Source organism: Neolamprologus multifasciatus, chromosome 7, assembly GCF_963576455.1.
Source record: "Neolamprologus multifasciatus chromosome 7, fNeoMul1.2, whole genome shotgun sequence".
NCBI lineage: Eukaryota > Metazoa > Chordata > Actinopteri > Cichliformes > Cichlidae > Neolamprologus > Neolamprologus multifasciatus.
In genome coordinates, this window is record NC_140445.1 from 42,766,571 (window position 1) to 42,908,834 (window position 142,264).

Here is a 142,264-nt window from a genome sequence, read left to right on the forward strand (position 1 = left end):
GACACCCACAGAGTTTGAGGACGTCACCAACACATCTACCTCAGTGCCATCGGACACCCCTAATGGGCACATCCCAGAGTCGTTGCTCCCCAAAAGTGACCTCTACGTGGAACGCTATAACCGGAGGACCAATGTGCTCTTTCGGAAGTCAAAAAGTGCTAGCCCACAGAAACCACCCCGGACCCAAGAGGTCTCCTCTGGGTCCCCCCCACCCCTGGGCGCCAAAACCTTCCTGTCAGTAGTGATACCTCGATTGGAGACGCTCCTTCTGCCAAAGAAAAGAAAACGCAGCAGCAGCGCTGATGGTGAGGACGACGAGGAGTCGCCGATCAAACGCCTTGGTACAGGTGCCTGTCAGATATTAATTATTTTGTTTCAATTGCAAACAAAGTCTCGCTGGTGACAAAAAGATTCAGTGAGTTTAAAACAATTCTTGTATTTTTATCCCTCTCAGGAATGGCAAATGGATTTGTGGTGGAAGAGGAGGGTGTGGTCTCACAATCTCCCCGTTTGCTCGAGCCACGCCGACGCTGTGCCTCCGAGTCGAGCATCTCTTCAAGTGGAAGTATCCTTTGTGACACAAGGTGAGTGAGAAAAGAACCAACCAAATCCTGAGTGGCTATGCTTATTTTCATAATTTTGTCCTTCACTTCTGCCAGTGTTAACATTGTGGTGACCAAGTTTATAGTATAATCAGAACAATTAATATATGTGCCTCCAAGGTGAAAGGTGCCAAGACACTTTCTGTTTTCAAACCAAATTAGTTAACCGTCAGTTGCACACAGAGGTTTTCCACAAATGACAATACTGTCACAGTAAGTCTGCTTCTGTGGTCAACACCAGACCTTTAACAAACAAAAGATCATAGCAAAAAAAAAACCTCACGAGGCAAAATGAAACGACTGACATTAAAAAGGTGCTTGTTTGTGGTTATAACGTATAAAAATAGTAGAATAAAAAATGTGATGACTTCAAATTACAGAAACAAAAGTCTTGATAGTGTCTATAAAAAGAACTAACCAAGAACAGTCACAGGTGTCATAGCCGGTTTATTTAACGTTTTCTTTTGTGTGTGGGGAGACGCTGACATGCAGAGTTTAAAACGGGCTTCATTTTGCATTGGATGACTTTTTAGCTGGTGGAATAAATTTGTGGTGCTGCAACCTTTAGCGGCAATAGTTTTACGGCATCCTTCCTGTGAAATCCAAATGATAGTCTCTATCCCTCGCTCGTCTGAAACTCCTGCTGCGATATGTTTTTTCCTTATCTGGTTGTATATAAACACACATGCTCAGTGCAGTGTGCCAGGTAGAAACATTTCTGGTTGGGAGCGGGGGATTAATGATGCATTGGATGCATGGGAGAAAAAAAAACTGCCATGGCAATTTATAATTGTTTTATCCATCGTACATGGAAAACTTGCAATAGATCAAGTATATTTGATATATCACCCACCCCTAGTTTGATGTATTATCGATTAGCTTATATTTTGTAAAACTAAAAGTTCTTTTGAAGTATAAAATTTGATATTTAATAATTTGGAACAAAATGTCATCATAAGACAAAAATGTATTTTTAATAATATGAAGTAGGTTTCTTTTGGTTTCACTTGCTTAACTAGATTTGGAGTTTGAAAATGAATTGGTGAAGACAAAATTAATAATTGTAAGTCAATCATTCCAGCAGCTCATAAAATGAGTTTTTTAAAAAAAAACAAAACAAAACAAAAAATATTTTCCTTATTGACCTTTGCTCCTGCATCTTTCAGGACTGTTATCCTGTCTAAAAGTGGTAAAGGGCGACCGGCCACCGCTCGACGTAGCACTGTGGATGACAAAAGCACTCTAATGACCTGCATTGAAAATGGCGAGTTCATCAAAGCTGCAAAGATCTCTTCAGGTGAGCCGATCAGCTCTGGATTGTGACCTAATGAGTGTGCATGAAACAGCTTGGCAAGCTTTGATTTGTCATTTCTTACTTCTGTCTTCTGAAGGCATTTACTAAACTAATTAAAGAGTGGCTCTTTATTGGGATACTAATACTTCTTATGTCCAAGCATGCAGCATTTTATTAAATTAATTTCTTGCTTTCATGTTACATCCTCACTTTTCTACTTTTACACCTGTGTAATACAGAGCAATTGAAGTTGAATGAGTCATGTTGAGTGTCATAGGTTTTGATGTAAAAATCCTTTAAATAGAAATCCTTGAAAAGGGGTTACTACAGAACCATGAAATCACCGATTCATCAATGAAGTCTTCCACACTGGTTCTGAAACTGAAGTTAAGTGGTTCATCAGGTACTTAATTTAAGTCAGCTTATTTAAGTCAGCATATTCTGCACTCACACTGTGAGTTCAAGCTACAAAGGAAGTTGTGAACGCAGGAGAACAACAGAAACAGGAAACTGCGGATGGACGAGGTGGAAGTGAACTAAAGACTGGTATTTTCTTTGTGGATTCAAAGCGAATTATACACTCGTGCCCGTCAGCTACATTGTACTTGAGCTGATGTGGTGCAACTTCTAAAACTGCATTGTTCATCATTACTGCCGACATTAATGAGCATTGCATTATGACAGTCTTAAAGTTAGGAAGTTGGATTGATTGTGTGTGTGTTTGTGAGAGTGCGTGTGCAGTTTGTTTTTGAGTGTGAGTGTTTGCAATGGTAAAAGCAAATCTAAAGAAAGTTATTTCCTATGCCATTCATGAAAAGTATCAGCAGTACGTGAACTTAATATAGAAATGAACACTGACATATTAAAAAAAATAAAGAGCCAGTACCCACACATGCCTTCATTTTATATACACACGTACATACAATATACACCCTAAAAATGGTATACATGGTCTACTTAATAGAAAGTATTATTGGCGGTGTGTGTGCGTTGAGATTGGTTGTGCTCTCTGTTGCAGTGTATCCTTCATAACTTGCTTGTTGTTGTTCCTGTAGAGGTGTGGAAACCCACTGCTGCTTCTCCATTTGTTCTGGAGCCTCTTAAACTAGTTTGGGCTAAATGTAGTGGATATCCCTCCTTCCCTGCCCTGGTGAGTGAGTGTTAGTCCCCTCTGTATCTCATTACCCATCTGCCCCTCTGCCATTGTCCATCCTGTAGCTCGTAATTTGTGCTCATGGCCACGCAGGAGCTTCCAGCTGGCTGATAGTGGAATGGTTGTTGTTGTCGTGTGTAGTGTGGGTCGCTTCGCTCTGGGTGTATTGGGCTTGACTTGGCCTTGCATGCTCGTCTCTCTGAATGCTGCCTTCTTTCACCAGGTTATGCACTTCTTCAGCTTTTTTTTTTTTTTTTTGTAAATACTGGAAATCAAGTGCTTTGAATTGGTATACAGAAAACACAAAGGACATGGAAGTGACTAAATATGTCAACAAACAGGGCAATAATTTAAGATGCATCAGTTGAAAGAAATCTCACGCATTCACACAACTGTCAGTTCAAGGTGGGGGATTACATTGGATTAGTTTATCTAATTTTACTGGCTTCTGCAGATTGTTTCACTTGTGTGCAGCATAATAAAAGCCAGCTCCCTAAATTTTGTATTAGGATAATGAATTTCAGGACCAGTGAGTCATGGAGCCGCAGAGCAATGTGAAATTGATCTCTAGTTAAAGGATAGTCCCTGAAAGTTGGCCCTCTGGGGCAAAGGATGAAATTTCCCTCTATAACATGCATTGAGAACCAGGAAAAAGGCTAAGTGTCACAATGGTAAAGAATTGTTCCAAAAAGCCTGGATCCTTCTCCTGATTGAACCACAAGTTAATCACTCAAGTTGGGCCAAGAACCCACCTCTGCTAAAAAATGTCATGCTAACCCCATCCATAACATTTTGAGTAAATCTGCTAACAAATAGAAACACTGAACCAATCCCCCTTTTTGGTGGAATTAACAAATAAAATCCAGGAAAGTTCTTTTCAACAACTACATCCCAACTTTCACATATGGAAAGAAACAATGCATTCTAGAATCCATCCCCTGTTACCAATGACAGGGTGGAAAGAGACTGCGTTGAAGGGTTTAAGGTCAGAGGCAGTCTAATGCAAATACATTACATCATCATGTATAACAACAATTTGCTCCTTGCAAATCTGGGCAGAATAGTCTCTTTAAAGAGCTTAAGTTCATTAATATGATTTTAAAATACAGTTTGCAAGTCAGAAACAAAGATCTTTTGATCAGTGTCACTTAAAAAGAAAGTCACTTTACAGGAACTGTTAGTTTGTATAGAACAGCATCCTTCAGTTTTAGTTACAAACTTTAAAGTTGGCAACATGAAAATCAAGTCCACTTATAGTTAAGCATGTAATTTATTTCTTACATTGTCAAAAGCCTTAGCTAAATAACTTGGCTGGCACAATGTCAGTGTCATGTAAGACTGCTCACACAGTACTGTCTAAAAATAAAGGCAGTACTCTGTATTTAATTGGTATAATATTTGCCAACTCCTTAGTCTGAATGTCTAACTAACTGGGATGTTTTTAGTCACTGCACTTAGATGTAAAATGTAAGTCGAGTAGTCAACTTGTAGCAGGGCTACAAATAATGTCTTTAGCTTTACTTGATCAGCTAGAATGGAAACAAGTGAAATGAGAATCATTTCAATTAGAAAAAAAAAAGCTCAGGGTCAGATTTTTCTAATGCAGAAAACACTTTCAAATATGCCCATCCAAAAAAAAAAATAACGTTCATTAAAACATCACATCTACTGTAAGAATGAAATAAAAATGGAGTAATTATGGAACTGTTTAGATCTTCTCTATTTCCTTTACTTCCGAGTGGAGACAAAGCTAATTTTGCATTTTGAATTATTTGATCGAGCTCAGTAGGAATTGAGCCATTTTACAGAAAGATTTTCCCCCAAGCAAGACGTGGACAACTTACAGCTTAGATGTGGAGTTGATGGCAGAAGCAGATATTTAACTCTTCACAGAAATGGCACTGACTTGATGATGTTAGTGGGCTGTTCAAATAACACAAACAAACCAAAAGTAATGTACTTATCAAGACAAATTAGTAGTTTTGCAATTTTCCAGCCAGCCATTTAAATTAAAATAAACAAAACAAAAAAAAGTCCCAAACTCCAGGTGCCAATTTTTGGCCACACGTTTTCCTGCGAGAAGTCTGCCTCCCTCAGTGTCCCGCTCCATTTTCTTGGTCTTCACAGATCATGGACCCCAGGTCACGGAGGACAATGTGTCAGCACAGCGGGGTGGAGCTTCCCCAGCCACCGTTGGACGTTCTCAGAGCCGGAGAGCGGATGCAGTTCAGGTCCGCAGAGAAACTCTTCCTCGTCCACTTCTTCGACAGCAGGCGCAGCTGGTGAGCAGCTAACTTCCTTCACTGTTAGCTGGGATTGAATTAATCTTGCTTAAACAAAACATAAGACGTGATCAAGACAGATTGTACGTTTGAAACCTATTTAACCTGGAAAGCAACATTTGATCCACTCTAATCTACTCCCGCTGTTGTCGACGAGCTCCACCAGTCATATCTGTGGCGAGCCAATGTATGAGTCACTGTAGCCTGCTTAATGACAGCTTTTTAATGTGTTCATAATAGGAAACTTAACTATTGTGATGTGGTCCCCAAACAGTTTTTCTAGGGACCTAGTTTGGGAGAAGAGAAAAAAAAAAAGAAGAAAAAAGGAAAGCTTCACTTTAACAAAAATTTACTTTTGTACTGATGTTGTTTAAGAGTGACTGAGACAAAAAACAAAACACATTAGCCACTTAATACAGACCTTTTTTGTCCTATTTCAAATTATTACTATATATGTAAAACAAAACCAATTTAGACTGATCAGACTATGAAAGAGATGCTGAACTGCATTCTGTGTGTTGTACAAAAGGTCTTGAAAGGAACTCCACTTTGTCACATGTGAAAACATTTTCCAAAATGGTCTTCTCTCTCATCAGGCAATGGCTTCCTAAATCCAAAATGGCTCCCTTTGGCGTCAATAAGATGCTCGACAGAATGAAGCTGATGGAGGCTCGGTCGTCCTCTGTCCGAAAATCTGTGCGACTCGCCTTCGATCGAGCCATGAACCATCTAGACCGAGTTAGAGAGCTGGAGCCGAACACTGGCCTTGGTGTCACGATTTGAAGCCCCGCCACCTCAAGAATCCTCCCATCACCCATTTCTTAATCATGTTTTTGTCACTGCAGCGAACATGGTGTCTGCTGTATACGCACAACACAAATACATCTTGTTTACTATGTCCTTCAAACTGGAACCAAATCATTTCCACCCTTCCTCACACACAGGTTCCACCTCTCTGAAATACTGTAGCTTGAAACAGTTGTTCTTATTTGTCAAGAGCTATGCAATGAAAAACGTCTTTGTTAGTGGATTCAAAAAGTTGACAGGGGAAAAAAAAGAAAAAAGAAATGAAATCTTGGCTGCGAGGACTGAAAAGTAGCAGGTCTAAACCTGTTGAATGTGGCAGAGTTTGGCCTCTGACCTCCTTAAATGTGCTGCAAGACTGCTGCAATCTCACTGCCATGAAATTGTCCATCATTGTGTGTGACAGCAGCAGCTCCTGTAAATATCCTGTACAAGGCCTGACACTAATTTATTCATTCCCTCAGTCAGTTTTGGTACACAGCATTCTGATATTTATACAGTGAGGTGATGATCCGCGCTGTCAACAGCACTGACAGTGTTGGGATTTCTGCTGGTGCTATCTCTACAGAGAAAAATCAAACATGCATACTGTATTGAACCTTTTTATTTCACCTTCTTTTGTATGTTTTTTTGTAAGTTATTGAGTTCTCAAGCTTCAAGTTCTCATCTTTGGCATTAATGTGTTTTTGTGTGTGCTTTTTTTTTTTTTTTTTAAATTCTGAATGTTTTTACTGGACTATTTTTTTTTTTTTTTTTTTTTTTTACTGTTTGTACATATTTATATAACATCTATAAAACTCTCAAAGTTTAAAATGCCCAAAGTGCATCATTCACACCAAAACAAAGGAAAAAAAAGCTGCCCACAGGTTCCCCAATTATCTTTTATGGGGTTTTTATTAGATTTTTTTTTCAGGTTTTTGGCCTGTTTGTTTGCTGTGATGAGTTCAAGTCTTCTGTAAAAATGTCATAGAATCATCTTCTCAACCTGGAGTGGACAGTCAGCTGTAGGCGAGAAGAGAATGTGCCTGTACTAATTTATTGTAAATTCAAAAATGTATATGCATTACTTTATAGAGAAAGTAAGAAAATACTACAGGTGCACTAGGAGTCACACATAGAAGCCCCTTCTCTTTTTCCTGTGTCAGTCTTTGTTTTCCCATATTGATAGCATTAAATCTGAGGGGTGAGGTGACAGTGTTTGATGTTTTATTTTGGCAGGGTAGCAGTGGGTAGACTTCCTGTTTTCTTTGGTCCTTCTGAATGTGGATGTTGTGTGTAAATAGATTTGGTACTTTAGCTGATTCTCTGGGAAAAACCACAGTTAACAGGGAACGGAAACCAGCTGACAGCAGGCTGGTGGGATTTTTATACTAAAACACTGAAATTAAAATATGTTATTAAATCAATCCAAATGTCTTCTGGCTTTGTTTGTACACATTTTTCATTCAGACTTTACAAGAAAAAAAATCAAGGCTGTTTGCCTGGTTTTATAGTACTTGTTATACTGACAAGTTTTTATATTGAAAATAAAAAATTTGAGTAAACAAGTTCAGCAACTTGCCTTTATATCACCAAGTGACCATTAGATGGAGCCATTGCACCTTAGCTGATTAAAGGAAATATGTCCTATTAACACAAACGAGAATAATAAATGCAGAACTCAATGCATTGTAGCCATTTGGGGACAGGGATAAGTCATCTATTCATTCAATATACTACATCTCCATGACACTGTTAGACAACACAAATCACAAAGTTGCACTACTTTATAGAGACACGTGCTTCTGATAATGTGGATAGAAGTTGTGCTTTAAGAGCTGGAGCTTCCAAAGTCTGCCTGACCTCAACTCTGCTGTGGATGTCGTTTTTGATTTTAATGTCAGGTCTACTACATTTTCCACATGCCTTCAATATGAAGTCCGACCAATTTAAGTGTTAACTGAGCACTAAAATGTCACAAAGGAAGGAAGAACCATTTCCACAAATTACTGCACTAATTTTTCAAGTGAGAAAATATAATTTCATTCAATATTTAATTGCACTCATTTGCACTGTGAGTATGCATTCACTAGAAGAAAAAAAAACTACTTTGAAAGACTATGATTACACAAATGAAAAGTCATTCTGCTCCATTCTTCAAACTGTGGCTGCCATTTGTTTTTATTATCATTGCCGGTTCAGTTTTGACAGCCGTCCCTCAAATGTTTTTCTGATGACTCATTATCCTCCAATTAGAAGCAGATATTTTATTGCCCAGCTGAGTAGTAGACAGGGTCCAGGGGTTTAAATGTCTTTGAAGTTGGAAATTGTTAATTACCCGTTTGGATGGATAATTAACAATTTCTAGCTAATCAATAAACCTAACACGTGTTGACAACAATGCAGCCGCCACTGCTGCATATATAATGCTGGCTGAATCAACCAGCTTGCATCTGTTTGTTTGTGTTGAAGGTCATGAAACTTATTTTCTCCAGAGTGAAATCTAAAAAGCTGAAACAGTTTCTCTAAAATTCTGACAAAAATTCTGCTGAAATCTCCTTCCTGTCAGCACCAGTTGAATTCCTGTTTTACTATGTAAAAATCATGGTGTCTGATGCAGCACCACTCAAGCCCTAACCAATATCTTTGTCAGAGTACAGTTTTCAGTTTAAGTTTTTGTGTTTTGTTTTCTTTCACTTAAGCCAAGAGGTAAGGATAAAAGTGAATGTGCATTCATGTGTATGGAGGACAATTTGGAGGACTGATCAAGTCTAAAAATTCTGGGGGATTGGAAGGTTAAAAACACAACCCACTTTCAATATTTTCCTTGTTACAGGGACAATACAGCTAATGTTGAGGCCACAAGTTCACATAACACAATCTTATTCTGGTTGATGAGATGCCATCCCACAGTGGGTAACCATCAGGAGGCGGTTCCATACTTGTGGTTCCTCTACATGCAGAGGGACCATTAACTCAATAAATTGTTATATTACCAATATGACTAATCATCCAGTCCAATAAATGATGAACATGAGTCAATATCAGAGTAAAGGAAGATTGTGCACGTTTTTCATAGACAGTGCATACACTCACATCTTATGCTCAACCCAAAAATGCATTTTCCTTACAAATGTGCCACCATTTCAAGGGAAATAACGCCAATAGCATAAGATTTATTGCCTAGAAGCGCTCCTGCAACAAAATAATCATGGTTTCACAAAGTGTGCCAAGTTTAATTCCTTCCTCTTTGAGGTAAAAAGGAAATTAAAACACAGAAAGGAACTTTAGTCTGAAGTGATGCCTTTAGTTGAAAAAATAAGTTTTTAAATCAAGAACTCTGGTAAAATCTATTTAGTGTGCACTTTGCATAAGTCTGAGCTGTGAGGGATTATGCTTAAAACTGGCATAAAACTGGGTTAATATAATTCAGTTCATTTGTATTTGCCAACTGGCTATTAAGAATTTTGCTAAAATATGTAGTTAAAAAAATAAATAAAACCAACCACTGCTGAGATACCTGGAGTATTCCATTAGTGAACAAACTGCTCCCAATATATCAACAAAGCCTAGAGCTGGAGGCAGCCACCTGCCACAGCACTAAAAACAAAGAGGACAGAACAAAAAATATGAAAAACACAGTTATTAAATAGCTAAATAAACAATACTTCAAATGAAAGCTAAAATAAATAAATAAATCCTAGAATAAACAGCAGTCAGTGCTCCTGAAAAAACAAAACATAAGTTAGCTATGGCACCTACAAATTACTAAATGGAAATATACCAGTACAAAACAAAACACTGGAGTGGGAAAAACTATTAAAAAGTCCACTATTTCAGCTCACCAGGCAAAAGTATAAATCAGTTCAACCCACAAGGGAGCCGAACCAGAGTCCAGGACAATGGCAGGAAGCAGTCCCCACACCTGGCTGCAATCACCTATTTAAGCCTTTGTATTCCCCTTATGATTGGCTGTTCAACTGCTACACCTGTATGACTGACTCTAAATCCAGCAATAAACTTTGAAATGAACTGTAACCAAACACTTTTATAATTGTCTTTTTTCTTTGCTTGTCCTTTTTAAAATTCTAAATAGGACTTTTTTTGCCAGCTCAAACCTTATCAAGTATGAGCTTCATAAAGTATTCTCACATATCCTTATAGTGTTATACATACTTTAACTTATGTGTGTGCATTACTCCTCACTGTACTCAGTCCAGGTTTTACCATAATAGCTTTACAGGGTAAAAGAGAAGAAGCTGCAGGCTTTATTAGAAGCCTTCTTCTTACCTTTTAATTATGGGGAGAGTGCGCTGCAAGAGCTGGCTGATTGACAACACACTAATTAACCAATCAACAAGTGCTTGGGCAAATGGTTACCTGTGTGATCACTCTGAGTGCAGTTTCCTTCTGCCTCGTCCCCTGATTCCTGATCTGCTAATGAGACAAAAGTGTTGGAGTCTATCTTAATGAAATTCAGTCATTCCCTCACTGCCGCCATGATGCTGAAGCAAGTGCTCAATCTTTTGTCACCTGGGCTTTTTGTAGAAGCCCCTTGGCATTTGAATTTTTTTAAAGAGGAGAGATGGTTTCCTGATTTGGATTTTTGGATTCTCTCCTCAAAGAGAAATAGGTGTTGGTGGAGGGTGGCAGGCTCTCAGCATGAAATGAAAAAAACCTTGTCTGATTTCTTTCCCTTCTCTTCCACTTCTCATCTCTTGATGGCCAGGTCATAATTGGCTGTGACTGGATGAAAATAGCACCTTCAACCTTTCCCGCTGCCTGGAAATAATATTTCCTCATATTTCTAACATGAGAAAATCTAAAACCAGGTGAAAAGAACGAGGTGGAGAAAAAAAAGTACTTTTGTAAAATCTTATTTGTTTACTGCTGTAACATTTGGATTTACAGGACAAAAACCAAAAAGTATAAAACCTTAGTTGAGAGATGAATTTTTAAGTTCTTTTAAAAATTTTGTTTTAATTCAAGGTAATATGTCTGAGGTATTAACATTACTACTAATTCCTAATTACTACTATTAAATCTTTCTAATTGTACACTATCTAAAAACTCATCAGTGCAAATTTGGATTAATCACCTGCAGAAATGTAAGTGTTTGAATAGCTTTTGAGAAAAAGTACAGTCCCTGTTTTTTCCTTTCCCTGGAAACTATCAATTTCAGGTTCGCTATTCTGGCCAGAACATTTTTTCAAGCACTAATCAAAGCAGAAATAGAAAACAATGACGTGGTTTTATTAGATACAAACTGATTTGCAAAGTTTAAAAAAAAGGAAATTATTTAAAAAAAAACAACCCACACCTATGAAATATAACACACACAAAAATACCGCTGGGGTCTGCATGACCCTGGTCAATAAGATGAGGGTCCAAACATTTGAGAAGACTTTAAATGAGATCTGGATCAATATGAGTAACTGATGTCTTTATTAAGTCAAGTCACAGACGTAAAGTAAGAAAGAATACATTGTTGTTGTTTGACAGTGATCAATGAGCTTTTAAGGTTGTACAACCTGCCATTATATCCAATGGGATGTTGGACAGCTCTTTGTGTGTGTGTGTGCACTTGTGTATATTGCAGGGAAAGTGATAGTATAATTTGCAGAGGTATGAATATTTTATGGAGTGAACTCATTAGATGCTCGGGCTCTCGGGAGCTGAGAGGAGAGTTTGTTTTGTTCCAGATTATTTGTGTGATATATTATACATCTCTGAGACTCAACAATATGAAAACAACACAGTTACAATTAGACGGGGGGAGGGGGGGGGGGGGGTGAAGGGCTGTATTTACACTCCACACATCAAAAAGAAGCCTGGCCCACTTTTTTGTCCGCTATGCACAGCTTACTCTGTGAAGGCCACTCTGAAACTAAATCTAATTCTTAGATCAAGTCATTTCTGTTATGACATATTTTAACGGCAGTTCATTTTTAATTCAAGACTCAAGTTTGCACAGTCACAGTAGATACAAAATGTCAGTGATCTGTCATCATTTCGAGATTTCGCTCACTTAGTCCAAAGTATCTGATGGAATAGTTCACATACACTTCCTTTTGTTTTATAATACAATTCAAATTTGTATGTTTTCATCATCAATATAAAAATAATTGCTTAAGGGCTGCTGTCAGAGCAAAAATGTCATATTAATTTAATTATCGTATCCCTTCTTTCACACAATTGCAGCTACTTCACTAGAATTTGTGTCATCATCCAATCCAAAATTAAAACAATATAATTTTTATTTGGTTTCTCTTATCCCTGGTCTTGGTATAGCTCTGATATTTTTACTTCTATCTGTTCTATTCTATTCTTGTTCTATTTTACACTATAAATTACCATATTTTACTTGGTACGTAATAATAAGGCAACTTTAAAAGGAAGGGCTACCATACTAAATCACCCTCTTCTTTGAGATCAAACTTAAAATAGAATGAGAACATCTATTTAATTCTTGAATACTGTAGGAAACTGGTAGACAATCCGTTCCATTTCTAAAACGCATTATACTTTTAACAGCATGGTGGCAATAATGGTGGTGGCACTGGTAACTGTGGGATTGTCTCCAATCTCCTCTGGCTCTATTAGAGAGTTGACAGGCTGTGAATGGGCTAGAGGCCCTATGGCCTCGGAGCAATCACCATGGCCATTTCACACCCTGCTGATCTCCTCATCTGCAGCAGATATTGGGGTGGGGTGGGAGGGTTGTAGAAGGTGCAGAGGCCCCAAATGAAGTTTTGTCCTCACTCTCAAGAACTCACAGGATTAAAAAAATTTATAAATAAAAAAACTGTCATCCTGTTCAAAGTTAAAATGGCCACTTATGCTAAGCAACTGAAAGTTTTATATTGATATGAGAAAAGTGACTCCGGAGTACCAAGACTACAAGAACTTGGTAAATTGTAAATGTTTACCTATGAAGTTTATAACTTGTCAGATTAAAAAAAAAGCAAAAAAAAAAAGCACAACTTTAACAAACTTCTGATTGAGTCACTGTAAAAGATGTTAGAGGAAAAACTATGTTTTTAGCACATGATGTAACTTCAGCACATGTTGTTTTTAGTGAGCATAATATAATAGACAGCCAATCCTTATTGTTTACAGGTACTTGATTTATCTTTCAGTTGAAGGGTATAACTGAGCCACTACGTGATGATGAAATATAATCTATTGTGAGTGATTACTGCACAGTGGCCCAAATGAACTACCAGCAGCAGTTCAAAAGCAGACCAGTGCAATCAATTAGCTTACTGCCAGAGCTGAACTTGGCTCTCTCACTGATTGTCTGACAGGACAAATAGTGCACATCTTCACTAGCTTTGGGAGTTTGAAGGTGATACATTGAGTATGAGTATTACAGATGGATGACTGGATGTACATCTTTTATGATACTGTTGTTATGTTTTGTTCTAGAGATTAATTTGTTTTTGGAAATCTTTGGAGCAACGGCTTTACTCCTCCACATAGAATGGATGAAATCCTAACTCTATGTCTAAGGGTTCTGACAATTGTAGTCACAATTTCATTCAGTCACTATGCAAAGTTTGTGGCCATAGTTGAGGGTAAGGACGAAGATTGACCAGCAGCTTCACTTTCACACTCAGCTCTCTCTTCATCACGACAGACCGGTACAGTATCTGTATCACTGCAGTGGCAGCCCAAATCCATTTGTTGATCTCCCACTCCCCTCTTACCTCACTCATGAACAAAATTCCAAGATACCTGAACTTTCCCACTTGGAGCAGCAACTTGTCCCTGACTTAAAGTGTGCAGTCCACTCTTTCCCGGTTGAGACCAAAGGCCTCAGACTCAGAGGTCCCAGTACTCACCACTTCATACTCTGCTCCAAACCGCTCCAGCTGACAGACTCACAAGTGGAGAAAGTGGTGACAAAATGATAAGAGAGAAACCTGCACAACCAATTCAAGAAAAGTCTACTGTAGCAAACCTGATAACAGTGTCTAAGGTCCAAGTAGGAAGGCACAGATTTCCAAATTGTTTCCGCGGGAGTAAAAATCTTTTAAAAAATAGTTGGGGCGGGTATACCGGGACCTTAAAAGCAAAGTGTACGGTGTTTCAGCAGATAAGCTGGAGGAGGTGACTGGGGAGAAGGAGCTCTGGGCTTCTCTGATTCAGCTACTGCTCCTGTGACCTGGCCCCAGAGAAGCAGAAGAAATGGATGGATGGATGTTAAAGCCTACACCTTTATTTGTTTTCCCTTACATACATTTTTTATTCATTCCGAGCATTTTGGTGCAGTGACATTTAACTGAAATTTTGTGGAATCATATGGACACAGCTTGAGGAGCAACTCAGTTGTACCAGTATTTAAAAGCTCATCCATAGAGATTGTCATTAAATAAGATTGGGAGCCAGGGACACCAATAAAAGAATGAGGAGCTGCTATTTAGAATTTTATGTCATTTAACTTTAGACTTGAAAAAATGTAGAAAGTGAAGACTTTTCTCAATCAACACCATAATCTGATTAAAGGTTACAGAATTTAAACACTCCAGTGTGTTAAAAAGAGCTCCAAGGCTGTGCTTATTTGTGTTAATTGAAATAGAGAAGTACCCATTTCTTGCTTTATTAAGCTCTTCATTAAAAACAGTCATTAACACTTTCGTTTGACTAACACTTTCATCACCCTGGTCACAGCAGATGGCCTCCCCTCCCTGAGCCTGGTCCTGCTAGAAGTTTCTTCCAGGAAAAAAGGGAGTTTTTCCTTCCCACTGTCACCAAGAACTTCCTCAAAGGGGGTCGTTTGAACGTTGGGGTTTCTCTATATTGTTGTAGTGTCTTTACTATACAATATAAAGTGCCTTGAGGCACCTGTTTTTGTCATTTTGTGCTATATAAATATGGTTGAATTTAAATTAATTGAACTGATTTTTTTGATTTTGTACTTCCAGACTTCTTGCTGGAGCATGTTAGCACCATATAGGAGGCCCCAGCAGACCAGCACAGTCAGACTCAGAAAAACCTTACTCTAATTAAATTTGGAGGTCATCTCCCTCTGCACCTCTGCACTGCATTCAGTGCTGATGCTATTTTTAGAGTGCTCCTTAAATGTTTTGCCAACTATTTGCATATCAGCACTGGCCGTATGCGCTGGACCTGTGAATCTTTAATGTAAATTTCGTATTGGGGAAAAGGGATTGAGCCACATTTGGTGAGTATGGCAGTTGTTGATCAGAGATTGTCTATCTTGTGAAACATTGTGTTTAATTTGTACAATCTGATGCACAATATTTCTTGAACTGAATGCTCTTCCAGGTCCTCACATCCCTGTTGACAGCCTGATGCTAAGGATCAAATTTAAGGTGCACACTCCTGCCAAAAAATAAAAGAAATGATGACAATATTCCTTGTAGCACTTCTATTTGTTCTTTGATTTCACTGATCTGATCTGGTTGATCTAAAATTATAAGATACTCTGTTGAAAGCTGCACGCGGCGATTAACTGAATTGCATAAGGTTTTACTATTTAAGAGCAGAGGTGCAGTGTCTTACTATGAGTAATGAATGTAGCATTGAAGTATGTCATTCATGAAGCATCAAATCATAGTTGTTATAGATTGTGAGTCATTGCTGTAAGACTACAGTGCCTCTGCATGTGTGTTTTCCAAATCTCTCTGATCTAAAGAGCATAAGATGAAAACATACTATTCAGTTCCTCTTCAGAAGGTTGTACTATGAAAATATTTAGTTGGAATTTCGGGAGGAGAGCATTAACAGCAGCATACTGTATGTGTTAATGCCTGTACTGTATGTGCGTGTGTTTACATGTATGAGTTTGTGTGTTTAATGCAGCGTTTAATGATAATCTAATCTAATCTAATGATATGATAATGCTATCTGTGGTGTGAACCTATGATAACCAGCAGGCCTGCTTACTGTGTGCAGAAACTGGGAAGTAGCAATAGAAAACACATAAATAGGGCTGTAAGTGGCAATCTGCTGCCCAAAACTAGAAATAAGACGGAAGAAAAAAAAGAAAAAGAAATGCCACATTCACAGGCTAATGCCATTACATTCATGTAATGATCTTGAATCAGAGTCCAATAAAAAGAGTTTTCCTCCTATGCTTTAATGTGCTATACTCATCAGCTTCTCTGCCTCAAATGGGAACTGATGTGCACGGTCTCTGGCTGTTCCTAGGGAATGTGAGAATTTCACTTACTTCAACTCAACACCGGTTAATCTTAACTTCTTTCTTAAGTCATGTTCATGTCTGCATTCAGGTGTTCCATCTAGGCATTTTCCTCTTACAACAGCTTGGAGAATATGAGAGTGGCATCACTGAGCTCCATCAGGACATCGCACCGACCCCACCCGCTGCTCCCTGCTAACTGCTCAGCTCCTGGGGAATAAAGGTCAAGTAATCAGGCATCTGGAAGGACAGCTCATTTGTCACCCCTTGATAAATGCATCAGTGGCTAAACTGTGGAGCAGGACCCCACTGTGATGCACTGAACAGATAGGTTAACTGATCCAAAACAGGAAGAAATGGTGGTCATTTCTGGGCAAGTGGGGATGCTCCAGCAATAACACCCACCCACTGCTAAATGACAGCAGACTGTGAATACTAACTGTGACAAGACATTAAAAGTAAAGAGGCAATAAATTTTACTGAGGGAAGGAAAAGCTGCTTACATCAACCCCTCTCACACTGACTTTTCTCCTGGCCTCCCCTTAGGTTCTCCACTAATCAAAAGTCAACATGACAAAACTATAAAAAGTACTTTTTGCTGTTTTCCTAACACAAGAACCCCAAAGATAGATTTTATGATACATATTTATGATAGAAAAATAGAATATCAGTCCCAAGAAGTACCTTCATGGCTTGTATGGATTCCCTTAGTTGTTTCAATCGTTTGATTTGGTGATTCTGAATGTCTGAGTCACAGGATGTTTGGCTCTTAAACTTTCTGAAGTGTTTCCAGACAAGCCAAGAGTCAGCAAAGATATTTCTATCTTTAAACTGAATTACCTCAAAACCCATGATTTATGAAGGGAGATTTGAATCATCAGTGGGACCTATATCCTGGAGAAACACCAGGTGTACCTATAACAATCAACTCTCAGCTTATGTAGACTGACAAAACACAGCAGCGTAATTAAATTAGTCTGTATTAGATTTTTTATTGGACAGATTTTTTTCAAGTGTCTGCAATATATAAAAAATATTCTCAACCCAAAATGTCCACTGTTTCTTTTGGAAAATAGTTTTTCACTATTTTCTTTTATTGAATTTTTGTCTTGGAGTAAGGTTATAAATTTCAGAAGGAGGCAGGCCAGCCAAGAGACAAACCGGGGGAGGGCAATTTAGCCCTTGCTGAAGGCGTACTGACTCTGTGTTTCCTTTCACGAATTCAAGGAATAGTTTGATTCAGATTGATTCAACCAAGAAAGGATTGTAACCAAAGAATCCAAAAAGCCCATGAGAAGTGGTTAAAAGCACAATTTTTGCAAATATTGGTAATTATAAAACAATCCTAAAACCCTAAACCATACTAGAAAACAGAAGAAACACTTTAAACTTGCAAAACCCCTGAGACTTCTAAAAGAAAAAGTAATTATTATAACCTAGGATTAGGATGCTTTGTTTGGATCACAAGGCATCCTCAAAGGCTTTCAAGGGTTTAAGGCTCCAGCAGGTAACTTCAGGTTTAACCCCCGGTCTTCAGTGTTATTCTGCAGGTACCACCAATCCTCATAGATACTCTGGACTTCTGTGCACACATAGTAGACAGGCTTATAGTTTTGGGTCTATAATTTTAAAGGCTAATTTGTTATTTACTTTTTTCCTTTTGGCCGCAAGCAATTTTTCAGTTTATTAAGATTTAATATAGTGAAATATTCCTACATAAGCACACTAATACTGTCAGTTAAGTATTTGTTGATGCCACTTAGTTCAGACATTCATGTTTTCTTAAGGGTGCATTACAATAGCTGATGATTCCTTAAACTTTTATCTGTTACCCTTATTAATCTAATCTTTCAAAAAGACCAAAGATCAAGACGTGTAGGCTCATATTTAATTCCACTTCATCTCGGTTCAGTCTGGAGCAGACTGGAGGAGACAAGGATCAAACCACCAACCTTCCAATTAGATGATGACCTGTGCTACCGCCTGAGCTACATGCTCAGCTGCTTTTTGCATGTACAGTCTTGATGACCTTACTATCTTCAGGCTAGCAGCTTAGTCTACTGAAAGACTTAACCTCTTAAGCCCCAATGTAACACCCCTTTCAACACTTGGGATACAGATTTAAATGGTTACCTGTGTGTTGGGCCAATAGCTGAGGTTCGACTACTGGAGCAGAGTGGATGACTAATGAAACGCTCTGAGAACTTGGTTTGATCAATTTGTATTCACAATTAAAGAATCTCACATACATACAATGAAAACAATAACAGTACATAAAAGGAAAAATTGGGCCCAAGTCACGGGAAAACAATAAACAAAACACACACACACACCCCCGGGGGATTTGACTCAGTCTCTCTCTCGTGTCAGCCGACACCCTTAAGTGTGAGTCCAGCAATGAGGATTCTCCTTGCAGGATGTGCAAAGGAGGAATGAAGTGCAAATCTGTCCTACCACTTAAGTAGAGTTTGTACAGTTCACGATTCGTCCAAAGAACTTAGTTCTCTTCTTAAAACAATCATCTCAAGGATCCTGGAGGGATGGCTCGCCATCTTTGGACTGGATCATCACTGAACTGTACTCCCAAGTAAAAAAACCTGACCTGTATAACACAGTCAGAATAACATTCAAAAATCTATATTTAGTCATTTATACATATATCCTTTCTTATGTTTCGTTCATACATACTAACAAATTTGCATTTTACCTTTCCAGTATACAGAAAGAATGACAGAATATTCCAAAACATAGACAATGATAACTTCTTACCAAAGTAACCAATAAAATGGGCTCTCCTGGAGCTTCAAAATGGCGATGGTGCAGCGTTGTAGCACAACTACAAAGAAACATAACCCCATTTTCTTTAAACTGTATTCATCTCACAATGAACACAATTAAGGATTGATATAGGAACATATCAACATCTACAGCATACATATAACTTACAATCTTTACATGCATCGTCATAAGAAGCTAACAAACTCTAACATACAGTTTAATCCTTACAATCACACATGTACAGCCACATGCTAATAGCAATAGCCGCGATAGCCGCTAGCATGTCATCGTTAGTGGCTTAAACTCACAATATTCTTGTTCACAACAAATTAACTCACCCAGAAGAATCCGAGCAGTAACAAACTCCTTTCTGGTTAACAACAATTTCCAGATAGTTTATTTCCACCGTACAATCCGACTGAATAAAAGCAACCACGCTTTCCACTAGGAAAAAACGGACTTTTCTTCCTCTTTTCTGATATCCGTAGCTGCTACGCAGTGAACGGCAGGAGGCGGTACTTCCCCCTGTATACTTCAAGGACCATCAGGACATTATAGACATCTTCTATTTTATTAATTCTCAACAAAATAATTTAACTTAATAAAACTTAACAGTGAACTCAAAATACTAACACCACTCATAACACACTAAAACCCTTAGTAACTCTCCAGGGTTACACCCTCCCCCACTGAAGGGTGGCACGTCCCCGTGCACCTTCTCTGCGGCTGTGTTATTACTGGGTTGACAGGAGGGATGGTGGTTTGATCGTACCATAACGGGTCTGCAGCATCCATTGACCTTATTATGGCAGCACCCAGACCATGAAAAAGTGACTGAACCACCTCTATTAAAGGGTTTCCAAGTTCAGCATAGTGGAGTCTCTTTGGTCGACTTCGCTGCCTGTTTGAACATCTGACGGCCTCATCTAACCCCTCTGATGGCTCTTTTATGTGGGTTAAATTAGCTATGTCATCAGTTTCAGGAACATCTTGTGTACCTTCAATGTCAAGCGGCTGAGATTCCCCAACAGGTGAAATGAGGGGCACTGAAATCTCACTATTCTTCCCAGAAGATTCACTTTCATCACCTCCAGTTCTTCCTGGCTCTTCAAGGTCAAGAAAGCTGACCTGAGGTGAGCTTGTGGCTGGGGGCTCCTCCCCTTCTTCTATGGGAATTTCCACCTCAATCTCATCTGAAACTGCTCCGGGAACAACCGCTCTGCTAAGAGGGATCACACTGTCAGTAACGCGCTGCTCTGGTGGAATGTCGGTTGACACATGGTCAACCTTGGGCATTAGGGTGGAGGCAGCTGGATCCAAAAGCACAATCCTTGAAGGATACACTTCTTCATCGTCTGACATGACATCATCAAAGCATTCGTTTACATAACCTGGGTTTTGACGGGTTCTTGGCCTTCGCACTGTTGGCGGTACTGGGGTTTCAGGAGCACTTACGGGCAGAAACCCACAGGGCAACAGGAGGTCCCTGTGTAAAGTGCGCAAAGGACCATTTCCAGCCTCAGGACGCACTGTATACACGGGAAGGTCATTAGCGTGTGACACAACTACATACACATCTGCCTCCCATTTGTCTGCTAGCTTGTGCTTTCCCCTCAGTCTCACATTTCGAACTAGCACTCGATCCCCTGGTTCAAGGCTAGACCCTGTAACTCTCTGGTCGAACCTAGTTTTGTTACGCTCTGCAGATTTCTTAGCATTTCTGCTCGAAAGCTCATAACTCTCTTTCAGGCGGTTCTTCAGGCCTTGCACATACTGTGAATGAGACAATGGCAGAGGATCAACAGGAAGCCCGAAAGCTAAGTCCACAGGGAGTCTTGGTTGTCTCCCGAACATAAGCTCATAAGGTGCAAACCCTGTGGCTTCATGCTTTGTGCAGTTGTATGCATGCACAAGAGGCTTAACATAGTCCCTCCAACGGGACTTGTCCTTATTATTTAGAGTGCCTAGCATCTGCAGCAGCGTTCTGTTAAAACGCTCCACAGGGTTACCCCTTGGATGGTACGGGGTTGTCCGTGTCTTCCGGATTCCTGCCATTTCACACAGCTCCTTAATGGTACGGGACTCAAAATCGGGGCCCTGATCACTATGGAGTTTTTCAGGGAACCCATAATGTGATATAAAATGTTCCCACAGACACTTAGCCACGGTAGTCGCCTTTTGGTTTGGCGTTGGTATTGCGAGGGCATACTTAGTAAAATGATCTGTTATTACTAATATGTCCTTGGTATTACTTTGATCTGGTTCCACACTCAGAAAGTCCATGCAGACTAATTCCATTGGTCTGGTTGTCGCTATTGAAACCATTGGGGCTGCTCTCTCTGGTGGAGTTTTTCTTTTCACGCAGCGATCACAAGTCTTAATCTTTTCTTCAACCACTGAGGACATTTTAGGCCAATAAAATCTAGCTCTCACTAGATCAAGGGTGCGTTCAATACCAAGATGGCCCATGTCGTCGTGAAGACTTTCAAGTACCATATCTCTCAGTTCTCTTGGTAAGACAAGTTGATGAGTCACTCCCATCACTCCCTGTCTCTTGCGAAACAAGACTCCATTTTTGAGCTCTAGCCGGTTCCATTCTCTCAACAAGAGTCCATACTCAGGGAGCTCTTTTCTCACCTGGGGTGGAGGTGTCTCACCACTTTCCAATTGAGTAATTATTTCTCTGATGCTTGCGTCAGCTTGCTGTTTCTCTGAGATTTCAGCAAATGAGAAAGAGGGGATAACTGGCAGCCCATGTCTGTCATTCCCTTGGAAGCAAGGTGGCAGGGCTTCAGGACTGAGTGCTATGGACTCAACCAAAGCAACTGAGTGATCAGAGCACTCAGAACCTTCACCAGCAAAATAGATGTCATGCCGCTCACAGATAGCTTTGATCACCTCTGGCTGAATGACCTCTGAGGTTTCTGTTTCTGAGAGGTGGTTGGCAGTGAACTTACAGATCCTTTCCTTCTCTTTCACCGAGATATGATCATCTATGAGTCCACCATGTGGCCTTCGTGATAATGCATCTGCGTCCACATTCTGTTTTCCAGCCCTATACTGCAGCTTGAATGAGTAGGTGGAGAGCGCAGACAGCCATCTATAACTAGTCGCATCAAGCTTGGCAGAGGTTAGAATGTATGTAAGGGGGTTGCTATCGGTGACCACAATGAAACTAGCCCCATAAAGGTAGTCACTAAACTTTTCTGTGACAGCCCACTTAAGGGCTAGGAACTCCAACTTATGTGCTGGATACCTAGCTTCACTTCTAGACAACCCTCTGCTTGCAAATGCTATAGCCTTCAGCTCACCATCTTGCTTTTGGTATAAGGCTGCACCTAACCCAGTCGTACTCGCATCCGTGTGGAGCAGGTAGGGAAGTTTAGGATTAGCAAAACCCAAAACAGGTGCTGAAGTGAGTCTCTCGATTATGGTGTCAAAAGCCTGTTGACAAGAAGCAGTCCAACGCTCACCAAATGGTTCTTTAGGATTGCGGTACTTGACATTGGCCTTTCTTTCCTTGTTCTTGCAGGTTGGAGGATATCCGGCTGTTAGCTCATTCAGCGGCTTCACAATTCTAGAGAAATCCTGAATAAACCTGCGATAGTAACCGCTGAACCCAAGGAAGGACCTCAGTTCCTTTAGGTTAGATGGCTTTGGCCAGGTTTTCAGGGCACTAGTTTTCTCTGGATCAGTCTCAACTCCGTTCTGGGAAACAATATGGCCTAGATATCGGACAGAAGACTGAAAGAACTTACACTTCTCTGGTGAAAGTTTGAGACCATATTCCTTCAGGCGATTCAGAACATGCAGAAGGCGCCTCTCGTGCTCTTCAACTGTGTCTGAAAAAATGATAAGGTCATCAATAAAAACTAACACCTCTTTCAGGTTCAGATCACCCATGCAACGCTCCATGCAGCGCTGGAAGGTGCTGGGGGCATTTGTGACTCCTTGCGGCATTCTATTAAATTCATAAAATCCCAAGGGACACACGAACGCTGTCTTCTCCTTATCGGCCTCCTCCATTTCAATTTGGTAGTAGCCGGATTTCAAGTCTAAAACCGAAAACCACTTTGAGCCTGTGAGAGCTGAAAAAGCCTCTTCAAGATTGGGAAGGGCATAGGCGTCCTTGATTGTCTGTGAGTTCAATTTGCGGTAATCGATGCAGAGACGGATGGAGTCATCACGCTTCCGGACCACCACAATAGGGGACGCAAAAGGAGACTCAGATTCGCGAATCACGCCTGCATCCAACAGCTCCCTTAAATGTTTTCTCACGGCATCAACATCCTGTGGGTGTATTGGCCGGGCTCTCTGCTTAAAAGGTGTCTGGTCGTGAAGTCTGATGTGATGCTTGACCTGACCTACATGACCAAAGTCGAGGTCATGGTGAGCAAACACTTCTGGCATTGACTTCAATGTTTGTGTTACTCTTTCCTTCCAGTCAGCTGACAAAGGAGAATCTCCAAAGTCAAACTGTAAATCTGGACTAGAGTTGTTCTTGTCTTTGACAGAGTCAGGTACATTTGTGTCAGACTTATGTGCTACTATTTGTTGAACAGCACTGAGTTCAGCGATCACTGTTTTTGGTGTGATCGTTACATCATGGGTGGTTTCATTTTTGACTATCACTGCCAATGTGCTCGCCCTTTTCTTAGGCAATGTGACTAAACAATTTGCTACCAGTAGGCCACCAGGCATAGAGGTTGCTGTTGGTTGCTCTACCAAGGCCCACTTTTCATTAAAGGAGCTCCCAACAAGGGCTACCCCTTCTAAAGCAACAGTCCGTCCAGCAGGAATGGTCTCAGATTTCCCCCCAGACAGTTTTACTTGGCCCAGCTTGCCATTTGGTCGCTGTCTGTGCCTAAGCTCCAAGGCTTTGAGGACTGTTCGGTAACCGTACTGGACAGGTAGGCCAAATTCATTCATGTGAGTAGCAACACTTGAGTACAACACATCTAGTGTATTGGTGCCAATGAGAATTTGCTCTTGAGGATTTTCTCTCATGTTTGGAACCACAAGGGCCAAAGTAGAAATCTCAATCTCCTCTCCTACAAACTCTTTGGGAAAAGTGATATCTATTTCCACATAGCCAAAATATGGAACTTTTTGTCCATTAGCTCCTTCAACCTCCAACAAATCATCTAATGATTTAATTTCTTGGTCCTTCAGATTGCTTTCATAGAAGGACAATGGGATCGTTGTAACTTGAGATCCAGAGTCTAAAAGACAGTTTACTCTTTTCTCTGCAACACACACTTCAGCAGTGCATTTGCTTCCAACTAACCTCTGTGGCAGCCCACATGGCTGACCTTTTGGCTGTCTTTTGCCTTTTTGCTTGGAGGTAGAGGGACTAGTGTTAGACTGAACTCCTGTCTGTCCCACAACAGGAGTTGCTGTCAGTTTAAATGGTGTGGGTCCACAGAGCCATTCTGTGTCTCCCACTCCTGCCGTTTTCTTTGAAATTGCTTCGTTTTTGCTGCTACTAGCACGGGGTTGGCCTCATTACTGCATCTCAGGGCTACATGGCCATCCTCTCCACACCGAAAGCAGTACCACGGGCGTGGCCTGGGAGGTGGCTGGTGCTCTGGAACAGGCACTGCCAAGGGCTGCTCAGGAGCAGGATTGGTCTGCACAGTTACCGTTGCATTTGAGTTTGCTTTCTTACCCCTGTTTTTCCTGTGGGGGGTTAACTGAGCCATTTGAGCCTGTAACTCAATAACTTGTTTCTTCAGGAGATTGGTTTCTGCTACAGCCTTAGACTCAGAGCAAACACAGGCAGTTTGCAATTGGGACCAAACATGCTGTTTGGGTGGGGCTGGCTGTTGTCTGGAAGTACCAAGGTGCTTTTTCATACGTACTGCCTTGTTAGCATGCTTGTCTTCCTCAGTACGCAACAGGAGCAATAATTCAGCAAAACAAGGAGGGTTTTTAATTTTTTGTTCAAGCTGGAGCTCTGCTATTAAGGAGTCATCCCAGCAGCCTCTACAAAACTGCTTCAACAACTGCCTGTCAAACTCATCAGCAGAGGCCCCTCCTCTCCTTGTAGCGGTGTTAAGCACAACTTGGAGTCTGTGAAGGTAGTTTGATGGTTTCTCACCAGCATTCTGCAGAGTACCCATGAACTTAGCAAACAGCTCATCTCCATCCTCCACAGCACCGTAAGCTGAGTCAAGAAGCTGCAAATATGCAGAAGGTAAAGCTTGTGAATCAAGATGCCTAATGAAATCTGAAGCAGGGGGCAACAAGCTGTCAACAATCTTCCTGGAGCGACTTAAATCAGACAATGCTGGGTCTGTTAAAAGAAGTTCCACACTAGAGCGCCAGGTCTCATAATCAGTTTCATTATTTGGCCGCGGCAATCGGCCTGAAAAGACTCGAAGGCGTGAGGCAGCATAATGGTGTGGCGGTGCCTCCTCATTTCGCACAATATGCTCCACAACAACCTTTTGTATCTCAGGGGGGTTGAGATCACTGGGGCTTAGATTTGGGCATGAACTCACCGTCACTGGTGGTATTCTCGGATGTTGCTCTTTGGTCAGGTTTTGTATCTCTGGAGCTGAGCGTAGTGCAGCACCCTGAATAGTGGCATCAGGAGCAATTCTAGATTGCATTGCACCTTGCGGTAATGATGTCGAGCTGAAATTAGGTGCCTGACTTCCATCATGATGACTCCTGTCCACAGGGGCATTTTCTACTGTGGCTGCAACTGTAGAGCTCAACTTAGTTAGTTCATCTTGCAAAAGAAGCTGAAATGACTTCCCTGTTAACTTAGCAATGTTTTGCAACTCAGACATGTAATTCTCAGTAGCACTATGGCTAACCACAGGGGTATAGACACTAGCAAGCGCACACACGTGGAAAGTCACATCAGGCCGTGTGGGGCTTTTGTATTTAAATGGCAACAAAGGAGCAAGCGTTTGCAGCGCAGTACCAAAAGTGAACTCAACAATTGCATTGTTATGGAACTCTGAGTTGGGTTCATCTATACGCAGGACACGGTTAATAGAACCATGAGTCTCTAGATAGCTCTGTACTTCATTGTCCACCTCAGTCCAGGTTAACCCTTCAACCATGACAGAGTTAGGGATTTTTACCAGCTCACGTGTCACTACTTCCATGTCAACAATTTGGCAAATTACTGTTATAATAACTGAAGATAAGAATTTTTGCCCAAAAGGGAGAAAAAATGAAAACAAGCATCAATAGTCTGCCACCTGCTCCTGGCTGGCTCGCCAATTTTCTGTAACACCCCTTTCAACACTTGGGATACAGATTTAAATGGTTACCTGTGTGTTGGGCCAATAGCTGAGGTTCGACTACTGGAGCAGAGTGGATGACTAATGAAACGCTCTGAGAACTTGGTTTGATCAATTTGTATTCACAATTAAAGAATCTCACATACATACAATGAAAACAATAACAGTACATAAAAGGAAAAATTGGGCCCAAGTCACGGGAAAACAATAAACAAAACACACACACACACCCCCGGGGGATTTGACTCAGTCTCTCTCTCGTGTCAGCCGACACCCTTAAGTGTGAGTCCAGCAATGAGGATTCTCCTTGCAGGATGTGCAAAGGAGGAATGAAGTGCAAATCTGTCCTACCACTTAAGTAGAGTTTGTACAGTTCACGATTCGTCCAAAGAACTTAGTTCTCTTCTTAAAACAATCATCTCAAGGATCCTGGAGGGATGGCTCGCCATCTTTGGACTGGATCATCACTGAACTGTACTCCCAAGTAAAAAAACCTGACCTGTATAACACAGTCAGAATAACATTCAAAAATCTATATTTAGTCATTTATACATATATCCTTTCTTATGTTTCGTTCATACATACTAACAAATTTGCATTTTACCTTTCCAGTATACAGAAAGAATGACAGAATATTCCAAAACATAGACAATGATAACTTCTTACCAAAGTAACCAATAAAATGGGCTCTCCTGGAGCTTCAAAATGGCGATGGTGCAGCGTTGTAGCACAACTACAAAGAAACATAAACCCATTTTCTTTAAACTGTATTCATCTCACAATGAACACAATTAAGGATTGATATAGGAACATATCAACATCTACAGCATACATATAACTTACAATCTTTACATGCATCGTCATAAGAAGCTAACAAACTCTAACATACAGTTTAATCCTTACAATCACACATGTACAGCCACATGCTAATAGCAATAGCCGCGATAGCCGCTAGCATGTCATCGTTAGTGGCTTAAACTCACAATATTCTTGTTCACAACAAATTAACTCACCCAGAAGAATCCGAGCAGTAACAAACTCCTTTCTGGTTAACAACAATTTCCAGATAGTTTATTTCCACCGTACAATCCGACTGAATAAAAGCAACCACGCTTTCCACTAGGAAAAAACGGACTTTTCTTCCTCTTTTCTGATATCCGTAGCTGCTACGCAGTGAACGGCAGGAGGCGGTACTTCCCCCTGTATACTTCAAGGACCATCAGGACATTATAGACATCTTCTATTTTATTAATTCTCAACAAAATAATTTAACTTAATAAAACTTAACAGTGAACTCAAAATACTAACACCACTCATAACACACTAAAACCCTTAGTAACTCTCCAGGGTTACACCAAGCCTACCTGATCTCCTGCTTTTTGCCCCCGTATCAGGGGGCGTTGGGGCTTAAGGGGTTAATATGTACAATAGCCCATCAAGTGTCAAAGTATGGGATACATTTTTAATGTCTTCAAGAGAACAGATTATAAAAAATATATACAGATAAAGAATTAAGACAATTTTAAAACATAAGTTCAAGAGGAAATACTAAATTTAAAAACATATTTCAGATTTTAGAGAAAAATATTGATTCAAGAAAACAGACAAAAAAGAAAAATCTCCGCAGAGGGCAGAGAGCCTTTTCACTAATGCATCCTTAGTAGTACAAAACTGTGTTGATGCTTGCCAGAGGATTAATCTTGACTTTAAAGATTGGTCTTTTGCTTTTATTTTAGAACCACTGTTAGGATGAGGTTACAAATTTTTAATGAAATGTCTCAGATATGTGAGATATTCAGTAACATTTGGCAGCAAGACAGTCTTGCTCCTCACAGGATGAAAAGAATCAGAAACAATGCAGCAGCGCCACAACACAATACAGGGAGGCCATTATTGGCTGGCCAATAATTAGCAAATTGCATGCCAGTTACTCAATCTTAAAATATTTAATACATATTTTTCTGTCATTATTTACAATTAGCTCAAGCAGATATGGCCAAAACAATGCCTTCATAATCAGTACATTGACATTTTGTCAGAGGTTGCATATGTCTTACCATTATACTGGTCTTGCACTATAGTCCCTAATCAATCAGAGTGATACTGACCATTGAGAAATAACCTCACTGCTTTAGAAGCCTACAAATCTACATGAGAAACTTGGAAGACTGGTGGTAGTACAGTGGGGCAAAAAAGTATTTAGTCAGCCACCGACTGTGCAAGTTCCCCCACTTAAAATGATGACAGAGGTCAGTAATTTGCACCAGAGGTACACTTCAACTGTGAGAGACAGAATGTGAAAAAAAAATCCATGAATTCACATGGTAGGATTTGTAAAGAATTTATTCGTAAATCAGGGTGGAAAATAAGTATTTGGTCACCTCAAACAAGGAAAATCCCTGGCTCTCACAGACCTGTAACGTCTTCTGTAAGAAGCTTTTCTGTCCCCCACTCGTTACCTGTATGAATGGCACCTGTTTGACCTCATCATCTGTATAAAAGACACCTGTCCACAGCCTCAACCAGTCAGACTCCAAACTCCGCCATGGCCAAGACCAAAGAGCTTTCGAAGGACACCAGGAAAAGAATTGTAGACCTGCACCAGACTGGGAAGAGTGAATCTACAATAGGCAAGCAGCTTGGTGTGAAAAAATCAACTGTGGGAGCAATCATCAGAAAATGGAAGACATACAAGACCACTGATAATCTCCCTCGATCTGGGGCTCCACGCAAGATCTCATCCCGTGGGGTCAAAATGATCATGAGAACGGTGAGCAAAGATCCCAGAACCACACGGGGGGACCTGGTGAATGACCTGCAGAGAGCTGGGACCAAAGTAACAAAGGTCACCATCAGTAACACACTACAACGGCAGGGAATCAAATCCCGCAGTGCCAGACGTGTTCCGCTGCTGAAGCCAGTGCATGTCCAGGCCCGTCTGAAGTTTGCCAGAGAGCACATGGATGATACAGCAGAGGATTGGGAGAATGTCATGTGGTCAGATGAAACCAAAGTAGAACTTTTTGGTATAAACTCAACTCGTCGTGTTTGGAGGAAGAAGAATACTGAGTTGCATCCCAAGAACACCATACCTACTGTGAAGCATGGGGGTGGAAACATCATGCTATGGGGCTGTTTTTCTGCCAAGGGGACAGGACGACTGATCCGTGTTAAGGACAGAATGAATGGGGCCAAGTATCGTGAGATTTTGAGCCAAAACCTCCTTCCATCAGTGAGAACTTTGAAGATGAAACGAGGCTGGGTCTTCCAACATGACAATGATCCAAAACACACCGCCCGGGCAACAAAGGAGTGGCTCCGTAAGAAGCATTTGAAAGTCCTGGAGTGGCCTAGCCAGTCTCCAGACCTCAACCCCATAGAAAATCTGTGGCGGGAGTTGAAAGTCCGTGTTGCTCGGCGACAGCCCCAAAACATCACTGCTCTTGAGAAGATCTGCATGGAGGAATGGGCCAAAATACCAGCTACTGTGTGTGCAAACCTGGTAAAGACCTATAGTAAACGTTTGACCTCTGTTATTGCCAACAAAGCTTATGTTACAAAGTATTGAGTTGTATTTTTGTTATTGACCAAATACTTATTTTCTACCCTGATTTACGAATAAATTCTTTCCAAATCCTACCATGTGAATTCATGGATTTTTTTTTCACATTCTGTCTCTCACAGTTGAAGTGTACCTCTGGTGCAAATTACTGACCTCTGTCATCATTTTAAGTGGGGGAACTTGCACAATCGGTGGCTGACTAAATACTTTTTTGCCCCACTGTATATAGTATAACCTCCAGCTTTATTGGCCAGGGGACACTGGTTCCCATCCTGTTTGGATTTTGTACTTTTCTCCCAGAAACTGACTTGTTTCCCTTCAACTCCTTTATGGAGTAGACTGAACATTTCTAAAGTGTACGGTTGCAGAGTCAGTTGTAACTTTTTTTTTGTTTTGGAACCTGACAACATGTCCACTGGTTTGAGTGCTTTCAGGAAACCATTTACCAGTAAACCAAATCTGCATGTTTTTGGACTTTTCGTGTTTTTTTGTGAGAGCATTGGTTTGTTCTAGGTGTTTGTTCACAGACAACAACTAAATCATCATCAGAAGTTGAAACTTCACTTAAAGAACACCTTAAAAGGCCTTGAGTTATTCATATGATTCAAACATTAGGTTTTGTGGGCAGGGTTCACCTCCTGTACTGTGGGGAGGCCAAAGTCATCTTTTAAGAGAGATTTCAGTCACACACAAGCACATTCATCATCAAGTCAAATGACTGATCAATCTGCTGATTCATAAATAAAGCTGGGCAATATTCAGCTGCACCACATCTGTGTGATGGAATAGAGATTGAATATCTGTCAGTCTCCACACTGACTTATTAGCATATTTCAGACCATTAATTAGCTCTGACACGATTGGCTACTGAGCTTGCAAAAACGAAATCTTTGTACAAGGTTAATGCTTCTGTGTGTGTCTGCATTGTAACAAACTGCAGTCCAAGCAGCTAATATGCAAAGCTGCTGATTCAAAGAGAAAATGACAAACATAGTTATACATAGTAGAGCTAGCTAGAGTTAATTACAGATAGTTAAAGTGTGTTTTTCCATTTGAAATGTTTTTAAGTTGTGAAACAAGAAAAACATTTATCCTAGCAGCAACAAATGAGTGATCAACAAAGCCAAGACAGCCTCTTAAGACATTCACCTCACCCATTCTGCAGTCCAATAATATAATATGACAATCTTGACACTAGTTTGCAAAGCAGTGCTGCAGGCACACATCTATTGCCACAACCCTGCCAAGGAGGTCCTGAGGTAATGACCTAGGTGTCAAGTGATGCTGGGGAGGAAGACACTGTGACTTTTTTAAATGGTTATGGAGATGATCAAGGGCAGATTATGTCTAGGAGACAGACAGACAAAATACATTAACCTAACCAGATCTAAACTGTATCTTATCATATATCTGCTGATGGGTAAACAAGCAAGTTCTTTTTTGCTATTTTTTTAATATAACAGAATTTTCCCATTATTTTAAACACATGAAATAATAATAAAATTACAAAAATAAATAAAATAGTGCTTTTTGGCTAGCTATGGGGCGCAAAAGAATAAGTGAGTAGCCACAATCCTGCACAGAGACACAGAATAACTTAACAGCAGGAAGAAAAAGAGAGACAGTTCAGAAGACCATAATACCCAAACTCAGGGAACCAAAAAGGCAGTGAGAGTAAAATGCCAAGTCTGTAATCTAAAAAGCTGAGGACATTAACAGGTCATTATTCAGCAAAGCATAGTATTCTGGAAAAGGGCAGGCAAATCCAAACAGCTGTACAAAATAAAGTGCAAAAACAAGGCAAGGAAAATCAAACCTATGACTCAACAGGAAAAACATGGGAGGACACAACAAAAAGCAAACAGAGGCAGACTCATGAGACAAAGGGTTGCAGAACTAAATACAAGGAGCATGAGACGAACGTCTATCAAAATAAAACAGGATATAACAAACACTAAGACTATTACTGGGAACTACATCTTGTTCTGGAGAAAATCATTGCTACAGAATCCATGCACAGTTATTGCCACTGTGGAAAAAGACTTCATATGGAACTATGAAACTATATTTACATGTTTTTGTTTTATATAATTAATTCATAATTTATAAAACATTATTCCTCCTTAGTATGTAATTTATAAACATGGATGTAAATGTCTTTATGTGGGGGCAGGGCTGGGAGGAGGAGTTGGCCATCTGATTGGGGTCTGGAATGTGGGGCCTCCCTACTGCTGCGGAGTCGGGGCGGTCTGCTTCTATCCACCCCAGGGAAGAGGGTAAAGCTACCTGGGTCTTGGTGCAGTTTCCCCCTCTAGGGGCAAGGGTACCTAGACCTGGGGTATAGAGTACGCTTGGGGAGTCTGATTGTGTGTACAGTGTCTCTCTATGTCTGTCTCCACGTTGGGTGAGTTCTGAGTATTTGCATATGAGAGCATGAGGGTGGGAATGGATGTTTGTATCTGTGTGTGCCTGTTTGTCTGTGTCTATATGTCAGGTCGGGTATCAGACGGCACCTCTCTGGGGACATCTCAGACCCTCGAAGGTATGGAGGCCTATCTCCCCTCACCACTCCCCCTGCCAGTGGCAGATGCCCTCAGACATCGGTGCATTGGTGGTTCTTTGTGTCCGGGGATGGGCGTCCAGGTACGCACCCGCTCACTCCTGGTGGCTGCTTGTCGGGGCCTGGAGCCTGGGGCTCGCTCGGGCGCCTTTGGGGGTGGGGTGCCCTCGGCCTCTCAGCCTTGGGCTCGGTCACTCTGGCACAGCTGGCTGCTGGCGGAGCTCATGGGCACGTCACTGCAACCTCCTCTGGCACGGTTGCCCCTCTGTTGGTCTTCCTTGGTCTCCTTTGCTCTTGGGGCCTGTGGATCCTCCTCCTCTGGAGCCTGGATCTCCTCCAAACCTGCTTCATGCTCAGGAGGACGGGGCTCTGGCTCCCCACATAGCAGATCATTACATGAAGGAACCTTTTAAATACAAGCGCGCTCATGCTCACAGGTGTACACATGGGTGCTCACAGACACAAACTACACCCTGTTTGGCTCCTACCTCAAAGCACAATGTGCGCTGTCGGTCTTACGTACTGCACAATAATATTCAGTATTTAGTATTTACTGTTATATTCACATAGATCATTGCGATGATGTTGTTTATTATATTGCTCTCTTTTTTGCTTGTTTTCTCTTTTTTCTTTCTCAACAGGTGATCCAGGTGATTGATATATGCATTTTTTGTCTGTTTTGTTGGTTTTTGTTTTTTGCCCTCTATCACCGTTCGTCTTTCCCGCTGTTTTTCTTTCCCTCTTTCTTTCTCCCAGGCATGTCTGTTCCATGTGTAGCAAGTGAAAATAAAATAAACAATAAAAGCAAAGGTGAATCAAATAGACCAATACAGCAAGGCCGGGATGGTCCATTTGGTAAAGTAAATCTGTTGGGCATCTTTAATACAATAATTCTGATGGCAAAAGAACCAAACAGGACAGGCGGGAAAGGAAAAAAAAGCAGAGAACTCCTTAAATCACAGTGAATGGCTAATTTGCATTAATTTTTCTCCAAGGACCAAAGGAATCACAGAAATACTAAATGGGATGGCTAATCTGATCCCAAAGCTAATACATTTGCTAATTTACAAGTTAATCCTGTAGCTAACAGGAAATAGAAGTGCAGTCAGGAAATGAATTTGAACATGACATTTCCTCCTACTCATGGCCACTAAATCAGAACCATGTCATGTCTACAGTGACAAATGAGCAGTTAAACTATACATTTCCCTACACTGTAAGAACATGTTATGTGGTGGTCGACCAGCAAATAGTAAAGTGTAATGAAAAGCTGTGAAGGAGAGTTAATGGAGCTTGATATTGGCTCTTTAAAGTTTAGTTCCCTGTAGCACTGCAGTGTCTAGATCACTACTGAATGCTGGCAGATTGTAAAGGTGATGTGAGACCATTCCAATGTCTCCACCATGATGGTGATGGATGGCTGAGTACTGCTATCATTCAGTACAAATCTGCACCAGTATAAATGTTTTACTACTCTTATGGTAACAGTTACAATGTAATATAGCTCCAATCCAGGACATAAACACTATAAGGGGAAAATAACTGTCTGATCACATTCATTGGAGCATTAATGTACTAATAACGGGGGAAGCAAAACAAAAAGAAAAAAAATTACAAAAAAAATTGAAAATCTGTTTTTTAGGCGCTGAAATAATATTCACATGATAGCCCTTTGATTTCACTACATTTCTTGTATCTTCTTTAAACCTTTAAAGGTTTATTACAAGATTTATAATTTTCAATTTCCTTTCAGCACTCAAAATACTCCATAGTTACAAAGTAGGTTCGGGGCTGTCCAGAATCAATAAAAACCAAAGTAGAAATATGGTAAAATGGTGATGGGGAGATGGTTCTGATGCACTTGCGCCAAAGAAAGCATGTCAGAGAATGATAAAATAAGTACTCTTTGTGCTGCTGTTAATTTCTAAATTGACAGCTGCACACAGAGCTTTCAAAACTTTACATTGGATTCATTCAAATAAATTAAAATATTGCTGACATACCTGACATAGCCAGGTAAAAAGAGAGCCACTTGTGACACTAAAAATTCCAACTTCAAGCCATTACTCTCTTCCTTCATAGTAAACCCGTCAGATGTGCGTCTGTGACAGCACTGCTTTGTTTAGTCTTTCACATCACTTGAAATCACTTTAGGTGTTTCAGAAGGTGTTTCCTCACAGTGTTTTGAGTCCTTGTTGAATTGCTGATAAAACCCAATGGACTGTGTATCTAGGTTTGTTTTAGTTTCTCCAGTTAGACTGGAGAAATTCCTTTCTACTTAAATAAAATGGTTGCATCAGCTTTGGACTTCACATCAGACGTTGATGCACCATGGGACTTTTTTACTTTTTTTACTGAATGCTTAATTTTTTTTTCTCCATTTTTAAAGGGTTTGAGATCTCTCCCTTTCATTTACTTTCTTTTGTGGGGCAAAATTCAATTGTTTGCAATGCCACAGTTTTGAAACTTGCAGTAGCCACAAATTCTGCTTATAATTGGCAATGATCTATATTTAGTCTCAACAGATGAAACAACATATTGAAATCAAAGTTAGAAACAGCATATAAAAATGTTGATGACTAATGTATTTAAAATCACACATTTTGGTGAAAATGCCACCTGTTAGCCATTTTCTTCTACACATCTGAAAGTCGGGGTAGCCATCACAACAAAAGAGCTGATCCTGGCTGTTTTTATCAGTCTTCAGGCTTCAAGAGCAAGCACTTTAAAATAATAAAAGATCGTTCCATAAAAGAGTTTTATTTTTATATTATGTTAAATGTGTTTCCCTGTTATATTTTATTGAAAGGATATTAACAAACTGAAGATGTGCTATAGAATTCAAGACAGAATCATCAACAAATCTGAAGGAAATCATCAGATAACTAGTGTAATGAAACAACTGCAATTATCAAATTTATGTATGTTTTAAACATGAATGTTTGTTTCAATCACATTTACATTTACTTAAACCTTAAACACTGCTTTTTCCCTTTTACTTGTTGTCTAATTGCCAACAAGTAAAAGGAGAAAACATTGTACACCTATCTCAGTGAAACAATGCAATCCTTTTACAGTCAAAATGTCTGTTGCAAATAAAGCTTGCAATCAAGAACTCAGTTTCTAAATTCCAGATGTTTTGGAAAATTAAGTTCATATATTTGTTCATTCATTTTTGTTTTTAGGATCATACGTTTTTGACTAAGGAACAGAAAGAAAGAGGAAGATGACACTGAACTCTCTAGTAAAACAGCTCTTTGCTGATGCCCTCCTCCGACATTGCTCCAGTTTCAAATTCTCCTCATGTTTTCTGCTGCTGAGTAATAACTCACTGGAGTTATAAATATAAAACTGCATATAAATATATATAGTCTTGCCTGAAACAGTTTGTGGAGTAATTTGTCTTCAGCGCTTATGATCAGGTTATGTAAGTAAATATGGAAGCAATCCATTGCCGGTGACATTGCCAGTCACCCCCAAGGTCACTGGGGGTGACTGGGAATTAGTGAGTAAATGAGTGGCAGCTTAAGATCAGCTAACTGTAGGCATCTAAAAAGAAGATTTTTTGCTCCTGCTTGCTGCAGTATTTATTGGTTATAGATCAGCAAAACAAATCAAACCAATGGCTGCACACAGAGTAGATCAGCAGTCAAAGGTAAAAAAAAGAAAAAAGATAGATTTGGTAAGGAGTAGCTAGAAGCAAGCAAAGAATACTTTTTAGCATTGTGGAGACAAGCACTGTATTTACAAATGCAGAACATGGAAATGTGGAAATTTGGAGTTGTTTTAGGATTCCATTAATAAGTGAGCTAAAAGAATTGCAGCCATTGAATTATTTATTTTTTAAATGAATAAAAAATCATCATCAAATCAAAAGTAGGCAAAGTGTTTTATTTCAGTTTTCTAACCCCTATTTTAGGGGTTTTAACTTTTAAAATCTTTTTTTACTTTTAACACAATACATTTTTATTTAATAGTTAATAACAGGACTCGCCCATCAGCAACTACTGTGCCAATATATGAGAACAGTTTAAGATATTCTATATAGTATTTTGTTATATTAGGAAGTCACAGAAGAAAATTAAGTTGACACATTTTTTTAAACTAGGCATTAAATGTTTCAGAATGTCTTTCTGAAAGATTGAGCCATAGCAACATTCAATCTAATATTTCTTTTTTTAAATTATAATTTAATTATTATTATTATAATTATTTTATTATAATATTTATTTTCTTTGTTCCAAGAAGCATCCTTTTCAAAAGCACATAAAATTAAGCATTTTAAGATATAAATTTTAAAATGTAAAATATATTTTTGATATTTACTTCAGAAAGGTGCAAAATTGTCTCCAAATCCCTGCCCACGAAGATAGCTGCCTTGCTTGTAAATTTTCACGCTTCTTGTGGATTCCTGCTCCATAATGCAATGCGTAATTAACCTCCTTGGACCTGGCGTCCACATATGTGGACATTACATTTTGGGTTGTCTAGACCAAAATACTAAATTTATCTCTACAAGGGCCTGATATCCACGTACGAGGACATTATACTGCCACTGCATTATACTGCCACTGCAATTCTTTTTTTTTACATTCATCAGGTCCCAATATGCCCAAATATTAAAGAGAAATTAAAATGCATGCCATGGAAGAGTTCAGGTCTTAAGGCGGTTAAAGAAATACAGATAAAAACCTGTGAAAAATCAAAACAGAAAATTCCTTCATAGAAAAACTGTAGATACAGTATTTTTACGGATTTCTTTTTACAGTGTGTATGCTGCAAATAACAGTCTTGCAACTTGCATTGGCCACAAATTCTGCTTATAGCTCTTCATTGTTATACGTTTTGTGAAATAGTTTATGTTCTATTTTCATACCTTGGTTTCCTTGTGTTTATGAGTTATTATTATTCAATATTGTTTTTTCTCTTTATTATGCATCTCTATTTTAAATGTCTCAGGTTTATTAATTTACCCTTTAGTGTTCCCCTTCTGTCCTTATGCACTCACCTCTGTATTTTGTATTTTTTAGTTTCTTCCATGTTAAGTCTGCCATGTTTGTTTGTTTTTGTCTATGTCCAACTCATGTGTCTTAGTATGTTAGTGTTTTATTTTGACAGTCCCCTGTCTCATGTGCATTATTTCAGTTTTACTTCCCCCGTCTCATTATGTCTAATTTGTCCCTACTGTGTTTCCCCGCTGTCTCCACCCCCCTAATCACCCTCCAGTGTATACATTGTATCACTTTCACTTTGCCAGCTCATTTTCCCATTTTGCCATTCATCACTTTTCCAGTTTAGTTCTACTAATTTGAAATTCTCAGTTCTTGTATTTATTTATTTTATTTTAATATTATTTTTTTTTTTGTTTTTAGACTAAATGTCTCACTTTTATTAAGATTAATCCTGTCTTTTTGTAATTGGGTCTTTTACCTCAGGACTCAGTCTGCACATCTCACAGACCTAGACACCCATATTGATGAAAAAAAAAAAAGTAATTTTTTTTAAAAGTACTAAATATCAACTATAGATTGGGTTTTTATATGTAGCTACATAAAAATGTTTTTCTTGTCTATATTTACTTTTAAAATGGTATTCTGATAAAAAATAATGGATGTACCTTTTTATGTTTAAAATGTTCATAAATGGTTGTTGTAATTACAAATCTTAATAAGTACATACTGATTGAAAGGATGTTATTACAGATAAAATCATGTGTATTTAATGCATATGAATAATAATTTTTCTGAACACTGAAACAGCTGCACAGGAATAACTACTCATCTGTGGTCTTATGTAGCTTTTTGACTGTGTCTGAAAATACTTAAGCCTGTAAGTTCAAGTAGGAAAAGATATCCCATGATTTCGCACAATGCCATTGTATTTACTTGTAAGGTGTGTAGAAGACATCTGTTTCTTCACTGGAGATGTCAGTAGGCAACATGCACTGGGGATACGCTTAAGCATGGTCATTGGAGCATATAGCTTTATTTATGTTTTATTTTGAAAAGCAACAAAAAAGACATAAAGTTTAATGCAGGCTGCTGATATATTGTCCTGCATGTTAAGCTGTAATATTCAAAAACAGACTTCATATTCATTCAAGTCCACCAGCATACAACAGACCCCCACCCCTTCCCTGAGCTAATAGTTTATTCAATCATCTCACAAATCATCTGTCATGTTATGACAACTTATTAAACGCTAAATGAAAAACATTGTTTGCCCCTGAGGACAACAGACATTTTCACTGACTGCTTGCTGTTTTCACTCTGAAAAGATCTTTGTTCGCCTTCTCCTGCCGTCAAAGTGCTGAAGGGGCCGTGGCTGCCACCACCAGCTGCTGCTGTTTGAAACAGTGATAAATGGGCTATCAGTGCTGGTGTAAACGGTGTGACTCGGACGGCTTAGTCTGCCGCAGTGTTGACGTGTGAAGTGCATGGTCATTGGCTTTAAAAAAAAATTGAATGCCACTGACTGTAATTGAGCTTTGACTGGTGATGTCATGCTGAGGCTGTCGGCGCTGGTCATGTTTATGTGACCTCATGACAGAGTGACGATATGAGTGCTTCGAATATTAATATTATTTGCAGGGTAGTGTTTTTGTCACTTTACATTCTTTGATTCTTATGAATCAAAGAATCAATGAATTTGGTGATGAAGTACCATCATCAAAGTATTTGATTCGTCCCAACTTCATTCAGCAGCTTCTTCATTTGGAAGGAGTCCTGCAACAGAACAAGGCTCCAACAGTCTCATTTTTTAGAAGTATGAATAAAATAAGACAATATTTGGACTGTTCAAATTTATATCAGCTAATCTTTAATAAGATAAATTTAGCCAATATCACACCATGTTTGGACATAGAATACAAGACTGAGGAGAAAGAAATGCTGGTTTCTATGGTTGTTTTCTTTTTTCTTTTTTTCTTTTGCCTGTCCCGTTTGGCTCTTTTGCCATCAGAATTATTGTCTAAAGGCAAAGAAAGATGCCCAATGGATTTACTTTACCAAATGGTCCATTTGATTCACCTTTTATTGTTTATTTTATTTGCACTTGCTGAATACGGGACAGATTTGACTGGGGGAAAGAAAGGGGAGAAAGAAAGAGGGAAAGAAAAACTGTGCCTGAGTGACTGAGCCCCAGACCGAGAGGCCGGGGGCACCCCACCTCCGAAGTGGCCCGAGCGAGCCCCAGGCTCGAGGCCCCGATAAACAGCCACCAAGGAGTGAGCCGGTGTGTACCTGGACGCCCATCCCCGGACACAAAGAACCACCAACGCACCGACGTCTGAGGGAGTCCGCCACCGGCAGGGGAAGTGGTGGGGGGAGATAGGCTCCCATACCTTAGAGGGCCTGAGATGTCCCCAGAGAGGTGGCGTCTGATACCCAACCTGACATATAGACACAGACATACAGGCACACACAGATACAAACATCCATTCCCACCCTCATGCTCTCATAGGCAATTACTCCACACTCAACCAACGTGGAGACAGACATAAAGAGACGCTGTACACACAATCACACTCCCCAAGTGCACTCTACGAACTGGGTCTATGGTTGTTTTCTAAATATTGTCCTTACTTTGATTTAAGGTATGATGGAGAACTCATTAACATATTGGTTCTTTTCCTTTGTTTATAGTTTTCTTTTAAACGTAATGCAAACCTTTCCAAGATATCCATTGTGCAAAAAGAGAACAATATGTTTTCTGTAACTGAAACAGCTAATGTAAAAACTGTAGACGATGTGTTTTTAACTTCAGAGTCAGCACCTCTTGAGTGCCTTCCCAATGACATTTACAAAAGCTTTTCAAACGAACGCATATGAACCTCACTCAAAATCTGTGTTTCATGCTTGTAAGTTCTCTAGAGCCCAGCACGAGTTTTATACTGCTGAGCATAGACTGTTTCACTCAGATATTGAATATTCTGTTTCTCAGCCTGCTGATTCAGAAGCTGTTTTTAGTAACCTTCAGTATATTATGTATATTATTTGTATATTATGCTCCTGAACTGGTTTTTCCCAGAGAAAGTTTAATGTGCACATGTGTAGGCCTGACGAGAGACTGTTGCTCCACCTGTAGCAGTGCAGCTTTGCCTGTACAGCTGGAGCAATAGTCTTTAGTGTCTCTCCAGAGACTGAACACCCTGCACCTATAATTGCATCTAAGGTGTGTGTGGCCAGGGCCCAGCCTCACCTTAAGCTTCCAGAATTGGCAGTGGGTCCTGTGCAGCCCCAACCTTCTGACAAGACTGCATACCCTGCAAAGCAGGCCCAATCATCAGAGGAGAATGTGAACCCTGCACATCAATCCTGAGCTTCCAGGGAACTCTGAGTCTTCTTTATCTCCAGTACCACTCCAGCCACCTGAACTTGAGCCAGTGGGTCCCACTTTGCCTGAACCAGAGATTTCAGAATCATTGGGTCCAACTTTGCCTGAACCAGAGATTTCAGAATCATTGGGTCCCACTTTGCCTGAACCAGAGATTTCAGAATCATTGGGCCCTACACTGCCTGAACCTGAACATAATGACCACTCATATCAATCACACCATTCAGTTCACTGTGCAGATGAGTGATGTGTTATAGAGTGAAGGGGTTAATGGGGCAGTCCAGGTTTATGCTGCCTTTTATGCTACAATAATTCAAGAATTATTGTGTTGAAACAAGAGCAGGCCATCGTGCAGATATAGAGAACTGACCTGTGGATCAATACTAACAACAGAGTCACACTTAAACAAAACGAATTGCAGTTTTCTTTTTTCTTGAATGAGTTTGGGATGGAGACAGAGGCTTGTCTCCTCAAACGCTTAAAACTTTACTTGTCATTGTGCACAAAAGGCATTCGGCTATTAAGAAGCTCAAAATGTGAAGGACAAGTTTTATGATTCAGTGAAAGCTCTGCCATTAAGTGATTTCTGGTCATAATTCAGAACTTTAAGATTAGAACAAACTGTGGCACTTTTATTTTTAAGGTACTAGCATGAGTCCTTGGCTGACATTCCTCCACTGAACCTCCATACTTTAAAAACCTCAGTCAGCTACTCTCTCCCTCTGCAACACAACAAGTTTCAGACGTGAAATCAAAGTAGAGAATTAATAACAGTCGACAGCTTACCTGAGCTCCCTGTCTGCTACCTACTCCATGTTCAAGGAATAAAAAAAAATATTTGGGTCAGAACATCCCCTCTGGTAACAAAGGATCTTCTGGCTGCTGCTTCTAGAACAAATTGTGTGGGGATTTCAACGGGATGGTTCCAATTCAATAGAGATTAAGCAATTAACCTCAATGTCGCTGTAATTATTAAGACATTTTAGCAAGAAATGAATTAATTTCCCAAAAGGTGTCAGAAAAAAAACGGATCTACTGCTCCTTGCCCAAAGAGAAACAGAGAGCAGTAACATGCTAATAGGTAATTAGAAGAAAATACAGAGTGAAAGATAAAGGTGACATCTTTTAAACACATAGAGATGTATGGAATCAGTAAAAGCTGTACTCGTTCTGACTCCACAAACCTTTAAATATCGCTTTCATGTTGGTGAAGGTTCACACAGAGATGATTAAAGGTGAGACAGCATGTATGGACCATAACCGGAAGCAGAAACTCTGAATTCACTTTTAATTTTTAAACTCAAATCCTATTACTCTGGCATGATCTTATACTATGAAATAATAAACATATAGTTTCATGAATCTGCCTGCACTTCTCAGTGCATGCATGTCTCAGCTTATAAAAAAGCATGTTAGCTGAGACCAAGTTGCTATGTTGATGTTGTTCCTCCAACTTTATTGCAACTGACAAATCAGTTGGGATGTCATAGCTCACACGTTTGGACAACACTAAAGTGCAGCTCATCTTGTAGTGAAAGAAGTGCATAACAACAAAGTCCACATTAAGATCAGGTTGTGGTGGATGAAAGGATCAAACACTGGACTTTAATCCACGACAAAAATATAATAATCAGTGCCACTCATAATTGCAGTGTGGTATAAAAATAACACCAACACATTTCATAGGAAAATGTAAAATAGTCATGAAAAGACAATTTGTGTGCATGAAAAAAATGTCAGTTTATAGCAAACTATTCTTTGCTAACCAACACCATAATTTTATTTTAAACCTGACTGGTTTTTAGAGGCTTAACCGGCTGCTTTTTATGTCATTAACTTAACTGATTATAAGGAACTGTTGTCAATGATTAATAACTCAATTAAAAAGTCCTAAAATCTATCCCACTCAAACTGTGAGCTAAGGTGTGACCAGTGACGTGATTGTTTTTAATGCAAACCCCTCCAAACTCAAAATGTGGAGTTTTTTCACCTTTTAAAACAGAAGAATCTTCACTTTTTATAGAATGACAATCACAAAATCTAAAAATGTAAAATGTGAAAAAAATAAAAATTTATGTTAATACAATGAATAGATTAAATGACTATATTATAAACTATGTGAGACTGTGCTGTCTAACCATGTTTTTGTTTTTGTTTATCTTTATCTTTATCTGTATTCAAATAGCATTTCTAACTAAAAAAATTTGAGTGTTGTTGCCTGTTAAACTTCATTACAGCTGTATTTGGACAAGCAAAACATTTTTATTTCTGTTTTCTCTCCTTTTATGCAGTGTAAAGATGCATTTTTATTCACCGAAGAATCCACACAGTGTTAGGAGAGGGGTTATGATTGTGACCATGCAGGAAGACTATTTAAAATGCTCAGCTTTAGTTAGTTTAGTCCAACATTATTTGAATGCTATGGTTCACCCAACTTATTAAACCCTCTGTTTTACCAAAGGGGTCTTTTAGCTCACATTCACACATTATTCACACTTTTCTATGCATGCTTAATGTGAGACCTTATCACTGATTATAGCTTGCTCTCTGCCCTGAAATACACAGTGCTTTTATAAGGCACACTTATATTTGCGCTGCTTATTTCAGGAAAGCACTAGTTCCTTCTAAAAGTATAATTATTAAAACCACTTCATTAAAATTATTTTCACCTTTTCTGTTATTATTAATTGAAAAGTGCAGTTTAGTGCACTTTAATGAAATGACTCATGAATAATTTGCATCACTGAAATAAGCTAAGAATTTTCCATTTGAGTCAATGGCAACTTTAGCACACCCACATACACATCACTCCTAATTCCACTGCTGTGCTGAATTTGACAGACAGGTGTGATCATGTGGGTGGACAGAAGTTGCCGCCAACATCATTACCACTTCAGAGATTGATATTCACCTCCAGTCACACTACTGGCTTTTTAATTACATCTGAGGGTACTGAGGATTAATGAAATAGGTGACTTCATAACAGCATTGAGGGGTCAGAGGTCAAAAGGAGACCACAGAGAGTAGTGTTACTGAGTGGGAGCAGTGGGACTGCTGTGGGATTTGATGGTATTCTAATTAGTGTGCTAATCTACAACAGTTTAAATGTTTCCAGTACGTTCTGTTTCCATTGTGCTGCCAAGTTAGAGATTGAGATCTCTCGGCTCATGTTTATCCAGAAGTGGAATAAAAAGATTTAACATCCAGCCTTTTTATGGCTAAAGTAATTCACAGTGCCAAAACAGAGTTTATCTATATGTGGATATGCAAATAGTTAAGAACATTTTTAAACTTCAGACTTAAACTCTTTTAGGATAATAATGTACCATGAGATCTTTAAGATGTGATGACACCCATCTGGCTCCCCAATCCAAACTGGGAGCTGGTTCCAAAGAAAAGGGGCCTGGAAGCTGAAGGCTCAGCCTCCCATTCTCCTTTTTTAATACTCTAGGAGCCACAAGTAAACCAGCATTCTGAAAGTGCTGGGGAGATGTGATACTATGAAGTCTTTAACTTCTACCAGTTTGAAACTGTCATGGTCCCTGTGCCTCCCCGGCCAGCCCAGTGTGGCCACAAGTGTTGTTGTTTTTCTCTCGCTCTCTCTCTCCTACCTGTCTGCCTGGGCGGAGCTCTGATTGGGCTCCTGCCCTTGGCCACGCACCTGCAGCTGATCTCAAGCGATTGCAGTTCTCTGGCTCTTAAGGCTGGGGCTCTGAGCTATTCGTCGCTGGAATATTGAGTAACTCTCGTTAGTATTGCCTGGCTTCTTGCAATTCTACTGTTCCCGTGTTTGCCTTCGACTTACCCTCGTCTGTGTAAATAGGTTACCTGGATCAGCCCTCCTGTGACCCCTGGACCCTGTGAGTGAGAGTGAGCTGCTTGTGTGGAGACTGTTTGGACGAGGAGCAGAGCGAGTGTGAAGAAGTGTGTCTCCCCAGCCTGTTGATCCCCGGGACCCTGGTGTTTCCCCCCACCCCTTCACATGTATATAGCGCACCAGTGTGATTAATAAAGTGTCGTTGAACAGTGCTACCTCCGTCTGCGCCTGAGTCCGTTCCACTCCCGTGACAGAACCAATCTGACTTTCTACTTTTAAAAGCATATTTGATCAAACAAGAAGTTCGAACTCGGATCATGATTCCCTCCCATCCCGGATTTTAAAGGATGGGTTGATGTAATTGGGCCTCATTTCTTATCATGGATAAACGTATCATTACTCACGGGCCGTGTCCCATCTGCATTTAAACATGCAGCGGTGGAACCTGTCCTAAAGAAAACTAGCCTCGACCATACTGACCTTGCAAATTATAGGCCAATCTCTAAACTTCGGTTTTTATCTAAAATATTAGAGAGAATCGTCCTCTCCCAACTACTGGCCTACTTAAATGCAAATAACATTAGTGACAAATTTCAGTCTGGTTTTAAACCTCACCACAGCACTGAAATGGCATTGCTGAGGGTTTTTAATGATCTTCTTTTAATCACCGACTCAGGTTGCCCTGCCATTTTAATTTTATTGGATCTGTCTGCTGCTTTTAATATAGTAGACCATAAAATTATTTTAGGGAGACTGGAACATGTTATAGGCATCGAGGATTATGCCCTTAATTGGTTTAAATCCTACCTCTCGGGTAGGACTTTCTCTGTCCGCCACTGCTCCTCTTTGTTGTGGAGTACCACAGGGGTCTGTGCTGGGCCCTCTACTGTTTGCCTTGTACATGCTACCCCTGGGTTCTATCTTTGACAAATATCAGATCTCCTACCACTGTTATGCTGACGACATTCAAATCTATTTCCAGTTGTTTGATGATCTGCCAGCTTCATTGAATCGTTTGTCTGACTGCTTGAAAGAGGTTACAGAGTGGCCAATCCTTTCATTTTAAATGAGAAGAAAACTGAGATTATGGTGTTTGATAGTCACACTCCACATGACCAGCTAGCTGCCCGATTTGGTCCCTTTGCTTGCTTTCTTACAGATTCTGTAAGTAATCTAGGTGTTTGCCTGAATAGTTTATTTAAGCTGGATAAACAAGTTTTCTCAGTGGTTAAATCTGGCTTTTTCCAATTGCACCAAATTTCAAAGGTCAAACAATACCGCACAAAGATCTTGAAAAACTGATACATGCCTTTGTGACCTCCAGATTAGATTACTGTAACTCTCTCTACTCTGGACTCCAACTCGCTCACCTCCACTGATTACAGCTCGTTCAGAATAGGCTTGTCTCCTAACCGGAACTAGAAAGTTTGCCTCTATTACTCCAGTGCTCTCTGACTGAAAGTCAGGGAACTGAATAGAACATTTCAAAGAAATGTCACGAAGATTAGACTCAACAAATGTAGAAATGGATATATTCAGTCAATTAAATAATTTAATTAAAATGATACATTCTAAATAGAATTGTATACTAAATGATTTTTTGCATCTTTGAGTGAAATTACTTATTTTACAAATGTATTTAATCTATATCTGTGATCCCTAAACAGAACCTTCGGTTCTTAAATGTCAGGAAGTGGAAGTGAAAGTAAACACTCCTGCCTGTTTATCTGTCAGTCTGTAAACCATTACAATCAGCCAACTGGTAGCAGGTATTAATTCTTATTCTCATCATTACCCTAGTAATTGGCCTTCTGTTGTGGTGCAGCTTATTAAATACTACCACGCCAATGAGGACACACCTTTATTTATCTTAACAAACACTAATTACAACTGTTTGTTAAGTCTTAACAAGCTTGTCCGTAACATTACCATTCACAGTGCCTTTGAAGCTGAGGCCCTGGAAAAGATGTCCCCAACACTGTTGCTATCACACAAAGAAAAAATGTTACAGTGCAAACTACACAGTGCATTGTCAGTAAAATGTGCATGTATTCACCTTATGATACAGAAATTGTGTAAATTTCCCCCATCTGTTGCTAAGTCTCTTTAACACTGCCAAACACAGTTACAGAGCACAGAACACACCAAGAACACCTACAAAATTAATTTCACTTTACAGTTCATTATATACATGAATGTCACAGCACTTTTTAAAAGCTGATTTCTTTGAAATATCCTTTTTCAGGGTGGAATGATTGTACAGCATACAAATTTAGACTTTCAAAAGCAGAACTTTGGTGCACAAGTTGAAATGTATTTTGAATTTTCTGTAATGCACAGAGGCTGAGAAGTGGTGCTTAAGGTTCTACAATGTCCTTCAACATGACAAGACCAAGGTCTTTTAACTTCTCATCTCAAGTTGAAGTTTTATGGCCAGATGAGACAAAGTGCTGGGGCTGCTGACAGTGGTAATAGTACATAGCACAAATGTTTGCAGGAAGGTGGATTTAGCAGAAACTGACCAGTTATATTTATGGATAAGCATACTGTCAGTAGAATAGCTGGTTTTACAAAGGAAGATAAAACTAATGTCAGAAAAATCTTCTATATCAATAAACTTAAAATTTGAAGTTGGAAAAAATGTTGATCGTGTAAGTGAACAAACTTCAGTTTCGCAAATCGAAAGAGTTGTGTAGACAGACACTACACAAGTAACAGTCCATTTACCACAACTCTGCAATTAAGGCATGGGAGACTCACATCCAGGTATCACCCCTAAATGTGTTATTATTAAGAAAAAATAAATTAATTAATTGTTTATAAGAAAACAATCATAAAAATGCAAGGCTGTAGCTAAAACACTACATATTAATATTTTTTTTTAGGTTAAACAGGTTACAAGTGTTTGGCATGTAGAAAATTCTATAGATGCACCTGCTTATGCTGCTTTTTTCTCTCCCTCTTTCCCTCTCTCTCATGCACCGTGGTGAATAAATAGGTCAATAACAATGAAACAAAAATAAATTATTATTTTATTGTGAAATAAATATTTTATTATGCATTAAGAGACATTCCAGAAACACACATTCCAATATTTGTTCTCCCCACATCCAGGTTTCGAGGCAATGACTGAATGATGTGCAATAATATTCTTAGATTCATGTAATCTTTTTTTTTATTTGCTTCTTTTGGAGAAGATAGGAGTAGGTCAGAGGACTTATTGATGCTAATATCACATTATGATAACAATAAGAAGCAATTTATTTATAAAACAGAAAACCCAGGTTTAACCCTGAAGTTATGTCAATAATCCCGAATCCTGCTTCATAGCACAGGCTTCTGGTTTGACCCACTTGAGATCAAATTGGGCTGTCTGTGCCCCTTGAACTAAAATGAGGTTGGCATATTTGATAGTTGATTGTAATAAAATAGTGTATAACAAATAATGACACGTCATGAGGCCCTTATGCTGTGTTGTTAAGCAACTTAGTTATGACTCTACATTTGATTTTTGTTTTGTTTTTTCTCTCCCCCTCACTCATTTATTTCTACTGATATCCTAATAGATATTTAAACATTCTTCTCTTCGTTAGCTTGGATCGAGTAAAATGTATAAAAAATTGATAACTGATAAAGAAGTCAGTCAATGTGGGGAGATGAGAGACGGGTATTCCTGGTTTACAGAACCTCCTGGAACAACCAGTGAATTTGGCTCACTCTCTCTGTTCTCCAGCTCTCACAAGAAAAAGAAAGGTCAAACTTTCAAACATCATCACAATTTTGCTTCATTAATGTCCACATTACATTGACTTCATGCTGAGTGCGACTCTCTTGTTGTGTAAATCTTACTGTCAGTATGTTCTTAGGGCCTTTTTCCGGTAATTGTTGCTGTTGCAATGTTAAAGCAAGCTATATTTAAATTTTCTACTTTCCTTGTCAGAAAGTGTTTGTTCTTACCATTGCTGCATATTTAAACTAGCAGGCAAACAAAAATAAATGCAAAGCTGTTAATTGAGCTAAACTTTATTACCTAACTGTTATTAACAAGCTGTTGGGGTTGTTTAAAGGGCATACCTCTGAATAACATACCTCTGAACAAACTTCCAAGAAGGCAGAGCAGAAGAGTCTCTCCTTGTTAAACCTGAGAGCTTCCTGTCCCTTGGCCAACTCAGTCTGGCTTTTCTTGTCAGTTTGTGATTTGTGGGTCTCACAGGAGAGGAATGGGAAGAGCTCCTCTAGGTTAAAATCTGCAAACAATGAGTCTTCTGCGAGTGTGATGGATGGGGCACATCCTAGTCCATTTGTCTGTGCTTTAAGCTTGCCCGTATCAATTGTTAAGAAAACTTTGATTAACATGCAGTCCTGAGTGTTGGCTGGCCACAGTAGAGCAAAGAAGAAGAGACTACAAAAGAAAGAACATAAGATGGATGCTCACTAGGTTCAGGAAGTGGGGTGTAAGGGACGGCAGTGGGGAAAGTGTCAGTCTATCACAAGGCCAACAAAGAGATAGACAACCATTCATGCTCACAATCACACCTGTGATAAATACATTTTCATGGGACTCTATGCAGTCCTGCAAAAAACTAAGTACACCCCTTGATTCAATAGCTACCTTCAGCAGCAAGAACTTTAAGGAATACATTTCTATATGACTTTATCACTGTGGAGCAATTTTGGCTGACGCTTCTTTATAGATTTGCTTCAGTTCATTGAAGTTTCAGATTTTAGTCTAGATTTTGATTAAGTAATTTTAATACCTTGGATCTTTTCTCTTTTTTTTCAACCATTGTGTCAGTGTGCAAGTGTGCTTGGGATCACTGTCCAGTTGTGTGACCCAATTTCAAGGTTTAGCTGTTAAACAGACGGCCTCACATCTGACTTTAGGATACTTTGCTATGCAGAGGAGTTCATGGTCTACTCAGTGATTACAAGATGCCACATCCTGTTGCTGTAAAAGAAGCTAAATCATCACCCCTCCACTATGGTTCTGACAGTTGGAATAAGGTTTTTGTGTCGATATCCTGTATCTGGTTTTTGTCACTGAGCATTACCGTTAGTCATCTTTAACCTGGACTCATTAGTCCAAAAGACACTGTCCCATCTCGTTCAAGCTTTTTCTAATTTTACTAACATGAATTTTAATGTTTAACGTTGCCAAATGAAGCCTGTAGAAAATGAGGAGCTCTTGCTTTTTGTTGTTGTTGTTTTGAAATTTCGGAGCATTGTATGATCTGGAGGAATTTGCTGGGATGTGCGCTCCTGTGGAAAATTGTGTTATAGTGATACCTGAAGCCCAGACCAAACAACTGCTAAATAATTTGTATTTAGAGGTAATCACACCTGCTGTTGATGTATTAATCAAGTGCATTTGATTAGCAGCACTGGTTTGCTACCTTTTAATTCGTATGGAAGCACTAAGAGCATACTTGTTCTTCACAGGACAGCATAGCATCCTGTAAAAACGTGTTTTTTCAACATGCCTACGTGGTCAATTTACAATCACCAGTCAACCTAACATGCATGTCTTTGGACTGGAGGAGCAAGCTAGCATTCTGGAGAGAATCCAAGCTGTTCTGTTTATTTTCCAAAGGTGGACATTCATATAAGTAGTGAGCTTGTCATGACTCTTGAAATTAAGCAGGTGTAGAGACTGTTATTGAGGTTTTAAACAATAAACCCATATTTTTTAAATATATCCAGCAAGTAGTATTTGTTACCCTTGATTACATTTTATAAAAAGCTGGACACACACTGTATAACTGAGCTTGTTTAGTGTACAACATAACATAATTGATATCTTTATTAAGGTATTTTTATTTTATTTTCATAAACCTATCTAACAAACACTGTGTGATGTTTGACTCTTGTATTACATAACTATACTAAATCATATTAGAAAACCTTCTGGAATCAACACAAGTTTGTTACTTGGACTTCTGTGCGCAGTGATGGAACCGCATTTGGTCATTTGCTAAAATGAGACTTGCGTTGTCTTTGACAGGTTCCAGATTTGTAGCCATCAAAAGAACTGTCTCATCCGTGTGCCACCGCTAAAAAGTTTTTAAAGTTCAGGAAAAACACTAACTTTTACTTGGAATTTTCATGAGCAGTTTAAAGCTGTGTATTTTTAGCATCTTTTGTACCATATGCATAGATATCCAGTCCATTTGCTCCTTACAGGACCATCGTTTCGCTTCATGTCCGGCCATCGTTTTGCTAATTAGACCTCCTGAGAAATAATTAGATGACTCGATGAAAGCGACCGGGAGTTTTGGCTTCACCAACAAACGCCACGTTTCTCTCTTTTGTACTGCATATCATGCCGCATTTTTGTCGCCGCAGGAAATGCCGCCTGTTCAGGCAGAAAGTCTGTCAAAACTTTTTGATGATGAAAATCTCCATGTTTTTAAAGAAGACCACACAGTTCCTATGTTAAATTTATCTTGGAGGACAACAGAGACCGTTGTCACAATATTCCAAGAGAACTCTTGGCCCACTAAATTTTTTGTTATACTTCTACTTTTCACTTTAATTCAAGCACAATTTTTCCAACAGGGATATAAAAATAGATAAAAATAGATTATTTACACCCCTGGGCATCCAGTAAAGAAACAAAATACAAATCTGAAAGTATTTTGAAGGGACAAGAAAACTGTTAATATTCTGATGATTCAAAACAATTCATAGAGTCAGAGTGAACTAATAATGCAACAGGTCTGAAAGTTAATCTTTAAATGTATAAAGAAACAATCAGATTTCCAAATGGATTATATGTTCAATAGATAGCAAATACAGAGATGGCAGTATAGAGGAAATATTGCAAATTACATGTGTCACTCAGGATCTTGCTCTAGCATTCTGCACCACCAGCATTAAGGCCTTATCTTTTCTGACAGTGATTTGCAATATTCCAGCCTTGAAGTTACAATCAGTCTTTGAAAGAAAGCAAGGGTTTGGCCACTTATATTCCTTGGCTTTTAAATCAGAATGAGTTACTACTACTTTTATTTGTCTTATTTCTTACTCAAATCTTTTATGCTTGTATTTCTCAATTTTTATCATTAATTTTTATCATGTTTTTTAATCTCTTTTGATTATCTTAAATGTATAGCACCTTAGTCAACAGTTATTGTTTAAATGTGCTATATAAATAAATCTGACTTTGACTTAGCTAAATGTCAGATGATGAAAAAAGATTATTTTGACAACAGAGCTAATTTGTAAGTATAGTTTAGTAGATTGAAAAGCCAAACAACTACAAGCATTAATAGGAGTTGGTGTCAGGTTTCACTGATAGGTATGTCCAACTATTATCGCCATCAAAGTGAAAGGCAATATTATATACAGTTGTTGGGATCATTACTCAAAAATTACAGATTACTTAATTAAGTTATTTAAATTAGTTAATTCTCTTAGAAGCAATGTTGTACATTACTTAATTACTTATAATTTTTTACTCTACTCATTACCTGTTGTTTAGATTACTCCAAAAAATAACTTAAAGACATTATCACAAACCATTTAAATCTTAAATCTACAGTTCCACACACCAATACAATACAAAATCCTATCCTAATGATAACGCATACAATATTTCATTCAGTATTTATGTATGATTACAAAATGTCAACACTGAGCAAAGTTAAGCATCAGCCCAAAAAGACTGAAAAAGCGATTGTCATTCAGTTGTAGAAACATGCACAGGTAGAAATGGAGGGTACGCTACAATGTGTAGAAACATCTGGAAAGGTATCAATAATACTATTGGGAAATCATGACAAACCTAATGAAAGTCAGTGTGTCAATTAAAATGAAAAGGAAAATAAAAAGCAGAAAATGAGAGAAATCTTGGCAGTGGTGAGTGGAGCAAATGCTAATAAGCAAATATTTAGAGTTTAAATACCTAAATTCTACTCGTCTGTAACATAACTCACACCATTACTTTTTGTTTACTTTGACATTATTAGTTAGCTTAGCTAGCAGAGGAGTCTGGTATGGTGATCTCCCCTGGCTGTTATGTGACACTGGCAGTAGACTTTTTAGTGTGGGTAGCAGAGTGAAAGAATGCAGAAGCTAGAAGTCATAGTATTAACACTTTATAATCAGCCAGTTTGGTCTTGGTTATTGTAACCAAAATAAATAGTCTGCTTTTCTTGAGAAATGTTTTACCTGTTGTGTTTTTTGAACACCAGTCATGGAGTGATTTGGAGAGTAAAATCCAGTATGTTGAACAACACTTAACTACATTAACTGCAGTGCTTCCAGCACGTCACTTGTTCCATATGTTGTCACGTTACAGTCTTATTCCAAAACAGATGAAATAAAATGTTTCAACATCAAAATTCTACACTCAGTTCCCGCAAAGTAATAAAATGAGGGTATTTTGCTAGAAATTCTTGCAAGTTTATTAAAAATAAAAAACACGTACATAAGTATTTTACTAGAGGCTAACTTCAAGGACATAGCACAGGCTGCCATCAAGTGCGGGATCTACCAAGGAAATGCGCTTTCCCCACTGCTATTCTGCATAGGCCCGAACCCCCTCAGTGAGATCAATGACAAGACTAGCTATGGATACATTGATTCACCGAGCCACACCACCAGGATATACAACAAGGATATTGGAATGTCATTCGGATTAGAGAAGTGTAGTCGGATGGTAACAAAGACTGGGAAGGTACTCAGAACTGAGGGGATCAAACTTCCAGAAGGCAACATTGCAGTCCCTGGCAATGAGGACAGCTACAAGTACCTGTGAATTCCACATGCAAATGGGAACCATGAAGATCCCGCTAGGAAACTGGTAGGAACAGAAGTCCTACCAGTGGCTGGACAAAGCTGGACTGAAAGACAGCACAGAGGCACTAATCATGACAGCACAAGAACAAGCTCTGAGCACAAAATCCAGAGAGGCTGGGGTCTATCACACCAGGCAAGACCCCAGGTGCAGGCTGTGTAAAGATGCCCCTGAGACAATCCAGCACATAACAGCAGGGTGCAAGATGCTAGCAGGCAGGGTATACATGTAATGCCATAACCAAGTGGCCGGCATAGTATAAAGAAACATCTGTGCTGAGTATGGCCTGGAAGTGGGAGACGCCCCCTGGGGTGATCAAGAATGACTATGATCCCGTGGGACTTCCAGATACAGATCCAGATAGATGGACAAAATGGTGATGGCTAACTAACCAGACATAGTAGTGGTGGACAAGCAGAGGAAACCGGCCATAGTGATAGTCGTAGCGATCATACTTGCCAACCTTGATGCCTCAGAATTAGGGAGACATTCAAAAGGGCTGTTGGATGGGGGTGGTGGTGGTGGTGGTGGTGGTGGGGGGTTGTCATATACATATACAGACAAAAAAATTGAATTTTATAGTGTTTATTTATCAGACAAAATAAGTTAAATTAAATAGCTGTCCAGTACCTGTGCAACAGATGGTAGTGATGGTTCAATAGGAGCATGCTATACAACAACAGATACAAGTGTATACATAAACAGAGAACTGAGAATACTCTTCCCTAACGGGTGGAATTCGGGAGAAATTCGGGAGAATGGTGGCTCCTGGAGATTTTTGGGAGGGGCACTGAAATTTGGGATTCTCCTGGAAAAATCGGGAGGCTTGGCATGTATGGTAGCGATACCAAATGGCAGCAACATTAGGAAGAAGGAACACGAGAAGCTGAAAAAGTACCAAGGGCTCAGAGTAGAGCTCAAGAAGATGCGGATGATGAAGGTAACAGTGGTCCCAGTGGTCATCGGAGAACCAGGTGCTGTGGGCTCAAGGCTGGAGCCGAACAAAAACTCCCTGATAACGACTGTGTTTAGACTGCTCCCTCCCATTCCATGCAAGGCCACCTGGGTTGGCTGGAAAACTGTTTACTTAGCCTAGCAGGGTGAAGGACACTGTCTCAGCTGAACTCTGGACACGCACACACATACATATACACTGATATGCACACACTCATCCCATCCATCCATCCATTCATCCATTCGCTTCTGCTTATCCTTTTCAGGGTCGCGGGGGGCGCTGGAGCCTATCCCAGCTGTCATAGGGCGAGAGGCGGGGTACACCCTGGACAGGTCGCCAGTCTGTCGCAGGGCCAACACACAGGGACAGACAACCATTCGCACTCACATTCACATTCACTCGCACATTCACACCTAGTGGCAATTTGGATTATCCAATTAACCTATTCCCACAAACTGCATGTCTTTGGACGGTGGGAGGAAGCCGGAGTACCCGGAGAGAACCCACGCAAACACGGGGAGAACATGCAAACTCCACACAGAAAGACCCCGGCCTGATGGTGGAATTGAACTCAGGACCTTCTTGCTGTGCGGCAACAGTGCTAACCACCGTGCCACCGTGCTGCCCACACTCATCCCCTCAGTGTTTTTTCTGTAACTCTACCGATCTCCGACCTGTATCCCCATCCCCATGTGATGTCTGTGTTGTGTGTAAGGTTGGGGGGGGGGGGGGTGTCCCCTTTCACTGCACTTTCAACCTGCATGTGGCGAATAAAGCCTTGATTGATTGATTGATTGCAGTGACTCCCAAGCTAGGTGAGTGGCTCCAGCAGATCCCAGGAACAACATCTGAGATCTCTGTCCAGAAGAGCGCAGTCCTAGGAACAGCAAAGACACTGCACAGTATTATTTTATACGAGTAGACTGTTTTGACTCTTTCTTTGATTTTGAGAAACACTTTGAAGACCCCTGGGATGAAGGGAGAAAGGACTCCCCCTCATCAGAGAGGGCTGCCTCTAGTGCTATTACAGTACATTTGTGTGTGTTGGACTCTGCTGATGGTCTACTAATGACAAATGGATAGACTGAGCCAATGGGGAGCGAGCCGTGTGAAGTCAAGTGCAAAATTGATATTTCAGGACAGCTGATGCATTGTGGGAGCCAGGTCTGCTTAGTATCACTGGCTCAGTGTCACAGAGAGGCAATACTGACTCTGTTTCTATCAAGGGTTCAAGAGTTTTTTATTTAAAACCTCTCCTAAGTGAGGAAAGAATGCAAAGGAATTGTCTTTAGAAACACTAACCGATGTAGATGATAACAAATAGGATGGTTTTTGAGTTTTCAAGCTAGACTTGACAAGGCTAAGCATCAGAGTTTAAAATGAACGAAAAGTCTGTATTAGTCTTTGGTTGATTAATAGGCTGGAATACCAAAGTAAACACAAAGACAAAAACTGACTAAACATGGAAGATCTAACAGAAACACAGACTAGGCACAGGGGACATGGGAGAAAAGGAAAAAATCTTGAGAATAACTAACAAAGAAAACTATGAATACTAAATCAGAATGAAAACATAACATGAGCAAAGGTGATATTCAAACTGAAAACTACTACAAAGTCAAACAGAAAATAACAAACAGAAACCGAGAGTCCAAAACTGGAAAAAAACAAACAAACAAACAGTATGTCTGTGAAGGTTCTCAGTCATCCAGGTCATCGTAGTCAAAGGAGCTTGCAAAGAAAAGCGTCTGGACTAAGCGTCGACACCAGAAGTCCAGACGCTTTTCTTTGCAAGCTCCTTTGAAAACAAACAAACAAACAAACAAACAAACAAAAAAACAGGATTAGATGCTTGAATGCAGAAGCATTTTATATTCTCAGATGACAGTGAGGAAGATGCAAAGGTTGGAAAACATGAGTGAGTCTGCAGCTAATAAAAAATAATCCTCTCTGATAGCTTTGTTTCCTGTTTCAACGTCTTCTGTTCCTACACCAGCACTTCTGCAGTTTCTTTTCCTTTTTTTCTGAATTGCATCACCCATCATTTTGGGAAAGACTCAAACAAATCCACCATGTCTCAGTTGCAGGTGTAAACGCTTCTGTGTTGAAGTCACACTTTGTGCAACCATTACCAAGATTTTTTTTCTTTTGCAACCACTGAGGCCAAGTTCTGGCTGAAAGCACAGTGGAGATACTGACACAATCATAGTAGAATAGGGTAGCTAAGTAAAAAACCAAAAAAGGTCAGACTCATGGACTGAGGAGTCCATTTTTCATATCCAGAGGTACTGTACTGACTGTGGGGGTACAGCTCACAAAAAGAGCATTTGAACACAACTCAAGAGTTTTGTGACACAAGTCCAGATGACCCACACAAAAAAGATGTGCATGTAAAGTCAGTAATAATATTTTTTTGGAACCTGAAAAATTTGGTCATTTTATTATTATTATTGTTGTTGTTATTTATTTAATATAGTACATGTCAAACTACTAAAAGATTCTGGCTTAAAATTTTCACTTATTTTTAGTTTCCCCAGATTTAGCCAAATGGTTCTGAAGTCTTATAAATTTGCTGTTGAAATGTGTTCAGTGGTCATAATTTTGACATGACTGTAATTCAGATTTATTTATCTTCTTCTAGTGTACATGCTAACCCAAACTTTAGGTCATCTTTATTTTGTTAAGGTAGTAGTATAAAACCACTTAGTTAATTTGAATTCAATTAACGATTGAATCCGTTTTGTTTTATCTGGCTTTAGATAATACTGAATGTTCTTTCATTCCAGTCATTTTTTAAGGGTCCCAGTAGAAATGAAGGTAAAAAAACAAAACAGTGCTCATTTTCACTTGACTGTGAATAACACACTTATGAGGCTTCTGTTTAACTTATGGATTACAGATGTTTTTTTTAATTACCCAGGGGAATGCACCTCCTTATGTATATACATGAGTGTAAGTAAAAATAAATATGAGCAAATAAAGTGATCTGTTTGTCCCCTGAAATGATCAATAACACTAAATTAAACCTGGCTTTTGTGTTTTTCCAGCTGATAGAATAAGAGCAGGTTTACTGTCTGGATCCTGCATGTTCTGAAGCTGGATGATGAAGCTTTTTCAGCTGATTTATTTCACACAAAATTTTTATTTATTGGAAGGAGCTCAAATCCTTCGGATTTAAAACTGAAACCTGCAGTACTGGACTTTTCCTCTCTGGACTAAACAGCTCACCACCTTCCCTTGCAGACCATGATGGATCCTGGAGATTAATAAATGGATACATTTCTCAGGAAGCTGAGGATAAACAGTACTCAGTACAGAGCAAATTCAACAACACTTGTTTCTGATAGTTGATGGAAATATATGAAAAGGGCACTGCCTATGTTTACGTCTGCATTTGGGGTTCTCATCCACAACTCATAACATAATGCACTGGCAAATAAAATTGACTACTCAGACTATGAAGTTTTTGAAGAAGTTCTTTCCATTTCACAGAGGAATATTGAAGTTAAGCCATGGCTCATGCCGTGATCCTTGGAGGACTTGTATGGTCCATGAGGGCCGCCACTGGAAGCTGTGATCCCAGGACATGCCAGTGCATGCAGGAGGTGTACACATTGCATGCCCTTTTTTCACCCGAGGTCAAAAAGGGTTTGTTAAACATACAGCCAGCTAGCCACCCACCTGGTGCAGTGCCTGCTAGCCACCTGCCAGAGCCCACTTCCTCTCTTTTGACATTGTCAGTGTTTGCAGCAGCTCAACACCCACGCCTCGTCACTGCAGCCCCACCCTCCAGAGTTGACTATGCAGCCTACATTGGACCAGCCTGAGTATCCTGAACAACCTGAGTGGCCTGGGATGCCCAGGCAACATGTGCAGCGGCAACCATCCACTTTACCAGTATATACCATATATTCGTGCATTCGAGCCAGCCCAGTATAAGCCAGAAGATCCTGAACCTGCAGTTTAAGAGCCAACAGAACCCAAGTGCAATAGACGTAGGCAATGCATTCCCGTGATGCATTGAGTTTTTCCTTTCCAGTCACCTTTCTCACTCACTATGTGTTAATAGACCTCTCTGCATCGAATCATATCTGTTATTAATCTCTGTCTCTCTTCCACAGCATGTCTTTATCCTGTTTTCCTTCTCTCACCCCAACCGGTCGCAGCAGATGGCCGCCCCTCCCTGAGCCTGGTTCTGCCGGCGGTTTCGTCCTGTTAAAACTGAGTTTTTCCTTCCCACTGTCGCCAAAGTGCTTGCTCATAGGGGGGTCATATGATTGTTGGGTTTTTCTCTGTATCTATTATTGTGCGATCTACTGTACAATATAAAGCGCCTTGAGGCGACTTTTGTTGTGATTTGGTGCTATATAAATAAAATTGAATTGAATTGAAATTGAATCTACAGGAAACGTTTTGCCTGAGGAAAGCAGGGAGGATCATCAAAGACTCCAGTCAACCCAGTCACAAACTGTTCAAACTACTTCCATTAGGCAGGAGTTACTGCAGTATCTGGTCTCAAACCAGCAGACTGAGGGACACCTTTTTCCATCTTAGAAGGTCTTAGAGTGTCTTAGAATTTGTTATATCTTTGTAGTCTCAGGTTATATTCTGGGTTGTGTAACATTTTAATGTAACAGTTTTGTAATCCCTTTGTTTCCCTCGTTCAAGCCCCAGTGTCTGTCTGTTCTGTGTTTTTTCTCTGTATATATCTTCTGCCTTAGTTTAGTTATGTTTCCTGTTTCATTGTGATAGTCTATTGTGTGTGCACTGTGTTGAGTCTAACTTCCCTTTTATGTATATTAATGAATGGTTCCCACTTTGTTTCCCTTGTGTCTCCACTTCCCCTAATTGTCTCAGTCTCCCCTTGTCCTTTATCAGAGTGCAGTTCCTCAGTTTTTGTTCCCTAGTGGTTCCTTGAGCAGAGTTAGTTTTTATTTCCTGTTGGGTTTGTATTTTGCCTATGGCTAGGTTTTTTGCATCACCCCAAAATGAGTTGTGGAATCACCGTTTTAAATGTCAGAAATAAATATTTTATTTTTTCCCCTCATTTACTTATTTCTCTTTGTTAAATTGTATTTTGAAAAAGATTTTGAAGATCTGTTTTTTAATTTGGAAAATGAGGTTAATTTTGAAATGAGGTTTAATTCTTTAAGTTTAGTTTAATTCTTTTCCTGTGAAATCCATTTTCAATTTGAAGTGGATTAATAGTTCATTTTTAAATATTGATTTATAAATAGTGTTTTTATTTAGAATTAAATTGTTAAATAAGAAATTATTTTAATAATATTAAAAAAATAAAGGAATTTAATACTAAATCCATAAATGAATTTAGTAATGCATGTTTTATTGCACAATTCTTTATTTTGATGCATGTGGCTCTTTTGGTCCTCTATAATTGGTCCTCCAGATGTCTGCATGGAATATGAAAATATGATGTTTGTGCATCATATCCTGCGAACATGAAGCTCCCAAGTCTTAACAATTTAAAATTAAAATCCTCTGAAACACACAAACTCACACACACTCTGTCACGGTCCCCACGCCTCTCCGGCTGACTCCATGTTAGGCAACATGTTTTTGTTCTCTCTCTCTCCCTCTCCCTCTCCCCCCTGCCGTGGCGGTCCTCATTGTGGGCTCCTGTCCCTGGCCCACGCACCTGTGCTCATCATCACACCTGTCGCTGATTGCTACAATCAGAAGAGCTTCTTAAGATGGCAGACCTACGCTACTCGTCGCTGGAACGTTGAGCCACCAGCGTCAGTTATTCTGTGATCAGTGGACCCCTCTCCCGAACACTTTGTATGTATTATCACCTGGTGAAATCACTGTAAATAAATGCACTGCCAGCTTTTGCAAAGGTCTCCTAGTCTGCGCCTGAGTCTGTCTACAAAACCATGTCACACTCCCTCACAGAGACCCACATGAATTTATTGCATAATTTAATTCATGTTAATATGTATTCTCCAATGAGAAGCCTGCATTATGTTTGATAAAGTGTGTAGGTATGTATTTCATCATGTTAGCGCTACATGGAAGATGAGAGTTTTGGGAGAAGCTGTTGCATTTTTCATGCCTTTTGCATTCATATATATAGCTCTCTGCTTTAAGGCCTATACAGTGACCATCTGTTATTAGCAGTCGGGACCTAAGGCTAGTATCTGCAGAATGAATGTGTCCAGCAGACCCAGTTTCAAATGCATAAGGATAGGCTGAAAAACAGAGTTAATTTGCTGATTCAGTCAAGTCAATAATTTATTAGATAGACATATTTTTTTAGTAACTGATTATAACAAATATATGGTATATCCACAATATTTGTGGCTGCTTTTGTTTTAATTTCTAGTTGAATGTAATCACTTGGCTAAATGTAAATTGCTAGAACTCTCAAGGAAGGAAAATTTGTTCCCTTACAACTGAGCCAGAATTCTGACTTTCACAGATAGGAACACAGATTACAATCAGTCAGTTAAAGATACTTCTGATCTCAACTCATTACATGTATACAGCAGTCTACAGAATCACTTTCTTCATTCCAACCTCTGGAGCTTGGAAAGACAAGCACCTGGACATCTTTAAGTTTCTTGAAGACGTTTCTGTGTCAAATACTGAGCTTCAGTAAAGATTCAAGCTCCACTTATTTATATTTCCTATCAACTTAAATCTTCACTCAAAGACAAGTATCTTTGGCAGTGTATATATAGATGTATTATGCATAAGAGACAAATATTGTTCTTTTATTATGTTGGCAGCACTAAATTTGGTTCAATGCTCAAATATATGTATAAAAAGAAAATGTACGAGCTGTGATAACTGTTTCTGATAGAATGAAGAGTAGACTGATATATTGAATATTCCTTTATTGGGTGAGAAAATCAGACCATGTCATAACTGCTTTAAGTCATACAGAATAGATATCAGAGCCTTAAACAGGCTGACTTCTGCTAAATGGGTCAAACTGGGCAGAAAGTATACAAACACATAACATCCTTATAAAATATGATGTAACACTATAGATCAACTTACCTCAGAATATATAAAGCATATAAACAATTCCAGCAATATGATGCAACAAACACAGCAGTGCTACTAACCCAAAACACTCAAAGCTTCATAGAACTGAAACAAACATTTATTTTTAGCTCCATTCTGCTGCTGATACATACTTTAGGTTTCTGAATATTAAACTTATTTCTGCCTTTCATAGTGTGTAACCTGAAGGCCCTGAGTACTTTCTCCCACACTGAAAACACTGAAATGATAAAATTATTTGAACATTACCCAATAAGACAGTCTGTCTATTCTCTCCATCTGTCAGCTGCTGCAGGCTCTTCCTCCTCTTCTTCCTCGCACACTGCTGAGGTTTTTTTTGTTGTTGTTGTTTTTTATAAGTTGACTTATGTAAGTTGACTAAGTTAGACTAAAGTGTTTTGGGTTACAGTAGTTTGGAGCATCTCTAGAGCTGAAGTAATATTATTTAATATAAATAATTATTTTACTAAAACCTTATAGTAAACCCCAAGTGTGTGACTAATCAGTGATAATTGTTATGACTAAGTTTAGCAAGTGTCAGACGTTAGCAAGTGTGCAAAGCTTTTGTTATAAACATAAAAGGTATCGTTCTGTCAAAAGCATTTTTTATTGTTAAAAAAGTTAAAAAACAATACATAGATGAGTATAATTTTAATATGTGATTTCAAATTTCTTGCATAAACACAGAGGTTTGTAATGGTTACAAGTATGGCTGCAGACATAGCAGGTCATCCACCAATTACAAGGTTGATAGTTCATTCTCTGGCTCTTCCAGTCTGTATGCCAAAGTATCCTTCGGCAAGATACTGAGCCCCAACTTTCTCTCTGATGCATCCATCAAACTATGAAGGTGTGAATGATGGCTAGAAACCACTTAGGCACAGAAAAAAAGTGCTTGTATGAATGGGTGTGAATGTTGTATAAAATGCTTTGAGTGCTTGAGTAGATTGGAAAAACACTGTAAGAGAGCCAATCCATTAACCATATTATATTTACATAAAACTTAATGTTGAGATCTGTAAAGGAAGACCCAAATACAAATATGAGAAGCGAAATATCAAAATAAAAAGCTGTACTTTATTCAAAAAGTTGATAAGCAAAAGTCCAAATAAAAGGACAAAGAAAAGACACAAGGGAACATGGAGTAGAAGAACTCAGACAACCATTTGGAAGGACCACAGGGCAAACAACTAGAATGGAGAGAAAGACAAGACTGTATTTACACAGGGGGCTGATTATAAAATGTGAGAAGTGAAGAATCAAACACAGGGGAAATTAATGAAGAATAATCACAAAGCATAGGAAAGAAACAAATCCTTAAAAAAAAACATGAAACAATCCAAAGAAATAAATCCATGACATGGAAACTATACATGATGAGAAATAGGAGAATGTCAAAAGCATGGGAAGAAAAAAAGAGTTTTATTTTAGTAAACCAAAATTAATCTAAAAGGAAAAAAAACCACACAAGGAAAGAAAGGTGAAACTAAATACAAAATAACTTAAAACTTTGGAACTAACTTAGGAATATAATGTGCATACAATGTATTTAGTCTTTGCCAAACTGATCAAATTTGTGATCAAAAACCACGACACTCTTCTGCATACATGTTTACTGGAGACCGAGATCTCATCATTGGCAGTCATGCTTTTATCTGACTAAAGATATATGGAAAATAAACCTAAAAGTATATACTCATTCATTAATAATATAAAAAAGCAAAAGTACATTCTTTAATTCTATAAAATGATCTGAAATTTAAAACATATATATGAAATCAAATTTTTAAAAATTGCATTACATTACATTGCATTATATATGAAAATAGTGTATTTCATATATAATGCAATTAAAGGACCCTCAGCAAACAAAATGAATGTGGAAAACAATATTTAATTATGCCATTGTATTTGCTGTACACAGATCGAATGCATTTATCTGCTGCAACTTTATCTTTGACAAGGCTACCATGCAGGTATGTAAAAATGTGCTCGAAAAATATGTGTGTGGAGGTATATTTTTACATGTCTATGAAAAAAATAAACTAGGGCACAAGTCCTTTCTGAGATTTCAGCAGATCCAAACACCCCACTCAAGTTTCAAAAAGGGCAAAACACAGCACAGTGTGAGGTGTTTAAACCAATAAAGTGATTACAAACACTAGATTCCTGAAGATGATGATAGTACAGAATCACTGAGATTTTTTTTTTTTTTTTTTGATGGGGTCAAATTCAATGAGGGGTGGCAGCGCCACTCTATGCTTTAATCACAGCTGACAGGATGGAAATAGGCTTTTGAAGGACCTGGCAGAGGAGGTGAATCTTCTCATTTAGGTGTCAATTGAACAGTCAGAGGCTGCAGCTGTTCACTATCACAAAGAAGCAAAGGGGAGAAATGCATCATAGTGATGTCACATTGCAGCAGGATCAAGCTAACTGATGAGATCTACTCCCAACTCAGCCTTACTTAAATAAAGGGTGAGCGCGAGTGTTAACTCACTGTCTGCTCACCAACTTGTTCATGCTAGCATGCCAACATTTGCTTAATATCATCCAGTCATCTAATTCAATATTAGTAGAGTGGCTGAACAGAGTTACTGTAATTTTATATTTTCTAATTAGATTTTTTTTAATGCCACTTTTTCGTTTTGGTTTTTTAATTCAGTTTAGTTTCAATTAGTTTCCAGAGTGAAGTTTCTCCTTTCAGTTTAGTTTTTTCTTTGAAAATGTGTAGTATTAGTTTAGTTTTATTAGTTTTATTGTTAGTTTTAGTCTTTTACTTATTATGGTATGGAGGTTTTGTATGGAGATTTAGGAAAATCAGTACAGGAATTACAATAAAATGTAGATTTTCTTTTAAACAGTTGACGCAGTCAAAGAGACATCCAGGTTCTCAATAAACATGCTCATCAATGCCCAGTTAGTCAAGTTGTAATAGAACAGACACGGAGACATGACAGACTGGGGAGACTAAGGGACAAAACACAGGTACAGGACTACAAATGTATTCATGAAGACTGAACACAGAGAGACTAGACAGACACAGGGATGTGATGACAGGACGCAGAGACTAGACAGAGACAGACTGGACATGAAGGTGAACAAACATAAACGAACCAGAAATCGAGAACCATACCTAAAAAAAATGCAGATTCCACATTCAGCAACTACAACAAAAAATACCTTATTCAAAGCAACAAATAAGTGCAGAACCACAACTCATAAACTCATAAACAACATCATGACAGAATATATACCTCTATATTTTTTATTTCATTTCAGTTTGTTTTCCAAGGTTATAAAATTGTTTCAGTTAGTTTGATTTTTGTCCCCAAAATCTAGTTTAAATGTTAATTAACTAAAATGTTTCCATGTATCTGGATTTGAGTTCTCTACTCTGCAATACTTCAATCAGTTCAATCCATTTTGGCCTCTTACTTGACAAGCTTATTTCAAAAATTTATTTGTACTTTAGAGTTTAATATTTTCATTTAAAACCTGGCTCAGGACTTTTTAACAGGATGTAATGCCCAACAATTGCATTTTTTCTAATTCTTCTAGACTGCAGACCTCCTGGCTCTCCTTTGACTTTTCTTGTCATAGCCAGCTGGACATGTGCCCTGAGGAACAACGTCACATAGTTAATCGGTTTGTGATCGCTAGATAACAATAATGTCTGCCACAGCCATGTCCATGTTTGTGAGTGTCATGAAATTAAAATACCATTGCATGTTGAACAGCCTCAAAATCATAAGCAAGAATATCACACCACCAGCTTGTAAAAATAAAGCTAGTCTGATTTACAATGCACAAGTGAACTCCATTAGGCCCTTTCTGAGACAACAGAATTACATTATCCTTTATAAATTAAAATATTTGAATGTCAGAAGTTCTTGTCGTTAGCCTATCCTTTTGGACACATGCATTTCAACTTGTTTAGAAAAACTAACAAACAAGTTTGGATTGTATTATGAAGTCTTGAGTACACATCCAATCGGGATGAGAGTGCAAGGATCTTGAAAAGAAGGCAACTCAACTTCTCTAAGTAAACTGTAAAAAATATTGTAATTTTGCATTTTTAAACAAATGTAATATCAATAAAATTACAAAAAAATGTATGTAAATTACCATGTCTAATGAACAAAGCTACTGGTAAATTTTTTATTCACACTGAATTTTTTACAGAAACTGTATTTATTTTTTCACACAAAAAATACACTTATAAGTTTAACATATTATCACAGATATACCATGTTTATTTAAAATATATAACTATTCTTGTTTTATATTGTAAATACATATTTAAAATTTGATGCATTCAGTGTAATGTGACAAAAAATAACAGTAACAGAAGTAAAGGTTCTGTAATATTACATGGGTTTGCTCATTAAAGTGGACATAAAACACTAAATGTATAAAGGCTAATTTACACCACTGAGCCAGCTCTGCAAAGGCAAGTATACCAAAGCCACGTAACAATAGCTTTCTAATATAAGGACACTTATTTATATATATATATATATATATATATATATATATATATATATATATATATATATATATATATAAAGGACACCTTCTTGCAACCACACATACAGATGTGGCGTCCTGGTAGAGCTAGACTGCCCGGGCACTGTTTTACAGTGAACTTAGACTGTATCTGTTGTCAACTGCACCTAGATTGAAACATCATTGAAAGAACTAATAATACACTTACCAAACAAATCACACCATTTTATATAAAATTGTTCATTCATTTTACAATCGACGGGACCCAAAATCTACATCATTGGGGACAGCTACATCCGCCTTGGAGAAGCAAAGGCAAGGGAGACCATTGGGACCAACCTAGGTCTGGATGCCCAGGTCCAGTGGTTTGGCTGGGGTGGGATGGTTTGGAAAAACCTGATTCCTTTTCTTCTTCAATGCCTTGGAAGAAGAGCTTTTCCAGGTGTCCTGTTGATCCACTGTGATGACCTTGGCAGCATCAAGAGCATCAGACTTGTGTCAGAAGGACTTTCATGATCTCCACTGACAGTTCCCGCAGATTCAAATGATTTTCTCTGCCATCACCCAGCGATGCCAGTAAAGACATGCCCATTAAAAGAAGATGGACAAGGCTTGCCTCTTTGTGAAAAGTGTGATAGCTACCTTCATTCTGTCTGTATGTGGTTGTATTGTACAGCATCCACAGATAAAGCATAGAAATCTTGACCTGAATCCTGAATAATATTGCCCTGTGTGTGAAAGGCCAAATCCAGTAGGGTGACGCTGGCTGTGGCCTTCCACTAAGCTTTTGGCAGTAAAATATAATTCAGGAATTTTATTCTTTATACTGTTTTTGCTTGTTCTTAAAAAATGATTTTACATTTTGATTATTACACTTGAGTAAAATGTATTAAAATGTACTCGTTCACTGTAAAAGATAAAAGAGCGGATAGTCCTATATTAAAATCACAGTAAATACTGGAAATACTAATCTAAAAGTTTTAATTAGCTAGTAAAAAGTTTCTAACTTTTGAACAATTTCAAGAAAATAAACACATCAAAGATCTGAAGGGGAAAAATAATGAAGACATGAATTTTTCACTGGACCAAGGTTATCTCTCAGTCGGAGATAAATCAGACGACTGAGATGACTTTTTATTTGTCGTAGCTCTTCAATTAACAAGAAGATGAGAAAGGGAGCCATTAAAATTTCGGCATCCATCATTTCCCGCTGTCACCAAAGGGAAAAGTGGTAGGGGCGGGAACAGCTGGTGACGCAAATCTGAAGGCTAGACCTGGCCTGCGTTGTATTTGCAGTCTTCGAAGGGCCGAGTCCTTTAAAGGATGCAGCCTATGAATTGGCACACAGCTAAGATTCCTCTGCTGATGCTGAAGGATGAGGAGCATGTTTGGCCCTGAGCCACAAGGCACAGTAATTAAACAGGACACCTATACTGCCTGTTGACGTCATATTAAGTTTGTTGTAAATTAAGGCTTTATTTGTTTTGTTTCCAGTTTCACTTTGATCTGTGACAAATGAAAGTGATTAGCACCTCTCCTTTATTAGGCTGAGGAGCAGCAAGCTTCCTTTAAATAGGTCCAATTGCTGTTGCTTCAGAAATAAATAGCCTCACTGTGCATTCACTCTGCCATAAAATATTTTACTTGAATAAAAAAAAATATTTTACTGCTTTGTGTGCTAAATCACAACATTAACATTTTTCTGCATTCTGCATTCATGTGTCCTTTTTACAGTGTTGCATTTTACTGACTAATGTTTCTGGAGTAGATGGAACATATGACCATATGTCATATGATCTGTGAAAATCCCCTTTTAGATTGGTTAGATATTGCCAACACCATGTCTTTCATGTGAGCATGCAGGTGAAACGTGGGTTAACTTAGCAAGTTAATTAAACACACTTAACCCTTAATTATTATAATTCATCATAAATCATGTAATATTGATTTTACATTCCCCAGTTGTGGTACAATACAATGAAAGGTCAGATTAAGAAAACACAAGGGGTACTGTAGAAGCTGTCTTCTGTCCTAGATCAGATCATCTAGCAGGAAGTAGTATGATGAAGATGTATTATGATATGATAAACAACCCATATAGAACCAGTGAATGAAAAGTCCATTGTCTATGTGTGAGCTGATCAGTTTGTAGAAATATGTAGATTATTAATCTAATGATTTTGGATTTGATTCTGAAGTGTATGGGTGTGGAAACAAATAAGCAAAGTAAGTATGTAGGCAAGCAAAAGGTGTGCTAGTGTGTGCAATTTATTTATCTGTTATAAATACTAATACCTCCTGGCTTAATTATCTTTTCCCCAAAATGTCTGTGTAAGGCTATGTTTCTAAGAAACTGTGATGAGAATATGAAAAGCAAAGATCTGGAAAAGATAACCGTGACACAAATAAAGCCTCTCACAACACAGGTCACATTTTAATTTCATCATGGCAGTGAGGCTGCCTGAGTTTAATAGAGCTCTTTTGAACTTGCCAGATTAAACATTCAGACTCATTTATAGAGAAAGGGAGTTAAATGAAGACATTGGTCATTAAAAGGATATGACATGTGAAACAGAGCATGTGGGAGGCAGGGAGTGGACCCAAAATGCAGCTGACAGATGTATAATTTAAAATCACAGCTTTATTGCTCGCAAAATGGTGACAAAAAGAAGCAAGATGGAAACACATAAACTAATTGAGATCTCTCAGTCTGGAAAAGACTATAAAGATATATTTCTAAAGCTCTGGGACTCCAGCAAACCAAGAGTGCAGTGATGAGGTCACAAAAGGCCCCAGAAGAAGATCAGAAGAACTGCAGGCCTTAGTCGTTCAGTTAAGGTCAGTGTTCACGACTCCACCATAAGAAAGAGACCATTAAACATCTTGATGAGCCTCAAGACTTTTGGGAAAATACTCTGTGGACTGATGAGACAAAAGTTTAACTTTTTGGAAGGTGTGTCCCACAAATGTGAAATATATTTACACTGCCATACACAGAGTAAGGGGAAAAAATATTTAAACCCCATTTTGTAAATTTGCACACTAACAAAGAAATGATCAGTCTATAATTTCATATAATTTCAGTGGTGGGTTTATTTGAACAGTGAAAGACAGAACAATAACAAAAAAAATCCAGAAAAATGCATTTCAAAAAAGTTATAAATTAATTTTCATTTTCATGAAGGAAATAAGTATTTGATCCCTTTGCAAAATGTGCTTTAGTACTTGGTGGAAAAACCTTGTTGGCAATCACAGAGGTCAGGTGTGTCTTGTAGTTGGTCACAATGGGGGATTTTGTCCCACTCCTCTTTGCAGAGCCTCTCCAAGTCATTAATGTTCCATCGCTGATATTTGGCAACTGAAACCTTCAGCTCCCTCCATAGATTTTCTATGGGATTAAGGTCTGAAGACTGACTAGGCCACTCCAAGACCTTAATATGCTTCTTCTTGAGCAAATCCTTTGTTGCCTTGGCCGTGTTTTTTGGATCATTGTCATGCTGGAATACCCACAACTCATTTCAATGGCCTGCGGAGGCAAGAAGGTTCTCAGCCAAGATTTTCCCATCTTCCCTTTGATGCAGTACAGCTGTCCTGTCCCCTTGGCAGAAAACCCCCCCCCAAAGAAAAATACCTCCACCTCCATTTTTGACAGTGGGGACAGTGTTCTTGGAGCCATAGTTCACATTCCTCCTCCTCCAAGCACGGCAAGTTGAGTTAATGTCAGATAGCTCGATTTTGGTCTCACCTCACCACAACATTTTCACCCAGTCCTCCTCTGAATCGTTGCAATGTTCAGTGGCAAACTTCAAACGGGCCTGTACATGTGCTTTCTTGAGTGTATGACCTTCGGTCCTTCACAGCGTAGTGTGTTACCAACTGTTTTCTCGGTGACTATGTTTCCAGCTGCTTTGGGATTATTGACAAGTTCCTCCGGAGTAGTTTTGGGCTGGTTCTACAAACATTGGTCTCATTATCATTAAAACTCCACGAGGTGAGATCTTGCATGGAACACCAGACCGAAGGAGACTGGCACTTATTTTATGGTTCTTCCATTTGCGAATAACTGCACCAACTGTTGTCACCTTCTCACCCAGCTGCTTGGCGATGCTCTTGTAGCTCATTTCAGCCTTGTGTAGGCCCACAGTCTTGTCCCTGACATCCTCGGAAAGCTCTTTGGTCTTGGCCATGGTGCAGAGTTAGGAATCTGGATGGACCGATTGCTTCTATGGACATCTGTCTTTTATACGTATGTGTGTGTGTGTGTGTGTGTGTGTGTGTGTGTGTGTGTGTGTGTATAATACATATAAAAAATTTTAAGCAGTGCACCTTAATACCAATTATATTTTCCTTTGCTTTTTTGCTTTTCAAATTTGCGTTACACCGGGATGGAAATCTATTACCAGCTATTACAAGTTAATATTAAATGACATATAATTCAGTTAATAACAAATGGCAAAATATTTTTCTCCCTCATTTTTTGTTGACTGATTATTATAAGAAAACTTGCAATAAGCATTCACTATTGACATTGTTCTGAAGTCTGCACACCTGCGAAAGTCCTCAGAAAATAACTTGAGGTTGTTTGCAGACTCAGACTTGCTAGAAATGTGCCTGTGAAGGTCACAAGTCTGCAAGGACAGCAAAGTCTAGACAGCGGTATTCAGCTCTTGTATGAGATAAAACCCAAGATTTACTAGTTTAATGTTTACAGTTTTCTCCAGCCGCTGCTCCACATAAATACCATCCAGTAATAACTTCCCACCAGCAATCCCTTTACCTTATTTCACCAAACAGTTAATAAAGAGAATCATCTTTCTGATTATTTTCTGTTCTGTGTATAAAAGTGGGTTAATACTGCTGAGGAGTTGAAGTAGGGCAGAATATAGAGTTAATAAATAAAGGATAATCTAAGAGCAGTGAGGCCTCGGAGAGCTCACCCTACATTCTGCTCAGTATTTTTAGTTCATCTGAACTCTGAAAGTTGCATTCACTCCATGTATTCAGCAGTAAGGCTTATTTTTGACAGAAACACAGCTAAGCTTGTAATACCTGTCAGTCTGAGGGATGAAGGAGGGATCTGTGGATACAAATCACCTGTATACAAACTAATACGTTACTGGCTTTGTGAAGGTATTTCAAGGTTTTTCTTTGAATATTGGTGGCTTTTACACTCATTTTTAGCCCTTGTACCTGATGATTTTAATAGGAATAAAAAAAACAACAACCCAAAAACCTTTCAGCTGAAAACTTGTGTACAGTGTTTCCTTGAAAATGAGGAAACTAAAAGTCAGAAGTGGCAGGCAAAATCATGTCCTTGAGAAAAATCCTTAGAGACAAATGTAGCCCTTATATCGTGGCTATTGACAGATAGGTGGCTGTCAAGAAGATATTCTTAAACAAGGGAGAAAAGGCTGATGTATGCCAAATTACACAAGAACTGGACTAAGAAACAGTGACAGCAGGTCTTATAGAGTGCACACTCTCATATGGTTTTGTGCTGCATTTAACCGAGTGGTGTTGGGGATCATGTCATAACGGAAGTAGTTTGGTACAGACAAGTACTGTTGGATTTTTAACCAATCTGGAAAACACCTGTTTGGGAACCGCTTCATTTTTCAGCATGACAAACACACTGAAAATGCAGTAGAACAATATCTGGAGAGAAAAACTTACTTCTATCGATCCATTTTCCTCTTCTCAACTCCGAGATATATTCCCTTCAGCTTCACTCTGCAGCAAAGTTCAGATTGTTTCTTCCACTTCTACTATTTCTACAGTAACCAATGTAATTGTTGTAATTGATGTAATTGGAGTCCACATATGTGGACATCACAGGTAGAGTGGTGGCCCCATGATCGGAAGGTCGGGGGTTCGATTCCCCTGAACAGCTACCCTGAGGTACCCCTGAGCAAGGTACAGTCCCTACACACTGCTCCCCGGGCGCCCAATGGCTGCCCACTGCTTCACTGATGCAGAGAGGAATTTCCCCACTGGGATCAATAAAGTACACTTTCTTTCTTTCTTTTCTAAAATACTACATTTTGCTCTTCAAGGGCCTGATATCCACTTACGAGGACATTATACTGTCAGTGTTCTATCAAAATTTAAAATGAATGTCCCTTATATGTGGATCTCATTTTTCTCAGAACTAATTTTCACATCTGAAGACAGTATGTTTGAATGCAAAGTAGAAGGCCAGTTGCAATTATAGGTTTAAAATGGCGATAATGACTCCCATTTTCAGACAGACACTCGTGGAAATATTGTGATAGTGTAACAACATATAACATTCAAACGAATGAATAAAAAGACCTGGAAAGAAGCTCCTGTCTCACCTCCAAGCACCTGGTAAATCCCAGTAGAAATTTGATTTGAATATCAGATTTAGTATTGCATTTGATTCATGCAGCATTATATACCCACTACAATTCTAGTTGCTAATTGTGAACATTAATGCTCGTAATGTGCAGCTCTTCATACAGAAGGAGAGAGGAGGGAGACAGAGAGACACATGAGAGATTATATCCCACTTCCAGCATGAAGAGAAAACAACACAAACCAGAGAACTGAATAACACCTGACCTCATTCATATACATACAATAATTTAACAAGCCTTAATTAATGGACATAAGTGGATGTTTATATGTTTGAAAATGGAAACAGTAATAACATAATAGCAAACTTATTGGTTGTTGTTATTCTGTATATTAAATAAATAAATACTTACATACATAGATAAAAATGCAAGAGCTTATGCTGGAAACAATTAGAAACAATACCATCATCCTGAGAATTCAAGTAAACTCTGTTAAAGGATAAATTCTATTTCAGCCAGGAGTTTCCTTTTTTTTCTAACTCTTTGGAGAAATGAGTTGGACAGTATATACTGAAAAACAGAAGCTCATCTCTGAAAAGAAAAACACATTTTTATTTTATTTTGACCCAAAGAAAACAGAGGATAGTCATAAGCTTCCCACATTCATGTTTGCACGCTGGTTTGTTGTCCCACAGAGGTATTATCGTCAGGGTGCTGGGTCACTGACCCAGCATTTTTGTTTATTTTGCAATCATGATTCTTTTGCTGAGTATTCGCCCTCTGTGCGTGTTAGTTGTGTTGCTGTGTTTTGTCTCCTGTGCACGCCTTGTTCCCATGTCTGTTTCTTCCCTGACCCCAGTGTCAAGCCTGTCTGTCTCAGTCTCAGTGTTTCCTGTTTTATTTTGACAGTCTCCTGTCCTGTGTTCAGTTTTGCTTACCTCGTCTCATTATGTTCGTTCACCTCAGCTATGTTCCCATGCTGAGATGAACAGCCTTTCCCTAATTACCCTTGTGTGTGTATATATTGTGCCATGTATCTTTTTTACCTTGTTGGATTGTCTGTCCATCTTCCTACCATCTTTCAGGTTTTCCATGCCTCTTGTTTGGTGTTTTATGCCTTATGTGCCACGTTCTTAGTGTTTAGCTTTCTGTTCAGTTTAGTGTCTTAACCTCCTTTTGCCCCTGTGTGTGTGTGTGTGTGTGTGTGTGTGTGTGTGTGTGTGTGTGTGTGTGTGTGTATGTGTGTATGTGTGTGTGTGTGTTTTTGTCCTGTCTTTAATAAACTGCTTGCCTTTAGTTAAGCTCTGCCCTGCCTTGAGTGTCTGCTTTTGGATCCTCTCTGCAAATACAAGGTCTGGAGCCGCAGCCCGTGACAATTATCCCTATTACCATGTAAATTTTGATAACACTGAAAGGCGAAGACAGAATTCCCTTGTTCTTGCATCTGCAATTAAAGTTTAAAATTATAAACCTGAAACTAACATTATTCCCACCTCATGTCAAGACCCTAAAATTAGTGAATATTGAGATAGTTGTGGATTTGTTCCCTGCACTTGTTATTTTCCATATAAAAGTATTTAATTTGTCACCAGAAGAAAACATTTGGGAAGATAGGCAATTAAACTGCATTTTCTATTTAGTGAAAAAATGGTTCCATAAGGACAGAACAGGGGAACAACATCAAAACAGGGGCAGTGACTTAATTTCCCATTGCTGAATAAGAGTGAGATAAGGCAATGACCTACAGAAACATGGAATTGTTAGAGTTGGTATACATTTACCTGTTGAAGGGGGAAAAGAAATCAATGTCACTTTTTTTGTTTATTTTTTGTTTTTGATTTTTTTCTTTTTTTTTACTTAGTGTATAGTTGTATAATAACTCATTTTAATTCCTATAATTTAGCTTGCCCAGTTTTGAAACATCTCTTTCACATAACACTTCATATTTGTCTTCTGCTATCTGTAAAGAGCTGGTGTCAACCCGTTTTTGTTTACTACTGTAGATTTATTGGCTTAATGCACAACTTGATTTTTAATGACGTGGAAAAAATATAGGTAATATTTCATAACTGATGTAAACAAATGATCAGTTATTACTTTAAGTATTACTTATGATATGTAAGTATTTGAAATGTAACCCATCAGAAAGTGGTCAAAATGAAAAACACCTTCTCAGTCCCAGCTTAAAAACAATATAACTGTCAGACCAAGCTTTGAATAACAACAGGTTTCAAACATGAGTCAAGCATGGCTTTCTACAAACATACAGTGTATAAAACTGTTAACTTTGGAACTTTCTACTTGAAAATCTATTGTGTTCTTATGTGTTCTGCTCTCAAACAGAAATAGTGTGTGGTATGAAATTCCTTGCTTAACTGAAATCGTTATTGCAAATTGCATGTTGGCCAAATATAGAAAAATGTAGAAGAATATACAATGTAGTCTGGTGGAATGGCCAGGAATCCTCTATAAATCTGTAGTTTGATGGGGTTTTTTAATGAGGGATAGTGACATGTAACCATCGGGAGCTACTACACTGCATGGTTTTATTTGAAGAGACAATATTATATTCCTGAAATATCTGATGTTATTTATGTCTAAATCAAAGTAGGAGCTGAGTTTATATTGCTGAAGTTCCATGCATTTATCAGCATCACTGCCTCAGTTGTTACCTGCACAATAAAACTGAAAACTTTGACAATTGTAATGTCTGATATAACATAAAAGTGAACCCAAAGAGGTTCAAAATCAAGTACTATAATATAACTGTCTGAGGTTCACTTAGTTCCATTGTTTTAAGTATGCGCATCAGTTTGAACAGTTACTGTATATTTTTCTACTTGTTACCACACTCAAAGTGTTCCTGCCTGGTCGATGGAAATTTTTATCTGTAAAACAACATTTCAAATGTCTACATAAAGTGCAAGTCTTGATGTTTCTATCATAAAAATGTCTGATATGATTTTTTCCCTTTACCCTCCCTACCAGACTGATGTCCAGCACATAGCCAGAGTGTCCCAACAGAAACAACAGCTTCATCTCTCTTCATTCAGAAACAATTTTTTTTTTAAATAACTTTTTTCTTAGTTAAGCCATGTAGTAGATATTTATACAATATTTTCATTTCTAAGAAAAGATATAGTAGGGTATGTGGTAGAGTGGCACTCTGAATGTCTTATCCCCTCCAAAAACATGTCTTCGTGGGCTCTGTTCATCTTTGGTATGTAAAAATGAAACAGAGTTTTGTGCCACAAAAAAGATATCCATCCAATGCACTAAAATGCTTTTCAAATCTCTTGGAAAACGAACACAGTCACTGTTTTTCCCCAAAAGAAGTTTAAGCTTCAGTTTCCAGAGTTCACCCATGCATCAAACAGGAAGTGCTGGTGCTTTGACCTGCGACTCTGAAGGCTGCGGTGTTCTGTGATTGGTCTTCAACAACTGAAGCTGGAGAGGATGGTCCGCTAGCTGATGATGGGTAATGGATGATGGGAACCTGTCTTTTTGGTGAGTTGTAGTTTTTGTAGTTGTCACTGTCAGGAGACCTAGAGGACAGATTTACACAACATTAGGAATATTTCTCTTTTAGGAGACATAAAGAAGGGCCATTGATCAAGAAAGACCTCAAGTCTCCAAGTCAACAGACATTCAGAAGTTCTCTGAAGAGATGAGAGAACCTGATTAAAGGATCTCAACAGCAATTCTAGCCAACACAGGGAGAGGACTTGTGAGTAAAACGATATGGCAGCTTGTCAAATTGCTTTTTAAAAAACTACGAGGAACTATGAGCATGAGGAAGACATTATCTGATCTGATGAACCGAAGACTGAACTGTGAGGGTGGAATTCCAAGAACTATTTCTCCAGAACATCAGACACTGCTTTTGACCCGGCTAATAACAAGGCAATTTATTAGTACTGACAGAAAGCTAAAATGTAGCAAAAAACATACACATCCAGAATACACCAATATGCACGAGGCTCTACACTGATAGATATTTTATGCATTTACCATTATGCAAGAAGAAATTCATTTCTTTTGTTGATGACAGAATGAAAAAGTTATGTAATTAACATTTTTATTACATTACGTTATTTCTGTAATCTATAATCCCAAATTTTGGCGTAGCTTTCATGGGTACCTTTTATCATAACTCTTCAAAGAGCCTACTGAGAACCAGATCACAATCTTTTCCTTACCCTTACCTAATCATTACCAAGCAGTTATGGTGTTTAAACCTAACAAAACAGTCAATGAAAATAAAACCAAATACAGCATGAAATCAGCAACTGAATTCCTTATTGCCTGTATAAGAATTGCTGTAATTCCTAAACATTTAATGCAATTGAATACTTTTGTTAGATCTCTTGAATTATAGCTGGAAGTCTGCAGTTCAATAAGTTACTGATTGTTTGATTTAAACAATACTGTGGTGGTGTACAGAGGGGAAATTGCAAAAACTGTGTCACTGTCCACAGTTACAGACCTGACAATATTGAATATTGAATAAATACTGAATAAATTGTAGAATTAATATAGTCGTACTTCCACATGTACGTGTGAGTGCCAAGTTTAGAAAGAGCTCCTGAGATTTAAGATCATTTCATTGATACTTTTTGCCCTTTTAGTAGATTTTCTGACAGTAAGAAAAGCAGCATCACTAGAATTAATTATGAACTGCTTATAATGCAGAACATTACCAGAATAAACCTCATACAGCAGGCATGCTCCCCCAAAATAAAGGAGAACATGAAACTTAGTGAAAATAGATATTCAGTACCGTCTTTACTTTGGAAAAGAAGCCCTTTTGTAATTGCTTCTAGCTGAAGCCTCACAATGAAGTGACGATGAAGTAGCAGCGGCACAACCTCTGAACAGCTCTTCTCTGAATTATTCATGTCCATCCTGTTTGACTGCCACTGGAATTCTAAAAGAGCTGGAGGAATCAGATTACACTGAGAATGATGCATAACTTTGAAATGACGTCAACATTCAAACTGCTCTTAAAATGCTCTGCTCACAGTTGATTAACATCAAGTGAAGGTGCATTTAGAGCATCTGTTGCCTTCACTCAGAGTAAGCATGGAAGATTTGTTGTAGGTGGAGGAGGCAACTGAGCTCAGAAAGTCGTCCTTGTGCACTCAGGAGATCATGCAACTGGATTTTCTTGCGTTAGGCCAAAATACATTGCTGACACAATACCCTTATTACAACCAACTCTTTCCATGAAATCCATCATTTCTGATGGCCAATGAGAAAAAAGCTGCAGTAAAAACTTTAAATGCTGTCTCTTTATCACTGTCTGAAACCAAACAGGGCTACTGGATTATCGCAAAAGTAATAATCAAATGTAAAGGGTGTTATAATTCACAATTCAAAATTGAATGTGGCAAAATTATCATTTTATCTCAGTCATTTTGTTTGCATAATGATGATAATAAACTTCAATATGCTTCTCATAAAAATATTAATTTCAAATTAAAGTTGCAAACAGCATTTATCAGGCCCTCGCTTCTCTGTGCACATCCACTCATGCTGCACTCGATCCATATTACAGGTCGGTTGGGTTGTAGGCGAGGAGTTTCATGTAGTCATGTGGATGTTTTAAGCCCAACACTAGGTGTTGCTGGAGAGTATCTACTAATTATATGCCATGCCACAGTATATCATCTGTGGAACCACCAATGAAAATGTGATGTACATGGGATGATTATCGCCTACTGCTGATTTCCTGTACCACTACATGGTGCCATAAGTGTTACCTAATATTGGCACATAGACATCTCCAAACTTGGACCTCCGTCAAGCATGTCAAGTTTGGGACAGACTGGATAATGTGCACTTGAGATATAGAATTTTCTATATCTACCTTTGTAGAGTGTCTACTGCTGATAAGCTAAAAACAAGCAGCTGTATTCTTTTATGTCTGGAAGAGAAAAGGGGAGGAAAAACCCCATAATATTCAGTTTCTAAATTGCATTGTGTCACTTTCACATCCTAAGTAAATGGATTCCCTTCTCTCCAAGGAGAACTGGATTTTTCTCTGAGTGAGTAGACTGTGATTTACTCCTGTCATTTTCTTCCTGTGTGACTGAAAATAGATAAATCCCTCTGCAGGTTGCCACCACATGGCTGCCTTCAATACAACACTTAAGGAAACATAAAGGTAAATAAAAACTGAGAAGTAACATCTGACAGTGGCAATGTAGCTGATTGCAAATTAGTCCCCAAACCCCAATCCTGAATAAAAACAGCAGTTTATCAATGATTTGAGCAGTCTTACAGATGAAGAGACCTGCAAAATATGTCCGCACAAGTCCATAGTCGTGAATATCTGTCCAGAAATGAGTAAAAACAGCATGAATCCTCACATGATCCTCACAGATCAAATATTTTAAGATGTTTGAGAAGCTATAACTGTGCTATTAGTTTTAGCAAGACTGAAATCCTCTTAATCAATGCTGCCGATGAGGCTGATAATCTTTAGAGACTCCCTGTCTCTCGCTATTGATACAGTTTAAATGCAAGCTTTAGCTGACTTCCACCAAAGCATGACCAATGGGATCAATTACAGAACTAAGCTCAAATCGTCACGTGTCACACTTTTTTTCTCTCCTAGTGGAAGAGTGGTTTATTTCAGAGACAATTAACAGAAAAGAAATAAATCCGCCATTCACTGAGAACACGGTGATCCAGGCAGTTGACATAATGTAAGTAGAAGCTGAGATGGAGCCCTTTACTACACTTCTTAGATCCAATGAAGCAAATACAGACAAATTTTAGAAAGCAGAGTTCTCAGAAATATAAAACTTTCTAAAAAAAACTCTAAAAATAATCATTAAAACAATCTTGTACTGTTTAGTAGACTTGCAGGTTAGTTATACTTCATTCCTTATTGACTTACAGTGGTCATCTAACATACATTACTTCAGCAAACTGTAACCACATATGCTTACATTCAAATGCTCCGACTATAATGTGAAATCTGTATATTGTTTCTTGTGTGTGCCCCTGCGATTTAAACTTGTTTTATTACAAGATTCAATAAAACAAGATTAAATCTACCAATCTGCATGTCTTAATAACATAACAGTGTCATCTGTATCTTGCACCTGTAAGTGACAGAGATGACAGATATGAGCTTAACTGTGTTACACGCTAGTTTAAAATACATTACTGCTCTACAATGTCATATACCGGCTCCCGTCATTAGTGTCTGTGTGTTTTATCTGCCATTTCCATGATAAACACCACAGCTGAGAGTAAACTGGAAAGCAGGCAGCATTTTTCCAACATAATGGCTTTATGATGAATTGTGGCTGGTGATGACAAATAATGAGCTCTTTTTCTATTTATTTCACCTCTAAAGCAAACACAAATCACAAATTATCCCATTAATATTGAATAACTTATAGCATCTTAATTCACCCAACCAACATATGTTTAAATCCTGCTGAGGTGCATCAGTCCAGCTACCCTATATGGACACAGGTATTGGGCTACACCTCTGAATCTTTGAATTCTGCTCTTTTTAGACCCATTGGCACATAAAATGCCACCCTTGCAACAAGTCAGTTTCCTTCCTCCTACATACTCCGAAATCAACTATTAGTGGTATTATTGCTGAGATGGTCCAGTCTGCTGGACCATCTCAGCAGTGGATTTCCGGAGTCTGCTCACTTCATCTATGGTTCCCCTGCTGCTCTGCACAACCAGCAACCTAGGTCTGGCTAGGCAAAATTACCTTTTTATACCAATTTCTATATGGTCAAAATGACATTGTCATCTTTCTATCCCTATTACCCAATTCACTATATAATGAATAATTAATTTTTTGAAAAAGTAATGAAACATGAGAGGAGTTTAATTGCAGAGAGTTACACTATTTTTTAAAATGGCCTCAAAATGACCTCCGTCTTGGTTCTTGTGTTAAATATTTAAAACTGTGATGTTTCTTCTTTAAACTGGTTTAAAACATCTGGAGAGAAACAGAAATTGACATTTCTATTGTAAAAGGTTGAAAAGCAAATTTAATTTGAGGCTTATCTTAGCATGGTCATGAACTTCAATAGCTAACTGGCAACATTTACCATTTTTAAAATCAGAGATATTCTGAGCATACTTTTATTTTTCTAAAATTAAGAAGGGGCTTTCATTTTTTAAAAGGTTCATAGCATTAACAGTTTCATATTCTTTAACTGTAAAACATGTTTATGCTCATCTAGATTTGCCACAAATTCTATTGAGGTGCTTTAAAAGATGTGCACATCTGAATAATTGTTTTGTTTGCTTAGCATTAAAAATGTGGTCAGGGGAGCGAAAATTAAAAAGGAAGTTGTTTCAACTTTTCTTTACTGTAGACTTCTCATTTACTTAAATGGAGAATGAATTTTAAGGATCTTTTATGGCTTTTTCATTTTTTGTTGTTGTTGTTGTTTTTTTCTTCATTTTTAAAGGCGTAAAAGGTTTACTGGAAAAAATGACAGCATTAGTATATCTACAACAAAGGTGTGGAAAGCAATGGGACAAGAGTAAGAAGAGAGACATAGATTAAAATCAGTGTTGAATGAATTTTCTGGCAAAAATTACATGTGAGTACTGAAAGCTGAAATATTTTGCCTGCAATTGTCTGAAAAGGAAAAAAAGACTGAACAGCATTTGTTGAAATTACTGTTAAAAATGGAAATAATTATAAGAGCTATAATTAGGAGCTACGGGGCATCAAAAACAGAAGGCTTTGGTACAAAATAATTTAAGGCTTTCTTAAATTATTTTGTCTCCATGGTACTGAATGACATTACCTCAGGAAAAGTTGAATGAACTCAACAATCATACAACGAAAAACTATCATGGTGCTGGGTCTTTGACCCATTGATTTGAAATTTATTGTGGATGCATCATTCTTTTTTCTTTTTTTTACAGTAAGAGATGATTTATGTTAAAGCTCTTTGAACTTTTTTGAGGTTTGTTCCTCCTTGTGCCTCTGAGATTGTTATCTACATTTCTGGTTCATGGATTATGTTTGTTTCCCTTTGGTTCCAGTCTGTATTTTTATGGTTTTAAGGTTATGTAGCCTTTTGTTATTATCATCATTTATTGCCTGTCACTGTATCACGTTCATATGTTTTAGTACTGGTCTCAGTCTTTGTTACGTCCTGTTTTATTTTGATAGCCCCTCATCTCGTGTGGATTGCGTTTAGTTTTGGGTCCCCGTGTCTCGTTAATCAGATCCCATTCAGCTATGTTCCCTGGTGTTTCCCATCTGCCTGATGTGTATATATTGTTTGTAATGTAGTGCCTTGTGGTTGTGTCTTCCCTTACAGTTTGTGCTCTCCACTGTGAAGTTTGGATTTTCCTTGTTTTGGACTTTTTAGTTTAACCCTTGGATGCACAACCTACCAGTACCTACACTCTTCCACGAGTGGGGTCAAAAATGACCCCAAATAAAATCAATGCATTTTGCTATAAACTTTGTTGTTATTCTTCAAAATCTTTAAAACGAAGAGTTGTAATATTTTCATATTTGAGGTATTTTTTCATATTTGAGGCCCTTTGCATTTTTATTTATTTTTTTCATTAATTTTAAGAAATTGCAGTTTTTGTATCACTTGTATCACTTTTGTATGCTTGCTCTGCATATACTGCAGAAGCTGGGACTTCCCTCTAAAAGGCACAAGTTGTTCATCCACTGTAACACAATCACTGAGGATGAATTTCTGCCTGCAGTTGACCAGGAACAGACCCCATATGTAGCGGAAAGCTGCCATGTGGTTTGTTTTCAGTCGGTAGGCTCTGGTCCTCTTGTCATCAAAGTGCAAGAAACTGTGAATATCTTTAAATCTTTGAATTGACATACTGGCCTTGTACCATGGGTTATGCAGAGTACTCCCAAAAAACACACCGACTGGTACATCCCAGTTCTTCTCACTTCCTGCAAGAATGGTCAATCAAATGAAGGCCAGGAGCTCTTTTTCCGCTCTTTTCCCCTGTCTGTGGCTACTCTTCGTGCCTCCATGTTTGTGCATGTCAGCACCTCTTCTATTATATTATCAGACATGAACATCTTCCATGCATCTATTGGGGAGACAGTACTAAACCCAGGTGCAAGCCCTGGCCAACTAATTCAGAATATTGTGGCTAGAGCAGTAAGAGGGGCTCATTCTGTTAGACTAAATATTTATTTCCTCATCAGAGGACTCCTCTGTGTCTGACTGGCCTTGTTCAGTGGGGGGGACAATAGTCTGGGTCCTCTATATTTGAGATGTCAGATTCTGAGTCAGTGCCTCCGATGGGCTCTTCATCCCATCCGTCCTGGATCATTTGTAGGGCAAGGTCCACAGGGATCCTAGCTGGCCTCATAGCAGCCATGTTACTTTAAATATTAAAAAAAATAAATCAGAAAGGACAATGTTTGAAATGCACAGGAAACTATAAACAGGGCTGCACATAAATGTCCGCAGTTGCGCATTTGCTGTCAAAATAAAAGACGCGTACCAGATAAGAAGTTGGAACGCTCGTTTGCGTACATTAGATGTTCTGGAGGAGGACAGACATTTGTTCAGAACTCTTAAAGATGTCGAAATAGCAAGCTCCGTAAGCAATTACTTTGGTGTTCCTCCACCACAAAAGAGGCACGTATTCTCTGAATTTCCGGGAATACCTTTATTTTGACAGTGAATGCGCACCTGTGGACCACTTATGTGCAGCCCTGACTATAAATCATATATGTTACTGTGTAAAAATTAATTCCTGATCCATCAGAAGTGTAAGTGGGACAGTCAGAGTTGCTAAGAATGAAAGTTCCATAGAAGGAACTGCTTGGGGTCATTTTTGACCCCACTTGTGGAAGAGTGGGGTAGTGATACAAAAACAGCATTTTTTTTAAATTAATGAAAAAATAAATAAAAATGCAAATGGCCTCATGTTACAAACATATTTTATGAGGAATACCTGGAATATGAATATATTACAACTTTGCATTTTAAAGATTTTGAAGAAAAACAACCCATGGGGTCATTTTTGACCCCACGTGTGCATCTAAGGGTTAATGAAACTACCTTTAGTTTACCCTTTGCATTTCTGACTCATGCATTTGAGTCCTGCTACTTAACCAGCCTTGTTAAAAACTCGATGAACAGAAACTTAATTTGTTGAACCAGGTTAATTTCATTCTGTTACAAAAACATGGGTAAAAGTAGCTGAAGATTGTAATGAATTAAACAAAAAAAATCTGAACAACACAAATTTAGATCTTCATTAGACCAATGAAAATTCAGATGGGAAGAATGAAGTTATATTAATTCAAAAATGTTCCCTGTTTTAACTCATTATTGTTAGGTTGTTTTTTTCTTCCAGTTTCTGCTCAAGGATCATTAATATAATTCTCAAAATTACCTTTTGACAAGACTCACGGTGAACCTGACATTATATTTTTCATGGACAACAAAGCTGAACTGTGTATGAAATATGGGAATTTGTTTTTCATCTGGCATTTAAAAGAGAAAAAATTATAAAATTATTACTCCAAATCACATCTGTTGGAAGGCTGTTGACAACTGGGGGGGAAAATAGCTCCTCCTTCACAGTAAACTTGCACCAATAAAGACTGCACACCTGAGGTAGGGTGTGCAGCTTTCTTCATTCTTACAATTTAAGTTCCCATGTTTGGAGCTTACTTAAACTCTGTGATTCATGGTTTTGTAAAAATAGGATGACTCCTTGAACAATACAGCAGGTTTTGCTTCTATACTTTCTGTTACTACATGCAGCTAAACTGATGAAATCAATTTTCAGTATGTTTTGCAAATATGTTCAAATCAACATTTTTTCAGTGGTTAGTGCTGTGTTTGTATTTGTCAGCTAAGCTTGTTTTCTCACCGTGGTGGTTTTCACTCTGCCTCCTGGTTGAGTGCAGGTCCAGCCTGACTGATTGACCAGGAGATTACAGCCTTCATCCTCCAAGCACGGAGTCATCTCACACCACTGTCGACTCGTGATGATACGAACTGAAGAGGACGACAAGAGGAACAAGAGGTAAGTATGCTTGAGCTTCAAAGTTTTTACGTTATTTGTGTTTTTTCATCAGCATCTTATGGCTGAACCCCCCCCCCCCAAATCTCCTTTATCATAAATGATGATCTTATTCTTGTTGATGTTCCTCCTTTTACTCCTAGACTGTTAACAATGACGAAATAGGTGCAGATACACAACTGCATTTAAAAATTCAAAAAATCTATCTAAATTCAAATAATCTATATTCTGCAATGGCACTCCGAGTTTGCAGTGTTTGCATAGAGTTTACACACATGCTGCTGCACAATGTCAGGTAAATAATTGTTGAACATACCAAGCTGCTCATACACAGTCTTTACAGAACATTGACAATTTTATTAAGATACACATACAAAATATAACAAGAAATACCAAGGGCTTTATGGTTAACATTGGTGAAATAACCCTTTAAAACAATGTTGTAGAGTAACAAGGGTTCTGTGATAGTTAACCTCTGCCCAGCATTTTCAGTCAGATGTGTGTGACTCTGGATCATGTCGAAAGAAGACCATCAAACATCTGTTATTAACAGCTGTATGTGTTTTCAATTAAACACTATAAGTGGACAACACAAAATAATTTAATGTTCCTCATTATGCAAAGGAAATGAGAGGAAAATGTGTCAATGGTAAAAATAAATAAAGATGAACATTAGTCGGACATTTACATGCACTCATCATGTGCATAAATATCATGGTAATTTGGGCCGTACCAGATGATCAGAATGAAAGGCAAAAGCAGTCACTCTACACTCTACAACTAATGACATGTGAAAACGTTTTCAAAGAAACTGGAGTCCAGTTTAAAACTGTGCCCATAATTCAACAGCTTGTAAAACCATCTTTAGCAGCAATAACTCAAAGTAACCATTTTCTTTACAATGTCATCATTGAGTGATAGAGGAATTTTGGTCCATCCATCCATTCGCTTCCGCTTATCCTTTTTCAGGGTCGCGGGGGGCGCTGGAGCCTATCCCAGCTGTCATAGGGCGAGAGGCGGGGTACACCCTGGACAGGTCGCCAGTCTGTCGCATGGCCAACACACAGGGACAGACAACCATTCGCACTGTCATTCACTCGCACATTCACACCTAGTGGCAATTTGGATTATCCAATTAACCTATCCCCACAAGCTGCATGTCTTTGGACGGTGGGAGGAAGCCGGAGTACCCGGAGAGAACCCACGCAAACACGGGGAGAACATGCAAACTCCACACAGAAAGACCCCGGCCTGATGGTGGAATTGAACTCAGGACCTTCTTGCTGTGCGGCAACAGTGCTAACCACCGTGCCACCGTGCTGCCCATTGGCAATTTTGGTCCACTTTACAAAATTGTTTCAGTTCATTGAGGTTTGCGTCATCTGTTTAAATGCAACAACATTTCAATTGGGTTGAGGTCTGCACATCGTCTGGGCCATTTGAACACTTTGGTTCTTTTTTTTTTTTTTGTAGACATTCTTTTCTAGATTTTATTGTGAGGGTTATTTTTTTTCTCTTGGGCATACAACAACAAAAACAAAAACAAAAATCTCCTTCAAAAACATAACAAAGAACATAAGAGGTTTAACCTAAAAATCCCTCTAATCACAATCTTATTAAATATCCTAAAGGTCTTAAAGGATGTGCTGCTAATACTATTACAGTAGATCTTTAAAAGATCTTGCAGAGTGCATATCTGGACAAGTGAAAGCAGCTGTGGGAGCATGAGGGTTACTTACCAGGCAAGTGGGTTTAATGTTGTGGCCAATAAATGCAAAATAAAGGTATTCTAATGCAGTGTGCATAATTAATGTAGCATGACATAGCATGAACAAAGCTTATGACATGCCATATAATATATTCTAATATATTATGTAAAATAGAATGACCTGAGTTATCAGCACTATGTGGAAAACACACACACACACACACACACACACACACACACACACACACACACACACACACACACACACACACACACACACACTTCACTTCATTTGCAGGGATATTCCTGCTGTTTGAAGTGATTCTTTACTGACCCAGTCTTTCAGTTCTTGCTCTCATTCCTGGCAATTACACACTCTGAGCCATGTCTGGGGAAACACAAAGAAAATGAAAGACTGTAGAGGCCTGTAATACATAACCTGGTAATCAGTTCGCCCATTGGAGCAGTGGTGTGATTGTGATAGCCTGTGAGCCCCCAATTATCAAACCAATTTCCTACTGAACAACAGTAGCATTGCTCAGCCATAATATTTAATTAAATTCTTATATCCCCTCACACCTCTATCCAGATGGAGAGATCCTTCAGGAGGAGGAAACAGTTCAGCTCATTTTTATTGAAAAGGTTATTATTAGAATTTAGGTTTAGGACACAATATAAAATTACAAAGATTAGTATGGTTGTAATTTAAGATATAAATCTCTATAAAGATTTCTGGCCTTTGTTGGAAATGGAGTATATTTTCTTGTTCCTGGTATCATTAATAGGAATAAATGAAAAATCATTTGTTGTCATATTGAATGTATACTAGCAATATCATCTGTAGTGTGTAGGATGACTTCGCCTTCACATGTTTCCTCTTCTTGATTTCTAAAGTTAAGGATAAATTGGTGGAAGCTGAAGGAAAAATATTGCATAGAGTTCATTGAGGAGATGAGATGGGCTCTGAGTGGTTACCAGATGACTGGGAAAGTACCCCTGAAGTGCTGAGGGAAACACGGTATTTGATGTATCCTCTGGAAAAAGGAACAAAGACAAGCAGACTTGGTAGTGGTATGACCAAACAAAGGAAAGGATCTGAAGGAAGAGAAAAAGCAAAGAAAACATCGGATAGCCAAAGAGATGAAAAAAGTAGACAAGAGTACTGGGGGTTTAGGTGTATGGGAAACAGAGAGGCAGCAAAGACAAAGGAAAAGGCTTATAGTGAGTTGTATGTGATGTTGAGGAGGAAAGGACTTGTATCAAGCTGGAAAAGATGTGCAGAAGATTAGGGTGATTAACGATGTGGATATTGAGATGAGCAGTGAGAAGACTGTGTTAAAAAGATGGAAGGAGTACCTTGAGGAGCTGATGAATGAAGAAAATCAGAAGAGGATGGATGGAGGACAGTTTCATGGTCCATAGCTCCATGAATTTTGAAAAAATAAGTGTGAGTTCAGTCGTGCTCCTGACCTAATGCAGCATCTTTGGATTTTGACTCTTACTCTTGAAAAAACCTTTTTTGGTCTCGGGTTTATGGGCAGAGACCAAGCTGTCAGCACTAGCATCTGTCTTTGACATGAAATTTGGGTCAGTTCGACATCAAAGTTGACCTCTTCACAAGTTTAACGTCCAAGATGAAATTGTACGTGAAGATTTCCACAACTAGACTTACAGAAAGTGATCAACACAAAATTTAAACATATTAGGAATGCTTCACTTAGAGTTTTGCTTTTTGTAAGTTCAGTAATTTGATAATAATCAGACACTGTATTAGAGCCTACTTATTTAAATCTAAAACATGAATTGCTTTCTAAATATCTGCTTACTATTATCATGTCTGCATTGTTTTAAAAAAAAAAAAAAGGGGTTTCAAAACTTTCGATTTTTAGATTACAAGAATGATTGAATTGCTTACTAAATGTTTGTTTAAATTAGTAGTTTTTATTTCCTCATGTATACCACATTCTCCTGAAAGTCTCTTAATGTCTGACCAATAACAACACAGGATAGATAAATGCATTTCAAGGTGAATTACGTTGCAGAGTGTAGAAAAACAGGAAAGAAACTTTGAATCAATAGTGTGAAATGGAGAATCAGTGGATTAATAGCATGTATCGGTAAGTACCCGAACACCTGTGAGCGCTGCATCACTACTCTGACAAATTAATGACTGCAATGCAGATCCATCCACCACCGCCAAGCACAGTTCATTTATCCAGAAAGCGAGGAGGCCATTTTGTAATGACTTCATTCATCAAAGAGGGTGACCTGAAGGAGGGTTGCTCCTTTGTCTCTAGAGAATGAGACAATCCTACAGGAAAGAACACGTTAGGACTGAAGTGCAAATGAGGCAAACAAAAAATCTGTGCGAAACTTTAAAGTGGACACAGACACCTGTTTTACATGTTCTTTTTTCCCCCGGTTGTAAATACCCTTTGAATTCCAGCTAAATGTTTCTCGCTTATTCTTCTCTACAATCTCCTCCGTCATCAGGTCTGATGCTGGTGCTGTCAGTGAATGTTTTAACATCTGAGTCTAGGACTTGTTTTACAGTCTCTGAATACTCTGGCTTTTTGACCTTTGGGTTCGTCTCCACCTGATGAGAAAGAAAAAGGTTTCTTTCACTCATCTGTTTGGACTCAGAGCCGCGGTGGTTAGCACTGTGCACTGAGTTTGCAGGTTCTCCCTGTGTTTTCGTGGGTTCTCTCTGGGTACTCTACCTAGGTAATAAGCACATCAAACCAATAGGTGTGAGTGTGAATGGCTGTCTGTCGTTAGTCGTTGCGTTAGTCCTGCAACCAATTAGCGATCTGTCCAGGGTGTACCCGCCTCTCACCCTGTGGTAGCTGGGATAAGTGGAAGAAAATGGGTGGATGGGCTCAGAACCACAGTCTTTTTTTAGTCATTACCAGGAGTAAATGTTATTCTCAAAACTGTAACTTTTTTTTTATTTTACTACTTAAATCATGGAAGAACAGCAGAGGAATAAAAAAAAAAAAAAAGTGTTGACTGTTTACTTTTTATTCATTTCTGTGAGCATGAAATCCTTATAAAATTAAATACACAGAGTTTTAATCAAACTCATCCAGAGTTTAAATTTCAATTTTTCCATTCTCATAGACTTTGTCTATCTATAAATAGTTTATATAAGTCTGTGTGGATGTTGATCTTTCCCTGAAACAGTGGAAGCTTTGGCTCAACTACCTAAAATCAACCCGAGTGGTTCCTGAGCAGAGCTATGAAGGGACGGATAAAAACAGACTGTGGTATGATTTTGCCCCCTGTGCTCTGCTGGTGTAATTCAGCAGCAGAAAACAATAAAAATTAATGGCAAGTGTTGCTTGAGATACAAGCTTGAGTTTTCATCCTCGCCTTTGCCAATTGTTTGTTTTCACCCACCTTCTAAAATAAAGCTCACTCACATCAAAAGTTGCACCTTGGGTCCTATTCTCCTACTCCGCACGTCTGCCATGCCTGAAATATTTATTTCATTTTTATACTTTAAGGCTAACAGAAAGGACAATGAAATGTCAATCAAGTTGCTTGTACTGTGCTGCAGATTTTATTTCAAAAGGTTAAAATAGGATTTTTTTTTTAATTTGCTAGAAATGTAAAAATCTGTGCTAAACTTTTAAGTGGACACAGACACCAGTTTTAATAGGATACTGTGGTGGTGAAAGGTATGTAATCACCCGAGTCTCTGCTCTGGAGCAGGTTTTCTTGAAGTATTCCACTATTCACTACAGGGATGCTATTAGCAGGTGATGGGCAGTGTCTGCTGTTGAAAAACATAGTGCTCAGAGGTTGTTTTGTGTGAACACTGCAAAGAATCTTTGTTTGTGGTCTCAAAGATGTCATGCTTTTTCATTTTTAACTTGTAGTTCTATTCCTGTTAACCAGTAAATAATGAGATAAATAAATATTGAAATTTTAAATAAAGTTGATTTTTAAATAAAGTTTTTTTCCCTCAAGAACTGCAGATATTTTTTTAACCTAAGATTACAAGAGAAAATACAAACTTGCATAAATATCAAATTAGATTCATGCAAAGGTTAAAGAGATGCTGAGATAGTACTGAGTGTGCTTTGAGTACTTTAGCAAAGTTATTCTAAAGGTCATTTACAGTAATTTAGAAGTAATACTTGTACTATCTAGTTTAAGTTGCGCTATATACTAATGAGTGTTGATAAACCAAAAACATCATCCCAAAGCAGGAGAGAGTTTTCCAAACCAGCTCTGATAACAGACACACATTTTAACTCATTCATCTTGAAAAACACAAACGTAAAGCTGTTTGGATCCAAAACTGTACATACGGCACCGGGAACAACAGCAGTAACAGAATTTTACAAGAACAGCTACACAAATTGTTTCTATCAGTGGCTCTGTCAGTAAACTTATTAACTACAACGTATCTTCCAGCATCTAAGAAAATGTATTATTTGTGTGAATTTCAAATGTTCCAGCATAAAAGTATTTTTGATTTCCTTTTATTTATTCATTGTTAGCTTAGCAAATAGAAATGGCTGTGATGTAATCTCCATGTAATCTGATGCAAATGGTCTCATTTAAGATAATAAAAAAGCCTAGCGGTTGGGCTGCAGTCATTTGATTTAACAATGATTAAAATTTAGGGGAAAAAACTATGGTAAAACAACTTAGCAAGCTTATGCTTATTAGAGTGCATCCATTATAATCATATTATAACAATTTTAAGCTATTTAAATTTACTCGCCAGCTTAGTTGCTATCACTGAAGTGACCCATTAGTCTTTGCTAGCTGAGAGAGAGATTAAATTAAAGTGCCACAGGTGTATAATGAGGGCCTTATACTGTAAAATAATGAAAAAATTGTACATACAGAACAGTGTTAAAAAAACAATAACAATAAAATAACAATGAAAAAAAAAATAGACCATAACTAAGTAAAATGGAAAGTATTGAAGTGTCTGCCAGGATTTTGTTGCATAACTAGAGTCAACACATTGCTGTTGTTCTTTCCATCAAATTGCAGTTTACAGTCAGACTCAAATAATTTTGAATTTAATAAAGCATATCGGCCATATCAGCTTTTAGGGCAATAGAGTTTATTCTAATAGAAGACAAAGTTGGAGCACTAACACTAAAAAATAATTCAAATATACATACAGATGCAAAAAAGCTAAAAATGTTATGAAATGAATGCTTCACATATATTCCTACTTAGCAACAACACTTAAGTCACTGGCAGCTGAAATTAATAAAATTAATTATCTGCTAGGAAATCTAGCTGAACCTTATATAATAGCTCTGGTAGAAAAGTCCTTCAAAGAGCTGCATTTTACTTTCCTACTTGGAGAACATTTCATATTTCAGAGCCTGTGGGGGACATAAACTCAGAAACAGCAAGGAACACGGAGGAAAAAACACAGCATTGTGAGGGTACAACGCAACAAAGAGCAAGGAAAACACAGGGCTTAAATACACAAGGGAGTAACGTAGGAATGGGAAACAGGAGGGAAACACAGCTGGGACTAATTAGACATGATGAGACAAGGGGAAGCAAAACTAGATACACTGACATGAGATAAGTAACTGGCAAAGTAAAACGGGAAGTATAACACAGAGACGTGGACTTGACACATAGACAGAGAGACATGACTGACTGGGGAGACAGAGGGAACATGGAGGCAAGAAATGAAATGTGGAGCAAAGGGAGGACACAGAGACTGTAACTAGAAGCTAAAAAACACAACAAATTTAATATGAACAGAAAACCATCTACCGAACTCAAAACCATGAATAACAATAATCAAGGAATACAAATTAAAACAGATACAAAACACTGGGTCACAGACCCAGCGCTGTGACAAAAGAAGAGACAGCTACTGATGAAATGCAAAGAAACTTTGGGATTTGAACTTCACATTCAAGAAGACAATTGGAAGACTGAGAGAAAGCTTCACTTATGTTTTCTCATAAAGTACTGGACTGATCTGTTGTCTTAGAACAGGGGTGTCGAACTAAAGGCCTCGAGGGCCAGTGTCCTGCAGGTTTTAGATATCACCCTCGGTCAACACACCTGAATCAAATGATTAGTTCATTACCAGGCCTCTGGAGAACTTCAAGACATGTTCAGGAGGTAATTTAGCCATTTAAATCAGCTGTGTTGGATCAAAGACACAAAACCTGCAGGACACCGGCCCTTGAGGCCTGGAGTTCGATACCTGTGTCTTAGAAGATTGTGCAGTCTGTGAAACCACAATGTCTTAGGGTACCTTTTTTTTTTGCATATTCCTAGAAAAACAATTATTCACAGTATATTATATTACTTTAGTAAGTATCTATTGGAGACCTATTCCAACAAATTTGAAATTAAATGATGCCCTGTATCTGAAGTTCTTAACCCTCCTCTCGTGTTACGGTCGTCACTGACCCATTTTAAATTTCAAATGCATAAAACAAATCACAAACATTTGTTTATTGTATCAAGGCTTTTTGACTTTGTCAGGAACCTCTATTTCTACAAAATAAAACAAAAAAAAATATTTTCACTAAATTATAAAATGCTCTAGTTGAAATTATGACATTTGTGTTGTTAGGGTCAGTTTCGACCCAGGTATAATATTATGAGTATAAAGCAATAATTAAAGCCAAAACTGAAATCATAAGTGCACTGTCAGCTAAAACATTGACAGCAAGCTCCTCTCCTAATCATATGAGCTTTAGGGGATTCTTATTTTGCGTGTTTTTTGCAGTATACCTGCACAAAAACAAAACAAAATAAAGACGGACATGTCAAGACATGTGAGGTGAATTCACTCATTTGAGTGGCCATTTGACTTCCAGAGTGCACATTTACAATTTGCAGCATACAAAAATGAGAAGAAGATTCACAGTGAGCCAAGTTCTGCATCATATTTTTGGTGAAAATGAAGGAGAGGACACAGAGCAGCATAGAGATTCAGATGGGCAGGTTTCTAGGAGGAAGACAATGTGGACTATAATCCAGAAGACACAGACACATCTGATCATTTTCTGGGCAACGATGTCACTTCACACATTTGATATCATTTTGATTCAGGAGTCCTCAGATTTGAGACCAGACCGAGGTCTGACAAGCTTGCTCCCATCAGGGATGTCTGGGAGAGATGGGTGCAGTTTCTTTCCCTGATGTTCATCAGCCAGAGGTGACAGGGGATGAACGTCTTGTCCACTTCTCGAGGAAAATGCCCCTACCGGCAATACATACCCAGTAAGCCAGGGAAATACGGCAGAAAAATCTGGGAAGCCTGTGATGCAAAAACCAACTATGGCTGGAATGTACAGATTTTCACAGTCAAAGCTGTGAGTGGCACCCCTGAGAAGAAACAATGAAAATGTGTGGTCCTCGATATGACCACTGGACTGCAGGATCACAATATCAGCTGTAATATTTTATTTTATTTTTTACCAGATATGACCTCGGACAAGAACTTCACAAAGGAAACTTCACAAAGGTGTAGCTGTATCATTGGGAAGTGATAAAAAGCCCACAATTACCCACGATTATAACCAAAAGAAAGGAGGAGTGGACTTTTTCTTTTTTTTCAGTTTATATTAAAGGTCTACTGCTAAAAAAAACAATTTTTTTGTCTTTTCTTGATGTAAATATCTATGGGTCGAAATTGACCCGTAACACCATAGATGTCATTTTAGTAATTAATCTTAAAATGAAAAAAATCAATAAAACAGATTTATTTAAGAGATGTGTCCTATACCCCTCAGTAATAGTCAGGTAACACAATCGAGGGGTATAGTGACAAAAAAAGACCCACAGGCCCACACCAAAAGTATTAAAACCAACATTTTCATGGATAAGGAAGCCTAACAAGATAACCAAGAGATGAGAAACAAATTGGATGATCACTTATTGTTTTTAGTGTATTTTATAACTGATTTAATTCACGGGTCAAAACTGACCCGTTAACACAAGAGATGATAACAGAAAGCTAACACAAGAGGAGGGTTAATCTAGTAAATACTGTCAAACAAGTCCTTTTTATGTTGACAAACTACCAGATGCAGTTAACGTGATCACTAAAGAGAAGTTAATAGGCATCGTCAAATTCACAATCATTGTGGATTCTTCAACACCACTTATTAAAAGACTTAACTGAATGCATATATACAGATTTTAAACATGCATGTATACTTTTGACCCTGTGTAGATTAGAGAAAATCCAAAATAAACCCAAACATGAGCAATACAAATTTAAAGTAAATAAAGATCATTCCATCCTGGGAAAAAAACAGTTCAAAGAAATAAAAGTCTCAAATAACTATAATGAGTTTATGTAAACTTCTGGCCACAACTGTACTTTTATTATCTAGTATTCTATTAGACAGATGCAGCCAGCCATAGCAAACAGATTTACCATAGCATGTTCTATAAATAAATGTAACATAATAAAAAATATAGAAAAGTCAAATCAAAGATTATAGATAAGCAAATAAAAGTAAGATCACCAATACTGTCAGAGCTTTGCTATAAAAGCACGCTCATCTTGTCATCCAGCTAACCCTTCATATATTATAAATTTAGTACAGAAATTTGTATCCAAACACAGAAACATGTTATTCCCATGAGTTAAGTTATATCCTAGAAAGCGGATTCTGTTCATCTGGATGTGGCGTGCTCAGTGGGAGACATGTTTCATCACTCATCCAAGTGACTTCAGCAAGCAGTACTTTTGTATAATGCACTGTTATGTAATGTTACTTCTACACAAGAAACCAGTTTTTTTTTTAAGTTCATTTGTAACAGCTAAAAAGTTGTCAAATTAAACCAGGCCAACGTTTCTGTTTGTTTTACTCTTTGCTATTCAGCCTCAAAGCTTTTTTTTTTTTTGGATTCATTTGTATTATGACCAAAACAAATGCCACTGACTAATATGAGGTCAGTTTCACGATCATTGACATATAAATTGGTGTAACCATTGATCAATAGCAATGAGTCTCTGTGTTTTTTTCTGTGTTATTATGTGACTTTCAAACTCCAAAGCTTGATTGAGCAATGAGTTATGGAAGCCATTCATATGAAAAGGTAACATCCATCTCGGACCAGAGGCCGAGGCCTTATGGTTCAGCAAGGAGAGCGTGTTCAGAGTCTGCTGGCAGAAGAAGAAAAGGCTGTCTTCCTGCCGGAGCTCTGTTCCCACAATCTGAAAAATGCATATGTTACCCAGTTCCAGTGACACGGAGTTAGTCGTTTGGAATAGGTAAAAACCCCTCTCCCCCTGTCTGAGCAAAAATGTCTACACAGATGGACACATTTGTGTACACAAATTACACTTAAGGGTACATCTTTTACTTACTTACAATGCTATGATTGGACCCATTCCCCAACTCTCTGTGAATGGTTCTCATTGCCATAGACCACTGGGCATATAAATTTGCATATTCATAATCACAAAACTGACCTCACAGCGCATTGTTAGTCATGGAGCAAGTTTTGGTCATCATGTAAATGTGCTGATTATAGGGTTGGGGAAACCTGCAGTCAGCTGAGACTGAAGAAGACACTAAAAACGCTGAGTCCAGATGAACATAACCAACTTTTTGGGATTTCCTTAATTCATTTGTGGCAGCCAAAAAGGTGTTAAATGAAACCTGGCATTTTCTACCTCTTATTACAGTTTGATATTCAAAATGTAAACTTTTTTTCCTGATTCACTGCTTGTCTTATTTAACATAATATATTTTTATATATTATTCATCGTATTCACCAGTCAGCAGCAGTCGTCTGAGGACAGTGAGGATCTTACCATCCACACAGGCTGGTCTGGCTCTCGTCGTACCAGCAATCTGTCCCTTCTTGCAGGCGCAGCGAGCTGTCTGCCGTGCAATGGTCTTCCTGGGCTGGCTGCTGTCACGGTCCAGAGTCACAATCTCACAGGTCCCTGCTACCAGCTGGCCTGAGGGAAGCGAGCAGGAAAATCCCATAAACTTCATCGGTCAATTTAACTTTGATGACAATGTTTTACATTCTGTTTATTTTAACGATAATTGTACATCTTTAACACTTTATTTTCACCGAATACACGCAGCTTCCAACTTCCAGTTACAAAGCTAAGAACATCTTTAAACTTGTTTCCTGAACATGACAGTGACTTCAGTGTACTTAAATGATCTGCATAGCCGCAAGCTCAGTCACAGTCACAAGCTCTAAGTCCAAGAAAGCATCTTTGGGATATGCTGGAATAGAAGATTTGGCTGTACAGTTGATGAATGTGAACCTTGCTGCATCTATGCCGCAAAGAATTAAGGCAGTTCTGAAGGTAAAAGGAGTCCAATCTGGTACGAGCAAGTTACCGGTGACTGACTGAGAAATGAGCTTTCAAGCTCCTACGTTAACATGAAGGCTTTGAAAAACATTTGCAGGGACCCATACAATTTGCCCATACAACCCCTCACCCCTTCATCTATGCAGATGTATAATTAATCCTCAGAAACAAAATTAAAATTCCTTTATTACGATAACACATTCTGTCAATTTGTTATTTAAATAAATTTTTCTCATGAAAAGGAAAAAATAGAGGGCAGTGGAATCGAATCACAGTAGAAGATTAAAGCCTTGGGATTTGAAGAGGTTGGGTGTATGTGGTTTCTGTGGTGACTGCAGCAGTCCCCCCTGCATGCTGATGAACTGTCATCAATAGGGCTATGGATGGACCATCGCCTCTCCTGAGAGGTCCTGACTCACAACAGCCAGGAGCTCAGAAAAGAGAAAACAAGAGGCTCCGTTCAGAGAGGGGTCAGCAGGGTCACAATATGAAAAACAGCAACGACAACAGAAAAGCAGCAGTGGCCACAGCAACAGCCACAACAACAAGGGGAGAAGTTCATTAAAGATGAGGCATTTTCAAAAGGTTCAGCAGCATTACTCCCTGGGCAGCTGGTCATTTTTGTCAACAGGCATGTCTGGAAAACACCTTTGTGGACACAAATTTTTCCAAAAAGAACAAAAGAGAAAAACAGAGAAGGAGATGTTTGTTCTGCTATGAGGTTTTTAATAGCTGGGCATAGAATGGGAGGTCAGATATCCACGGCACCTTTGAGGGATCTCCTGAAACGTAATAATTAATTCCTGTATACTATCTATAATATGTTCTTCTCCATTTATACCTTTTCTTTATGGTTCTTTTGTGATCTATTTATTTATTTAATTTATACACTCATTATGTTCATCATGGGCAGAATGGTGGCACAGTAGTTAGCACTGTTGCTTCACAGAAAGTTCTTGAGTTTGATTCTACCATCTAGCGAGGGCCTTTGTGTGAATCACAGCAAAAGTTTCTGGTACAACTTCACCTACTTCCAAGGTGCATGGAGAGGATGAAACAATTCACAATGCAGGAACTCCAGCAACGCTTAAGGGAAGAGGAACAACTTTATTACGTGACCAACGCTTTTCGGCTTGTGGCCTTCATCAGTGTCACAGTAAAACATTGTAGAAGTTTGCTTAAATAAAAGACAGGAAACAGAAAAAAAAATCAAAATCAAAACATTAATGATGAAGATGGGGGGGGGGGGGGGGGAACGACACATAATCCCCAGCTGTCTCAAAATAACACATATGTGAAATACATAAGAAGAATATTATGAATATACAAAAACAAAGAAACTAGAACATATAAGAACATAAAAAAAACAAGGAGGTTGGTGCAAGATAAAAGGAAGAGGAAGTCATGAAAGCACATTTGTGGAAAGGTCCTCATTTATGTCTCTAAAGTGTAAAATCTCTAAAATGTAGACTTAAAACGAGATGTCTAGAATGCTACTCCTTCTTTTGCTGATAAAATAAATATAAATAAATAAATAAACATTACCCAGGCGAGAATATTGTAACTGGGAAAATAATAATAATAAAAACATTAAAAAAGTTTAAGCTCACAAAAACTCATTGATAGAAAAATCCTCATTCACACATCTAGGGTGCAGACTTTTAAAACGGAATATCCAAAATGCTTTTCTTTTTTTCTGGACAAAATTAGTATTACCACCTCTTTGGTTTAGTTTAATTGCTTCAATGCCAAGAAAAAATAAAGGTGAATTTGGATGTTTATCACGGAATTATACTGAATACTGAATTATCACGTATAATGGCTTCAGCACCTGATCACCTGGTGATCAGGTGCTCATGTTGGTGCCCACATCTGGTCCATCTCTGTCAGCCCAATTTGTGAGACCATATGTGGTAGAGAGCAAAGTCAGTGACACAGACTACATTGTTCACACTCCGGATAGAAGGCGCAAAACACGGCTCTGCCATATAAATATGCTGAAACTGTTTCACTCTAGGGAAGACGATCGCGAGGGCTCCATCTCACTCATTTCTGTGCCCATAAACCATGATGATGGTTTGGTGAAGGGTAGTGAAGGTCAGCAGAGCGGCAGGCTCGCAAACTCAGGGGTTCTTGGTGCCTTAGACACGTACCTCTCCTATCTTCCTCATGGCGAGAAAGATGACGTGAAAAATCTGATCCAAGCGCACCCTAGTCTGTTTGGGGATGTACCATCTAGAACTCCAGTGTTAAAGCACGACATTGACGTGGGTGATGCGTGCCCTGTTAAGCAACACGCATACCGGTGTCCCCCACTCAAGAGGGAATTAACGAAAAAAGAGGTACAGTACTTGCTTGAAAATGGTTTGGCGATACCTAGCCATAGCTCTTGGAGCTCTCCATGTCTGCTGACACCAAAGACAGATGGTTCTCCTCGTTTTTGTACTGATTTTAGGAGGGTAAATGCAGTCACAGTCCCTGACTCATACCCGTTGCCTCGCATGGAAGACTGCATAGACAGTATTGGAGCCGCCACCTACATAACAAAGCTAGATCTGTTAAAAGGGTACTGGCAGGTTCCTCTAACTAGCAGAGCCTCTGATATCTCAGCGTTTGTTACTCCAGACCATTTCTTGCAGTACACAGTGATGGCGTTTGGCATGCGGAATGCACCAGCCACTTTCTACTTATGAACTTTGTGTTAGCGGACATTAACAATTGTAATGTGTATTTGGATGACATTGTGGTATATTCTTCTTGCTGGACTGATCATGTGAGTACTCTGAAGGATGTTTTTGCTCGTTTAACCCAGGCTTCCCTAACTCTGAACCTGGCAAAGTGTGAATTTGCCAAGGCGGTAGTGACATACCTCGGAAAACAAGTAGGACACGGCCAGGTGCGCCCCGTGAATGCAAAAGTGGAGGCCGTACTGAGCTACCCGGTGCCCACCACAAGACGGGAGCTCAGGCACTTCTTGGGTCTAGTGGGCTACTACAGATGTTTCTGCCGGAACTTTTCGACAGTAGTGGCTCCCCTGACTCATCTGTGCAGTCCGAAGGAACCCTTCGTATGGACTGCTGAGTGCCAACATGCATTTGACTGTGCCAAGTCTCTCCTTTGCAGTGCCCCTGTACTGGCTGCTCCGGACTTCAGCAAGGCCTTCAAGCTGGAAGTGGATGCAAGCGCTACTGGCGCTGGAGCAGTACTGTTACAGGATGGAGTTGATGGCATCAGTCACCCGGTTTCCTACTTCTCAGCTAAGTTCAAGCCTCATCAACTCAACTATTCCACCATTGAGAAGGCCATGTTGCTTGCTCTGCAGCATTTCGACGTGTACGTGGGGTCAACCACCACCCCTATTATGGTTTATACTGACCATAACCCTCTGGTATTCCAAAAACACATGTACAATCATAACCCAAGATTGATGAGATGGGCGTTGCTTGCTCAGGAGTACAACATACACATCCGACATCAGAGAGGTATGGACAACGTGGTGGCTGATGCACTGTCCAGGACCCAGTATTAACTCCAGTAACGGACTTGGTGACAGTTGTTAAAAGTGTCTGTTTACTGTATGTGATATTTTATGTGGGGGGGGTGGTGTTACAGTCGCTGACCTCTAGTGGCTCTCCCTCTGTAGAAGAGGTTTTTTTCCTCCTTTTCTTGTGTTGCAGGTCTGCCTCATGAGCCACAGCTGAGGTGTGTTCCAGCTCGTCAGCCACGGCATATAGTCTGCCATCCTAAACTGCCACACCCCTGCCACTTCCCCCATTTTTGCCAGAGCTGTGAGCTGTAGTGTTTTGGGCCGCAGGCCTTAGTGTGTGTGTGTGTGTGTGTGTGTGTGTGTGTGTGTGTTACTGCAGTAGTTTTGGGCAATAAATCATGTTTAATGACATCTATTCTCCAGTAGTTTATGTTTTCTCTTTCACTTTGTGTTACCCCTCACCCCAGTCAGCACTTCTGTTAAAAGATTTTACCTTTATAATTGTTTATGTTTAGCTTATTTGAATTTCGTAGTAATGCCTGTACATAGCGTGTCAGCAAATTCTTTAGCTGGAACAAAGTGACCACATGAGGAAGTTGCTCGAGTTTAGACAACACCCACATGTATTGTTTTAACCCACTACAAGATCGTTAATCAACTTGTTCATCTTTGTCTTGCAAGGCTGCATCCTGTGCAGCCTCGTATGCAATCACCAGATAAGAAGTTGTTTTTCCTGAACTTGTACTCCACCCATGAGTAGGACAGTATATAATAAAGTCTGAGCAGATGCCTGGCGCGCTTTTCCTGCACGTCTCTGTAGTTGACGGAACGTGGTCAGGCATTCGCCCATGTACATGAATTAACTCTGGGCCCGTGATTCTTTGCTTTCCTGAGGTTTTTCTCCTTACATTTCTTGGTCCTCCGAGCTGGAGTTGGAAAAAGCAACTCGATTGTTGTGACTCCAAACCAGAGATCTACGCTGTATCCTGTCGCTGTGGGGGGCCCGCACTGAAGACTGTCAACAGCCTCCTCTAGGAAAGAGTGAAAGTCCTGGGACGTTAATTCGGGTCCAGGCCGGTGTTCTTATTAAGTGGTCCACGGCACTGGGATCCAGTGAAAGATCTCATACATAGACGGAGAGATCTTGGAAAGGTAAAGAATCCACTCAATCACACTCGCGTAAAACGGAAATAGGTTTCACCCGCCGAAAGGGTTTGACAGTCTAATCCACTGTACGGATTTCTAAAAATACGTGTAATAAGGTTGAGGACTAATCCGCCGAAAGGATTGTAAAGTAAAACACGTTAAAGGTCTCACCCGCCGTAAGGGTTTAGGAGTGATCCGCCGTAAGGATCTGCACGACTGTGTGTAAATGTCTGTGTTTTCTGTGTGTCGGAAGTAGGTGATTTTTTACAGCACAATAAGATGCTGAACTACTTCCATTGTTACTGTCTTTTTATTTACTGTAAGGAGCTCAAGTACTGGTGACAAAGGGGAAAGGTTGGGTTTCATCCCATAAAACTGACACCGCTTCGTGATTAGCACAAAGTAGAAGGGCGTGTCAGCAACCACCCCCGCGTCTCGTGCCAGAGACGGCTCTGCAGTTTTGTGATAATGGGTAATCAGCCCACCAAACTCACTGCTGACGAGCAGTGGCTAGAGAAAAAATGTCCAGGCGCCGGACGAATTAGTGTTTGTAGATGGAGAAATTCTAAGAAAACAAAATGTCCCAGCTGGGAAGGAAAATGCAACCCCTCAGCTGTAACTCGGCTAAAAGAAGCTTTAGTAGAGGAACTAAATGACACAAAGAACTTAAAAACGAAAGGTAGACGTGCACACGAATTGCAGCTTCATGCAGCCTGGGAGGAGGAAGTAAATAGACGTCAAGAAAATAAAAATAAAAAACAGCAATTGAAAGCTAAGCAATCAAAAAAGCAAAATCCCCTTTTAGGCGGAACTCTAGCTGCGTGCAGCCACCCTCCACCTTATGCACCAGCATCACTTCCCACACCAACGGCAGCAATGCCTACCATAAAGACATACGTAGAGAAACACTGGGTGACCAGGAACACAGGGCCTCTACCTGAGGCTTTGCAGTATGCAGAACATGCTTTCCATGTAGTTACAAAAAAAGAGAAAGACGCAGGTACTTTCACAGTAGATCCAGCCACAGGATTTATTGCATTTTCAGGAGGATTCAGGGGACAAAGGCAGGGACAGAGAAGAGGCAGAGGAAGTTACAGAGGGAGAGGTTACAGACGCTCAGAACAAGATGGTGAGAAGAAAGATAACAAATGCTGGACATGTGGAAAGGAAGGTCATTTCTCAAGGAATTGCAGGTCAGGGACAGGAAGGTGTCAGCATGAGGATGAATGACTAGAGGATAGAGAACAAGCTGAGGAAAGTGAGGAAGACACAGAGGTGTTCAGTGTTCACCAATTAGTTTCACAAGCTGTAGACAAACCCGAGATCACAGTACACGTTCACTCTGTGATACGGGGGCGTGCAAAACAGTATTCAACGTAAAATCAGACGAGACACTGTGCAGTCCTCGCAATCCTTTTATTAATCCACCACCCGTTCCTACAGCCGCATCTGCAGCACCACCCGTTATACACTCACCTATATCAGGAAGAACATAATAATCCCCCATCAAGTGAAAACTGGAGATCAAAGTAGTTTAAAAAGGGTTGGAAACAGACCCGACTGAATAATGAAAAATAAACGAACGGCAAAAATTACATTAGAACTTATCTTTAATGTATTAATACTAATAATAGCAAGGATAACAACCTGTAAACTGGTGTTAATGATGAAATAATATTAATATGAAGAGGCACCTCAGTCAGTTATGATGTGAGGTGGATAATTGTTGAAAGTAATCGGCATTAAGCTTAGGGTTGCTCAAATTCAGTACAATGACATATGAAGTAAAATAGGTAAATATTTTTAACTAATTAAGTGCATAGAGGCACTTGACCTGCTTGAAAACCTGTCATCCTGGATGAGACCTTGCTGAGATATAGAGCAAACCTATAATAACAACTAATATGCTGAACCCTGTATGAAACAGCTGAAAACTACATGACGGAGAAGCTGAACTGAATATGAAAGTGCAAGTCTTTGCCACTGTGGGGCAAAGCACGCAACCACTGTGTGAGGTTGCGTTTTGGTCTTTTCTGAGCTGATGAGCAAGCTACACATTATCAGATCAGGAGTTGGCTGAGAACTCTTCAAACAGAGGGAAATAGAACTGTGATAACTGGAATGTGCAGAGTTTCCGTGAGCAGTTTTCATGCATCTTGACTCATATGTGTAGAGTGTTCATAGCATCAGCATCATGTTTTTGTTTATTTGTTTTGGTGGGTTGAAAAATAGTTAAATAAACTTGTGATCATATTTATGGATCACGATAGCACATGCCATTGGCCAAATGATTTATTTACGCAGATGAAAAAAGTGAGTGTTAATGTGTCTGACGTCACAGTGTTTTTGTGCGCTGTGTAAAAGTAATTGCCTCTGATTGTGAGAGCGGTGATTCTGCAGGTCACCAGCTATTGGGAAAAAAAAAAAAGAGTAAAAAAAGAGACAAAATTTACATTGTAGATGAAAAAGGTTTTGTGTTTATCAGCCAAGAACAACTACAATCTCATTTTCTGCTTTTAAGAAAGGACAGTTACAAACTTCTTTTGTGAAGTGCATGACAACATGTCACATGTTTTATGATGACGGGAAAAAAGGAAAACTGAATAAAATGGGTGTGTGTGGCCTAAATGAGTGAGAAGCACAGACCTGGGGATTAAACTCATAGCTAATAACATATTAGGCTTATGTTGTGTGTTGTGCAGCTGATGATTTTTCTTTTGTTGTGAAGTTGAGCCTGCCAATTAGTATGGTAGTATGATAAACCATGCTAGTGGTATGATTTACCCTCCTGAGATGAGGAGCTTGTGTCATGACGTAACAAGGCCTTTTTATTTTGATACTTTCACAGTGCACTGAAAGTTTTGTTCGATAATCTCTGTTTGAGCAGATCTGCACGATCAGAAGCGCTATACGATACGTCCTCAAGAAAATTGTTACAAGTGAGTTTCTCCACATTAAAATGGGCTCAGGAGAAAGTCACTTATTTGGGACAATTAGAAAATGAGAGTCCCTGCCTAAAAAGGATTCAGCGAGATAATCCGATCTAAAATTCTTCTTTTTTCTTTTGAAATGACGTCATTTTGCTGAGGGTGGAAATCAAATGCGGCGATAGTTTCCACTATCAGCAAAGAAAGAATGGATGAATGAATGAATGAATGAATGGAAATAAAAACAAACTGACTGACTGGTAAAAGCTGACAAGACTTGACCACGACTCAAAGTTAACCTCCACCTAGACAGGCCAAAAGGGTGGATGAATTTACATGTTTCTTTTTACAGGAGCAGAAAGATGACAGCAACATCCGAGGTTGCATACCGATTTAACTTTTAAATGCCGCTTTCTGTGTTCGTCAATCTACCAGGGGTGTGTTATTCATGGGTTTGTGTTGCTCATAGAGATTACTGTGAGAAAGAGTGTATACACCTGCGCAGCGCTAACATTTACATTTCTTTTCTACAGCATTACAGTTCTTCATGTGATTTGATCATGTGATTTATACCAGAACAACTAGTTAATGTTTTTCTACTACAGGATTTCTGGGTTTATGTGTGAAGAAACTGTATTTACAGGTTATGAGTGGTGATGCTGTTACACTGTGTTTTGGGGAAAATGTGAAGGTTACTTTGATGATGTGAATAACATTCTTTCCACAGCTATGGATAGCACCTCTGGAACCTGTCGACCTGTGCCTGGTCACCATCTATCTGTATTGCTAATGTTTGTTTTTCTAAGAGTACATGTAGAGAATTCAGCAGAAGCGGACAAGTGACATGAGAAAAACAAATAAGAGATGCAGTGTTTATGAAATAATTTAATATGGGGCTCATTAGCTGACCACCATTGAGCTCATACTGACTGATGAGTTGAGTGACTTTGCTTAAGGGAAGTCAGCGATTACATTAATGTTGACTGAGTACATGGGATGATCCATGTCTAAGGCAAATTATGGAAATAATTGTAGTTTACTGATTTGAAAAAACCTGCACATGATACTTGTCTTGCTGATGTTGAATGCTTTATCACTCTTATGATACAATTGTTTATAAGTGTGAAGTTTGATTTCACTTCCAGATCTTGTTTTTCAGGCCATGATGGTGTGTATGCAGGCTCCTGGCAGAGCCAGTTTTTAAGCAAACTTAATATGCAAAACACACTAACATCTTTTATTGCAGGATTATAGGTCCGAGGTGGTGCTGCTCCAGAGGAGGAGATGCCCTGATGTTGCCTGGGACATGATCTAGCTGACCTTTTTCTTTAAGACAGGAATCTGGTTTTGATGAGTTGACTCATGGGAGTGTCCATGTGTCAAGAGGAGGGGTCCAGGATTAACATGAAACAATGAATTAACATTAAACTATGTTTTATATGATTTTTGCAGCGATTTGTGTGATTAACAGTTATTCAACAGGTATTAAACCTATGCAAGTGGTGCATCAATGTTCAGATGAGGCTTTGATGGCCTATAAGTGAAGTTCACTGAACTAAAGAATGTGGTTTGATGATTGTTGACATGCTCTCCAAATAGAAGTTTTTCCTCCTAGCAAGGAAATACAGGTGCAGCAGTCATCTCCTGAGAAATCTTCAGAGGCCCGGTGAGAAGCAAGAACCATTCCAGGCATAGCTGACAGCCCAGGCAGTGGTTGAGGTCAAAGGTCGAGCTGGTTGGGGCCCATCATGAGATTAGACTTTGGAGCCGCAGCAAGGACCACGAAGCTGCGTTGGAATGAGAGCTGTGCCAAGGGGGATTTCCGGAGGCCAACAGAGGAGATTTTGGACAACAGACGGGCACCTGAAGGATGAGGGGAGCGTGCCAAGCTCCATCGACAGCGCAGGGGGAGTCCGAGGATGACATCATGATTCTGTGAAAAGCACAGGAACCAGAAGCTATGGTGGTGATGACAGCAGTTTCCTATGAACATCACCTAATGCTGTGTCACTGTACTGTGCATACGATGACACTCTGAAGACTGCTGGGATCATAACAGCAGTAAGATAACTGGACCCAGCACCCTTTCCACAGAGGGGTTTTTTCTGCAGTAGAAGAGTCATAAGTATTCCTATCACAGGACAGAAAGTTCTCCACGCCCTTTTCCCATGGGTAGGAACTGGAAAACATGATTTAAGTTCTTGTTCTTTCTGTTCTTGAACGCATCCATGAAGATCAATAAAGATCAGAAGACGACGTTTACTATGACAATGATGATAGTGATGACTATGATGTAGACTCTGATACAAGTGTCTAAGTTGCCCATAAAAACCAGCAAATGCATTCTATGACGAACTAACTGAAAATACATGTTGTAAGAAGTTATGTTCTGATAAATGATGTGTTTTGCTGTACAATTCAAATCTGCTAAAAACAGGAGCGAATGTTAAAAGATTTTACCTTTATAATTGTTTATGTTTAGCTTATTGGAATTTCGTAGTAATGCCTGTACATAGCGTGTCAGCAAATTCTTTAGCTGGAACAAAGTGACCACATGAGGAAGGTGCTCGAGTTTAGACAACACCCACATGTATTGTTTTAACCCACTACAAGATCGTTAATCAACTTGTCCATCTTTGTCTTGCAAGGCTGCATCCTGTGCAGCCTCGTATGCAATCACCAGATAAGAAGTTGTTTTTTCCTGAACTTGTACTCCACCCATGAGTAGGACAGTATATAATAAAGTCTGAGCAGATGCCTGGCGCGCTTTTCCTGCACGTCTCTGTAGTTGACGGAACGTGGTCAGGCATTCGCCCATGTACATGAATTAACTCTGGGCCTGTGATTCTTTGCTTTCCTGAGGTTTTTCTCCTTACAACTTCGTTTTTGAGTGGGGCGTAACAGGGTGAAATGTAAGCCTGCCAAATGTCCATTAAGGAATACTACGAACTGTAGTAATATAGGGACTGGTCCTTTCTGAGCGGTGAAGTTTGCATGTTCTCCCTGTGTTTGCCTGGGTTCTCACTGGGTACTCTGGCTTCGTTAATTGGTCATTCTAAATTGCCCATAGGCTTGAATGTGAGTAAAATGGTTGTTTGTCTGTCTTTCTGTGTTAGCCCTGCATCAGGTTGGCGACCTATCGGGGATAGGCTCAAACCCTCCCCAAGGACCCTGATAAGGATAAGTGGAAGAGAATAGATGGATGGATTACAATCATCACATATACCCATTTTATCAAAAAGAAACACAAACATATTTAACAAAAGTACTAATTGTTTATTTAGTTACATGAAGTGCTTTCAAATGTGAAGGCGATTTCTGTTGTTGATTTTGGTGATCACTTTTCTGTAAGCGGTCTATGCAGTTTTAATACTATTTTTCATTGAGTTTAAATAATTTGAGAACAGCTTCACAGCCTCTCTCAGAGGCCACTCTGTCCTTCAGCTGCTTTTGTATTCATTCTGTCATTCTGTAGTTGGGACTGTTTGAAATACTGGCTGCTGGGGTGAAAAGCCTGTCAGACTGAAACATGGCAGAGTGTCAGAAGTGCTTGGGAACTCAGAGGTTCTGAAGCAGCATGCAGTGTTTGCTGTCAGCAACGCCTCGATGAGACATGAATAAAGGTGCAGTGCTGTTGTTTCTATCAGCTCGGAGTCATTGCTGCTGTCCGTCACGGAAGTAATCACTCAGGAGGATTAATGTCTTTGTGACAAGGCATACTTTCTCCTCTTCAAAACACACAGGATCCTTTAAGTGCAGGAAAATGGCATTATCGAAACTAGATGAAAACATCAAATGAGCAACAAAAAGTGTCAGTATGCAAACAAATTACCCCCCTAGTGTAGAGAAGGCTTGCTGTATTACTTCAACTTTGCACATTCGATTTATGTACACAAGTTAGTGGCTCCAGAGGAGCTTTGTTAGATAAACAAAAAACTACAACATGATTTGTGTCTTTTAATGGCAGGAGCTCACCCCTCAGTTTACATATAAGTCACAAGTCCACTTGTTTCTGTTTTTTTTTTTTGTTTGTTTGTTTTTTTTCCAAATGTATGGTTCATTACCAGAGTGCAAACTCAGAGTGTCACACTCAAGAGTGAGTCACCACATACAATAATACTGACATTAAGAGTGAAGCTGAGGGTGTGCACTTAAAACACAACAGTATATACTAATAAAACAGGAAATTCGAGAAAAAAAAACCCACACAGTGTGTCTCTAATACAAGCCTGTCTTTAAATGAAGTTGTGACTTTCTGTACATGAGGTTCATACGGGGCTGGTTATTATTTGAGGACAGACACTGACACTAAAACTGAGCTCTGTGCTGATGAAACACATACAAAGAAAACAGTTTCATAAAAGTGAGTCTAACAGTAACATGATCTTTCCTAACACTAACACTGCACACAACTGTGCTGAGACTACACTTTAGATGAAGTTCAGGTGTGCACACAGGTGTACACACAAGTGTTCACACAGGTGTGCACACAGGTGCTCGGACACACACTATATTGGGCTGCTGTTGCCTCTAAAAATATCTTGTATTATTAGTACTGTGTGCTGTTCAGTAACATTGTCATTGTTATTTATGCTGGTCATTGCCGTGGTTTCTCTGCTGTTTCTTTTTTTCCTCAACAGGTGTTGAGAAAAAAAAGTTTCTCTGTGTTTTTCCTCTTCTCCTCTATTTTTCTCTCCCTGTCTTTCTCTTAACTTTCTCCCCCAACTTTACTTTCTTTCATTTTTTCCTTTTCTGTTTCCTGGTTTGTAATAATCCAAAACAAAAACTCCTAATAAAGTTCTAATAAAATACCATCAAGTGGACCATTATAGTCAATGCCACTATGCTCCACTTGTGAAAGTAAATCTGTTTGGCATTTTTAGGCCTTCAGACAACAATTCTGATTGCTACACTGGTGGACAGGCCAGGGGGAAAAATGTAGTTCATAATTACATATGACAGCCTGCATTAATAGCACTCTAGCTATCTCTCTGATGTGACCTCCCGCTTCTGTTAACCTCAAGGCAGCATGGAAACTGATCACTGCCTGAGAGTTACCATGATAGTAGTTATGAAATTCTCCCTCTTTCTCCTCTCTGTATAAAATCAGGTCTGTAAGATTTGTCAAGTCACTGATTTACTTTCCGGTTCCAAAAGGCCAAAGTTCATCTTGGGGAGATGACATTTCTCCATCGCTTTGTTTGCTCTCATACCGCATGCAAATCAAAGGTCATAAAATCACACCAAACCAGAGAGGATCTTAATTTAGCTTTGCTTCCAACAAATGACACTAATACAGTTAGAAAGTAAGAAAAACTGCTGTCTAGTCTGTCTGGACTTTCTTTCTAACCTCAGGAATTTTTTCCATCAACCTAATTCAGTATGTTTTCTTGGTCTCAGGGATTTCTCTTGTTTTTAAATTTGATATTTTCATTTTGATATTATTCTAGTCATGTTAAACTTCAGGTCTGATTTTTTTTTAAATAAATCCTGCTCATTGAATTATCATTGTAATTATTAGTTTTAGTTGAATTTTGATTGTGAATTGTGATTTTGAATTTTAGTTCCTGGTTGTTAATTTCTCCACTGGAAAAACTCTGTTCAAGTGTTACTTTAAAAGTGGACAAGAAAAGTAACCTTTTTGTCAAGAAATGTCACTGTAAGAGGCACAGTTGTAGCTGAACTTAACAGGACTAAAGCTGACATTCAGTATCATCCTTTGTTTTACAGCAGTACACTTTCTGTGCAGACTACCTGCCAGTGGGTCCTTCCTCTGATCGTTGCTGTTTCTCTCTGCAGTGAAACACTTGTATGATTTTTACTCCACTGTTTGGCCAAACGAATCGCTTTAAACTCGGCTGTTGCAGAAAAGCTCAGATTACAGAAAAATAATAACAGTTACAGGACATTGTTTTTTCCACTTGTATTGCTGTTTCCTTACCAGTGGGAGCTGACACACAATCTATTCATGGAGATGACAAAAGATAAACTGACACCCAGTGGATATGACCTTTTAGTATCTATTGTCTTTTTTTTTTTCAATTTCCCTGCAAATTGAATTGTTTACCGTAAGAGGGAAGAAAGAAGAATAATGATGAGGGTGAAACTGATTTTGACGTGATAAAGCAGCTGTCTGCTGGCTCTCTGATGACAGGTAATGAGTCTATTATTGTGCACCAGGAAACAAATTCAGAATCCAGCAACGGGTGAGATGGAAGTCTCTAAAGCAGACTAGCAAACTATCAAAGAAGTCAGAGGTTGTGTTTAACATGACGTAGAGCAACTTTTGGAGAGGAAGTATTAAAACAAATCTACAGATACACCAAACTGTTATCTATTTGTTTGTTTTTTACTTCTTTTTCCTGCCTCCTGTCTTTCTTTGTCTGTATCTTCCCCATTCTTCAATGTAATGTGTGCTTAGCATTACTGTGGAAATTTACAATTACTTTCATTGTGGGTATTTTGTATGTTTTTTTTTATTTCCTGGATTTATGATTGCTTTCACTGCCCATATTAGTTTCAGTATCACTCAGTGACCTCTCTGTGTATTTATTGTGGCCTTTCCTGTAGATTGTATGTTTGATGTTTGATATTTGCCACTGTGGCATCAAATATCCATTAAGCTAATCCATCCACACAAGCTAATAAAGATTTCTAGCAAAATGCATTCATAAACTGTACAGAACAATGCAGACACAGAAATCTGCTTATGTGTTCAAGGTAACAGAAGGAATGTCTGTTATTATTTCCAATTTTTATTAATGACACATTTAATTGATACCTTTATTACATCTATTAGGTAGACCATGTAAGTATATTATTAAAGTGCAATGTTAAATATCAGGGAAAACTTTGATTTATAAATATGAAATGTAAAAAGATCAATTGAAATGCATAACTGAAATAATTACATAATTAAAATACTAAAAATATTACTACAATATTATTATATGATATTATTATTATATAATATTCAGCAATATATTATTATTAAATATTATTATTTGCTTTTTTTTTAAATATAGAAGCCCATGGATAGTGACATCGTCTGCTGTAACAACAATCACAGAAAGCATGTTAGCATATGTTGCACACATGTGACATACAACCAGCCAGCAGCAGAGAAGCTACATGACCTGTGAGAACATGACAGAGTGTTGCATGTGCAAAAAAGTGATGTACCACATAGCGTTGGCATCGTGAACATCGGTATTTCAGAAATAAACCTCTCGTTTTGATTGAGTGATGAGACCCACCCTTCAAAAGAAGGTGGCATCGTCAGTCACATTCAGTGTTGCTTCCAAATAGGATTTTTTTTCTACTGATTTTAATTGTATATTACCCTTTCTTAAATCCTGGAGTCCGACTCCTCTATTTTTCACAGGAACATATAGTTTAACTTTTTTATAACTAATGTTTTCAGTTGAGCTCGTGTTTCTGCTGAAGACACTTTTATTTTGGAAATCAAAGCTTGTCAGTGTTTGTGCACACGGCAACAGATCCTATCTTGTCTAGCTGAGCCAAGAGGGTTTTGGCTTTTTTTTGTCACACTTCCATGCTTACCGCTGAATCACTTGCTGATGTTCCTCCTCCAGACCCATTTATTCAAATCCAATTACACTCTCTGGAGCTTTTCGATTTCTTAATTTTTGTTGTGTGTTTTTTTTTCCTCAGCTGATGATTCCCTCTTTCATTCAGTTGCTGTGTTCATAATTCCCATGAATATACGCTCAACTTAATGGAGCATTGAAAATTAATTTGGGCTCTGAAGTTTCCTTAGTTAAGCTTTCAACACCGCAGGCACAACAGCGTGTCTGCTGCATAACAGGTTTGTTTCCAGGATCTAAACGAGCTTTATGAGCAGGCAGATAAAAGGAAGGTTAACACAAAGTAAACAGAGAGCATAAGGAAATTAAACTTGATCTGTGGTTTGTCTTCATTAAAGTGTTTCACACTGTGATGATCAATGAAAAAGAGACAACCAAAACAACGTTCTACAACTGATCTTTTATATTGTGCTTTTTTACCTTGTGTTTTGATGTCATGTAAACTGGCAGACCGTTTTACAAAAAAGACTCTGCAGAATCATTGCAAACGTGCAGCTGCTCACTTGACTCTGTTTGAGCTATGACTGATGAATTTCAATGAGCAGCTGCTGGACTTTATGATATTCCTCTTTTTGCAGCAGCACTGATTATCTGAAACATCTGCATATGATGAAGAAACGCGGAAGCAGCTGCTGAATAAAAACAAAAAAGCAAGTTTCTGCTTCACGGAAAGCAGAGGGGATTTTATTGTTTTTCTGTCATACATCAGAGACTGAGGAGAGCTTTAAATGTGCCAGTGTTATGTTGCATCTGGCTGCCTCAGAAGTGCATATTCTACCTGAAATAAAAACAGTAACATCTATGAAACATGACTAATTCCAGGTATCACCCACAGTGTGAAAGAAGTCTGGTATCAGACCAGAAATGTCAAAAATCACTTTCACAAAGAGCCAGAGTGGAATTGTCACATCAAGGACAGTTTCTTTTCTCATATAGAATTTGAGGCTTGTACTATGAATCGAGCTCAACATACCGAGGCCAACTTTCTGTTACGTGAACGGCAGCGATCACATGACTCTGGCTCAACTTGTGTTTCCTTTGTGCATTCACATTAAAGAGGTGGTGTTGTAGTATCTGACCAACCACAATTATTGATAAGTGTACTGGCAACAAAGTGGCTGATTTTTCAACACAAAATAAAACTAGATGAAACGCACAATAACTGAAAACAACACAACAGTGTGTGAGAGAAGAAAAGCACTGTAGTATTAAATGTGTGTGCTTTAAGCACATGGATCAGTATGAGCTGCTATAGTAATACACATTAGCCTATTTTAAGTCATGAAGGAAAACTAGCAAAAATGCTGACTTCTGTGAGTTACTACTCACAGCTTTGTCATTTATATACAAAAGAATTATAATAGATTATAAGCAAGTAGTCCATTCTCTTCCACCTTTCCTTTTCATGGTCATGGAGAAGAGCGGAGTGGAGGGGGCTATCCCAGCTGTCTTAGGGCGAGAGGCAGGGTACACCCTGGACAGGTTGCCAGTCTGTCGCATAAGACTGTTTTAAATAAATAAAGTTGCATATACAAATATATATTCTATACATCACACAGAATGGGAAATAGACTTTTGACTCTATTAAAAAAATGTAAACCTTCCAACTGTCACAGTTCTTCCAGGAATGGAGGCACAGCTTTCTAGAGAACTGATCAGCTGATTCCTAATCTGGAACAAGTTTGCAGCAGGTTAAGGTTACCATGGCAATGGACCCCTGTAAAAAGAAGGGTTAAGCTTGAACTTAACTTGATAAGGGAAAGTCCTGCTTCATAGTACAGTCCTCAGGTCTGCCTAAATCCCTGAACCACACACAACTAAAAGAAAATCTTTAATCAAAACAAGCTAACTACCATGCAGCTAGTGCAAAATCCTGAAAAGGACATTTTTCAAGCCTTTGCATTTTATTACATAAAATACATCCGGGTGTAAAAGCAATACAACAAATTTTACCCTCAACCTTTGAAATCTTATGTGGTTTTTACATACCACACAGACTAGACTTCTGGTGTGAAATTGGTTCCAAGAAAACATAAAAACCTTGGTAAACTTTCCCCCTTCTCAAAAATAAAGTCTATTTGCATTTCTTTCCCCTCTTCAAGTTTTTGTCTTTACTGGTGTGTGAATTCAAAACAAAACCCAAATCTCTTGCAGTCACAGGCCTCTCGTTACACTCAATAAAACAGTGCTCAGTTTCCCACCTCTCTTGGGAAATTTGCCGTGTAACAGTCATCCCCAGTGGCGGTCCTAGCCTGTTTGGCACCCTGGGCGAACACTCCCTCTGGCGCCCCCCCCACACACACACACACACAAAACATATTAAGGATTGTACATTAACATAAAACTGTTGTATACACACACACACACATGAAGAGAAAGAGAGTATGCAAACGGCTACCAAACAGCCATCATAATTCGTCATACATTGAGAACAGGACAAATCAACAATTGACAATGACTAATTAATATTAAAATCTGTAACATAATGTATTGTTTGGAGTTTAGTCTGTTACTGTTGCTATTTTTACCATTTCTTCTTGGAGCAGCTGTAATCCACATAATTTCCTTAGTGATTAATAAAGTATTCTGATTCTGATTGTTTCAGGATGACCTGCCATTATCCAATCACACATCTGCTTACCTGCATCTTTTGCTCGTTTCTCCTCCTCTTCTTTTCTCTTTTTTCTAAACTGAGGACCTGATGGCTTTGAACTTTTCTTGTCCATCTTCCATTGGTTTTAATTTTGCACTCTAGTATGAACACCCATCCCCCAACCCGAGGATCACCACAACATGATCTAACACACCTACACCTTAGTTCACAGATTCACTTTGTCTAGGGTGCATTTCTGAGATTTCAAACAACCCAGGATTCATGAATCATGAATACATAATGGACTTGGATTTACAACATTATAAATGAAATGTGCTCTATTTGGAAGTATTAAACCCCGATTCTTTTGTCCCCATGACAGAACAGAGAAAACCGACTCATAGTGTGTTAAAATATTGATATTTCTTTTATTCATTCATCTTCCGGAAGAGAGAGACCTCTGCACGGCTCAAACGCCAGTTGCAAGAGCTCTCTAACATTAGAATCATCTGTGGCTCATATTGGTGTTATTTTGGTACTTTACACGTCACACAGTCTCAAACATTGCTTATATGGCAAGTTCCTCATTTCAGTGTCTTATCTATTAATATGCCTGTGCACTAAAACTTCCTGTTTTTCAGTCTGGCTGAGCACTTAGTTTGTGAGTTAAAAGTGGCCTTGCTCTACAAGCCTTTATTAAAGTACATAAAACAATATAATGAGCAGATACACATTAAAAATATTTCTCTTATCCCTAACAGAAGCAACTGGCCCCCCTCCCCTTTCGACGGCTTGTGTGTGAGACTCTAAATCATCAAACTGTAAATTTTAAATTGTTATTGATCCCTTTACCCCGAGTCCTAAAGTGTATATTTATTTTCTTACTCTTCTTATATTTATTGTTTGTTTACTTGCACTGTTGTAACTGGAGCCTCGTCGTCTCGTCTCTCTATATACTGGACTGTAGCGGAGATGACAATAAAGTTTACTTTGACTTCAGCAGCGAGCAGGCGCACCGAAGGCTCTCGCGCTCACTTTTCGTGTATAGAATTTCGAAAAAACATCGGTGCAAATTATAAGTCTGTATTATAATGTCTGGTGTTTTCGTGTTTGTTGGTTTGTTTTTATTTTGTTTAACTTTGCGAGTTGGTTATTAGATGCTGCTACAGCCGGTCAGAAAATCATCCGCAGCCCCGCCCTCTCCTCTCTGCGCCGCAAGCAGCAGGCGCACCTTGCAAACGAAGGGCGCCCTTGCTCCCAGCAAATGGGCGATAGAAAACCGATCGGTGCTTATGCCATTCCCAATATGCGCTGGCTGATGTCGGGGCAGCATGAGTACGAGCATTTTTTGCCCGTGATGCCGCCCCCCACCACGATGCCGCCCCGGGCAACCGCCCGTGTCACCCGTATCTAAAACCGCTACTGGCTCATCCCACAAACCGTAAGGTCTCCTCAGCACACACTCAGATGTACATGACAGTGTTAATTTCCTCAGTCACACCATAAAGACTGTGTGCTCAGCTATAACTGCTCAGCACACCAAACTGCACACAAATCATAACTGAGCTCTTCTTTATTAAGCTGGCTGTAACCTCTCAGTCTGTGTGCAAGAGAGTCTCAAGGTCCCAGCAGGCTACTGCATAACAAGAGAGAGGTGGGATTAGTGAATGTACGACACCTGTGCCGATCAGCCCTCCCTGAGCAAAAACCACAACCTGCCACTATAATCTGCCTTTGTGATGAACTTTATTTTTTGTTTTGTTTTGTTTTTGCTGTTTTTTTGTAGCTTAGAGTTGGAGGCATGTCTGTTTTAATCTGGCATGTCCGTGGGGTGGGCATCATTTTGCAGACAACAGTTAGCAACAATAGTTATCTCAACGCACTTTGTGGTAGAAAAACAATATTAAACAGAGACAAGACTAAATTAACAATCTCCTATGAAGGCACTTGGTGATGGTGGTAAGAAAGAACTGCCTTGTAAGAGGAAGAGAACACCAGAGGATTGCATAGAGTAAACACAATAACAAACAGGACATAACACAAATTACAAGCAAGAGTAGATCAAATTTAATGGTGTGCAATAGTAGCACAAAAGGGGGAAGTGGTCAAGCCCAGTGCATTATGGGTAATCACCCAGTCTCTTGAGCCTACAATAATAACAACTTAAACTGTGAACCTAATCCCAGCACTATCAGCCAATGACAAAATATTCCAGCAACAGCTCAAAACAGTTCTCTGGAAGAGAAAGTCATAAAGGTAGAAAGAGTGTATGCCTGGTTTCACAGGATAAGGGGCTTGAGCTCAAAGTGGGCATGAAATGCTTGTACTGTCCATAATTTAAAACATAAATGTATTACAGTTTTCACACTGTATGGTCTAAAAAGCTGTGGGGTCAGTTTTGTTTTATCCTGGCTATAGCAATTACAAAAACCAAGGAAAGACTGTTAGCTTTTACGCCATGCCTCAAAAGTGGCAAGTGGCAACACTGGCTAGCTGGAAAACTGACCTGATGGATGTTAAGACCTGCAGTAGCTAAAGATGAGGCCCTGAGAAAAGTCATTAGACCTACCCAGACACTAACTAATGCTACCCTCACTGTACTTTTATTATTAGTTGGAATCTTTTTCAGTTCACTCCACAAGTAAACAAAAAATAAGTTCACTTCATTAACTGCAGATTTTATGTGCAGTATACCAAAGAGGAGAGAACTGAATATGTTCTCACTGTATTCTTGGCTGACACAAATTGCTATAATATCAGTTCCAGTTTTTAATATTACAGCTGATGATGTCGTTGAGTGTTAATGCAGCTTAACAAAACACTGATTATAAGACATCCAGATGTTTCTCTCTGTTTTTCTGCAGGTGAACATGATGCAGCATGACTGTTAGTATGTTTCTCCTGCAGATTTTCCTCTGCAGAAGCTGCTGATGAAGACTTTTGCAATCATATTTATGGAAAGCCTACAACAACATGGAGGCTGCACTGTGCTGGCACAAACTGTATTAAAGATGCATTTTTTAGGCTACATCGACAAAATGTTTGCTCATCAGCTGACCTGTTCACTAGATCTGGCTCCTTGCAACTTTGTCCACTTTTCCAAAATTAAAATTGCTCAACTTACTGGACACAATCCAGCTTACACCATAGAGGCAAAAGACATTGTTTAATTTTTACTGGCCCTTTCTGATCACAACTTATTGACTCATTTTCACTTTTCATTGGAAACGTTTGAGCTTATTAATGTTACTGCTCTCTTGGTATCCCAAAGGAGGGACATATTCAACACTGCAGAACCCCCTAATGAGGTGCTTTTTGCAAACTAGTACTGACAACCACAGAAAAATCAGTGCTGCTAGAGATGAAAGCAGAACAGGTTGATTTTTTTTTTTGTTCTCTTTAAAGTAAACGCTGTGGTGCTTTGCCACTTGGATCACTGAGCAATTTTATATCAGTGTTTTTAGTGAATGCAAAGTACGAGTGGGACTCCAACACTAAGCTGGAGTATTGTGTGTGTGGTGCTTCAGGGACAAGGCTTTGTAAAAATGCTCTGCGCTTCCTTCTTTTCTTTACTATCCACCACAGAACAAACCTGAACACTGAAATTTTCACACTGTTGGCGACATTTCAGCCAGATGAGTCCGGAAGGAAGATACAATTTTTGAGCCATCCCTATCTAATGCGCTATTAAGTAGTGTTTGCATACACAAAAAGAAGTTCTCTACTACTGCAGTGATACTTGTTTTGGCAAGAATCACTCAGCTAAGGATGTAAATAATGCAATGTTTCAAGAAAATTATGACAATTATATTTATTATGTTTTACTGGTGACTGGAGTTTGTAAGCAGTACAATTTATTTGTTAGTGCAAACAAAATTAAGAGCATTGTCTGTCCTTTCTCTCCTTCTCTATCTATCTATCTATCTATCTATCTATCTATCTATCTATCTATCTATCTATCTATCTATCTATCTATCTATCTATCTACTTACTATAATGATCATTATGTATGTTTGCATATATGTACCCTATTTCTTCCTCAATGTGCAGGCCAAGCTCCACAAAACTGTTCGTGAATATTGTCACACATACAGCAATTATTCAAATCTATACATTTTTTTTAAATAAAAGATTTGTTATAATATTACGTTTGTATAAAGCATCCCCCTGCAAATGCAACGTTTTATTCTCTGTTTGTATTTTTTTTCCACAGGTCACGTTCAACAGACATTGCCTGCACTTAAAGTCACGATCACCAACATTTGTATCCGTGACAGAATTTTGCTCTTGTCGCCACTACATATGGAATAAAGACAAAGCGCTGTAATTTCGAGTAATAATAACTGAAGTAACTTAACCTTTTAACTCTTCAGAACTCTTCAATGTCTCTTTTTACATGAGACATTGTATGTTGAGTTCGGCTTTTGAACCAGCTGCTTAAAGTCCTCCTTTACTACCATGTAACTGCATTATAAATTTCCATGCACTATTTTGTTCTTCCTGTCATATTGAGCCTAACGAGAGAGTTTGATGGAGTAATTTATATACTTTTAGGTCACATACCATCAGCTGCTTGTATCATCTCTTCACATGCCGTCATAGCCAGGAACAGTTTTCTTGCATATTTTACAAAGCTTTGTGCTTTGTTAGCAATTGCTGATGAAACTCCCGTTTTCCTGACTTTGTCTCCTGTCATGTGTATTATGCAAGTAAACACTTGGCATTGTTATAACATTGTAATATGACACTTTTATATCACGTAAATACTTCATATTAATTAAAAAATATCACGAATAATCTGATATGATATATGACATATACTGATATAAATAATAGTGACTGCTAATAAGAGATAGATTGTTCCGACTAGCTAGACTACAATATCTGAAGATCTGCTTAAAGTGAAAGATCTCAGAGGATATAGGAGAATAGAAAAGGAACATTATCAAAGATGAAGAATTTGATAAGTAAAGAAAATAAGGGATCCACCAGCAATGACCCTGTTATAAGAAAGTTGCAGGGGTCTCAGAGGATGAGTAGCAGTATCTAAACCACTTCTTAGGTGGGGAAACAAGATCAAATGCTTAAAGTAAACTAAAAAAATAGATGATGGTAAATATGATGGTTAGAGGTTAAATGCAGTCACAGAGCAGATGAATCCAAGACGAAGTTAACAGGAGAAAGAATAACAGCACACAGTGAAACACAGTAGGAGGTTACTGAGTCCTCCAGAGGAACAAATTAACTCTACCCTCATTGTGTGAGTACCACTCCCCTCAGAAAAGATCAATAACTTCATTCTTTTCATTGCAAATAATAAAAAGTATCAGAAAAACGTGTGTTTTCCCGATTGTTGTCTTTTAGAGCTGCAAAGAAACTTTTCTAGCTCCTGCTTGAATCTAATCAGATTTTGGTCAAGTTTTAATTTCTAATCATAATTGTAATAAAAGTGTAATGCCCCTGCATTGAGAGAGTGGAGTTTTACACAAGCCTAAATCCTGTGTACCGGCAGGGCCACATTATGTCATATATTTTCTTAACACAACAGAGATCAGCATACATACATCAAAACTACTTTTTAACAAGGATTAAAAATAGTCCAGAACATTAGTAAAATAAACACTTTGTATTATTGTGTCTGTTACTGATAAAACCTGTACATCAGTCTAGAAATGAAACAGTGCAGAGCGACCAGACCAACAAAATAAATGTCACAATTGCTAAGAAGGAAGTTTAATAACTTGCCATGACATTCATTAGATTTCCTTGCACGGTCTGTGTACAGAACCGTACAGTCTGTGTGTGTGTGGCACGATGTATAGACAGGTAGAGTGTTTCATCTCTGAGATTGTTTCCGATTGCTTCGGTTTCCTATAGCGAAAAACATCGAAGCTCTGCTGGAGCTCAGACTGCTTCCTGAGCGCCTTATCCCGCCCGGACGTCCCGACCAGTTTCTACTGATGTTGATTCATTTGTTTTACATCTCTGGTCTTAATTTACCATATCATCATCATACCGTAACCATATCACTGCTGCACAAGCGCTGCACAGACGACTAAAACCGCGGGACTGCATGCACAAATGCACTTCCCTGTTAGTGTCTCCGGGTACTGAAACCACAGAGACAGAAACCTTTCAGTACATTTTTTTCCATATCGTATCTGACCTGTTGAGGCACTCTGGCTCCTAAGTTTGGCCACAAACATACACAGGCACATATGTATGTAACTATAACCAGAAAACAGAAACAGTACCTTCTCTCAGGATTTGGCTGTGGAGGAGCAATAGGAGGAAGCAGACCGCGGCGGCAGTCAGAGCCCAGGCCGGCCGAAGGAACTGCATGAGGTGAAGAATGTGTGGGCAAAAAACTCCAAACTGTCCTCAGGCTAGTGCCTCCTCACGACGCCACATCCATCCACATTCGACCAAGTGGAGGACAGAGAGAGGAGACAGCTCTCATCTTCGAGATATGTATTCATAAACGGGCCTGAAGTGACAGATCCTCAGTGGAGGAGATCTGGGACAGTAAAGATGATCTTCTTCTCCACTACACGAGAAATCACAGGGTCTTCACAGAGCTCCCCGGCGGTCCCTGCGGGCAGCAGCAGTTTTTGATGTGGGAAGTCCTCCGCTGCAGTCACAAGCCAATAAGCTTCAAACTAGAAGTTTTCCAGCTTGAACCTGCAACTTACGGCTCGGTGTCCTTTGGATCCATTCACCAACTCGTCCACGTAAAATCCGCCAAAGATTAAACAACAGACACCGGGTCCAAACCGAAGCGCCTCGGGAGGCATACTTTACGCTTCTCCGCGGGGTTTGTGATCCTGGTCGGTGCCTCGGTGCTTGCCTGGCGATAAGTGATGAGCACGGAGAAGGATGAAGAGCAGGTAATGTGTGCAGGTGTGAGTACCCCCCCCCCCCCCCCACCAGCACCACACACACACACACACACACACACACACACACGCTCGCTCTCTCTCTCTCTCTCTCTCTCTCTCTCTCTCTCTCTCAGTCACATACGAGCTGACGTAACACTAGTTACAAAGACCAATATGTCGGAGAAAAAAAGAAGCGTACACAGTATTTAAGACAACCAGACTGAGTGAGGCTACTTCATGATGGACAGGAACGGAATCAGAGCGTCCCTGACCTCCGGGGAGGACTCTGACGTTTGTGTGGGGTGGGATCAAATTGAATTCATCGGTCAATAAATTCAGATTCATGAATAAAAAGTCTCATCACTTGTAAAAGATTATTTTAAATTATTGCTATTATTCCATTATTGGTATTTGGTATCTGTTTTATTACCAAGATTTCCAGTTTCCACAGGACCCAAACACAACCTGGAAACTGAAAGCATCCTCTTAGGGCTTCAACTTGTTTTAATGATGTATTTTTTTTTATAATAAACAGAACATTTTTTTATTCATCATTTATTTTAATTTTTTGATTTTCATTGAAATAAAAATATCTCACGTGTTCAGAGAAATTAAGAGGAATCTCCATTTCAAGTAAAACTATTTGCAAGCCTACTTTAGTTAACATTGGCATGTTGGTATTTTTTAAATTCCAGAACAAAAGTACGTTTACAGTATCGTCCTTATTTTGTTATATATGTGACAGTAAACACATAAAAAAGCAGAAATGTCAGAAATATGTTTTCGTGTATTTATTCATTATACATTCATTTAGAGCAGGGGTGAGATGTTTTCCCAGGGGCCACATGAGAAACTGGTAATGCTGTGGACTGTCTGATAGGAAAGGCTTCTCATGTGAATCGCTTTGGTAAACATTATAGTTGGAATGTTCTGCGAGGGCTCCGCGAGCCTTCAGTTCCACCGCTCAAATGAACGGTCCTCGGCAGTGGCTCCAGCCGGAGCTGTCGCCGCTCCCGAGATGTTTAGTGTGCCCCGGTAGCTGCCACAAGCTCGAGCTGTTACACTGCTATGTTAAAAGTATACAGTGTCACACAACTCGTGGTATTTTACAAGACGTTTTTAGCAGCCGATCAATTTATTTTTCATCTTATTTATTCACTTTTATTGCGGCAACAACCGATAACTTGTCACTGGCAACACTTCCAGGCAGCTCCTCCCCGCCGATCTGCTCCAGTAAAGAGGAATCACGCTCCTAACTCTGAATCACTGTCCATACCACTGCTGCTAATTATTAATCACCTCACAAATATCAGCATCCATCAGCAATCAGTATACAAGAAAAATACTTTAAACAGATTTAAAAGGTAATCAGTTAAATATAAATACAAAAATAGCATATGTAGGGTTAAGTACACTGTAAAAAAATCGTGATATAAAAATATTTTACTGTGTATTTTACAGTTTTGTACTGTTTTTCTAGAATATCATTAAATTCACATAAATAGACTGTGATTTTACATTTCAAGTGTAAATTAACGTAAAATCACTGTAAATGTAATAAAACATAATTTTCTTCTTTTTTAAATGTATCTGTCTGTATATATGCATATTTTAGATTGTTAAAATACATTCACAAATGCATCATAATTTCACAAATATTTGTTCGTTATTTGAAAGATTGAACTGTTAAATTCAAATGTAATATGTTTATACGAATCATTTTATATATTTTTCGTATAAACTTTTTTTTTACATCAAATATTTATTATTATTATTGTTATTTAGGGCAATCGTTGCTCAAGAGTTGGCAGTTCGCCTTGTAATCAGAAGGTCGTTGTGTCCTTGGGCAAGACACTTCACCTACCGCCTACTGGTGATGGGAATTATAAAGTGGAATTGTAAAGCGCTTTGAGGGTCTCATAAAGCGCTATATGAATGCAATCCATTGTTATTTAAACCAACTGTTAACTGTATATTTCTGTACATTTAAGTATTATTATTCATATTGTCGCATTCATTGACCTTTTTTTTTATAGGTAATTTCATTGTTTAATCACATTCAATTGTTCCTAATTTAAAGTTTAAAAGCACTTGAAAAAGGCAAAATCCCATGTAAAATTAGGGCAACAAACTGTATTGTCATTACTGAAAATAACCGTATTTTCATGGGAAAGTTATTTTCTGTTATTTTATGGTATTATTTTGGTGCCCCAGCTGCCGGAATATTACTGTTTTTTTAGGATTTTTTTTTTTATGTTGTAGGGTTTCCCAGGTACCAGCTGTCAGATACACTGCAACACAATACAATTCTGCTCATTAAAGTCACTGGTTGCAAGAGAGTTTTTTCTGTTTAGTCAATCATCAAATTCACAAACCCTTTCTTAATAGATCTGCTTTACACAAACCCTCTTTGAGGATTGTGCCAGGAAGTGTATTTGGCATTAAAGTCTGCCAAATGAAAAAAGCACTGCTGACTATGAAGACCTCTTAGGGCAAGGCAGTAGTCAAAAGTAGTCTGTAGACATGAATCCCAGCTTTATTGAACTAAAGAAAAACTTAGAATAACTAGAAGTCTTTGAATGAATGAATGAATGTCTTTGTGATTAGGTGGCTCTTTGAGATCCTCTCCAAACAGTGATGTACCTAAGAGTCACAGACAGATAGGTGGGATATACAGATAGACCTTTTTTTCTCGGCAGACATCTTGACATCAAATATATTCCAGTATTCAGTCCTGCCTTTGAGGATCAGAGTCTGTTTTAGCCTGCTGTCTTAGGATGGACAGCTACAAATAATAATAATAATAATGATGGATTGCATTTATATAGCGCTTTTCGGGGCCCTCAAAGCGCTGTACAATTCCACTATTCATTCACTCTCACATTCACACACTGGTGGAGGCAAGCTACAGTTGTAGCCACAGCTGCCCTGGGGCAGACAGACAGAAGTGAGGCTGCCATATCGCGCCATCGGCCCCTCTGGCCATCACCAGTAGGCGGTAGGTGAAGTGTCTTACCCAAGGACACAACGACCGAGACTGTCCGAGCCGGGGCTCGAACCGGCAACCTTCTGGTTACAAGACAAACTGCCAACTCTTTATATAAGAAATAGCAAGTATAGCCTAAAAGAAGACAAAAAAAAATAGCTTAAAAATATACCTAAAATCTTTTTTATAATTGAATTATTCAACTAACTCGATGCATCGTTGCACCCCTGATCATGTTGTGTCATATGAACTAATAATGTCGCTACTGATCAATTACATTTTAAAACTTGCTAAAAAGGCTTTAACAGTCTAAGGAAGCTCCTTTTTCTCTTTTTAAGGAGAGGTCAGTACCACATCATGGTTTTATTAAGTGATTAGTTTCAGTTAAATGACAGGAAACAGAAAAAAGCAAACAGCAAATTATTAAAACAAACATCTGTAATGAACACGTATACATATACCTATATAGACAACACAAAAACGCTACACTGCAAACCTATTTCAGTAAATAATTAGTGAAAGCTATAATGGGAAACAGTGCAGACAACCAAATTTCATTGATTTAGCTGAGCTCATGAATCACAAAAGTGTCTTCATAACTGGAGAAAAAAGAAGAAAAAGAAACAAACATGAATGTTTGTGAATGAATGATTCTATTCCACTGAGTAAAGCCTGAAGTTATCTCGGGGGAGAGTTATTTAACAAAATCATTTTTCTTATATTAAGCAGCAATATTTTTTTTCCAAACTTCGCCTGATAAATATCACGCAGCAACATTTCTCCTTTGTGTTCAGTATTTAGAGATGAATGAGGACTAATAAAATTGTTGGTTGATGATGGAAACATTTGAAGACAGTAACAGCAGTGCATCAGTTTTTCAACCTCTCTGAATGAATCCATCCAGCTGATTGATTGCTCAGCTTCAGAGGCTCCAGGTTACTTTCAAAGACTCTTATCAAAGCTCTCAGCGTCCTGTCAGACAGACTCCATCAGAGCTGCCCTACTGCTCTGATGGAGATCCGTCTTCATCAGGTCACGCTCTCTGGATTTCTGCCGGCAGTGATTATTGCTGATGTTTTCCTGCCATCGATTAGCTTTCCACAGAACTGTCAGTCAGAGGTGTTGTATGAGATGAATCTACACAGAGAGAGACATCAACAAGAATGCTGCCAGGACCTATCTGGTGTGTGTAACAGCACAGGAAATGAAAAGTGTCTGACAGAAAAGGAACTGAGGAGATGAGGTCAATCAAATCAACCAGAGGTCTAAATTCAACCTGTGCGCAAAGGTTCTGTCTCACCAGAGAACCTAGATGCTGCAGAATTAAGTTTTCATTTGTCTGAAAGAAACATATCTGGCATAGATTTTTCCAAAAAGACCATTTTTTCACTGCCATCTCAGATTCATATTCAGAAAATAAGTCATTACTGCAGCTGTGTAGAGAACTGACTGATCCTGAAAGTATGTATCAATGCAACACATTATCACACATGGACAAGACACAGCACTAGGGCCAGAACCCAGCCACAGAAACACAGAAGTACTAAAATTAAAACTAATCAACCCACCACCCTCACAAAAAAGAATTAAAAAGGGTATAGTTCAGATACATGGATAAAGGATACACACTCACAAAGTAATTAAGAAATCATACTACATGTACTATAGGACGGTAAATAGCAGAATTAATATCATGTGTCTCTACAATGACCATCCTATGGAAAGGTTCAAACTTGACTTTGGTTCACCCAAGGTGAACCAAATGTGCTGCAAATGATCATCAAGTAAAATCAAGTAAAAAATCTTAGTAAACAAGTCAGTATGTACTTAGGCAGCACCTGAGGAGGTGGCAGTGCTATAAATGATAAACAAAGCGTGCTAACCCCATAGCGGTAAAATTTAAACTATTAACAGGCAAATGTGGGGTTACTTGTTAATAGTTAATGTTAGTGGAGATGACACTCATCAGTGTCAAGGTGCAGCCAGGCAAGCAGGACACACTCAAAAGTTCAGTGGATTTATATACAAGGTGATGTGCAACAACAATCCAAACAATTTCCACAGTGTTGATGATCCCAATCCCCATCTCTTCACTTTTTCACTAGTTTTGGAGTCTTGCAATTGAGTCCTGCACCAAACAAATTGTGACAATACCTGTGTTTTACTTTAGTTGCTACAGCAGAAAAAAGATGAAGAGAAAATTTCATCACACAAATCAGTGGTGCGGAATTACAATTTACCTGAAACAGAGCAAAAGTGCTCTTTAAATAGCTTAATGAATATTAAACATGTAAAGGAAGACGTATACATGTGTGTTGGTGTATGTGTGTTAGGAACATAGATAGGACTACGAAGGGGTGAATGAGATACCAGGATTCAATGGTACTCCAAAAGGCTCACTGCTGTACACTCGGTGCATCCTTCTCCTCTACACTTAACTGTTTATCAGCCCTTAAAGGACAGTGGTCACTTCCGATGTCTTTTTTAAGTACCCTCCATAACAAACACGAACCAATGAATGTAAGACTAGTGTGAATTGTTGATTTTTCACCTGCTATAATATTTACCCTTCATTGCAATTACCCAGTAATGTGCTTTGTGCATTGAAGTCCCCAACCCAAATTATATTTCACTCAAAATATAACCAAGTTCCTCCTCTGATTTTGTTCTCACCCCTTCTGCCCTCTCTCTCTGGTCCCTCCCTCGATGCTCCCATAGGTGACGTGTTGCCTACCAGTGTTCCAGCATTCATGTTGTAAATCATCTCAACATTCTTCATCTCTGTGCACACTTCCACACTTGGAGCACCTCTGCATTCATTTGCACACCACAATTTGAGCATGTGTTTTACTAGTTTCTTCTATAGAAAAATAAAAACAAAAATAATAAATAAAAAAAGTATTAATTTTTAAAATGTCACTGAACACACATCCTGCTTTTATCACAGTAACAGTAGCACCTGAGTAGCCAGCGGTGAGGGTAGAAACTTAGATACACCAATAAAGAAACAATAATAATGACAGAAATGGACCCACATGTTATCTGGCAATGTTCAAAACAATAACAGGAACAAAAAACGTTCAAGAATAAGTCACCTTAATTATACAACTGGACTTAAGTAAAGTCTCACTTTAATCATCTGCCTTCATTTTATGGAGTAATTCATGCATTGGTGTTGACTTAAGCATTTGTAATTTACAAAACAATTTAGACCTCCGAACATGTGCCTGAACAATTTATTGTAGCTCTGACTGTTTCTCAATATTTAAAAAATGCATTTTTAACAATAAAATTGTATCATTAAATATCATTAAAATCTGTTCTGACTGTACTACTATTATTAATAACAATCCAAAAATTCTCAGAATTACATAAATAAAAATAAAAACTGCATGAAAAGAAAAGAAAATACTAAAGGGAAACCTGTAAGCTTTAACCTTTAAATTCAAACATATTCAAATAGTCCTCATCTTTAAAAAATAAATACATTAATCATTAAAAAGTATTTCTGGTTCTGGTGGACCTAGTCCAATTTGCTATTATCAGCTGAATAGTATGAATGTTTTTATTGCAATGAATTTGTCATCGCAGGCTGACAGATCAATTGCTCCTTGCCCTCCACCTTTTGCTACATATTTTCTTTCTGCATCAGCTTTAGATCCAGTTTTCTCATTCAGTCACACTGAGTGGCTAATCTTAAAAGAGCTTCAGATACCAGAAGCTGCCTGGACATGCCTGAGAAGATGACCTTGAACAGGAAATGAGCTTACTTAAGTAAGATTTTTAGCTTTCACAAACCTGTCCTCAGAACTTATTGTACACATCTTGTATACCGGTATTTACATTAATAATCACCTATTAAACTGTGGTGCAGCCTTAATTTATTTTTCTTCACTCTTCAGAAATACTTATGGCTCTGAAGAGAGGAAACCCAAAACTATCACCTCCTCTCTAACAATTTGCACTGAGGTTGGGATCACTATGGTTGTTCACCTTGGTCATGGTTATTTGAAGGCATCCCAAAGGGATGACTCCTCCACAAAAATATCCACTGTGGAGGAGGTTCCCTAGCAATTCTCAATAAACTTACATCTATTGCAGTTATTTAAAAAAGCAAATGACAAGTTCTTGCAGCCAAAGGTGATTCAACCTTTTTATCTTAATAAATGAAATCATCAATGAAAAAATGCACTTTGTATTTACTCATGTTTTCTTTTTCTAATATTAAAACTTAGACTATCTGAAACATAGGACCGGATGCGCTGTCTACACCGGCTCTCTATTACCCTTTACCCGCCCCTGTTGCCTGTCTTGTGTTTCTATGGTGTATTAATAGTCATGTGCTTTTTGTGCTGAGGTGTTTTTTTTTTCTGTTCTCAAACTGATTTCCCTGTTGGAGCTCAGTCTGGGGGGAGTTCTTTTTTCTCCTCATCTTTCCTGTTGTGTATTTTCCACTGTTATACCTCTCTGACCTGTCTTCCCCGTGTGATGTTTGTGTAATGTATGTATGGTCGGAAGGGTAAGATGGCGCTGGCACGGCTGGCAGCCTTAACCCAATTTCCCTCGGGATGAATAAAGTATGATCAATCAATCAATCAATCAATCAATCAATCAATCATATAATTGGGAAAAATGTGCAGAAAGAAAAAGAAATCAGAAAAGAAGCACATACTTTTTCACAGCACCGTCTTTATAATAGGACTATATTTGTTGTTAGTCAGAAAGCCAAAGGATACCTTGTTTTCAGGAGAAGATGCAGGTGACATGACAACTTTTATTTAGCGCAAATGGTATTTTATAAAAGACCCCATAGGGTCTCTTAGGTAGGGTTTCCCAACGTTCTACTGGTAATGGTTTTCTAGGCTGGCTTTAAAGTCAAAGGTAGAGCAGCACATTAGGCAGATCAGAGAAGCTTTTGTGGAATTATTATGCTCACTTTACTGCACAAGAGGAGGATTAATTAAAGGAAACACATAGGCAATACATCACAAGGCAGTCAATTCATTCTCCGCAGCAGACACACAGACTGTGGTTATAGAAAACACAGTTTGAGTCTTCAGCACTGAGAGAATATCAGAAGTGCATTAGGGCAACAGAATAGAGCCAGAAAAAAAGAAGTTTTCTTAATAATAAAAATATGCTTTAAACAATAATAATCCTTTGCAAGGTTCTCTGCCATTTGCTGTTTTTTGTGCTTTGTGCTGTTGTGAAGAGAGCTGAGACTTGTTTGAGTCTCAAGGTACTTTAATTTTCATCTATTAATGCTTTATAAGGCAAGCATTGCCCACAGTTTAGATGAGGCCACACAAAACATTTAAGTAACAACTAATATCTGCATGAATTTAGCATGAAATACACTACTGAATAAGCATTTACAAAACCTCTATTAACACATTCGCAAACACACACACGTGTGTATGCATCTAAATACTTTCTTAATAACTTATTTCAAGTTTATAAATGATACCATGAACATGTTATATATGAGCTTATTAATTAAGATACGTATATCTGTATTTATAAACTACATACTAAGGAGGAGTCATGCTTTGTAAATATTTATAAGTTATAAGTTATATAAGTTATTCCATATTGTGAAACCAAAATGTGAAACACAGGCACTGACACCTTTCTAAATATTGTTTAATATTTTCACAATGCAACCCACAGCCTTATAGAGAAGAAAGCGATCATATCATGGTGAATCCTCTACAGCTAGAAACAATCCTGGTTAAATATAATCTTTATGTAAACCCAGATAGTAAACAAAACTCAATAGTGGTCCTTCTATTTATGACAGCAGGAGCATGGTGTCTTCTTTGTTTTATATTCACAGACTTCTCATTGCCTAAACGTGTATAGCTAGGACAGATTAACGTAACTCAGTATAAAAAAAGCTTTCTTTAAAAGTTTCACTCTGAAGTCAAAGTGTTCAAATTTCTGCTGTAATAAGATATCAGGATAATTGTCAGCATGGATTAACTGGTTTGGGAAGTGAAAAAATGCTAAGCTTATTTGTGTTCTCTGCTCCGTTGAAGTATATAACCTCAGTAAGTGTGGGTTAAACTGCCTCGAGCAGCAGGTGGTTCACTGATCAAATGCCAGCATGGAAAGGTGAAAGAAAAATCATTGAGCTGTTTTCTGTGATGAATCTTGATGCTTTCCAGGGTGCAACAGACAGTAATTCTCAGTGTTTACATAGGTGTAGGTGAGATGCAACAGTTTGAGGTTGAAGCCTAAAACCGAAGAAAGTAACTAAATTCAGAGATATTAAAAAAGAAGGTTTTTGTTAAGTGAAAATGATTTTTAAAAAGCATGTCTTGACTAAAGATTTTTAGACTAGAGGAAGGGGAAGGTTTTTGTGGAAAGATAAATGTACAGAAATCATTGGTTAAAAGATGTTGAAGGAAGATGACAGCATGCTTAAATAGGCAAATTTATCCATTATAGTCTGACTGAATCAGATTACAGATAAAATATGAAACAAGTGAAAAATGTTGCATTTCAAAAATAGAGTGAAAGCACAGTAATGAGCAGATATTAGGATGGGTCCACATCTGCTGCACAAGACTTAAATAGCTCAGGATTTTATAACTATATCACAAACCTTCATACATAAAACTGCTGTACACGATCAAACCTCTATGTTATTTATAATAACCTCTAGTTATAATGAGGCACATTATAATTGCTTATTACTTTAGAATAATATGATGGGCAATATGGACGGTAGGGCAAATGTTAAAATTTGTAAACATTACATTTTTTTATATTTATAAACATACCTACATTTATGAAAATATACAATTTACCATTCACAAATTTATTCCAAATGTTTCTCAGTTTCATTAAGCCTATCGCATTGCATCTTTCTGGGTATTTTGCAAATTTGTAGGCAACATTTAAAGATGGCAAGGCAGATACATGTATAGTACAGTTTTTTTCTTAAGTTGAGCAGCTGCTACTTTTGTGCATTCATCCATCAAGGACATGAGCTGGTTTTTTGTAGTTAAATGTGGAGTTCTATTGTATCTGTTCTGCATATTTTTAAGACTCTTTGGGTGGAACTGATTTGCATCAATGACTACACATTGATGCAAAATCAGTTCCACCATAGAGAGTGCAGCAGCGTATCTTTTAGAGCTGGCTTTACAATATGGATTTTTGGCTAGTCCCAAACAAATAATGACCAACTTGAAAGATCTGCTGTAATATCTTTAGTCATGGCTTTAGAACAGTAGTCCTACATCGCACATTGGCAGCTTCAAAGATCATTTTTACAATGATCTTGTCAAGCAAAAAATAGCCTGGGACAAACCAAACAGCCACTCCATTAAAAAATGGCACAATACAGACGGGCTACCTGGACCGGACAAGACTCTTAACCCTTTAAGACCTACCATAGAACCAAGTCCGCCAGAGCTTATATTATATTTTTACATGCTGTAGTGCCATTTTTGGGAGCATTTCAAGTTGCTATACATCAATACAACCATTACAGCCTAGATTTTAATAATATGTAGGAATTAAGTGCATAGTGATTACATAAATTGCAAAAAAGTGCAATAAACTACAAAAAAATTGAAAATCGTTTTTGTTTTTTTAACATATATTTCTAGTTAGAGAAATTTAAGAGGCTTATCCCTCAAAACTGTAAATACAAAAAAGTTGCACAAAATAGTTTCCCACCACAGGAAATTTATTTTGAGTGCCTTCATAGTTTTATTTTTGAAATACACCAATTTTTATACACTGCAGGAAAAACGAAAATAAATATTATAGTGCAAATTTGCAAAAAAGCAGTATATGCATCAAAATAAACTATTTCCAGCAGTGCAATATGAGTCCTAAGCATCCCAGAAACGATACAGAAAGTCATAAAGTCAAACATAACTTTTAAAAACACCAGTATAGGCTCATTGAGGCCCGGACCGTAAAAAACTACATTTCCGCGAAAATGACGTCACTTCCGGTTTCGGGCAGGTCATGGCGGACATGCGATCGTTCGCGCTGCCGTCTAATCCAATGTAGGAAGTGTTACAAACAGCTGATCAGATCGGCAAAGCGTGTTTCTGGAATATTATGTTTTTGTTGCTGCAAGTGCTTTTTATGCAGTTTTTGCAAAGCTATATGAGGAAGGAAACTGTGACTTAGGACAAGCTGATGGCATAAGATGTAAGTACAACTCCTCAGGTTTCATATGCAAAAAAAAATATTGCGCTAGCTCACGTGGTTGCAGAGCTACCGGGATTTAAAAATAGTTATGCAAAACAGAGCGTGCCCGCTCCTACCGGTTTTAAAGGGTTAAAGGATAGAAGTAACTCTAACAGACGGTTTGAATAAGGAGTGAAAGAGATCATGGGAAGAGTGGGGGGACAGCCCAGGCCCTTTTTGCTTGCAGTGCTGATGGACAGGTTGACAGATGAGGTTAGGCGGGAGTTTCCATGGACTATGATTAGGGATGGGAATCGAGAATGGTCCCACTGGTTCAGTTCCTTGGGATCGTTAGTCTGCCTGCCCATTGGTCCTGCTTATTGGTTTCACATGCACTACAATCAGCTGATTTCAGTTTGTGTGCCAGGGGAGGAAAATAGTGGCTCAGTCCACAACGTGGATATAAACATTTGTTTTATTGCACAAATACATGAAAGCGCAATAGCAAAGTGGAAGTTAAAGTTGTTTCTGTCCTGCATTCAGGACAGAGATAACTGAGGGTTCAGTTGACAGCAATATTATGCTTCTAACGGGCTCTTTGCAAGTACCTGCACAGACACCATGCTAACACTAAGCTAGCCAAGAATCCAGATCATGTTAAGATTGAGTGAATGGTGACCAGCCCAGCAGCCAGACCCTGAACTTCAACATATAACAAAAGCAGTCAGGCTGCAGCCTCTGTTTCTACCTGTTCATGTTTCTAAAGTCAAATCACTATAACGATCACTTTTAAAGTGATCGTTATGTTCTCTGTGCTGGTTTTTATGATGAGATGGTGGTGGTGGTAGATTCGAAGATGTGGTGATTTTCAATGGGAGTGACCAAGATGAAAAAAACTATAAATGAGTGCATCACAGAGACAGCTTGAGCAATTTGGAGACCAAGGCAGTGAGGCTTGGACATAGTTTGGACAAGCGGGATAGTGGATATACTGCACAAAGGATGATGAATCTCCCAGGCAAGAGAATAAGTGAAATGCCCTCAGGGGTCGGTGCGTTGGTGGTTCTTGGTGTCCGGGGCTGGGCGCTCAGGTATGTACCAGCTCACTCCCGGTGACTACTTGGCGGGGCCTGGTGCCTGTTGCTCGGTCAGGCCTCTTCCGGGGCAAAGGGGGCCCTCGGGCCTCCGGCCTTTGGGCCTGCGGCTCAGTTCACTCTGGCACAGCTGGCTGCCGGCAGAGCCGGCGGGCACGCCACTGCAGCCCCCTCTGGCTTCTGCTCCGTGGCTACTGGGTGACCCCTCATCTGGGGCTCTCCTCAGCTCTTCCCAGAAGGGTGACACGGATGCCCCTCCGGTGGTCCTCCTTGGGCTCTTGCACTCTGGGGCCTCTGGATGTCTGGGGCCTGGATCTCCTCCATACCTGCTTCATGCCCTGGGGGACAGGGCTATGGCTCTCTACATCCTCGTCCTCAGACCATTACATGGGGAAACCTTTTTAATGCAAGCACGCTGATCCACACAGGTGTGCACACGGGTGTTCACTGTTCATAGACATAAACTACACCTCTATTGGCTGCTATTTCCAAGCACATTGTGCGCTGTCGGTCCTGTTTGCTACACAACAACATTCAATATTTAGTATTTACTGCTGTTTACACTTAGCTAGATTAACGTGATGGTGTTGTGTTTAGTATGTTGCTTTGTTTTTTTTGCTTGTTTTCTCTTCTTTTTCTCTCAACAGGTGATCCCGGAGATATTTTTTCCCCCCCTTTCTCACTGTCCCTCTTCCCTTCTGTTTTTCTTTTCCTTCCTCTTTCTTTCTCCCTTTCCTATCCCTCAGTCATGTCTGTCCTGTCTGTAACAACTGAAAATAAAATAAAATAAATAATAACAACAAAGGCTGATCAAATGGACCAATACGGCAAGGCCGTGATGATCCATTTGGCAAAGTAAATCCACTGGGTATCCTTGCTGGTCTTCAGACAACAATTCTGATGGCTAAAGAACCAAATGGGACAGGCAAAAAAAAAAAAAAAAAAAGAGAATAAGTGAAAGACAACATAAAAGATTTATGGATGTAGTGAAGGAGGAAATGGAGACTATTGGTGTGAAATAAATGGATGCTAGAGACAGGGTGAGATGGAGGTAGATGATCCACACTGGTGACCTCTAAAACCAGTCAGAGTTGTTTGTTCATGCACTGCTTTGCTACCCAAAGCAGGGAAACAAAATACTTTTATGGTAAATAATAGCATCTAAAACTAAAACTTGAGCCTAAAAACCATTTGACATAAAGTTAAACCATACTATAAGGAACTAATGCTCCATATATCGTTTAGCCACTTTTGAAATCAGTCTGTTTGACGTTTAAACTTGTTAGAAACCATCATCCCATTTATGCTGGGATAAAAGACACAATGCCTTATCCATAATATTATCTATTTTCTACTTAAAACATTTGATGCAAACATGATAAATGTCCTTGTGTATAATCAGCTGACTATAGCTGAACAAACACTAATGTTACCCAGCAGGAGTTCCATAAATCTATCACTGATATTGACTGATTGGTCTGCTGTGACAATCCAGGAGCTCTAAACAGAAGCTTCCAGCAGCCAGATAATAACAGCAATCATCTCAGCAGCAGCAGCAGAAATAGCAGAGCCGTCATCCTGCTATGTTTTATCAGGGATGAATGAGGAGGCAAGATATCAGCTCCTAATATCCCCTGCCGCTGTCTGTTGCTCACACCAGCACCGCTACTGAAGCAAACAGATTCTTCATGCTTGCTCCCAAAGCATCACTCTTCCTCCTTCTCTTTTCCCTCCTGGCCAAGATTTTAGTGAAAACAGAACGGAAATAAAATAATTATCACAGACAATCAGTTTGAAATTTTAATAGAAGCAAAAAAATTACATGTATATAGATAAAGGGTGGTGTGCCAAGTTATCAGCGAATGCTATCAAGCTTGTACACACACACACACACACACACACACACACACACACACACACACACACACATATAGATTGCCCATATAAATTCCACAACAAAATCACCCAAAAATAAAGTTCACCATTAGCCATTATACCAAACCATGTACTGACTTAGCTTTACTCTATAGAAATGGTGGCCTCTCTTCCCTCCAGAAAATTGTGAAGATCCTGTGTAGAGATCCCTAGAAGAGCTGGCACAGGCATAATAATTATTTAAACTTGCATAAGAAAAAAAGCAAATAGTTACATAATTCTAGGACGCTAGCTTGGTTGCAAGCTAGATTGTCAAAATAAAAGCTCCTAAATATTAAAAGGTGTTCACCAGGATAAACACGAATGACAGAACCATTCCTAGATTGTCTCCTTCTTCTCCCCTGTGCCTCTTATCCACAAAGCCCAAGGTTGTTTATTTTGCAGCAGATTTCTCTTGTGGAAATTTTAAAAAAAATAGCCTTGGGCTTAGGAAGTTAAATGACTATGGCAACTGGGCCATTGGTAGCCTGTAATTAGAGTCTAGGTAGGGCGATTTACTGACCTGATAAAGTCTACTCAGAGACACAGTACCTGTATCAAGACTACCATTTTTCCTGTAAAGTTAGGCTACTGCTACCACAGTCTTTACACAGTCAAACCAATTCAGAGTATACTAATAAGACACAGAAAACAGACACTCTAATGAGTGTCTAAAAGGTGGTCTAAGGAGCTTGGAAAGAAAAGCGTCTGGACTTCTTTAAGTTGCTTGAAGACGTTTCACCTCTCATCCGAGAAGCTTCTTCTGAAGCTTCTCGGATGAGAGGTGAAACGTCTTCAAGCAACTTAAAGAAGTCCAGAAGTCCAGACGCTTTTCTTTCCAAGCTCCTTAGACTACGATGACATGGATGACTGAGAACCTTCACAGACATATGTCTAAATGGTAAGTGATCAGAATTTTAGGTCACCTTTCCTACCCAAATGTTAGGCTATGCAAGCCTTGTCTAACCTGGATATGTGCTCCTGGCTGACCCACCTCTCTCTGTCTGTCTGTCTGTGTTTGCTTGTACACTAACCAAAATCTGTAAAGTGAAGGACAGAACACAATAGACAAAACAGAAAACAACCTAACATGAAGCATCAAAGACAAAAGAAATCACTATGGACTTGGGGAAAACACAAAGAAGACCTCCCTCCACTAATTATCAAAGAAGCAACAATGGGGAGAGTCTCTTTGTTTAAATTTCTGGTGATGGATGTCTAGGAGGACTTCACGTGGACAGGCAACTCCACTGCTCTGATTAAAACAATATAATATATTTTATTTCATTATTGAATTCTCTCATGTCTGTTGGATACATCAGGTGCAATATTCTTATTTGTTTATTTGATTTATACAGCACAGGACGTGGTGCTCCTATCTTAGTACTCTGTGTTGCATGTGTGTTTAGGAATCAGCGTAATTACATGTTATTTGGCATGAATTCACAAGCATGTAACGAAGCATGATTGGTATCTGTGTGTACGGTTGAGTGTGTGGGTATTGAAATATTGCTTTTAGGTGTACACAGCAAAACGCCATAACAGGCAAACATCAGAATTTTGTAATAAAACCTTCAAAGTTTTTACTTTACTTGAACCACCCCCCTTGGGGGAGTTGTGCTCTTGTTACTCCTGGTATTTCTTTTGCCTCTTATTCTTTTATTTTTGCTTTTAATTTTATCATGTAAAACATCTTAAACGACTGTTATTTTTCACCCCATCCGGTCGTGGAAGATGGCCGCCCCTCCCTGAGCCTGGTTTGGAGGTTTCTTCCTGTTAAAAGGGAGTTTTTCCTTCCCACAGTCGCCAAAGTGCTTGCTCATAGGGGGTCATATGATTGTTGGGTTTTTCTCTGTATGTATTATTGTAGGGTCTCGAAACAATGTAAAGTGCATTGAGGTAACTGTTGTTGTGATTTGGTGCTGTATAAATAAAATTGATTTGAATTATTGTTATTTACCTCTTGAGCCCCAAGGGTCTTTCTTAGGTTTGATCAGAGGCTTGATCTCTCTGCCAACTGATGCAATTCCTCTTCTTTCCTTAGTATCTAACCTCACATACAACTCAATATAACCTATTCCTTTGCTACCTGTGTTTGCTGTATGCCTAACCTCCCAGTTCTCCTGCTTTCTTTCTTCACCTCCCTGACTACATTTTCTTTGCTAATCAATTCCTTTGACTACTTCCCTGTACATCCTCACCAGGTCTCCTCATCCTCTTTTCTCTGTCCAGAGGATACACTGAATGCCTTGTGGTAGTTTCCCTCACCACTTCAGTTGTACCGTTGCAGTCATAAATCATCTGGAACTCTACCCTAAAGAGCCTTTCAAGTCTTTCCTGAACTCTGAGCAGCATTCGTTCTCCTTGAACTTCCACCATTTTATATCTCTTTTCCAATTTCCGAAGTCATCTTACAGACTACTATCCAAAGCCAAGCTACATTTTCCTCTTTCACTCATGTATGTGTGTTTAGAGCAGAAAAGAGACTCTTGATGTATAAATTACCAAAGGATGAAGCAATCACACATAAGCAGTTGTGTTGCCGCAGGTTACTGGTCAATGACTCATCCAACAAAGCAGAGCCTTCTTCTTCTGCTTCTTTTCTTTGCATTAAAATTTGACTTCATTCAAAAGTCAAGTCCTTACAAAAATCCTAACTCCTGTCTACAAGTAACACAAAAAATCTTTCTTATAAATGTGTAGAGATCATTATAACTGTAACCAACATGTATGTCTGTATGTATAAACACAGGGTAGCCTCAAACACTGATACTGGATCAGGACACATTGAGCTCATATTGTGAAGCACTGCCTATTGCCTAACATGTAGATGAAATCAACAGAAAGCACATCGAGTTCTTCAGTCTATAAATGTAGCGGGCATAAACATACATAGAATTTCTTTGCTGGTGATGTCACGCTTGCTGAACATGTAACAATAGTAATGAAGGAAGTATGAGTATTGCAGTAACCAAGCGAATTTCAGAACAGCATTTTTTTCTTTTTTCTTTTGCAGAAGGGAGAAGTTTGCCTTTAAGAAAGGATTTATTTAAAGCCACAAGTGGTCCCAGACAGAGGCCAAAAACCCTCTGGCTTGCTTTTCATACAGACTTGTCATGTTTGATGACCAATCTCTGGTAAAATCTATATGAAAAAATCTGTTAAATTTAAAAAACGGTTAAACTGTCACTGGGTTTCATTGCTGGATGGAAAATATTTTAACAACTTTTCACTTTGCATTTTCCTGTCTTTTGACTTCAGTCCTTAAACTTCCATCCAGCTCTGTACTGTACATGCAGATACAACTTGTCCTGCACATTAGGAGCAGAGTGTGTTCAGTGGGAAGTCATTACTGTGACTAATGACTTGCTGAAGGCATTTGCAGCCTTCGCCTTATTAGAGCACTGATGATGACACCTCCAGCAGGGAGAGGACAGAGAGAAGTTAGGGAGGGATGGGGGGCAAAGGAAAACTGGGATCCAATTACCACCAGTGCTAAGCACTCTCTGCGGGTGAGTGCTGGCCTTTTCTCCAGGCAGCAGTGGTTGTGGAAGGTTATGTCGTCAAGGGTAGACAGGCAGTGGTGAACACCTCAGAGAGAATTTTCCAGGTCAGAGAGATTTAAAAAAAAAAGTTTTCATCTTTGTTTGAGGTCAAGAGTAACACCCTGCTACTGGATACATATGTGCAATCCTTCTTTGGCAGTAGATCAAAAGACTGAGAATACACATAGAACATTTTATTGAAAAGATAACAAGATATGTGATTTTAGTTTAAACTCCTTCGTCTATGGATTCTAGTATTTTACAGTTATAAAAATCAGTATTGTGATGCTAAGATTGTATTAGGCCACTGTTTAGGAAAAAAACCTCAAACAAACTAAAAACTGGTGACCGAATGGCTACATTGTTGTCTTGTATTTCTAAATATAACCCAAAATTAATCATGATCTAATTTTGGTCATCAGCCATTTAAGTAGCTTAGCAATGGTGGCAGTGAGGAGAATGTTTACCTATAAAATATATTGGTTACCTCAAATGAATAGCTAATAATAATCATTGCAAATCTGTGACATTTATCACAATAAGATTTGCATTGTATAGACTGTTCTTTAGTTTAATTACTCCGACTTATGGCACAATGGATTCTTCTTCTTCTTTCATTAAGACCAACCTATTTGCTTCTATATTTTGACAGTTAAGTTAATCAGAGGTCTCTTCTTAGATGTACTTTATAAACTGTATATAAGTGATGGATGCTGTCACTATGCTATGACCCACTGTTATCTCTGCATTTTGAAGCCTTAGTGTTGGTATTTCAGAGCCAGGACTGTGAAGTGCTGTTATTTGGATAGCAAGCTACATCCACAAATGACTAAAGAGCCTTGCATAAGCATATGATACCTTATGTGGCAGATTTCATCAAACCGGTCCAGAAGGTATCAACACTACAAACTTGGTTAAGACGTTTCCTTCAGTTATTGAATATGAAGCTTCACAGAGAGGTGATGGATAGAGTCATCTATATTGGCATATCTGTCAAAGCAGCCATGCCCCTAATTTAATATCCACAGAACTATCCCATCTCCACAGTTATGAGAGGTAAAATTAGCTACAGCTCTATGACAACTATGAAACAAAGGATTTAAATTCAAATTCTGATGTGTTTCATGTTTATCCCAGCAAATCACTGTCATCTCAGTATCTGTGCAAGTGTGTAATGCAAGAGATGATTAACTTGAATGAGAGATCAGCAAAATTCAAATAAAGCTATGAAACTATTAGCATCTAATGCATCCACAGAAATGTTGACAACAGGTATTTCTAGCTGTAATAAGTTGGACTCATGAGAAATGAGCAGATGTTAAAGAACTCTGACAATGATCAGATTATTATGACCAGACAACTGAGTTAGAGCATCTTTGAAAAGCAAAGGCATTATACTGCTGCCAGTTAAATCTTTGTAGATGTCACGGTCCTGGGTCGTTTCGACCCAGCATTTTGAGTGTCTCATGTTTTGGTTGGCTTTTGTATTTTTTGGTTATTTTCTTGATTTCTTGTCAAGCTATGATGATGATTATCATTAATAAGTATGTTCCAGCTTATTCTGGTTTAGGTTTAGTTCTGCCTGTGTAAAGTCCGTGTTTTCTTAGTCTGCGTCTTTGTGTATTGTTTCCTGTTTTATTTTGAAGGGTTACGTCTTATGTCAGTGTGTCTAACTTCACTCCCCCTGTCTGTTAGCCCTAATCTCTCCCAGCTGTGTCTCCCTCCTGTTTCCCATTCCCTGATTACTCCTCTGTGTATATAAGCCCTGTGTTTTCCTTTGCTTTCTGTTGTGTTGTACCCTCATATTTGCCTGTGTGTATCTGTTGCCAGTGGTTCATTGTCAGTTCGTGTTTTGTTTCATCACCAGCAATAATGCTGAGGTTTTTTGAGTTGCAATTCAGTGTCCGAGTCCTGTATTTAGATCCTCATCTCTGCCTGCCCGCACACAGAGCCCTGACAGTAGGAGGAAGCCAAGACACCAAAACCTTACCAGAAAAGGTCATAATTGGCTCCTCTGTGTATATTTTTGAAGCTCTGTTTTCTCTGTCGACCCTCCTGCTCTGGATCAAGTGACATCTGTATTCAGCGTCTCAGCACTGTGTTAAACATCAGGATTTTGCTGACTACTTCTCTTTTTTTCTGAAGTGAAGATATTTTTCTGTCTCTGAAGATTCCTCTGCCTCCTGTTGAGCTTCTCCTCTCAAATTGCTGTTTTCATCTCTTTAAGACATCAGTGAATTTCTCTCCTTCACCTCAGATTCATGCTGTGCCAGTTTGCTGTGTGGAGACAAGCACTCAGAGTTCAGTGAGAACAGAGGAGAACACTGTAATTTTTTTTTCCAGAAGATCACTGTATTTACTATATCTCAGCAGCTTGAGAAAGGTATTTAAAAGAGTATGTAGCATATAGGGAAAAAAAAAAGCTTGGGTGATTTGGTGGGTGAAGGGGGACTTTTTTCTCTCTCCTGAGCCCACCTTCCTTGTGGTCTTTTTAAAAATTAATTTATTTTTATTTTCCGAGGCAAAAATATTTGTTCCTCAGGTTTTTCCACTTCTTTCTATATTTCCTCAGATTCATTTTAACGTTTTTGGAATCTAATTGTGTGCATTAGTCCTTGTGTCGCACTATTTTTTTTTTTATTCCTTATACTAAGGTGATACATTTTATTCACTAACTGATAAATTCAAAAACTGCAGTCTTTGCTACTGATTTTCTTATAACCTTACTATTTCTCAATTTTTTTACTAGTTTTCTCACGTCATTTTATTTCCTTACACATATATTTTTAAATCCAATGATCTTTCCAGAATCTCCTGGTTTTCTATATCCTGTTTTGTCTGATACTGTGGTTTTAATTCTGGTTTGAAAAAATATGTTTTATTCTTAGAGTTTAATTTAACTTACTGAACATTTATCGGTATTCTTCAAGGTTTAATTTAGGGTCCTGTGTACAATTTATATAGTCATCTGTTATTTTTAGTGTTTTCCCTATTTTCTTCTTTCCCCAGCTAATAGAAATATATTGACACTTACTGAGTATGTTTTATCCTCCACACTTCTCCATTGTACTTCCTCCTCTAACCCTTCATCACTTGCAGCATTTGACCTCCGACCTCTTCATGGAGTCAAACATCTTCATTAACTCAAATTACAATGGAAGTGGAAATTGATCAGTAGTATTGGCTTTTCCAGATGAACTGTGGGAATATTGATCACTACCAGTGTTGGGTAAGTTACTTTAAAATAGTAACTTAGTTACATTACTAGTTACTTCTATCAAAAGTAACTCAGTTACTTCAAGTTACTCGTTACTTTCAAAGTAACTAGTTACTAGGGAAAGTAACTTTGGTTTTACTCAGAATTCTCTTGTTAATGTGTTGCTTCCATAACTTTGCCAGTCTTTTAGCTTGCTTACTTGCCACAAGTGCACTGTGCCACCTACCAATAGAAAGGAAAAGATAATACATATTTCCACGAGGGAAATCCCACGCCTGGACCGTCATTGACTGCTGCCACGATTCTAGCCTACGTCACAGCGTCATGTGCGCCTTTTACATCCAACACAAAAAACTGCAGTTGTGGTGCTTTGATTGTACTCAGAACTCGGAAATTCTGCCTTCTGAATAGGAAGATGTAGGTAACACCAGACTGCAGATGAGCTGCATACAGGGCTGGACGGGGACAAAAAATCG

General features: G+C 38.8%; 2 protein-coding genes and 1 long non-coding RNA gene across 7 annotated transcripts in view; 2 read left to right on the top strand and 1 right to left on the bottom strand.

The window, feature by feature from the left end:
• Positions 1-9,172, top strand: part of LOC146514985 (bromodomain-containing protein 1-like) — a 16,206-nt gene extending 7,034 nt beyond the window's left edge. For 2 of the 4 annotated variants that reach the window (XM_085164643.1, XM_085164644.1), the window contains exons 7-12: positions 1-347; positions 455-584; positions 1,769-1,899; positions 2,952-3,046; positions 5,177-5,331; positions 5,928-9,172. The exon at positions 1-347 is cut by the window's left edge and continues 391 nt beyond it. In XM_085164643.1, coding sequence (XP_085020769.1) covers positions 1-347; positions 455-584; positions 1,769-1,899; positions 2,952-3,046; positions 5,177-5,331; positions 5,928-6,114 — 1,045 coding nt within the window. In that variant the 3' untranslated portion in view covers positions 6,115-9,172. The remainder of the gene's footprint in view (positions 348-454; positions 585-1,768; positions 1,900-2,951; positions 3,047-5,176; positions 5,332-5,927) is intronic. The other 2 variants (XM_085164645.1, XM_085164646.1) reach the window with 2 other exon arrangements.
• Positions 9,173-65,952: 56,780 nt separating this feature from the next.
• On the bottom strand, positions 65,953-121,350 carry LOC146514986 (chemokine-like protein TAFA-5). 2 transcript variants are annotated; one of them, XM_085167290.1, is made up of 4 exons: positions 120,255-121,342; positions 95,722-95,871; positions 84,077-84,204; positions 65,953-75,744 (listed from the first exon to the last, which is right to left on the bottom strand). In XM_085167290.1, the coding sequence occupies exons 1-4, from the start codon at positions 120,340-120,342 to the stop codon at positions 75,736-75,738; spliced, it is 375 nt and encodes a 124-aa protein (XP_085023416.1). In that variant the 5' UTR covers positions 120,343-121,342; the 3' UTR covers positions 65,953-75,735. The 2 variants fall into 2 exon arrangements, with proteins under 2 accessions (XP_085023416.1, XP_085023415.1); XM_085167289.1 differs by lacking the exon at positions 65,953-75,744 and having other exon boundaries at positions 83,517-84,204; positions 120,255-121,350.
• On the top strand, positions 104,235-106,638 carry LOC146514987 (uncharacterized). The gene is made up of 3 exons (XR_014875193.1): positions 104,235-104,491; positions 104,929-106,211; positions 106,465-106,638. It is a non-coding gene; the product is annotated as an uncharacterized LOC146514987 (long non-coding RNA).
• Positions 121,351-142,264: the final 20,914 nt, after the last annotated feature.

Coding starts and splice junctions, on each gene's coding strand:
- LOC146514986 (XM_085167289.1), bottom strand. CDS start 120,342: ATGCAGTTCCTTCGGCCGGCCTGGGCTCTGACTGCCGCCGCGGTCTGC. Junction 95,872..120,254: donor CAGCCAAATCCTGAGAGAAG/GTACTGTTTCTG, acceptor CGCTTCCCTCAG/GCCAGCTGGTAGCAGGGACC. Junction 84,205..95,721: donor CAGACCAGCCTGTGTGGATG/GTAAGATCCTCA, acceptor CGTCCTCTTCAG/TTCGTATCATCACGAGTCGA.